Genomic DNA, 134,762 nt, shown 5'->3' on the forward strand with positions numbered 1-134,762 from the left:
TCCTTCGTGCACAGCCTAGCCCAGGTCCCCAGCACTCCGTCTTGCATTGCTCAACTTGCTGAGTTGACCACCGGCTTCATGGGACCCTCTTTTGTAGTGTTGAGATGACTGCCGTGCTCAGTCTTCTAGAACCCATGTTCAAGGACTTTTGCGGGTGATATCTTTTTGTGCATGGGCTCTCTGTACTGCTAAGGGCCCTCTCTGTCTCCTCCTTCAAGTGGCGACATCCTGGTCCTTCCTTGGCCCGGGTAGCACCCTTTTTCTTTAACCGCAACCTTTGCAGCTAGCAAGGCTTGTTTGCGGTCTTTCTCCAAAAAAACAATGCTGCATCCTCAAGCCCCTCGTAGGACATCTTCTGCACAAAGGAGAAGTTCCTAGCAACTTTCGTTGTTGCAGAATCTTCAGCTTCTTCCATCAAGAAGAAGCCATTTTGCACCTTCATCCGGGGTTTAGTGGGCTCCTGCCCCCCCTGGACACTTTCATGACTCTTGGACTTGGTCCCCTTCCTTTTCAGGTCCAGGATTCCGTCTTCAATGCTTTGCAGTCTGTTGTGGTCTTTGCAGAATCTCCTATCACAAGTTTAGTGTGTTTCTGGGGAAGTAGTAGCACTTTACTCCTACTTTTCAGGGTCTTGGGGTGGGGTATCTTGAACACCCTTAGTGCTTTCTTACACTCCCAGCGACCCTCTACACACTACACTAGCCTAGGGGTCCATTCGTGGTTCGCATTCCACTTTCTTAGTATATGGTTTGTGTTGCCCCTAGGCCTATTGCCTCCTATTGTATTCTACAGTGTTTGCACTACTTTCTGACTGTTTTACTTACCTTATTTGGGTTTCTGTGTATATTTTGCGTATTTTACTTACCTCCTAAGGGAGTATATCCTCTGAGATTTTTTGGCACATTGTCACTAAAATAAAGTACCTTTATTTTTAGTAACTGAGTATTGTGTTTCTTATGATATAGTGCTATATGATATAAGTGGTATGGTAGGAGCTTTGCATGTCTCCTAGTTCAGCCTAAGCTGCTCTGCTATAGCTACCGCTAATAGCCTAAGCTGCTAGAACACTAGTAATCTACTATTAAGGGATAACTGGACCTGGCACAAGGTGTAAGTACCATCAGGTACTCACTATAAGCCAGGCCAGCCTTCTACACTTACAAACAACTTAACCAATAATGAAATGCTCTATTTCATGTCTGCCACCTATCACTAATCCCACACAAGGTGATCCAGAAGCAGTACACCATAGGGAGTGGTGGCAACCTGAGAAGATGGGTAGACAGACATTTCCTGCAACATGGAGACCACTGCAGGGCTTCTCGCCATACTACCTGGGGAACTGATGTGGCCAAACCTCTCCAAGATACGGAGTGGGATAAAATACTGGACTTTCCCCACAAAGTATCCTGTGACTGCCACTTTAAGTACATTCAGAGACCTTCCCTTTGAATGCATTCCGCCCATTGCTTGCGATTGGCTTTGTGGTTTGGAACTCATATTCCCTTGCTTTAAATTTGCTGGTTTTATTTGTTGTAGGCTGTCCAGCTTGAGTTTACTTCCCCAAAACTTATTTACAGTATTCTTCCGAGTGCTCCCTTTCTGTAAAAAAATACTTGTGTATTGTTCTTATTTCGTCACATTTGCTGTGCATTCAAAGAACACGATCAAATGTCTGGCTCTGTCTTCGATGGGGGCTTGGTGTTTACTTTTCTTTCTCTGACTTCAAAGTGAGAGGATTTATGTGACAATCTTCCTGGATACTGGGGGGTAGGAAAGAGTTTTTTTCTATCATATGACAACATTTAAATGAACTGTGCAAGGATTTCAGAATATATCAGAATTAGGAACACAAATGAAGCACATTTTTGTTAATTCTGAACTGTGATGGAAACAAATACCGTAATATGATTAAAATAAATCAGTACACTGGGTGATGCAATTTCCACACCTCATTGTCTGTGCACTGTATTGTCTGTTCCAATGTAATGGTCATTTAAACGGTCATGTAATGTAATGGTAATTTAAATCAAAAACATGTTTCTGTAATGGCAGTGTGTTAATATATCATGCATATCAATCAATCAGTGTTTGTTAAGCACAACTACTCACCCGTGAGGGTCTTGGGACACGGGGGCCTGGAGCGTCCATCAGTGCGGTGGTTCTTCAAATAGGCATGTCTTCAGTTCTTTCGTGAAGTTGAGGAGGGGTATAGGTGGGGCAGTAGGGCGCTCCAGGCTGTGGTGGCGAAGTAGGAGAATGAGCATCCCCCTGTTCTTGTTTTTCTGACTTTGGCGAGAGAGAGCTGGTCCAAGCGTAGGGTTCTGTGGGAAACGCGGAAATTAAGTCACCTGTTCAGGTAGGCTGGTCCGGTGTCATGGAGGGCTTTGTGTGCGTGGGTAAGGACCTTGAAGGTGATTCTTTTTCCCATGGGGAGCCAGTGTAGTGTGCACAGGTGGTGGGGGATGTTACAGTATTGAGTTAGGTCGAGGACCAGTCTGGCGGCAGCGTTCTGGATGTTCTTTAGTTTGCAGCGAGTTTCTTGTTGATTCTGGCATAGAGTGCGTTGCCATAGTCCAGTCTGCTGGTAACGAGGGCGAGTGTGACGGTCTTTCTGTATTCGAGGGGTATCGTTTTGAATGTCTTGCGTAGGAGGCGGGGGTGCGGAAGCAGGTGGGTGCGACTGAGTTGATTTGGGGGTCCATGTTGAGTTTGGAGTCCAGGATGATTCCGAGGCTGTGGGCTTCATTCGTGGGGGTGGGCGGGCTTCTGAGGGTGGGGGGGGGCCACCAGGAGTCGTTCCACACGTCGGGTTGAGGGTCCATGATGAGTACTTCAGTTTTGTCCGCATTGAGTTGTAGGCAGTTGTTTTTCATCCAGTTGGCGACTGCTCCCATGCCTTTGCAGAAGTTGTGTCTGGCTATGTTGGGTAAGTTAGATAGGGAGAGGATGAGTTGGTTGTCGTCAGCCTAGGAGATGATGTTGAGTCTGTAGTTTCTGATGATGGCGGCTATCGGGAGGCTGAGGGTGGATCCCTGGGGAACTCCGCAGGTGATAGGTTTGGGGTCCGAGAGGAAGGGGGGATGTAGGAGGCTGGCCTGGTTTGTAGTGGGTACCTTGGGTACTTACACCTTACAACAGGTCCAGTTATCCCTTCTTAGTGAAATGTAGTAATGTTCAAGCAGCTTAGGCTGATAGAGGTAGCTATAGCTGAGCAGCTTAGGCTGAACTAGGAGACATGCAAAGCTCATACACTACCACTTATAGTTACACAGTACTTATACACAAGTAAAGACAATACTCAGTGTTACCAAAAATAAAGGTAGTTTATTTGGGTGACACAGTACCAAAAATATCTTAGAGGCAATACTCCTTCTGGAGGTAAGTATTATATACAATATATACACTAGACACCAAAATAAGGCAAGTAATTAGACATAGGATAGTGCAAATAATAGGAAATGCTATAGAATGCATAGGGAGAAAACAGGCCATGTACTGAGAAAGTGGAATGCGAATCAAGAATTCCCCTCTAGACAAGTGTAGTGTGTGCAGAATTGCTAGGACAGTAAGAATACAGTAAAGGTAAGTAAATTACCCCACCCCAGAGCACAGAAAAGCAGGAGTAAAGTACTGCAAGTATCCTTAGGACACACTACACCTCATGATTGGAATTATTACAAGAACCAACCAAGTCTGCAAACAACAAACAGTGGATTCCTGGACCTGAAGACCTGCAAAGGAAGGAGACCAAGTCCAGAAGTCGAAAGAAGTTCCAGGAAGGACAGAAGCCCCTGCCAACCCAGAAGAGGGTGCAAAAAAAGAGTCCTTGGTTGGACGAAGACTGCAGAAATACACCCTAGGAAGATGCCAGCGGGTTCCTAAGTGATGCAAAGGCTGTACCAGGTCGTGAAGTTGGATGCAGGTGGGTTTTGGCACTGGATTCCTCCCACAAGCCTTCGTTCCGGCAAAGTTGCATTTTGCATCAAATAGGTGCTATCTGGACCCAGGAGGGCCCTGGGGGCCTCAACTCTGTGTGAGGAGGAAGAGGGGGCTCTCAGTACTTCAGATAGCCCTAATAGCACCAGATAGCACCGGACACGGGGACAAAGGAGGTGCAAAATGCAGTTGGTGCAGCACTACAAAGGAAGGTCCCACGCCGCTGAAGAATGACTCAGCGAGTTGAGCATCACAGGATAGAGGGCTAGGGACGTGGGCCAGGCTGTGCATGAAGGAATTTTGCAAATAGTGCACAGAGGCCTCAGGAGGTGAAGAAGATGCAGTGCACCAGGATACTGTCTTTCTGGGGGAAGGCAAGCTCTTACCTCCTCCAAATTGCGACAGCAGGACCTCAGGACAGTCTGTGTCCATGGGGTCTACCCTCTGTGTTCCAAGGAGCAAGCTCGGCACTATGAGAGGAGTCCAAGAGAACCGGTTGTCGACTCGGAAGGTGCCTGCGTGAACAGGGGAGTGACTCCGTCACCCCACGGGAGATTTCTTCGTGCCTTCTGGTGCAGGGTGAAGACAGGGAGTCCTCAGAGTGTGCACACCATGGGAACTGTTGCAGTGTCTGGCTGGAGCTGAAGTTGCAGAAGAAAAGTATCCCTTGTGGATACTTTGTTGCTGTTACAGCGGTTCCTGGAGGAGGCTGCGGTTGATCTGAGGATGAAGTAGTAGTTGCAGAGTATTCCTGCTGGAAACTTGCAAGTAGAATCTGAAGAGAACCCACAGGAGAGACCCTAAATAGCCCTGAGAGGGGGATTGGCTACCTTATCAGGTAAGGACCTATCAGGAGGGGTCTCTGACGTCACCTGCTCGCACTGGCCACTCAGAGCCCTCCAGAGTGCCCCCACACCTTGCAAAGCAAGATGGCTGAAGTCTAGGACACACTGGAGAAGTTCTGGGCACCACCCCTAGGGTGGTGATGGACAGGGTAGTGGTCACTCCCCTTTCCTTTGTCCAGTTTTGCGCCAGAGCATGGGTAAAGGGGTTCCTGAACCAATGTCGACTGGCTTATGCAAGGAGGGCACCAACTGTGCCCTCAAAGCATTTCCAGAGGCTGGGGGAGGTTACCCCTCCCCAGCCTGTAACACCTATTTCCAAAGGGAGATGGTGTAACACCCTGTTCCCAAAGGAAATGCTTTGTTCTGCCTTCCTGGGACTGAGCTGCTCAGACCCCAGGAGGACAGAACCCTGTCTGTGAGGTGGCAGCAGCTGTAGCTGCAGTGCAAGCCTCTGAGAGCTGGTTTGGCAGTACTGCGGGTCCATAATGGAGCCCCCGGGATGCATGTAATTGGCTCCCCAATACCAGATTTGGCAGGGGGAGACAATTCCATGATCTTAGACATGTTACATGGCCATATTCAGAGTTACCATTGTGAAGCTACAAATAGGTATTGACCTATATGTAGTGCATGTGTGAAATGGCGTCCACACACTCACAAAGTCCCGGGAAATTGCCCTGAACTATGTAGGGGCACCTTTGCTAGTGCAAGGGTGCCCTCAGACTTAGCAACTTTGCACCTAACCTTCAGCAAGTGAAGGTTAGACATATAGGTGACTTATAAGTTACTTAAGTGCAGTGAAAATGGCTTAGAAATATTGTGTGCGTTATTTCACGCAGGCTGCAGAGGCAGTCCTGTGAAAGGGTTTGTCTGAGCTCCCTATAGGTGGCAAAAGAAATGCTGCAGCCCCTAAGGATCTCATGGAACCCCAATGCCCTGGATACTTAGGTAACATAAACTAGGTACTTATAAGGGGGGTCCAGTGTGCTAATTGAAATTGGTGAATGAAGTCACTAGCCTATAGTGACAAATTAAAAAGCAGAGAGAGCATAATCACTGAGGTTCTGATTAGCAGAGCCTCAGTGAAACAGTTAAACACTATACAGACACACACATTAGGCCATAAACTATGAGCAGTGGGGTCCTGACCAGTAGGATCCCAGTGAGACAGGCAAAAACATACTGACATACAGGTAAAAATGGGAGGAACAGGCCAAGAAAGATGGTACTTTCCTACAGGGGAATTCTTACTTGTTGAGTTCTGCCAGAGAGGCAAGATCGGATCCAGTCGAGGGCCTTGTATCTGATGCCGGCCTTGTGAAGTCTGCGTATCAGGGTGTGGTGGGAGACTGTGTCGAAGGCCGCCGAGAGGTCGAGCAGAATGAGGGTCGCAGTCTCTCCCTTGTCCAGCAGGGAGCGGATGTCTTCCGTTGCGGCTAGGAGGGCTGTTTTGGTACTGTGTTTTTTTCTGAAGCCAGATTGGGAGGCGTCAAGGATGTTGTGGTCTTCGATGAAAGTGGAAAGTTTGCTGTTGATGGTTTTCTCGATGTCTTTCGCTGGAAAAGGGAGCAGAGAGATTGGCCTGTAGTTCTTGAGGTTGGTGGGGTCCGCCGAGGGTTTCTTGAGGAGAGGGTTGATCTTGGTGTGTTTCAAGTCATCAGGGGAGGAGGCGTCTGCTAAGGAGAGGTTGATGGTGAGAAGGAGCTTGGGGGCGATGGTTTCAGCACCTCTGTGAAGATGTGGTGGGGGCATGGGTCAGTGGGGTCCACGGAGTGTATGGTCCTCCTTGTCTTCAGTGTATCTTCCGTGGTGAGGGGGGCCCAGTTGGTGAATGTTGGTTTTTTGGTGTCGGGTTCCGGTGGAGGGGGTTCTGCACGTAGGTTGTCCTCGCTGAAGTTGTCGTAGATGGTCTTGATTTTGTGGTAGAAGTATGTGTTGAGTATGTTGCCGAGATCCTGTGAGGGTGGGGTGTCCATTGCTTCACTGTTTGGTTGGGCGAACTCCTTGACGTTGCTGAAGAGTTCCTTGCGGTTGTGTGTGTGTGTGGAGATTCTTTCTTGTATACTCCACTCTACTCTGCACCACTCCACACCACTGCACACTACTCTGCACCTCTCAGGCTTACACCACTTTACACCACTTCATGCCACTGCACTCTGGGACACCTCACTCTACTCCACTCTAAACCACTCCACTTTTTGCCACTTCACACTACACCTCTCCACTCTACTCTATGCCAATGCACTCTACACCACTGTGATCTGTACCTTTACATGCTACACCACTCCAGTCTAGGCCACATCAATCTACTCTGCAGAACTCCACTCTATGCTGCTCTGCAACACTGTTTTGTACGCCACTGCACTTTATGCCAATGCATTTTACTCTGTAACACTCAACTCTATGCCCCTGCACTCTATGCCAATACACTGCACTACTGCACACTCTGCTACTCTATTGTTCACCACTCTACTCTATGCCACTACACTCAATGTCACTCATCTCGACACTACTCAATTCTACTATGAACCACTCTATTCCTCTGCATTCTATGTTGCTGCATTGTATGCCACTGAATTATATGCAGCTGTACTCAATGGCTCTACACCACTGTATTCTTCAACTCTATGCCAATGCACCCTACACCAGTCCACTCTACTGTATGCCCCTCTTAAACACAAGACTCTCTGCCAATCTACTCTATGACACTCCACCCCACTCGCCTCTATGCCACTAACTTTTAGCCATGCTGGACAGCAGCCACTCTGGTGTATAACATGAGTAAAACACATTGGCAAAGCCAATAACTCTTGCATAGACAAGATCTATTGGCTGTGCCAATGTTTGTAGGTACTATGAGGTCTCGAGGACCCTGAAAGCACTGTGAATGTGTGTCATAATTTTAACCAAATATATTACACACAACATAATATAGGCTGCCACAAAATGTGCATATGAATTTATGTTAAACATAAAAAGTGCTTCTAAACTATAGATTTCAATGATATACAGATTGTACCTAGTGCAGACATGTTTTCTAACTTTCCATTAAAACCACACATTCCACAGCTCTGCTTTGAACACCCATCAAGTACCTCTCTAAAAGAAAATATCTTTGCCCTCAGTAAGCTTCAAGTGACTCCTTCCATTAAAACCAATACAGTCTTTCAAGCCTCTTTACATTTACAGATTTACCAGTTGCCCACATTTGCATTTCTTTAGTGAAGGAGACACCCTGGCAAGAAGGCCTGTTTCTTATCTGTCTGCTCCTCCCTTGGGATCAGAGCACAGATACTCCCTCCCTTACACTCCAGCTGAGTAAACTAAATTGTCAAATTAACTTTTGTGCATTTGCTGAAAGGCTAAAATCACAGACAAATGTTGTTCGTTAAGCCATCCAGCCATCCATCACCGACAAGGGATGGCAGGGCTAAATTACTGGCAGTCCGTGAAAATTACGGATGGACGGTCACCCTAGCTACATATGAATTCCTAAGCAGTAATGAGTTTAAATGGCTGCGACAACCCCACTTAAAGAGTATTGTATTCCTCATAACAGGAACCCTGGACCCCACAACACACAGCACAGTCACATAACGAAAGGGGAAGGCACGTAACGTGTTTGCAGGCTCTGACCACTGATCCAGGAAGCAGCTGGCCCTTCTCTGGGGTGTGTCCGGGGAGCACCAAGTGTGCTGTAGAACCGAGGGAAGAGTGTTTTCACCCTGTGATCATGTCCTGCACTGCTGGTGCAGGCAGAGGTCTGCAGCCCCCTCTCAGCAAGAACTGGGGTCTTCCTTGCATGCACAAGCAGTGCCCTGTGTCCAGTCCTACAAGGTAGGGGCGCTGCACCCTTCAATAACATTAACAACAGAGACACCTGCCAGTGGAAGATAAACCTCAGCCCAACACTTCATTACACAACGAGCAGCCATGGAGCACACGGACCCTGCTGCCCTTATACCCTGCATGCACACAGTACATACATGAAAGATAACCAGGTAAGGGACATGGATACAGGTACCAGTTGTAACAGGAGCACATGGTACACACATGTAAGATAACCGAGAAAGGGGCATGGATACAGGTAACAGTTGAGAAAGGAGCACATGGCACACACATGTAAGGTAACCAGGTAAGGGATATTAATGCAGGGAACAGGGTCAGTCCTACCCTGCATGCACATGGTACACACATGTAAAGTAACCAGGGAAAGGACATGGCTACAGGTACCAGTTGTAACAGGAGCTCATGGTACACACATGTAAAGTAGCCAGGGAAGGGGCATGGGATACAGAGGTAAGGTAACCAGGGAAGGGGCATGGATGCAGAGAACAGGTTCAGACCTACCCAGCATGCACACAGTACACACATGTAAGATAACCGGGAAAGGGGCATGGATACAGAGGTAAGGTAACCAGGAAAGGGGCATGGATACAGGTAACAGTAGAGAAGGGAGCACAAGGTACACACATGTAAGGTATCCAGGAAAGGGACATGGATGCAGGAAACAGGCTCAGACCTACCCTGCATGCACATGGTACACACATGTAAAGTAACCAGAGAAGGGGCATGGATACAGGTAACAGTTGTAACAGAGGCACATGGTACACACATGTAAAGTAAGTAACCAGGGAAGGGACATGGTTGCAGGTAACAGGCTTAGACCGAGTCATAACACTCGAGGTGCTGCCTCAGTAAGTCGTGACAGGAACACATGATACACTTGTGTAACATAACAAGGGAAGGGACATGGATACAGGTAACAGTCGAGACAGAAGCACATGATACACACATGTAAGGTACCCAGGGAAGGGGCATGGATGCAGGTAACAGGCTCAGACCTACCCTGCATGCACATGGTACACACATGTAAGATAACCAGGCAAGGGACACAGATACAGGTAACAGCTGTGACAGGAGCACATGGTACACACATGTAAGGTAACCAGGTGAGGGATATTAATGCAGGGCACAGGCTCAGGCCTACCCTGCATTCACATGGTACACACATGTAAAGTAACCAGGAAAGGGGCATGGATACAGGTAACAGTTGTAACAGGAGCACATGGTACACACATGTAAAGTAACCAGGGAAGGGACATGGTTGCAGGTAACAGGCTTAGACCGAGTCATAACACTCAAGGTGCTGCCTCAGTAAGTCGTGACAGGAACACATGATACACTTGTGTAAAGTAACAAGGGAAGGGACATGGATGCAGGTAACAGTCGAGAGAGAAGCACATGATACACACATGTAAGGTACCAGGGAAGGGACATTGAAGCAGGTAACAGCCGTGACAGGAGCACATGGTACACACGAGTAAGGTAACCAGGGAAGGGGCGTGGATGCAGGTAACAGGCGCAGACCTACAGTGTAAGCACATTAAACACACATGTAAGGTAACTAGGGAAGGGACATGGATGGAGGTAGCAGGCTGAGACCTATCCTGTAAGCACATGGTACACACATGTAACCAGGAAAGGGCATCAGACCTACCATGCAAGAACATGATACACACATCTAAGGTAACCAGTGAAGGGACATGAATGCAGGTAACAGGCTCAGACCTAACCTGTAAGCACATGAAACACACGTGTAAGGTAACAAGGGAAAGGACATGGATGCAGGTTAAGTCTTGACAGAAGCACATGATACACATGAGTAAGGTACCAGGGAAGGGACATTGAAGCACGTAACAGTCGTGATAGGAGCACATGGTACACATTAATAAGGTAACCAGGGAAGGGGCGTGGATGCAGGTAACAGGCTCAGACCTACCCTGCAAGCACATGAAACACATGTGTAAGGTAACTAGAGAAGGGACATGGATGCAGGCAACAGGCTCACACCTACCTTGAAAGGTTTTAACGCACTTCAGGACTTATGTGACAATCTCAGGCATTGTGGTAATGTGGGGAAAATGACCGGAAATGCATTATTCTAATGCGAGATGTGTGACGCTTGGCAGAGCTGCAGCACCCCGCTGGTTCCTGCAGGTATCAGCGTGGCCCATGCACATACTGAGGTGGTGAAGGGCAGCCCTGCCGAGTACCACACATCAGGGGTTAGACATACTGGGTTAGACAAACTGCCACCTGCGGTAACCAGCGGATGTGCTGCTTGGGTGTAGTGACGTCAAGGGCCACAATGACACAGAAGAAGGACTAACGCCTCAGGAGCCGACCATCACCTGGTCTCGCGAGAGAACGTCCATGTTGGATTGGGAGGTCATTAACCCCTTGGTGCCGTGGACGTAACAGTGCTGCCCAGGACATAACCGTTACGTCCAAACAGGGGTCCACGGGGGAGGCGCTAGTGCTCCCCACCAGGGGTCTGGCACCCCCCTACCCTGGGCAGGGGTGGAAGGGGAATCATTTCCCTTCCAGCCCCCCCGACTCCCCTGTGGCATCTGATGTGGGGACAACCGCTTAGGCAAGGGTCACTCCCTTGGGGGCAATTTTACTTTTAGGCCATTTCTGCCCCCCTTGGGGCAGATTGGCCTATTTTTATTAGCCAATCTGCCCCCAAGGGGGACAGAAACCACTAGACACCAGTGATTTTTATTTTTTTGCGTCAATTTTGCGCAAGGGGGGCGACCCCTTAGGCAAGGGTCGTTACCCTGGGGGCAAATTTATTTTAGGCCATTTCTGCTCCCCTTGGGGGCAGATCGGCCTATTTCTATTAGGCCTATCTGCCCCCAGGGGGAGCAGAAACCACTTAGGCACCAGGGATTGGTGTGTGTGTATGTGTGTGTTTTGTTTGGGGAGGCAGCCCCTTGGGCAAGGGTTACTCCCCATGGAGGGCACATTACTGTTGGCCATATCCAACTATTTTTGGAAGGCCCATCTGCCCCCAAGGTGGGCAGAAAGCCCACCAGACACCCGGAAAGATTTTGTTTCCAAAGTAAGAGGGTGGGGGTATAGCCATACCCCCACCCCAAATAATTGGGGCCAAAGTTGTTCTGCCCACCAGTGGGTAGATAGGGCAATTACCCTGGATCCACTCCCGGAGGGGGCAGAAAGCATATTAGATGCCAGGGAATTAAAAAAAAATATAAAATAGTGTGGTGGTGGCTACCAATCAGTATGGGCCTGGTTATTCCCCCACCCCAACTGAAGGGGCTAATAGTCTTTCAGCTCTCCCTCCGCACACTAAAACATCTTATCCCACGGCAAGCAAGAGGACATTTGTTTATTTTGGGTTTTGGTTTTACATTTGGGCCATGAGAGCTTGGATAACTCTCAAAATCGTTCCACTTGGAATGGTGAGGGCTGCACTTTTTGGACTTTGGGACACTGTCATGTAGAAAAATCCACAAGACCTAGACACATATGAAAACTAAACATCTGGGTGATTCCAGGGTGGTGTGCTTCACATGCACCACACACCATTTTCTTACCCACAATGCACTGCAAACCTCCAACTTTGCTTGAAATCATACATTTTTCCCACATTTTTGTGACGGAACCTTCTGGAATCTGCAGGAATCCACAAAATTCCTACCACCTAGCTTTGTATAATCTATACTGATAAAAATTCTGCAGCAATTGTCAGCCTAAAAATGTTTTTTAACAAACTGCCTTTTTGGACCGACTTTGGTTCCCCCTCAATTTCAACATGTTTTTGGCTCTTCCCTGTCATAGGCAATTGGCCCACCTATACAACTGAGGTACCATTTTTACGGGGAGACGGAGGGGAAAATTGGGTGGTAGAAAATGTGTCCTGGTGGGGTGATTCCACACAGAAATGTGGGAAAAATTAGATTTTTTTGCAAAATTTGAGGTTTGCTGAAGATTCTGGGTAAGAAAACATTAGGGGGATCCATGCATGTCACACCTCCCTAGACTCCCTCGGATGTCTAGTTTTCAGAAATGTCTGGGTTTGGTAGGTTTCCCTAGATGGCTTTGCTGAGTCCAGGACCAAAAACGCAGGTGCCCCCCACCCCACCGCAAAAACAAGTAGTTTTGTATTTGATAATTTTGATGTGTCCACATAGGTGGTCATTACAACCCTGGCGGTCGGTGTTAAAGCGGCGGTAAGACCGCCAACAGGCCGGTGGTAAAAAAATTGCAATTACGACCGTGGCGAAAACCGCCAACAAAGACAGCCACTTTAACACTTCGACTGCCACGGCGGTACAACAGCGTGGCGGTCACCGCCAGCAGACAGGCGGAGGACAAAGTACCGCCAACAGAATCACAACCTACCAATCTGCCACCTTTTCCGGGGCGGATTCACCGCAGATAAAAACACGGTGGAAACAGGATTCCGAAGGGAAAACGCTCACCTCTACACACCCCACGAGGAACTAGGACACCATGGAGCCAGAACTCCAAATTCTCCCTGCGATAGTCTTCCTGCTCCTCCACCAGGAGCACGAACGCCGGCGGCGAAGACCACAGTGAGTAGTGCACCTACGACACAGGGGAGGGGGGAGGGAAAAAACAGGGACACACACACGCAACACCCCCACCCTCACCCACTACAACACACACACTAATACATATTTATACATGATAGTTGCACCCCCCCAAACCCCCCGGAAGAATGCAAAGACAAAAGGAAATGAGTGTAACCATAGAAATATATTAAAAGCAAGTATGCAAAAAAATATATATACACCATTAACAAAATATACACCAAGCATAGTAGTCCAGGTAGTGCTCCAATTAAGTCAGTGGAACACTGGGCCCACACGGTATGAGCGAGGCCCGCACAAGATTCCCGACCATGACAGAGAGAACACTGCAGGGGCATCAGAGAGCAAGAAAACAGGCACCTCAGGGGGAGGGAAAGGGGGGGTCATATCAGCCGGTTGAGTGCACAACGCCAAATCCACGAGAGGGCCACATGCCCACTGTTCAATCCTGGGGAGTGCAAAGCCACAGTCTCTCAAGTCTATACAGTGGGTGGTTTGCCCACTGCCATATCCTGGAGAGTGCAAAGCCACAGTCTCTCAAGTCTCTACAGTGGGTGGGTTGCCCACTACCATATCCTGGGGAGTGCAAAGCCACAGTCTCTCAAGTCTCTACAGTGGGTGGGTTGCCCACTGTTCCATCCAGGGGAGTGCAAAGCCACAGTCTCTCAAGTGGATAACAGTCTCCACTGGTTCTGGGGGAGGCATTGTGCCCAGAGTGCTTCATCCTGCTAAGGACAGATGTAGTGTATGTATCTCTCCACTGGTTCTGGAGGGGGCTTTGTGCCCAGAGTGCTTCATCCTGCTAAGGACAGAGGTAGTGGATGTATCTCTCCACTGGTTCTGGAGGGGGCTTTGTGCCCAGAGTGCTTCATCCTGCTAAGGACAGAGGTAGTGGATGTATCTCTCCACTGGTTCTGGAGGGGGCATTGTGCCCACAGTGCTTCATCCTGCTAAGGACAGAGGTAGTGGATGTATCTCTCCACTGGTTCTGGAGGGGGCTTTGTGCCCAGAGTGCTTCATCCTGCTAAGGACAGAGGTAGTGGATGCATCTCTCCACTGGTTCTGGAGTGGGCTTTGTGCCCAGAGTGCTTCATCCTGCTAAGGACAGAGGTAGTGGATGGATCTCTCCACTGGTTCTGGAGGGGGCTTTGTGCCCAGAGTGCTTCATTCTGCCCGTGACAGACTCAGTAGCGTCAGTGCCCTTGGCGCTCATGGGCCAGCGGTGCTTGGAGCGGCGTGCCCTGTTCAGCGGTGCTTGGAGCGGCGGTGCCCTGTTCAGCGGTGCTTGAAGCGGCGGTGCCCTGTGCAGCGGTGCTTGGAGCGGAAGTGCCCTGTTCAGCGGTGCCTGAGGCGGAGGTGCCCTGTTAAGCGGTGCTTGGAGCGGCGGTGCCTTGTTCAGCGGTGCTTGAAGCGGCGGTGCCCTGTTCAGTGGTGCTTGGAGCGGCGGTGCCCTGTTCAGCGGTGCCTGAGGCAGTGGGCTCCTTTGCAGTGACTCAGCTGCTGGCGGTCCACTCTGTCCCAGCGGGGCTTGTGTTGGCGGTCCTCTCTAGCCCAGCGGGGCTTGTGCTGGCGGTCCTCTCTAGCCCAGCGGGGCTTGTTCTGGCGGTCCTCTATAGCCCAGCGGGGCTTGTGTTGGCGGTCCTCTCTATCCCAGCAGGACTTGTGCTGGCAGTCCTCTCTAGCCCAGCGGGGCTTGTGCTGGTGGTCCTCTCTAGCCCAGCAGGGCTTGTGCTGGCGGTCCTCTCTGTCCCAGCGGGGCTTGTGCTGGTGGGCCTCTCTGGCCCAGCAGGGCTTGTGCTGGCAGTCCTCTCTAGCCCAGCGGGACTTGTGCTGGCGGTCCTCTCTAGCCCAGCGGGGCTTGCGCTGGCGGTCCTCTCTAGCCCAGCGGGGCTTGTGGTGGCGGTCCTCTCTGGCCCAGCGGGGATGATGGCGGTGGCCTCCTGGGCAGCGGGGATGATGGCTGTGGCCTCCTGGGCAGCGGGATGATGGCGGTCTCCTCCGCCATCGCAGCTGACTCCACACTCCCACCGGGACCCCTGGGAGTGGCTTTGGTGGCTGGAGTCTTCCACATCTCCCGCCGGGCACTGGCCAACTTCTGATGCTTCACAGGTGGGGGATTGTCTGTGCTGTGGCTCCGTGCCCCCTCCGTGCCACACTGGCTGCCCTGGTGGCCGGTGCACTCCAGATTCCGGTGACTACAGGCACCACTGGTCCCGGAGATGTTGTGGCTGAGGTGCTAGTTCGGGACCTAGGAGACGGACGGGGTGGGGGAGATGTGGGAAAGAGGTCAAGGTTGGACAGGAAAAGTTTTTGGGAGACACTGGGACGGGTAGCTGGGGGGGTTTAGGAGTGGAGGAAGAGGTTGTGGTTGTAGGAGGTGTTCGTTTGGTGACTTGCGCTGGAGGCTGTTGTGAGGTGGATGGCTGTTTGGTGGGGATGTGCCTGCGTTTGTGTATCTTGGGAGGTGGCGTCACAGACACACTGGGAGAGGACACAGGGGACGTGTGAATGGTAGTGGGGGTGGTGACTGCACGTGAGCGGGGTGTGGTGGTGGGTGTGCTGGTGATGGCAGTAGTGGCTGTAGATGTAGTGCATGCAGGTGTGAGTGTAGACGAGACTGGGAGGGAGGAGGGAGACGAGGAGGAGGGGGATACAGTGGAGGCAGTGGATGTTGGTATGTGTGCATGGGTATGATGCTTGCGTGAGTGCCTGTGGGATGTGTGGTGCTTATGTTTGCCAGAGCTTCCCTTGTGTGTTGACGTGTGTGCATGCTGGTCTGAAGGTGTGCTTGGGATAGCTGGGGTACAGGGGATTGGGTCTGGGTGGAGGAAGTTGGAGGGGGGAGGCTAGAGACGGGGACAATGGCTGCCATCAGTGCTGAGGCCAGAGTCTGAAAAGCTCACTGAAGGGCCACCTGACCAGAATGAATGCCCTCCAGGAATGCATTAGATTCTTGCAACTGCCTTTCTACACCCAGGATGGCATTCAAAATGGTAGACTGCCCAACAGTGAGGGACCTGAGGAGGTCAATGGCCTCCTCACTGAGGGCAGCAGAGGTGACTGGGGCAGGGCCTGAGGTGCCTGGGGCGAAGGTGGTGATGCCCACCCTCCTGGGTGAGCGGGCAAGGGTCAAAGGCTGAGGGGCTGCTGGGAGGGCGGTGCTGGTAGGGGGGGTGGCGGCTGTACCTGTAGATGTGGGGGGCACAGATGTTGCCGCCACCACAAGGGAGCTCCCATCAGAGGACGAGTCTGTGTCGCTGGTGTCAGCTCCTGTCCCCGCCGTGGAGCTCCCCTCACCCTCCGTCCCACTGGTGAACTCAGAGTCTGTAGTTTCGCCCTCCAGGGCCATGTGGGATGCAGCTCCCTCCTGCTCCGGAGCCACTGCTCCTCCGCCTGATGAAGCTAATGCACACAAGAACAGGGAGTCCACAAAAAGGGGGGGGACAACAGAAGAAAGACATGTTGAGTGCATGCATTACCGCTACCGGGAAATGGCCTACTAGGCTATGGACGACATCTGCACACATGGATGACACACGGGCATGACTAGGTGTAGTTGGCACTCTACAGAGGTGGTGTGGGGTGCCACATGGCCTACCTTATGGAGGGACCTTGCCTACTAAACTCGCCCAGGCCTAGGGAAACCCACAGCCCACCTCCCCCACCAAGACCCCTCCACTGCGCGCAAAATCAGCAGGATGAGAGAGTACTCACCCCCTTGTGGCTGCTGTGATGCCCTCAAGCGCCCATCCAACTCCGGGTACGCCACAGCCAGGATCCTGAACATCAGGGGGGTCATGTTGCGACAGGCACCCCTCCCATGTTGGGAGGCCATCCCCAGCTGAGCCTCCACCATCTTCTTGCTCCAGCGGCGAATGTCCTCCCATCTTTTCCGGCAGTGGGTGCCCCGTCTGTGGTAGACCCCCAGGGTCCGGATGTCCTTGGCGATGGCACGCCAAATATCTTTTTTCTGATGGGCGCTGACCTACATGATTTGTACAGGAGGAAGAGAAACTTATTATCAACTGCACCGTCACAGTCATTGGCCCCCATCCCTACCCTTGGCATGTGGGACATGCACCCACCGTCGTTTCATGCACGCCGCACTCTCCCCCTTCCTTCTTACATCCACCCCTCTCCACACAGGCATAGCCCATACAGCATGCTCCTAGTGTACTTACCTGTTTGCCTGGAGGACCGTAGAGTAGCGTGTACTGGGGGAGGACCCCATCCACGAGTTTCTCCAACTCCTCCAATGTGAAGGCAGGGGCCCTTTCCCCAAACACTCGAGCCATTGTCTCTTCCAGACCGAGGTCACAGCAGCACTTGCAGTGTAGGTCCTCTCCTGTCGAAGATCAGGTATCGAGTGATTCAACAGATAGAAAATGGCGGTCACGGCCGCGGCGGTGCGTACCGTCACCGCCGGCGTACATCGTCATTGGCTCCTGGGACCCATAGGGTCCAATGTTAACCAATGCAGAATTGCGCTGCGGTCTTTGCCCGCCTACCGCGACGGTGTACAACGCCAGCGCAGTTACCTCACATCCAATTGTCCCACTTTACAGGTCAGGCAGCCACCATTTCAGGGGCCCACATGGCTTAATTTTTAACTGCGTCACACATAACTAGGCCTAGACTCAACACACATACAGGCCACTTTTTGGATTATGAATCGTGTTCTGTGTAAGCTGTGGGTACGTACCTCTGAGTTGTTTGACTCTGTGCTCGCTGTTGTCCTTCATAGGCACCGTCCGCTGGGACATGTGAGGAGATGGCGGCATCCTCTGGTGTACCGACTGTATGTGGACCTGTCCACAATCGAGGAAAGACATGTGATCATCACCTACAGGCTTGACCGTGCCACAATCCAGGAACTGTGTACCCAGCTGGAGCCAGACCTGATGTCAGCTATCCGCCATCCCACAGGAATCCCCCCTCAAGTGTAGGTGCTGTCAGTGCTCCATTTCCTTGCAAGTGGGTCATTTCAAACAACAGTGGCCATAGCATCAGGGATGTCCCAGCCTATGTTTTCCAACGCGTTGTCCAGAGTGTTGTCTGCCCTGCTGAAACACATGCGGAGCTACATCGTTTTCCCTCAGGTGGAGGATTTGCCTACAGTGAAAGGTGATTTCTATGCCCTGGGACATATCCCCAACATCATAGGTGCCATTGATGGGACCCATGTGGCTTTGGTCCCCCCCCCCACAGGAGTGAACAGGTGTACAGAAACCGGAAGAGTTATCATTCGATGAATGTACAGATGGTATGTTTGGCCGACCAGTACATCTCCCATGTGAATGCCAAGTTCCCTGGCTCAGTGCATGACGCCTACATCCTGCGGAATAACAGCATCCCTTATGTGATGGGTCAACTCCAGAGGCACCGTGTGTGGCTATTAGGTGAGCACCTGGAAGGAAGACAGTGGGAATGGTTGTCTGGGTCTGGGGATATCCCTACAGGTTAGTGTGTGTCTAACAGTTGTCCCTTGCCATTTGCAGGTGACTCTGGTTACCCCAACCTGTCATGGCTACTGACCCCAGTGAGGAATCCCAGGACAAGGGCAGAGGAACGCTACAATGAGGCACATGGGCGAACTAGGAGGGTGATCGAGCGGACCTTCGGCCTCCTGAAGGCCAGGTTCCAGTGCCTCCATATGACAGGTGGATCCCTATTCTACTCACCAAAGAAGGAGTGCCAGATCATCGTGGCCTGCTGTATGCTTCACAACTTGGCTTTGCGATGACAGGTGCCTTTTCTGCAGGAGGATGGTCCAGATGGCGATGTTGTTGCAGCTGTGGAGCCTGTGGACAGTGAAGACGAGGAAGCAGAAGAAGAAGACATGGACAACAGGGACTCAGTGATCCAGCAATATTTCCACTGAAACACAGGTAAGAATACAAACCTGCCTACTACATGTACTTAAACACTACTACCTCTCTACTGTCTGTCGTTTTCACCCAGTGTATGGTCACTGAGTTGTCACTTTCCCTTATGATTTCACAGATGTGGGTCCCAATTTGTGACATCTGCTTTGATTCCTCATGGACTACAGCTGTGTGACATAGGTATGTTGACATTACAAATGAAAGAGCTTTTTGCCACAGTAATTGCTAATACAGTATTCCGAAATCACAGACTGACTCCAGATTGTTTTGTGCTTTAAGGGTGTTTATTTTAGTGCTCAATATTGGAGGGGGTAGCAAAATGGTTAGGGGTGATGGCGGAGGAATGTCCATGGCAGATATCCAGTCTATTAATCTCACAGGTGCATTGCCCAAATGGGCATAGGAAGTGGAGCTGGGGCAGTTTAAGGATGGACAGGGTGACAAAGTGGGACGGTAGGATGACAATCAGGGTGGTCTCATTTCTTGGCGGGGGTCTTGGCATTGTTCTCTGTCTTTACCCTGGATCTCAGGGACCGTTTGCGAGGTGGTTCTCCCTCTGCAGGGGGTGGGGTTTCCTGTGGCGGTGCCTCCTGTCCACTAGCGCCGGTGGAGGTGGTGGGCAGTTCATCGTCCAGGCTAGTGTCAGGGGCCCCTGGTAGTGCCACAGTGTCCCTCCTGGTGTTGAGTACTTCCTTCAGCACCCCTACGATGGTGCCCAGGGTGGAATTGATGGATCTGAGTTCCTCCCTGAAGCCCAAATACTGTTCCTCCTGCAGGCGCTGGGTCTCCTGAAACTTAGCCAGTACCGTTGCCATCGTCTCCTGGGAGTGGTGGTAGGCTCCCATGATGTTGGAGAGGGCCTCTTGGAGAGTGGGTTCCCTGGGCCTGTCCGCCCCCTGTCACACAGCAGCCCTCCCTGTTCCCCTGTGTTCCTGGGCCTCCGTCCCCTGGACCGTGTGCCCACTACCACTGCCCCCAGGTCCCTGTTGTTGTTGGGGTGGTGGGTTAGCCTGGGTTCCCTGTAGTGGTGGACACACTGCTGATTGACGTGTCCTGGGAACGGAGGTATGGGCCCACTGGGTGGGTGCTGTGCTGATGTTTCCAGAGGGGGGAAGCTCTGTGATGGCCTGTGACTGGGTGAGGGGAACCGACTGTCCCGAGGTCCCCGATGGGCCGGGCTGGTCATCTAGATCCACTTGGACAGAGGTGCTGTCATCACTGTGGGCCTCTTCTGTTGGTGGTGTGGACATGTGTGGACCCTCCTGTCCGGTGACGTTGGGTAGTGGTCCTGCAGGGGTATAACAGGATGTTTATTACATCTGTGTGTGCCATGGTGTGCAATGGGTGGGTGAACGTGTACCCTAGTGCTTGCATTCCTGTGTGGGACCTTGTGTGATGATGGTTTAGGGGGGTGTATGGGTATGTGCAGTGGCCATGCTTTTGTGATGGGTGTCCATGCTTTGGTGTTGCATGCAGGGCTCGGGGTTAGGATGTGTGGTTTGTGATGTTGGGACATTTGTGAGGAGTTAGAGTGATGGGGGTGAGGGTGGGGGTATGTGCTGGCATGCAGGTAGGGTGGGGGATGTAATAGTTAAGATTTGACTTACCAGAGTCCATTCCTCCACCAACTCCTGCGAGGCCCTCAGGATGCAGAATCGCCAAGACCTGCTCCTCCCATGTTGTTAGTTGTGGGGGAGGAAGTGGGGGTCCGCCGCAAGTCCGCTGAACCGCAAGGTGGTGTCTTGAGACCACGGAACGCACCTTCCCCCGTAGGTCGTTCCACCTCTTCCTGATGTCCTCCCGATTTCTTGGGTGCTGTCCCACTGCGTTGACCCTGTCCACTATTTTTCGCCATAGCTCCATCTTCCTTGCAATTGAGGTGTGCTGCACCTGTGATCCGAATAGCTGTGGCTCTACCCGGACGATTTCCTCCACCATGACCCTGAGCTCCTCCTCTGAGAACCTGGGGTGTCTTTGCCGTGCCATGGGGTGGTGTAGGTGATGTGTGGGGTGTTGTGTGTGGTGATAAGTGTGCTGATATGTAGTGGTGTGTAGTGTGAGGTGCGTAGAAGTTCTGTGGTTGATGGTGTTGTGTGCCTGTGGATGCTAGTATTGTTGATGGTTGTGTCTCTCTCTGGCCTTCTCTCAGTAATTGTGGCCGTAGGGGTTTTTGGGTGATGTGGGTGTGTGTTTTATATTGGTTTGGGTGTGTGGGTGTGGTGTGTGTATGTGTATCAGGTGTGTGTATTTCGAATTGTCCAATGTGGCTGTGTTTTGTATATATGTGTGTATTTTGAGCGTGGCGGTGTGTACCACCATTGGTATACCGCGGTTGAAAGACCGCTGCGTGGATTCGTGGGTCGTGATAGTGTGGGCGTATTTCTGTTGGCGTGACGGTGGAGGTTTTGTTTTCACCAGTTTATCACTGACCTTTGGTGTGGCGGACTTGTGTGGGTGTATGAATTTTGGCGGATTCCGTGCTGTGGGTCATAATTGCTGTGGCGGTTTTCCGTGGCCGCGGCGGTGTGTTGGCGGTCTTCTGCACGGCGGTAAGCGGCTTTTACTGCCAATGTTGTAATGACCGCCATAGTGTTTTGGGGCATTTCCTTTCGTTGGCAGTAGGTCTACCCTCGCAAGTGAGGTACCATTTTTATCAGGAGACTTGGGGGAACGCTGGGTGGAAGGAAATTTGTGGCTCCTCTCAGATTCCAGAACCTATGTGTCACCGAAATGTGAGGAAAAAGTGTTTTTTTAGCCAAAGTTTGAAATTTGCAAAGGATTCTGGGTAACAGAACCTGGTGAGAGCCCCACAAGTCACCCCATCTTGGATTCCCCTAGGAGTCTAGTTTTAAAAAATGGACAGGTTTGGTAGGTTTCCCTAGGTGCTGGCTGAACTAGAGGCCAAAATCCACAGCTAGGCACTTTGCAAAAAACAGGTCTGTTTTCTTTGGGAGAATGTAATGTGTCCATGTTGTGTTTTGGGGCATTTCCTTTCGCAGGCGCTAGGACTACCCATACAAGTGAGATAACATTTTTATTGGGAGACTTCGGGGAATGCTGGGTGGAAGGAAATTTGTGGCTCCTCTCAGATTCCAGAACTTTCTATTATCGAAATGTGAGGAAAAAGTGTTTTCTTAGCCAAATTTAGAGGTTTGCAAAGGATTCTGGGTAACCAAACCTGGCGAGAGCCCCACTAGTCACCCCATCTTGGATTCCCCTAGGTGTCTAGTTTTCAAATATTTGCAGGTTTGGTAGGTTTCCCTAGGTTCCGGCTGAACTAGGGGCCCAAATCCACACCTGGGCACTTTGCAAAAAACATGTCAGATTTCAATGTAAAAATGTGATGTGTCCATGTTGCATTTCCTGGTGCGAACATTAGGCCTACCCACGCAAGTGAGGTACCATTTTTATCGGGAGACTTGGGGGAACACAGAATAGCAAAACAAGTGTTATTGCCCCTTGTCTTTCTCTACATTTTTTCCTTCCAAATGTAAGATAGAGTGTAAAAAAGACGTCTATTTGAGAAATGCCCTGTAATTCATATGATAGTATGGGCACCCCGGAATTCAGAGATGTGCAAATAGCCACTGCTTCTCAACACCTTATCTTGTGCCAATTTTGGAAATACAAAGGTTTTCCTGATACCTATTTTTCACTCTTTATATTTCAGCAAATGAATTGATGTATACCCGGTATAGAATGAAAGCCCATTGCAAGGTGCAGCTCATTTATTGGCTCTGGGTACCTACAGTTCTTGATGAACCTACAATCCCTATATATCCCTGCAACCAGAAGAGTCCAGCAGACATAACTGTATATTGCTTTCAAACATCTGACATCACAAGAAAAAGTTATAGAGTAAAACGTTTAGAACAATGGCTGTTTTTTTCACCTCAATTTCAATAATCTTTTATTTCAGCTTTTATTTTCTGTAGAAAACCCTTGTAGGATCTACACAAATTACCCCTTGCTGAATTCAGAATTTTGTCTTCTTTTCAGAAATGTTTAGCTTACTGGGATCCAGCGTTGGTTTCATACCCATTTCTGTTGCTAACTGGAAGGAGGCTGAAAGCACAAAAAATAGTAAAAATGGGGTAGGTCCCAGTAAAGCGCCAAAATTGTGTTGAAAATTTGGGTTTTCTGATTTAAGTCTGCCTGTTCCTGTAAGCTGGGAAGCTGGTGATCTTAGCACTGCAAACCCTTTGTTAATGCCATTTTCAGGGAAAAAAACACAAGCCTTCTTCTGCAGCCTTTTTTTCCCATTCTTTTTTTTTTTTTTTATGGAAATGTTCACTGTATTTTGGCTAATTTCTTGGTCTCCTCCAGGGGAACCCACAAACTCTGGGTACTTCTAAAATCCCTAGGATGTTGTAAAAAAAAAGGATGCAAATTTGACGTGGGTAGTTAATGAGGACAAGAAGTTATGAGGGCCTAAGTGCGAACTGCCCCAAATAGCCAAAAAAAGGCCTGGCACCTGAGGGGGAAAAGGCCTGGCACCTGAGGGGGAAAAGGCCTGGCACCTGAGGGGGAAAAGGCCTGGCAGCGAAGGGGTTAAGCACTGCAAAGCCGGATAGGAAGCACGATGGGAGAATATAACTCAATAAACCTAAAGTTAGCCTGTGGTCTCATGTCACTAGTTGCAGCTCTGTTTTGTTTTACACCAATGCTTTCATCGTTAAAGTGGCACTCGAACTATGTCCGCACTACAAGTCCCAGAATGCACTTCCTTGTGGCGGAGGCCCGGGTCTGCACGCGGGTGACCCATAAGCTAATGATCGGCGTCTCGCAACCGTTGTAAATAGAAAACAGGACTCCAGAGAAACCGCTTTATTTAAAGGTTTTTTTGTATTCACAACTGCGAACAATATTTCATTGCCGGACACTGACGTAATATTTGTATACAACTTCACTGTTACCCCACTGAAAATGACACATACAAAGGCGGTGGCGGTTTTGCTTGTTTATCAGGCGCAGCTTTAGGTTCTCGTCCTTCTCAGAACCCGGGGGAGGGGGAGGTGAGATATGTGTAACATCTGGAACATTCCGCACATTGCTGAGAAAGAAAGTAATTTACATAAACCCCGCCTCCTCCACTCTAATTGGCTGTGCCGCACAGAGCCTACAGTGTGCTTTTTAGGTCGAGCGTTAGCGTTCGGCCTGCTGTATACTAAAGTATACAATAGAGTGAGTTCCAGCATTCTGATTTGTTAGTTGCAGTGTCCTTCAAAAATCTTTGCTTGCTAGTGGTCAGTTTGCCTCTTTGTCCTGCCTTTTTTCACTTTGGGAGCAGCACAAAGTACTGTGTAATTACGCTATGTCCTGTTTATCTTTTCTGTAAGGGACTTTTTTTGGCATTTGCCTGTTTCACCTCAACAGTGTGGGTGCCTGTTCAGTCCCTCCTCCCCACCAGCTCCCTCTTTAAACATAAACCAACAGCAGAGGGGGCTTTTCCAGGGCCAGCTCGTCCTCCCTCTCTTCCTTTTGTTGTTTTCAATCTGTCTGGCAATAAAAGTCCAGTCCGTAATTTACAAGGCTATGAGCTCTAACTCGAGACTATTGCATTCCAAATGCTTGTTTCACAATGTTTGCAAGCGAGCTCTCGGTCTACACGCTAAGAGTCATGACTCTCGAAAGATGGCACACAATAACATATTTATGCAGCTCGACCGCAAGGTACGATTCCGCCATGCCACTGTGATTTTGGTGATTGGATGGGTTTTTGCCTTTACGGTGGCGATCCTTCCAATATTTGGTGTTAGCAGCTCTATGAAAGTCATCTGCCTCCCAATGGACATAGAAAGCAGACTCTTCCAATCTTACATCGTTTTTATTCTGGTGCTAAACGTCTGTGCGTTCTTATTATATGTGCTTGCTACATTGGCATCTCCCTAACGGTTAGAAACCCAAACGTCGTCTCCTCAGTGACACAAAAATTGCAAAGCGGATGGCAATCCTCTGCATGGCGCCAATTTCCTTCTTTGCAAACTCGGCATCGCTGAAGATCTGGCTCACTACAGTTTCCAAATCAAAGATCCTGCGGGTTTTATTCTACCCGATCTCTATTCGTGTGCCGACCCCTTTTTGTGCGCTATTTTTACCAAGACATTCCGCACAGACTTTTTCATCTTAATGAGAAAGTTTGGCTGTTGCGAAGTTCAGGCTCAGAACTGTAGAACAGAGAGTTCTTCCTCTCTCCATCACTCCCACATGAGAAACGGACATTATGTTCCCCTCCGAAAAATAGCGCCGCTTCGATTCGCACGCTGGTGCCTCTGAATAACTTGAGCTAAAGGCCGCAGTCACGTATATTAAGCCAGAGGAGGGCTGACTGTGAACTAATTTCATCTGTGACTTTGTAAGAATAAGAGAACACAATTCGCAAAGAGCACATATTGTAATTTTGGTATTAGCATGATGCCAACATGGACGTAATGCTTTGCGGTACTGCGTTAATCACCACAGGCAATTTAGGTTCCCGCAGAAGAATAAACGGCACAGCCGTTCCTCTCAGCGCCAGTGCGGTTTGTCAGCCTAATTCGAGTGTTTGACGGTAGCGAGAGAATGTTCTAGTGTTTTCTGCTACAACGCAGGGATCACAGTGGCACAAAATGATTTCATATGTATCAACGCGTAATCTTTAACGCCTCGCCAGTGGGTAGTAAGCGCTATATAAGTACAGTTCCAATACATTGGGTCACAGCATCACTGATTTACGTAAAAGGGCGGCTGAAAAAAAACTGAGCCTTTTTAAATGTATTCTCCTACGAAAGGAGGCGTTCCAGGTAAAGGGAATACAATTGTCGAGAAGGAAAGCGTGAATTTCATCATCTTTTCTGAGAGAGAAATTTAGGTCCAAAGAATGTATTTGCATTTTACCGTGTATCATGACATATAATCTGACTACATCCTTGAGTGGGTAATAAACTGGAAATTCGTTGTCTTCAAATGCAGAGAATTTCTGAACAAGTGTATTTACATTTATGATTATCTCCCAGTGTGTAAAGGGAGGCAGCAACAAGGGATTCTTGCCTTAAGAGAAACGTGCGCCTACTCCTTTTTTTCTAAGCACAATGTTCCTGTACATATTTGCCTACAGTATCATGCCACGGGCTTTATTACTTGCACGAGATCAGACAGAAATGCATCCCCATTCGTTCGTGTTGTTATTGAATATCTAAAATGTAAACTATTGGTGGTTGATTATGTTCGTTTTACGTGCTTCCAATGGACATAATTAAAATAATTAAAACTCTTGAACCTGCTTCAATATTATTTTATAACATAATACGCATTAGGTTTTATTGCTAGCTCATAGCGTTTGTACTATATCACTAAAGCTGCATTCACATTCACATCTTATTTCCTACGTGAATAACATGTGATGTACTTAAACTTGTACGTGCATCACATTTAGAATGTAAAATACTAGCTAGAGACGAGAGCAATCAATTAAAGTTCAGGATGAATGTTTTATTTATTTTTGAAATGTGTTAATTTCAAAGTAACCCAAATGGTGGCTTGAAGCTCGCTGAACAGACGCAAGAAGTGGCAGTTGGTTCGTGCAGAAAACTAAGGGTCCACAGTAATAGATAAACAAGCATTTTCAATGCAACTGGTCTCGCATTTGCTCGAGTTAGAGCTATTAGCTTTGGAAACTCCTAACCGGACTTTTCTTGTCACACGTGATCGCGCTGCGTTTTTTTTTCTTTTCAATTGTGTGACAAGAAAAGTCCAGTTAGGAGCTTACAAAGCTAATAGCTCTTACTCGAGCAAATGCGAGACCAGTTGCATTGAAAATGCTTGTTTAATTGGACAGCAGCGCAGAAACTTCAGTGAAGGTCCAGATGTGTGACAATCCAGAGGCCGTGATTGGTCGGAGGGCGTGTTCCAGTGCGCGTGGCTACTCGTGTGTGCGGCTGCTGGAGGATGAATGCAGGATCCGGCGACGAGGGGCGCTCAGATCCGAGCAGGAGCAGAGAGGGCGCGGATACAGAGGAACCGCCTAGAAGCCGTTTCCTTCACCTCTGAGTTGAGAACTCACAGAACAGCAGCCGAGAGCCCCTTTACAGCAAAGACTCACAAAAGCTCAGACCGCAGCGGAAAGAAGCCTAAAGGCGGGAACCTGTGGCAAGAGCCTCCCAGAGCCAGAAATACCTCTGAAGATGTCTGCACCCAAAGGCGTCGCCATCGACCTGGGCACCACCTACTCCTGTGTGGGAGTCTTCCAGCATGGCAAGGTGGAGATCATCGCCAACGACCAGGGCAACCGCACCACCCCCAGCTATGTGGCCTTCACAGACACTGAGAGGCTCATTGGAGACGCTGCCAAGAACCAGGTGTCCCTCAACCCCCAGAACACCGTCTTTGATGCCAAGAGACTGATTGGCAGGAAGTTTAATGACACAGTGGTGCAGGCTGACATGAAGCAGTGGCCCTTCAAGGTGGTGAGCGATGGTGGCAAGCCCAAGGTGCAGGTGGAGTACAAAGGGGAGAACAAGACTTTCTCCCCTGAAGAGGTGTCTTCCATGGTGCTGACCAAAATGAAGGAGACCGCTGAAGCATACCTGGGCCACCCAGTCTCAAATGCTGTCATCACTGTGCCTGCTTATTTCAATGACTCTCAGAGGCAGGCCACTAAAGATGCTGGGGTTATCGCTGGTCTGAATGTGCTGAGGATCGTCAATGAGCCCGCAGCAGCAGCTATCGCCTATGGACTGGAGAAAAGCAGCAGAGGAGAGCTTAATGTCCTGGTCTTTGACCTGGGTGGAGGTACCTTTGATGTCTGCATTCTAACAATTGATAATGGCATCTTTGAAGTCAAGGCTACAGCTGGAGACACCCACCTGGGGGGCGAAGACTTTGACAACCGAATAGTCAATCATTTAATTAAGGAATTCAAGAGAAAGCACAAGAAGGACATCAGCCAGAACAAGAGGGCAGTTCGGAGGCTTAGAACTGCTTGTGAGCGAGCCAAGAGAACCCTGTCTTCCAGCAATCAGGCCAGCATCCAGATTGACTCCCTTTTCGATGGCATTGATTTCTACACTTCCATCTCCAGAGCACGCTTTGAGGAGCTGTGTGCTGATCTCTTTAGAGGAACCCTTGAGCCTGTGGAGAAGGCCCTGAGAGAAGCGAAGCTCGACAAAACTCAAATCCATGACATTGTGCTCGTAGGAGGATCAACCCGCATCTTAAAAATCCAGAAACTGCTGCAGGACTTTTTCAACGGCAGAGAACTGAACAAAAGCATCAACCCAGACGAGGCTGTGGCCTACGGTGCAGCATTGGAAACAGCCATCATAATGGGTTACAAGCCTGAGAATCTTCTCCTGGATGCAGCACCTCTCTCACTGGGGATTGAGACAGCAGGTGGTGAGATGACTGTTCTCCTCAAACGCAACTCCACCATCCCAACCTTGCGAACCAAGATCTTCACGACCTGCTCTGATAACCAGCCTGGTGTCCTGATCCAAGTGTATGAGGGTGAAAGCTGTATGACGAAGGACAACAATCTCCTGGGGAAATTTGATCTGATCGGAATCACACCAGCCCCTCGTGGTGTGCCACAGATTGAGGTGACCTTTGATATAGATGCTAATGGCATCCTGAATGTATCTGCTGTGGACAACAGTTCAGGCAAACAGAACACAATCACCAATAACAAGAGCTGGCTGAGCAAAGAGGAGATTGAGAGGATGATGCAGAAGGCTGAGAGGTACAAAGCAGATGATGAAGCCCAGAGAGAGAAGGTCTTTGCCAAGAACACGCTGGAGTCCTACGCTTTCAACATGAAGAGCACAGTGGAGGGTGACAATCTTAAAGACAGGATCAGCAAAGACGACCGGAAGATGATAGTGGACAAATGTAACCAAGCCATCTCCTGCGTGGAGAACAACCAGCTGGCAGATAAGGAGGAGTATGAGCACCAGCAGAAGGAGCTGGAGAAGGTTTGCAATCCCATCATCACCAAGCTCTATCAGGCCGGTATACCTGGTGGAATGCCAGGTGCGAGCTGTGGAGCTCAGGCCTGCCCAGGGAGCTCCACCACTGGACCCACCATTGAGGAGGTGGATTAGTGATGGACAGTAATGGCTTATTCCAATGGTCTCACCATTGATGAGATGGATCAGTGATGGACCAGCAATTGACTCTTCTCCTGAATCCTCTATTAAGGAGGTGCATTGATGTGCACAATTATGGACTATCCGAATGGCCCCTCCATTGTAGAGGTGGATTAGTGATAGACAGCAATTGTCTCTTTTCCTGGACCCACCATTAGTGAGGTGAATAAAAAATACTTTTGGTCATTTATCGGACTTCTGGGTCAACCAGAACTTTCAGTGGCCACATGTACTGAGTACAGTCTAACTCAATTGCTTATTTGTATGATGAACAGATAATGAGTTCAAGTTAAAATACAGATTTTTAATTTATTTTTGTTTTAATATTACTTTTTATATTGATTGCATCACTGTAAATATAAAGATATTTTTTCTTTTCAATTAAACAACTGAATGGACCACTTCGGTGTTGCTTTTTAATTTAGCTGGTTAGTATGTGTATGCTCAGACGGGAAGGAAGTGTGTTTGTGAAATTGTAACATGTTTAAAGGACTGCCTAAGGCATCACTTGTGCTTTATTTGGGAGGGTGGTGTCAACACGGCCCTCTTTCAGGCTCTTTTGCTTGAGACTTCACATAGTGGTGGCTAATTAAGATAATCTTAATGTCCAAAATTAACTTTCAAAATATCTTGTGTCGTGAGGAATGTTCGTACAAAATAAAAGTAAACTGCACTTTGTGGCCGAGAGGGTTGTGACAAGAAGTCTGAAAGTGCTGGGTTTTTCAGAGCAGAATATGTTTCACAATTCTTGCTAACACGCCGACGGGGAGTGGTACTCAGCTCTCGGGACACGTCAATTCGTGTCCACCGGGTCATTCGATAGATAGGAGGTACATTTATAAACACTTCGCACTGACTTATGCTGATTCACTTCTACAATGTTCATTACTGGATCTGTAGTACTTGTGACTACTTGGAGAGCTAATAAGCTCTCTTCAAATCGTCATTAACTCTACCTAAACACTCTGTTGAGCCCTGAGGAAGACAATGAGATTATTGTCTCTTATGACGAAACACGTGTTGGCTGTTGTCTGTCGTACCAGTATTTGAATACTACATCTCAAGAGTAAACTGGATTCATCCTAATTTTTCTTGGTCTGCATTGTACCTGATCATTTGGAAGAGGACTTTATTGTACATAATCATGGACTATGTTTCCTTTAATTCACGTGTGCCTTGACATTTGCTGACTATGTTGTGTTTTTCTTCGAGAAACATTGGAGGAGTGGGAGGATCCTCCTGCCAGGAACACCGTGTTTATAATTGAATAATTTGTATAACTACTTGGGGATTCACTGTGAGCGCCTAGTCCTATAAACTTTCTTCCCTTTGTTGCTTCTTTCTTTGTTTACGTACAGCCTAACTCAATTGCTTATTTGTATGATGAACAGGTGATGAGTTCAAGTTAAAATACAGATTTTTAATTTATTTTTGTTTTAATATTACTTTTTTATATTGATTGCATCACTGTAAATATAAAGATATTTTTTCTTTTCAATTAAACAACTGAATGGACCACTTCGGTGTTGCTTTTTAATTTAGCTGGTTAGTATGTGTGTGCTCAGACGGGAAGATAGTGTGTTTGTGAAACTGTAACATGTTTAAAGGACTGCCTAAGGCATCACTTGTGCTTTATTTGGGAGGGAGGTGTCAACACGGCCCTCTTTCAGGCTCTTTTGCTCGAGACTTCATATACTGGTGGCTAATTAAGACAATCTTAATGTCCAAAATTAACTTTCAAAATATCTTGTGCAGTGAGGAATGTTCATACAAAATAAAAGTAAACTGCACTTTGTGGCAGAGAGGGTTGTGACAAGAAGTCTGAAAGTGCTGGGTTTTTCAGAGCAGAATATGTTTCACAATTAAAATGGGGCGCTGCTATGAATCTTTATTCAACAATTAATTCTTGCTAGACCTGTGCAGGCGCACGTGTTGCTAAAGCTTTATGGAATTCTAACTTGTCTGTCAGTTTTACATGTAACTTTCTGACAGGGTCAGGCATTTATGGGTTCAGAGATCGAGTCCATTTCAGCTTTATTAACAGTGCAGAAAGGGCAACAGGGAAGAGAGAATGCAGGGAGGTGGGGCGACTAATAACAGAAGGGTTGTGGTCCTGAGAGTACACAGTTGGAGAAGTGAGAACAGAAGGGTTGGGGTCCCCGAGAGTACACAGGGGGAGAAGAGAGAACAGAAGGGTTGGGGTCCCAAGAGTACACGGGGGAGAAGAGAGAACAGAAGGGTTGGTGTCCCAAAAGTGCACAGGGGGGATGGAGAGAGAAGTAAGAACAGAAGGGTTGGGGTCCTGAGAGTACAGAGGGGATAAGAGAGAACAGAAGGGTTGGGGTCCCGAAAGAACACGGGGGGAGTGTAGGAAAGTAGCCTCTTTCTAGCCTTGTTACCCCCACTTTTGGCCTGTTTGTGAGTGTATGTCAGGGTGTTTTCACTGTCTCACTGGGATCCTGCTAGCCAGGGCCCAGTGCTCATAGAGAAGACCCTATGTTGTCAGTGTGTTTGATATGTGTCACTGGGACCCTGCTAGCCAGGACCCCAGTGCTCATAAGTGTGTGGACTATATGTGTTCCCTGTGTGGTGCCTAACTGTATCACTGAGGCTGCTAACCAGAACCTCAGTGTTTATGCTCTCTTTGCTTTACAAATTGTCACTGCATGCTAGTGACTAATTTTACCAATTCAAATTGGCATACTGGAACATCCTTATAATTCCCTAGTATATGGTACCTAGGTACCCAGGGTATTGGGGTTCCAGGAGATCCCTATGGGCTGCAGCATTCCCCATAGGGAGCTCTGACAATTCTTACACAGGACTGCCACTGCAGCCTGAGTAAAATAACATCCACATTATTTCAAAGCCATTTTACACTGCACTTAAGTAACTTATAAGTCACCTATATGTCTAACCTTCACACTGCTCTTAAGTGACTTATAAGTCACCTATATGTATAACCTTCACATAGAGAAGGTTAGGTGCAAAGTTACTGAGTGTGAGGGCACCCTGGCATTAGCCAAGGTGCCTCTACATTGTTCAGGGCAAATTCCCCGGACTTTGTGAGTGCGGGGACACCAATACACGAGAGAAGAGGGGCTGGAGGGATCAGAGAGGACAGAAGGAAGTAGAGGGCACAGAGGATACAAATAAAGAAGGACTGGAGGGATCAGAGAGGAGGAAGGGAAGTAGAGGGCACAGAGGATACAAACAGAGAAGAGGGAGGGGCTGGAGGGATCAGAGAGGAGGGAGGGAAGTAGAGGACACTGAGGATACACATAGAGAAGAGGGACTGGAGGGATCAGAGAGCAGGAAGGGAAGTTGAGGGCACATAGGATACAAACAGAAAAGAGGGGCTGGAGGGACCAGTGAGGAAGGAGGAAGTATAGGGCACAGAGGATACAAATAGAGAAGAGGGGCTGGATGGATCAAAGAGGAGGGAGGGACGTAGAGGACATTGATAATACAAATAGAGACGAGGAGCTGGAGGGATCAGAGAGGAGGGAGGGAAGTAGAGGGCACAGAGGATACAAATAGAGACGAGGGGCTGGAGGGATCAGAGAGGAGGGATGAAGTAGAGGGCACAGAGGATACAAACAGAAAAGAGGGGCTGGAGGGATCAGAGAGGAGGGAGGGATCAGAGGACACTGAGGAGACAAATAGAGAAGAGGGACTTGAGGGACCAGAGAGAAAGAAGTTAAGTAGAGGACACTGACGATACAAATAGAGAAGAGGGGCTGGAGGGATCAGAGAGGAGGGAGGGAAGTAGAGGACACAAAGGTTACAAATAGAGAAGAGGGGCTGGAAGGATCAGAGAGGAGGGAGGGAAGTAGAGGACACTGAGGATACAAATAGAGAAGAGGGACTGGAGAGATCAGAGAGGAGGGAGGGAAGTAGAAGGCACAGATGATGCAAATATGAAGGGGGACTGGAGGGATCAGAGAGGAGAGAGGGAAGTAAAGGACACAGAGGATACAAATAGAGAAGAGGGGATGGAGGGATCAGAGAGCAGGAAGGGAAGTGGAGGGCACAGGGGATACAAATAGAGAAGAGGGGCTGGAGGGACCAGAGAGGAGAAAGGAGTCAGAGGACACTGAGGATACAAATAGAGAAGAGGGACTGGAGAGATCAGAGAGGAGGGAGGGAAGTAGAAGGCACAGATGATGCAAATATAGAAGGGGGACTGGAGGGATCATAGAGGAGAGAGGGAAGTAAAGGACACAGAGGATACAAATAGAGGAGAGGGGCTGGAGGGATCAGAGAGGAGGGAGGGAAGCAGAGGACACCGAGGATACAAATAGAGAAGAGGGTCTGGATGGATCCGAGAGGAGGAGGGGAAGATGAGGGCACAGAGAGCAGAAATTGAGAATTTGGACTGGAGGGATCAGAGAGGAGGGAGGGAAGTAGAGGACACTGAGGATACACATAGAGAAGAGGGACTGGAGGGATCAGAGAGCAGGAAGGGAAGTTGAGGGCACATAGGATACAAACAGAAAAGAGGGGCTGGAGGGACCAGTGAGGAAGGAGGAAGCAGATGACACTGAGAATAGAAACAGAGAAGAGGGACTGGAGGGATCAGGGAGCAGGAAGGGAAGTAGAGGGCACTGAGGATGCAAATAGAGAAGAGGGACTGGAGGGATCAGAGAGGAGGGAGGGAAGTAGAGGGCACTGAAGATACAAATGGAGAAGAGGGACTGGAGGGATCAGAGAGCAGGAAGGGAAGTAGAGGGCACAGAGGATACAAATAGAGAAGAGGGGCTGGAAGGATCAGAGAGGAGGGAGGGAAGTAGCGAGCACTGAGGATTCAAATAGAGAGGAGGGGCTGGAGGGATCAGAGAGGAGGGAGGGAAGTAGAGGACACTGAGGATACAAATAGAGGAGAGGGGCTGGAGGGATCAGAGAGGAGGGAGGGATCAGAGGACACTGAGGATACAAATAGAGAAGAGGGACTGGAGCGATCAGAGAGGAGGGAGGGAAGGAGAGAACACAGAGGATACAAATAGAGGAGAGGGGTTGGAGGGATCAGAGAGGAGGGACGGAAGTAGAGGGCACAGAGGATACATATAGAGGAGAGGGACTGGAGGGATCAGAGAGCAGGAAGGGAAGTAGAGGGCACAGAGGGTACATATAGAGAAGAGGGACTGGAGGGATCAGAGAGCAGGAAGGGAAGTAGAGGGCACAGAGGATACAAATAGAGAAGAGAGGCTGGAGGGATCAGTGAGGAGGGAGGAAGTAGAGGGCACAGAGGATACAAATAGTGAAGACGGGCTGGATGGATCAGGGAGGAGGGAGGGAGCAGAGGCCACTGAGGATACAAATAGAGAAAAGGGGCTGGAGGGATCAGAGGACACAGAGGATACAAATAGAGAAGAGGGGCTGGAGGGATCAGAGAGGAGGGAGGGAATTAGAGGACAAAGAGGATACAAATACAGAAGAGGGGCTGGAGGGATCACAGAGCAGGGAGGGAAGTAGAGGACACAGAGGATACAAATAGAGAAGGGGAGCTGGAGGGATCAGAGAGGAGGGTGGGAAGGAGAGGGCACAGAGGATACAAACAGAGAAGAGGGACTAGAGGGATCAGAGAGGAGGGTGGGAAGTAGAGGGCACTGAGGATACAAATAGAGAATGGGGCTGGAGGGATCAGAGAGGAGGGAGGGAAGCAGAGGACACAGAGAATACAAATACAGAAGGGGGGCTGGAGGGATCAGAGAGCAGGGAGGGAAGTAGAGGGCACTGAAGATACAAATAGAGAAGAGGGGCGGGAGGGATTAGAGAGGAGGGAGGGAAGTAGAGGACACTGAGGATACAAATAGAGAAGAGGGACTGGAGGGATTAGAGAGGAGGGAGGGAAGTAGAGGAAACCGAGGATACAAATAGGGAAGAGGTACTGGAGGGATCAGAGAGGAGGGAGGGAAGAAGAGGCCACTCAGGATAGAAATAGAGAAGAGGGGCTGGAGGGATCAGAGAGGAGGGAGGAAGTAGAGGGCACAGAGGATACATATGGAGAAGAGGGGATAGGGGATCAGAGAGGAGGGAGGGAAGTAGAGGGCACAGAGGATACAAACAGAGAAGAGGGACTAGAGGGATCAGACAGGAGGGAGGGAAGTAGAGGACACAGATGATACAAATAGAGAAGAAGGGCTGGAGGGATCAGAGAGGAGGGAGGGAAGGAGAGGACACAGAGGTTACAAATAGAGAAGAGGGGCTGGAGGGATCAGAGAGGAGGATGGGAAGTAGAGGGCACAGAGGATACAAATAGAGAAGATGGTCTGGAGGGATCAGAGAGAAGGGAGGGATCAGAGGACACTGAGGATACAAATAGAGAAGAGGGCTGGAGGGATCAGAGAGGAGGGAAGGAAGTAGTGGACACAGAGGATACAAATAGAGAAGAGGGGCGGGAGGGATCAGAGAGGAGGGAGGGAAGCAGAGAACACTGAGGATACAAATGGAGAAGAGGGACTAGAGGGATCAGAGAGGAGGGAGGGAATTAGAGAACACAGAGGATACAAATACAGAAGAGGGACTAGAGGGATCAGAGAGGAGGGAGGGAAGTTGAGGGCACTGAAGATACAAATGGAGAAGAGGGACTGGAGGGATCAGAAAGCAGGAAGGGAAGTAGAGGGCACAGAGGAAACAAATAGAGAATAGGGGCTGGAAGGATCAGAGAGGAGGGAGAGAAGTAGTGGGCACTGAGGATACAAATAGAGAAGAGGGGCTGGAGGGATCAGAGAGGAGGGAGGGAAGTAGAGGACACTGCGGATACAAATAGAGAAGAGGGACTGGACAGATCAGAGAGGAGGGAGGGAAGTAGAGGACACTGAGGATACAAATAGAGAAGAGGGACTGGAGGGATTAGAGAGGAGGGAGGGAAGTAGAGGACACTGAGGATACAAATAGAGAAGAGGTACTAGAGGGATCAGAGAGGAGGGAGGGAAGAAGAGGGCACTCAGGATAGAAATAGAGAAGAGGGGCTGGAGGGATCAGAGAGGAGGGAGGAAGTAGAGGGCACAGACGATACATATTGAGAAGAGGAGATAAGGGATCAGAGAGGAGGGAGTGAAGTAGAGGACACTGATGATACAAATAGAGAAGACGGGCTGGAGGGATCAGAGAGGAGGGAGGGAAGTAGAGGACACAGAGGATACAAATAGAGAAGATAGACTGGACGGATCAGAGAGCAGGAAGGGAAGCAGAGGGCACAGAGGATACAAATAGAGAAGCGGGGCTGGAGGGATCAGAGAGGAGGAAGGGAAGCAGAGGACACAGAGGATACAAATAGAGAAGCGGGGCTGGAGGGATCAGAGAGGAGGAACGGAAGTAGAGGGCACAGAGGATACAAATAGAGAAGATGGGCTGGAGGGATCAGAGAGAAGGGAGGGATCAGAGGACACTGAGGATACAAATAGAGAAGAGGGACTGGAGGGATCAGAGAGGAGGGAGGGAAGTAGTGGACACAGAGGATACAAATAGAGAAGAGGGGCGGAAGGGATCAGAGAGGAGGGAGGAAAGTAGAGAACACTGAGGATACTAATAGAGAAGAGGGACTAGAGGGATCAGAGAGGAGGGAGGGAAACAGAGGACACAGAGGATACAAATACAGAAGAGGGACTGGAGGGATCAGAGAGCAGGGAGGGAAGTAGAGGGCACTGAGGATACAAATAGAGAAGAGGGGCTGGAGGGATCAGAGAGGAGGGTGGGAAGTAGAGGGCACAGAAGATACAAACAGAGAAGAGGGACTAGAGGCATCAGAGAGGAGGGAGGGAATTAGAGGACAAAGAGGATACAAATACAGAAGAGGGGCTGGAGGGATCACAGAGAAGGGAGGGAAGTAGAGGACACAGAGGATACAAATAGAGAAGGGGAGCTGGAGGGATCAGAGAGGAGGGTGGGAAGGAGAGGGCACAGAGGATACAAACAGAGAAGAGGGACTAGAGGGATCAGAGAGGAGGGAGGGAATTAGAGGACACAGAGAATGCAAATACAGAAGAGGGGCTGGAGGGATCAGAGAGCAGAGAGGGAAGTAGAGGGCACTGAAGATACAAATAGAGAAGAGGGACTGGAGGGATTAGAGAGGAGGGAGGGAAGAAGAGGGCACTCAGGATAGAAATAGAGAAGAGGGGCTGGAGGGATGAGAGAGGAGGGAGGAAGTAGAGGACACTGAGGATACAAATAGAGAAAAAGTACTGGAGGGATCAGAGAGGAGGGAGGGAAGAAGAGGGCACTCAGGATAGAAATAGAGAAGAGGGGCTGGAGGGATCAGAGAGGAGGGAGGAAGTAGAGGGCACAGAGGATACATATGGAGAAGAGGGGATAGGAGATCAGAGAGGAGGGAGGAAGTAGAGGGCACAGAGGATACATATGGAGAAGAGGGGATAGGAGATCAGAGAGGAGGGATGGAAGTAGAGGGCACAGAGGATACAAACAGAGAAGAGGGACTAGAGGGATCAGACAGGAGGGAGGGAAGTAGAGGACACTGAGGATACAAATAGAGAAGAGGTACTGGAGGGATCAGAGAGGAGGGAGGGAAGAAGAGGGCACTCAGGATAGAAATAGAGAAGAGGGGCTGGAGGGATCAGAGAGGAGGGAGGAAGTAGAGGGCACAGAGGATACATATGGAGAAGAGGGGACAGGAGATCAGAGAGGAGGGATGGAAGTAGAGGGCACAGAGGATACAAACAGAGAAGAGGGACTAGAGGGATCAGACAGGAGGGAGGGAAGTAGAGGACACTGATGATACAAATAGAGAAGAAGGGCTGGGGGGATCAGAGAGGAGGGAGGGAAGTAGAGGACACGGAGGATACAAATAGAGAAGAGAGACTGGAGGGATCAGAGAGCAGGAAGGGAAGCAGAGTGCACAGAGGATACAAATATAGAAGCGGGCTTTAGGGATCAGAGAGGAGGAAGGGAAGGAGAGGACACACAGGTTACAAATAGAGAAGAGGGGCTGGAGGGATCAGAGAGGAGGAAGGGAAGTAGAGGGCACAGAGGATACAAATAGAGAAGATGGTCTGGAGGGATCAGAGAGAAGGGAGGGATCAGAAGACACTGAAGTACAAATAGAGAAGAGGGCTTGAGGGATCAGAGAGGAGGGAGGGAAGTAGTGGACACAGAGGATACAAATAGAGAAGAGGGGCGGGAGGGATCAGAGAGGAGGGAGGGAAGTAGAGAACACTGAGGATACAAATAGAGAAGAGGGATTAGAGGGATCAGAGAGGAGGGGGGGAATTAGAGAACACAGAGGATACAAATACAGAAGAGGGACTGGAGCGATCAGAGAGGAGGGAGGGAATTAGAGGGCACTGAAGATACAAATGGAGAAGAGGGACTGGAGGTATCAGAGAGCAGGAAGGGAAGTAGAGGGCACAGAGGATACAAATAGAGAGGAGGGGCTGGAAGGATCAGAGAGGAGGGAGGGAAGTAGCGGGCACTGAGGATACAAATAGAGAAGAGGGGCTGGAGGGATCAGAGAGGAGGGAGGGAAGTAGAGGACACTGCGGATACAAATACAGGAGAGGGGCTGAAAGGATAAGGGAGGAGGGAGGGATCAGAGGACACTGAGGATACAAATAGAGAAGAGGGACTGAAGCGATCAGAGAGGAGGGAGGGAAGGAGAGAACACAGAGGATACAAATAGAGGAGAGGGGTTGGAGGGATCAGAGAGGAGGGACGGAAGTAGAGGGCACAGAGGATACATATAGAGGAGAGGGACTGGAGGGATCAGAGAGCAGGAAGGGAAGTAGAGGGCACAGAGGATACATATAGAGAAGAGGGACTAGAGGGATCAGAGAGGAGGGAGGGAAGTAGAGGACACTACAGATACACATAAAGAAGAGGGAATGGAGGGATCAGAGGGCAGGGAGGGAAGTAAAAGACACTGAGGATACAAATAGAGGAGAGGGGCTGGAGAATTCAGAGAGGAGGAGGGAAGTAGAGGGCACAGAGGATACAAATAGAGAAGAAGAGCTGTAGGGATCAGAGAGGAGGGAGGGATTAGAGGACACTGAGGATACAAATAGAGAAGAGGGGCTGGAGGGATCAGAGAGGAGGGAGGGAAGCAGAGGACACTGAGGACACAAATAGAGAAGAGGGGCTTGAGGGATCAGAGAAAAGGAAGGGAAGTAGAGGGCATAGGGGATACAAATAGAGAAGAGGGGCTGGAGGGATCAGAGAGGAGTGAAGCAGAGGACACTGAGGATACAAATAGAGAATAGGGGCTGGAGGGATCAGAGAGGAGGGAGGGAAGTAGAGGACACTGAGGATAGAAATCGAGAATAGGTGCTGGAGGGAGCAGAGAAAAGGAAGGGACGTAGAGGGCATAGGTGATACAAATAGAGAAGAGGGGCTGGAGGGATCAGAGAGGAGGGAGGGAAGCAGAGGACACAGAGGATACAAAGAGAGAAGAGGGGCTGGAGGGATCAGAGTGCAGAAAGGGAAGCAGAGGGCGCAGAGGAAACAAATAGAGAAGAGAGGGTGGAGGGATCAGAGAGGAGGGAGGGAAGAAGAGGACACAGAGGATACAAATAGAGAAGAGCGGCTGGAGGGATCAGAGAGGAGGGGGGAAGTAGAGGACACAGAGGATACAAACAGAGAAGAGGGACTAGAGGGATCAGAGAGGAAGGAAGGATCAGAGGACACAGAGGATACAAATAGAGAAGAGGGAGGGGCTGGCGGGATCAGAGTGGAGGGAGGGAAGTAGAGGACACAGAGGATACAAATAGAGAAGAAGGACTAGAGGGATCAGAGAGGAAGGGGGGAAGTAGAGGGCACAGAGGATACAAATAGAGAAGAAGGACTGGGGGACCAGAGAGGAGGGAGAGAAGTAGAGGGCACTGAGGATAAAAATACAGAAGAGGGGCTGGAGGGATCAGAGAGGACGGAGGGATCAGAGGACACTGAGGATACAAATAGAGAAGAGGAGCTGGTGGGATCAGAGAGGAGGGAGTGAAGTAGAGGACACAGAGGATACAAATAGAGAAGAGGGGCTGGAGGGTTCAGACAGGAGAGAGGGAAGTAGGGGACACTGAGGATACAAAAAGAGAAGAGGAGCGGGAGGGATTAGAGAGCAGGGAGGGAAGTAGAGGGCACTGAGGATACATATAGAGAAGAGGGACTGTGGGATCAGAGAGGAGGGAGGGAAGTAGAGGACACTGAGGATACAAATAGGGAAGAGGGGCTGGAGGGATCAGAGAGGAGGGTGGGAAGTAGAAGGCACAGACAATGCAAATAGAGAAGGGGGAATGGAGGGATCAGAGAGGAGGGAGGGAAGTAAAGGACACTGAGGATACAAATAGAGGAGAGGGGCTGGAGAATTCAGAGAGGAGGGAGGGAAGTAGAGGGCACTGAGGATACAAACAGAGAAGAGGGACTAGAGGGATCAGAGAGGAGGAGGGAAGTAGAGGGCACAGAGGATACAAATAGAGAAGAAGAGCTGTAGGGGTCAGAGAGGAGAGAGGGATTAGAGGACACTGAGGATACAAATAGAGAAGAGGGAATGGAGGGATCAGAGAGGATGGAGGGAAGTAGAGGACACTGAGGATACAAATAGAGAAGAGGGGCTGGAGGGATCAGAGTGGAGGAAGGGAAGTAGAGGGCACAGAGGATACAAATAGAGAAGAAGGTCTGGAGGGACCATAGAGGAGGGAGGGAAGCAGAGGGCACAAACAATACAAATAGATAAGAGGGGCTGGAGGGATCAGAAAAGAATAGGAGAACAAGATGGCAGAGTGTACACATTTAGGAGGGCTGGAGGGTTAAAGAGGAGGAGGGGAAGTACAAATAAATATTAGGGACTGGGGGAATAGAGGGGAAGAATGAGGCACAGTGAGTACAAATTGAGAGGAGGGACTGGAAGAGATCGAAGAGTAGGGGGAGGGAAGACGAGGGCACAGAGAGAACAAATAGAGAAGTGCTGGAGGGATCAGAGAGTACAAAGAGAGAAGACAAGCTAAAGGGATCAGAGAGGAAGAGGTAAAGTAGAGGGAACAGACAGTATAAATAGGAAAGGGCTGGGGAGTCCAGAGAAGGAGGGCCGGAGAGATCAAGGGGGGTGATATGGAGGGCAGAAGCAGTATAAATGGAGAAGAGGGTCTGGATGGATCAGAGAGGAGGAGGGGAAGTCGAGGGCACAGAGAGCAGAAATGGAGAATTTGTACTGGAGGGATCAGAGAGGAGGGAGGGAAGTCGAGGGCACAGAGAGCGTGAATAGGTAGGAGGGGTTAGAGGGGTCAGAGAAGAAGAGGAGAAGTGGTCACACAGACATAGGGCTGCCACCTTTCCAGAGATGAACACCGGCCATCAGTTCACCGTTGAAGATTCTGCAAAGGCCCGGATGTGACTCTTAAGTTGACCTTTATTTGGAGTCTCCTGTATTCATCCGTACATGGCCTTTCTGTCACTGTTTATTCATCAGTCAGGGGTCATTAAGGCAGATATAGACACATTTTAAAGTGTTGTATCTGACATTTACTGTATAGAGTGTGTAACAAGAAGCTGAAACAAATACTGCTTTACCTGAGGTTTCTCATTTTGTACCGGTCTTGTCAACTTGAGGCCCCAGCTCCTCCTACCTTCCCTCTGTTGTCAGCCTGCTGCCCAACCCCATCCCACTTGCCCTCTGTTGTCAGCTTGCTGCCCAACCCCCTTCCACTTGCCCTCTGTTGTCAGCCTGCTGCCCAACCCCCTCCCACTTGCCCTCTGTTGTCAGCCTGCTGCCCAACCCCCTCCCACTTGCCCTCTGTTGTCAGCTTGCTGCCCAACCCCCCCCCCCCACCACCTGCCCTCTGTTGTCACCTTGCTGTCCCAGCCCTTCCGTCCACTCTCCATTGTGCATGCACCTCCCCAGGTGGTTCCACACCCCAATTATTTTCTTTATTGTTTTATTTTTTTGGGACCGACCACATGGCCCCCTAACTAGGTTGAACTGGCCCCGGCCTGCCTGTGTTCCGGTTCAGAGGGGTCTGGCCTGTCGGTGCAGGCTGGACGGTTCCTACTGGGGCAGGACCAAGGCTGGTCTAATCACAGGTGGCGTGGTGGGTAAAAGCGGTGGTTGTAATGCTACCCGAGTGATTGCCAGGGGTCAGACACATTGCACGCATTCCTCCCATCACCTTGTGAGTGTCTGATGTCTGGGAGTGTGACAGGCAGGACGGCGGCCGGGTTTGTGAGTGTGACAGGACTGAGTGCAGCAGGGACGGAGAATGTGCTGGGGCAGAGGTGTGAGGTGGTGTGGAAGAGGGTGAGAGTTGGGGAGGATCACAGAGACTTGACCCATGATAGGGCTTTCAGAGTGTGACAGATACAGAGGGTGACAGGGGCTGTGAGTGTGACAGGCGCTAGAAGTGTGACAGGGTTGGTGCTGGAGTCTCTGGGTGTGACAGGCGCTAGAAGTGTGACAGGGACTCTGAGTGTGACATGCGCTAGAAGTGTGACAGGGACTGTGAGTGTGACAGGTGCTAGAAGTGTGACAGGGACGGTGCTGGAGTCTCTGAGTGTGACAGGCGCTAGAAGTGTGACAGGGACTATGAGTGTGACAGGCGCTAGAAGTGTGACAGGGTCGGTGCTGGAGCCTCTGAGTGTGACAGGCAGTAGAAGTGTAACAGGGACTGTGAGTGTGACAGGCGCTAGAAGTATGACAGGCGCTAGAAGTGTGACACGGACGGTGCTGGGGTCTCTGAGTGTGACAGGCGCTAGAAGTGTGACAGGCGCTAGAAGTGTGACAGGGACTGTGAGTGTGACAGGCGCTAGAAGTGTGACAGGCGCTAGAAGTGTGACATGAACTGTGAGTGTGACAGGCGCTAGAAGTGTGACAGGGACTGTGAGTGTGACAGGCGCTAGAAGTGTGACAGGCGCTAGAAGTGTGACAGGGACTGTGAGTGTGACAGGTGCTAGAAGTGTGACAGGCGCTAGAAGTGTGACACGGACGGTGCTGGGGTCTCTGAGTGTGAGAGGCGCTAGAAGTGTGACATGAACTGTGAGTGTGACAGGCGCTAGAAGTGTGGGCGCTAGAAGTGTGACAGGGACTGTGAGTGTGACAGGCGCTAGAAGTGTGACATGAACTGTGAGTGTGACAGGCGCTAGAAGTGTGACAGGCGCTAGAAGTGTGACATGAACTGTGAGTGTGACAGGCGCTAGAAGTGTGACAGGCGCTAGAAGTGTGACAGGGACTGTGAGTGTGACAGGTGCTAGAAGTGCAACATGGACCTGGATGGGGTGGGTGATACGCACTGGGAGTGTGCCAGGAGCTGAGAATGTCACGAACGGGGCACCTGACAGGGATCAGGAAGGTGGCAGTGTTGTGGAGGATGTCAAGGATTGGGTGGGAGACGGAATTGGAATTGTGAAGGGCTTGAGAGGGTGACAGGGACTGGGATTCTCGCAGGACCTGGGAGGGCTGCAAGGTTAGAGATCATGAAGGGGGTGGGGCCAAGGGCATAGCTTAATCAGTGAGGTTCAGGGGGTGAGAGTCTCAACCATCTCCACAAGCGCCCAACTAAAGGAGATGTTGTGTCAAGCGGGGTTTGCAGGGCTGGTTGATGGGCTTCGGGAGAGCAGCGGCCTTGGCTGTTTAAAGGGTCAAATCCTGGGACAGGTATATTCTGAGAAGGAATGCAAGTTCTTTGGGCGCTTAGAGTCTACGCAATGGTTTGTTGTATAGGAGGAGCTGTGATAATATCTGACAGAAGACTGGAGGGTTGGGTGCAGCTCTAGAAACTGAGCCATGCGCGGTTTACACTTTCTGATCCTAATGAGACAAGTCAGAAGGCTGAGCGTCTGCTGCAGTGATCAGTATGTGACAACTTTAATGTCATAGTTTTCAATGCGGTGAGATGCCCCAAGGAACTAATGCACTTACTAATGTGTGTACGTATGTGTGTGATGTATGTGTCGCTGCATGCACGCATATGTGTACAACCCCGCAGGCTGGCTTATCCTTCTATTAATTACATATTAGTTAGAAAGAACCTCACTGCAAGGGACAGTGTATCCCTTCCGGGGCAGGAGTGCCTCCTCCAGAGCCCAAGGCACATGACCCGACTGTACTCGTGACCCTCGTTCACCCCTAAAGTGTGCCGGCTCATGTAATGTGTTTATTTCACTGCTGCCCCAGGAGTGATATTTCCTAGAAGATGCTCCGCATGTAATCAGTAGGTAGAATTCCTTTACGGTATTCCTTGTCTGAATGCGGGCAGCATGTGTTAAAGCGCTACAATGTACAACCCATGCACAGACGATGCAAGGCTCCAAGTGATGTTTCCCACCATCAGCCAGTCCTGCGGTTATAGCCAAGAGCACTCCACATCCAGTGGGTTCAAGACTCAAACTGCAAGTACCACAGTGCAAAGTGTTGTTGCTTCTAATCAGCCACTCCACGTTTCCGGGGTCCATGACGCGTGATCTGCAGCTTGGTCCGTTTTTTTTCCTTTGAATTCTGGGACTTGTAGTTTCGTTTACTCTGTTTAAAACAGAACTACAAGTCCTGGGATTGAAAGGAAACCCCTGGACTGGATCAGTTCGTCATGCATGGACCTGTGAAACCTGGCAGCTGTGTATCAGTCATGACTGTCCGAAGGTGCCACCGAGGCACATGCATTACACACTGGCTGCTTCCAGCACTTCCAACCTCATAGTGGATGTAAACCTTGCAGCCCACCATGGGGTAAGCAGGGGCTGGGCCTTCTTCATGGAGTTGTGCGTTTCTGAGATAAGATCTCATGGTTCCAGGATTAAACTCATTCTGACCTGAGCTGCTGTCGCCGTGATACAGAAATGCAGGAAAATAAAGCGTCTACCCTCAGTGGATGTGTCTGCAGGCAGAAGTTCAGCGGGGACTCGGATTGGCTGGTAGCCTTCCTGCTCCCATTGGTCGCTGTTGAGGGCAGCTTCCAATGGACGCGCGGAATTGGTGGTTTCCTTGTCGGTTTGTTTTGCTTCAAATCTAAAGTGCGCGATTGGAAAAGCCGTGGGGTGGGAAGTGAAGCTTGAGTCTTTTTTCTGATAGGAGGTCTCAGTGTCCAATCAGTACACGGCATAGAGAGTTCCCTCTTTGGTCCGCAGACTGTTCTTAAACATACTGGTTGAATGAAAGGTAAGGGCTCTTTTTATTGGAGAATGTGGGATCCAATGAGGAGGCAGGATTCACGGTTTCCTTTCTGGTCAGCGCGAATGCCCGGTTTGGGGATTGACAGGCCTTATCTTGGCCTCTCTGGCGATTACGCGTCATACGCAGCTGCTTGATACAAAGGACTATAGCGTGGGCATTATTGAGGTTTCCTCTGTGGGCCGCATACTTTTCTAACAGTAGCTGGGCGAATGAATCTAAGGGTTGTTTTTATTGGAGAATGTGGGATCCAATGAGGATGCGGGATTTACAACCCCTTTCGGCCCAGCTTGACATTCTATCGTTGTTCTTGTTTAATGCAGGTTTGTAACTGTGATACAAGTAGAACCTTTTCACACAGAGACTTTGTGATGTTTTTTCTGCGGCAGCCTGAAGGGATAGCAGACTGTCGGCGAGATGCAGCTGAGAGTCACGACATGTTCTGAGTGATGCGAGGTGTTCCAGCAATGCTATTGGACGTTAGCTTCAACCTATCAGGTGCCAGTGTTACTGGTTTCCTCTCTGGTCCGCCAGGAGTGTTTGGTGCCAGGTGAAAGAGGTTTGAGAGGTTATGGGAGGGGTTTGTTTGATTGAACAGTTTGAGATTTTTTTTTTTTACCAATACTAGTGTTTAGAGCTTTATATAAATAGGGGACCGGAGATGGTCGATGACACATTGAAGGGCTTCGCACAGGACACTTCGCCTCCTTCTCAGCATTATCTTGAGGTTACTTGCTATGGAGTTATGGGGGAGGCTGTTTTTGTGAGTGTGTGTTACCTGACAGTGGTGGAAGGTTGGAAATGTGGGCTTTGTGATCTATGGATGGGTATTGTTGAAATCAGCAAGTTAATTATGAGAAACATGCTCGTTTTGGAATAATGGTTTATACTAGTGATTAATGCATTTGGGCCCATATTTAAACTTTTTGACGCAAATGCAGTTTTGCGTCAAAAAGTATAGAACCGGTTTGCATCATTCCAGGCGCCAAATTTATGGAATCCTGAAAACCAACGCAAAGCGTGGGCTAGCTTTTGGGAAAATGACGTAAGCCGGGTGGGGTTGGCAGTACGGGGTAAAGGGGTTTTGCCTCAAAAAATGATGCTAGGCTGGTTAGAGACAAAACAATGCCTTTAACCAGCTTAGCATAATTTCCTGATACAAATCCATCCATACCACAGCAACAAGGAGTAGAGATGAAAGTGCCCCCTTACGCACTCCAATCGTCGCCAGTGTTATAATGATGAGAAATCAATGGTTCTTTAGAATCACGCTTTATTCTCATCTCCACTTCTCCTCATCAGCTCTTCACATCTCCTCTTCTCTCAGCTCTCTCTCCCAACATTCTATTGTAACTCCTCTACCTAACAGCCAGAACATTCCATCCTAAAGGGAAGGTAAGGGGGGGGAACATACTACTTATATTTAATTATGTCATAACCTCTAATCTAACAAAATCTTCCTATATGTAATTACATGTTGCTACCTTATAATATTACAACTAAATTACAACAAGCCTTTTTTTCTGATGATCACCACTTTAGGTCTTTTCATCTGGAAGAGGTAAAGTGTCAGCACACTAAAATATAATAGGGTTCTCTATTATTCATTTGACTGCTCCCCCAATCAAGGAGTCCACCTATCACACCATGAGAAACATATACTGCTACAGGACACAGAGCATGTTACAATAACTTAGCAGGTTCAAGCATGTGATACAGAAATGTGTGTGCAGCTCCCTGATCACAAGTTTAAATGTTGAAGAAAGAGCAGGGACTACAATTTGAAGGCACCTCCTACAGCTATCCATGTGTAACCTGCAGCTCACAGGTTCAGGGAATATATGTCTGGCCTCCTAAAGGCAGTACAGAACCTAAAGGCAGTTCACTCAGGAAAGTTGCTCTGTACAACTAGGAACATTCACTTTTTTTCTGATGTCAGCAGAAATGTGTTTATGATTCATCCTGAAACTTGGAAAATTGTTTCCCTGATGTTTATCAGATAATTGTCCTTGAGCCAGGGGCTTCATTTTCACAACAAGAGGAATGGGGGGCATTTTATAACAAAGGGCACTGCTAGGCAACAGAGTGATGTGTTTGATTGCTTAAAGCCCTGGTACAATAACTCAGTGGGTTAATGTGCCTGCTCCACCAAACTTTATATAACTCAGTTGTGATAAAGAACTGAGGGGACGCGAGGGGAAGTGATATGCCCAGGATCTTACAATGTGTTCAAGTGTGGGACTCTACACAGTCACCTAAGTGAGTAGTGACTGAGGCTTGATCTTCGGTTCCATTTCAGGAAAGAACTGTTGTTTGAGCCCTAATGCAATCCATGGTATTATGTTTGTTTTGCTGGATTGTAGTGAGCAAGAATTGGAGAATAAAAATGAGTTGCCTGAATTTTAAGCAGAAGATTATGGACAATAGAGAATGAAAATATATTCAAGTGCCATTTTGCAGTTAAAGACTTAACTCAATTGTTTTGGTCAACAGAATAATTTTCAATATAAACATTCAAGCTTATAGATTCTGCTTCAGGTCACGTTCTTGCCTTGCGTTTATGGAAAAAGCCTACATTTATCAATACAGGTCTGCATATAATGTCAATGAAATAGAATATTTGAAGATCAAGGGCGTGATTTAGCACTCGGCGGACGGGCTACTCCGTCACAGTGGTGATGGATATCCCATCCGCTGAAATCTAAATCCTATAGTAAATAATGGTATTTCGATTTCGGCGGATGGGATATCAGTCACAATTGTGCGGAGTAGCAAGTCTGCCGAGTTCCAAATCAGGCCCCATATCTTTTATATTATTTTCATGTATCAAAATGCAACAAAGGGGAAAAGTGTACACCGCGCCTACAATCCTGGGGCTGTCAAGTGGTGGAGTGATCAATTAAACAACCTCCATTTCCAAGCCCCACCCCCCTCTCCTGATGGAGACAAAAGTGACAGTGAGTACTGATGTCAAGGTAGTTAAACGACAAGTTGTTAAGCTGAGGCTTCAGCCCTCCAGTGACCGGGTCGCATGTGCGGCAATGTCCGCCAAAGTACAATATTTTAAACAAGGCTCATTAATACAAAGTAGACAATCTACCATCCTTCCTCGCTTATATCTCCCCCAAAATGCCAAAGGATACCCAAGAACTCAAATACCTACTGCCCTTACATTTCCCCTTTCCCTTCTCACAAGTGTTCTTTCCACAGCCATCTCACCCACACAAGTGACCCACCTCTTAAGGCTAAACCCACCTTAATCTGCTCCAACTCTCCCACACTTCTACTTCAGCCCCTCAGTTGTGCTCCCCCATGAGTCTCCATCCCCCCAACTCATGCCAACCAGGAAAACCCAGGTAAGGTGTGTTCCTTCCCCACACTTCCTTTAGCAAAAAAACACAGACATCTACTTGTTCCCACAATGCTCGACACCATACCCTCTCACCTAACAGCTTTGCAACAAATACCTGCAAATTAATAGAATAATATACATTTCCAAAAAGGGATAGATGCACTCCATCTGAGCAATAGAACATGGCATCTCCCATGGGCTTGATTCACACAAAATGCCAGAGGTAATGGAAGTGACATCACATACCATTTGACCTTAATAACATCACACCAAGGGACATCATGTGACCCCGACTCAGTTTTCATCGAGGGAGGCATGTCACATGACCTTAGCACGGCAACAATTGAGGGTTTGTTTTGGATAGTATTTCAAAGTAACACAAAGTTGCGCTGTGCACTGCTTTGCGTCATTTTGTATCAAGGGGGTGTTACATGGGTGGTTCACTGGTGTTCCTATGCAATCTCTGCAAACACTCATGGGTTTTGAAACTAATTCCTTTCGTAGATGGCAATTAGATCCAAAGTCTTATGCCACTGTGAGGCAGGTGTAACAAGAGAAACATTTCTCCTAGTTTGTTCCAGCTTTTCATCTTTGCTGGAGTGTACATCACACATACAAAGTAGGAAGCAACCTTAAAGAATAGTTTTTGTATTTTTAGGGACCCCTTCTAGTACAGAACCTTTGCTTCAGAGAACTCACACACCCTTGCACTATGGCCCACGTTTGTGTGTATTGGTGCATGACTGTCACAAGTGTGCCAGAACATGGGGTGAGAGAAAATGTGTCATATCTTATTAGATACAGCACATTTTTGTCTCTCTCCCATTGACACAAGTCAGGGGCACCAACTCTGGTGCAGTGTTGCCTTGCATCAAAGAATAGAAAATCTAGGTCTCAATCTCACCCACTCACTGCTTGGCACTGAGTTTCACTCACTTCGACTCGCAGACATGCTTACACATATAGACACATGCTCACACATGCACACACTCTCTCTCTCTCGCACATAAACACACTCTCACCCGTAAGCATGCATACACCATACAGTTAAACCCATTTTTACTCTCCACAACTGTCACCAAAGGTCCTAAATGCACTTAATCTTTTATTCCACTAATAGTAAATAATAAGCTATTTTTCAATAATTTTATGATGAAAACCAGACAGACAATACTGATCACAGAGCCACCCCGGTGTACTTGAGACTGATGTTGCCCCTCTGATGCTAGGAGTCGCAAAAGAAGTGCCAGGGGTCACAAGGGGCAATCCAGGGGATGCAGTTGCCACCCCTGGGGACCCCTAAATGACATCCATAGTATCTTCTTTAATTTTACAATGTGATAAAACTTTTATCCATGTGCCTGCACAAGAAAAAAATGTTTATAGTCATCCCACTACTCCCTTTTTGGAACAAATTCACTCCATATGATGTATGTGCAGCCTAAAAGCTCTTCATCCTTACCAGGTCCTCTTTCATGTTCTTCAGCAAAGAGAGGCCCTATAGCTGCATCAGATCATTGTCTCCTAGATTTATTAGTAGTAAATCTGGACAACCTCTGCCCACAAGCAGTTCAGCCACAGCTGCCCCCACCTCCTCCCACTCTTACGCCACCAATATACACCACGTCTACTACTTGGTAGTTCCAATGAGCGGCCACATGGATGGCTGTCAGAGACCTTTGCAGCCCGCTGAACCAATGAATGCGCCAGAATCCATGTCACAATTCTTTCAACCCCAAAATCTTCTGCCAAGCCCTGAAAAATGTCCAACACTTCTTGGTAATCTTCTGAACCTCCCTTCCCAACAAACAAGAAATCGTCCAGATAAGGTGAAATCAGCCTCTGGCCAGTTTTTCTTGACAAAACCCATTGTAAGAAGGTGCTGAAACTTTCAAAAAGAGAACAAGAAATCACACAACCCACGGGCAAAACTCTGTCTGCATATACTGCCCTTCGAACTGCACCCCCAGCAAAGAGAAGCCCGGACTGTCATTATGTGAAATGCTGACTTAATGTCACGTTTTGCCTATTCCGCCCAAACATAATTGCATCAACCACTGCAGCATCATGCACTGTTGCATCTTGCTGAGTAATTCACTTATGCCCCTTCTGACCAAGACAAATGGTGAAGTAAACAACATCCCCTGGAGTTTCTTTGGAACCACGCCCACAAGGGGCACCATCAATTCTTGCAAAGGCCACTCAGAAATGGAGCTGCAATGCTTTCTTTCTGCACTTCTTTCCTTCTTGTCTCTTTCATCACTGACTGAAGCTGACCAGCACTGTTGCCTCAGGCCTTGATATCTCAATCTAAAGTCTTCACTGACACCCCTTTCAGTCTGTCGGCCACTTCTCCCTCTCTGGATAACATACCAGCCAACCCGACATCTAAGACTTAGACTGCTGCCCCCTGGACTGGGACGACTCCCACTGTTCCTGCACCATCCACAGCCAAAACATTGTGTAAGCGGGTGTCTCCCCACACAGGCACAGCATTCATATCAATAGTAGCAAAACTAGCCGAAGCACATTCCACTGTTAGACTCCCGAGATGCCACAATCAGGACCCCTGGCTGTCCTCTTCCAGAGCTTCCCACAGACAGGATGACCCAGGAAGGGCTGGTGCTGAATCAGCATACCACTTGATGTGTCTGCAGCTGGCACCAGCCGTGTGGGTGCCATCCACTGCAACCACAGCTCCCAATCAGCTCCCCTCCCAGGATTTCTCTGTATTGATGCTCAAAAGTGCTTTGAGTTCCTCTGTATCTCTGTTCCATCTTAAGACCCTCAAATTCAACTGTGCCTGGCGCATAACATCAATGTACCTAGGGAAAGGAGCAGCTCTATCAGCCTAACGTTTACAGTGTACACTAGTATAGATTAGAGCCCTGATGTCCATGTCTCGATATTTACCGGGACCCCAGGATGTCTGGCCCGCTCCCATTCATCTTCCCATGTAAGACAATCTTTTTTCGGTCTCACTCTTCGCTCCTGTATTTCCACCCTTCTCATCCTCTTCCTTTCCTTCCTTCCCTTGATGCTCCCCAGAGTTCGCCTCCTGAACTTCACAAGTCACTTTTATCCATCTTGTCTCCTGATTTTGCATCTGACCCCGTTACCCGTCATCACCCGCTGCATCTGATTTATCTTGACGCCCTCACTCCCTAGATACCCTTACACCCCACAACGACCACCACTCCCCTGTGTGTGATATCAGTGAGCAGGTGGTGGATAAATGGCTGGAGAGCAGTAGTGTTGTATCTTCTAATACTCAAGAGGTGTTGAGATTTGGTACCAGTTTTAAGCTTGATCAGTTCCCCTTTGTTGGTAAAGACGTGTAACTCCCATCGGCAGTGTTTGTGATGGGGTGATCACGTGCTTAGGTGGGGTACTTCATGTCAGGATTCAATACTTCATGTCAGGATTCAAGCACACGGGTAGAGCGACCAGGGCTGACTTTACAGAGGTGGCTGTTAGTTGGAATTGAGGGGATTGGCAGAGTTACTGTGGATCCCTAGTTCAGAAGGGTAAGAGTGTTACTGGTCACTTTTGAAAGACTTTGGAAGAGTTCTGTGTACCTAATAATTTTAGAATAATAAGATGTTAGGACAGGAATGTCTCCTAATAGGGGCTGCCGTTTTTTTTTCACTCACTGACAACCTCTCATACAATGACATGATACACTGATGGATAAGGTCTGGAGGGACCCCAAAGTGCAACCCTCCAGGAGAAAATTATTCCTGTCCTCTGTCTCTCCTAAAAGAGACTGGCACCGGTGGGTGTAAAGTGCTAAAAATCCTGGCGCACGCACTAACACTGCAAGGTTGTAACTTAACTGCTATTTAAATATATCATTTTACATTTACAAAACATAAATATGATTTTACATTGACAGCAGATTTGTCTTGTTTGAATGGCTGCTGGCCACATATTTCACGTTGACAGATCTTACAAGAATGACACCCCTTTCAAAGACAAACACTCTCCGTTCAGCTTCCTAGCATCTCTCCAGTGTCCGTCTTCGCACTCTTTCTTGGGAACATTATGAACAGGATACAGAACTGTATTTTTGAAGATGAATTAAAATCTAAATGATACCAAATATCCACTAATGAAAATCTGCTGTGAAGAGGATACTCATTACTACCTCTCACAGCACCCATGTATCCCTTCTCTACTCCAGGAAGATACAATAAACTGTACCCCATGGACGTACCCCTCCATTGGTGAGATAATACAGGCCCTTGATCTGCTGCCCCCAACAGAGGAGGGATCTCTTCAGAGTGCTGGGATATGGAAAGGTTACAGTAAGAGAAACAGCACAGAAAAAAGTGCAGCGCGTGACTTTGGGATCAGTAAAGGAACCACAAGTTAGGGTGGCATCTTGGTGATGAGAGATGAGCAGCGACGGGTGATGAGGCCCACAGGCTGAGAGCATCCCTTCTCTGAGCGTCCCTCGTGTTACCGCTTCCTCCTCTTTATCTCTCCTTCCCCCCTCTCCAGGTGGTATGTCACTCCCACTCAGACTAACACAGCACATCTTTCTGCTTTTATCTCTCCACGTCCTTATTATACATGTGGTTCAATGTCCATGTTTGCACAGCATGGCACCTTTAACCCAGTGCAGTGGGTGTTATCACCGCAGTGCGCCCTAATACTGTTAACGCACTGCCCCAAGGCAGTCACAAACCGTCTCCTTTCCTGGGGGCAGGGCGTTAGTGAATGGGGGAAACCTTGCCCCCTTGGGCTTTTGTGGTGGGTGGTGCAGTTAGGGGACAGCAGGGGGACATGATTGGGCAGGAGTATAGAGAGGGGCAGGGTTTAGGGAGTAATCTGCAAGGCTCAAGGTGACAAAGGCCTCTTGATGTAAGCGGGAGCATCGGCTGCCTCAGGAGACTGCAGTTGACAGATCAAAGTTTATTTAGGAGATGAACAAGTTGGTAGTAGACTAAGATGGTGAGTTAGAAGGGGCAAAAGAGTTTGGTTGGGGGCTTACAGTTGCTAAAAATAAGAGATCTGATTCGGGGGGCACACAGCTTGTGTGCCATCTATTCGCAGTGAATTCAGTGCACCTCCTGACGGCCCCTTTCCCTCTGCAGCTGCACCCATAGTACAGTGTAGGCAGGGAGGCAAAGTGTTTCCCTCCTCTGTGTGGGACCACACCCCCAGGCAAAGGAGGGAACACCCCTTTAGCATAGCGCACCAGCGATATTTGAGTTACAGAAGGCGGCCCCTTCTGTAAGATTAAGGTGCTCCAGGGGCACAAAAACCAGACACACACGCCAGAGCATCCCTGGTGCACTTTCACTAATGCAGCCCCTGGTGTCTGACAGTTTCTGGGAGCGGCTCAGCAGGGCAAGAGCAGCGGCATAGAAGGGTTGTCATGGGTCCTAGTGCAAGCAAAGTCGATGGGTCCATCACAAAAGGACCGATTTCTGTGACTGAGGGGAGATGAGGAAATAATGGCGGTCCTTGTCTGCATCCTCCCAGACTAATCAGACAATGGGCCCCCCCACTCATCAGCCGACAGTATTATTACACTGCAACGTCGCACTCATGAATGGAACCAACCACCGCTCTTAGCCATACCTGCAATGCTATTTGGACTTATATGTGTAGAGAACATGAAGCTCGGTGCCAAGAGCCCTTCGTGCTTGATTTCAGTGCACCAACACTTTCAATTAAAGCTGAGTCGATATAGATTCTTTCTTCGTGTGAACCAATAACCACTTCCCGTGGAAAGATCTTCCAAGAGCCTTCTAATTCAGCTCGAGCTCCTTTTATCCCAGTGAAACGAATCACAAGCCCCCACAATGCCAATCAAACACCGCTCCATCAACCCAAGACGTCTGTGATCAGCGCTCCGAGTACTTTATAGATAAAATACAATCGGATTCTGAAATATCAAAAATGACTTGGATCAAAAAGAAGCTGCACGTGATCTGTATCTCATCCTGCCAGACATTGCTACGATTGACACAGCTCCCTGTATCCAGAAGCCCTTACATCCAAAATGCGCAGATGAATCAAGTCCGGATCTCCAGGTGATGTCTGCCCCACTAGAGATGTACATGATTTCACTAAGTCAGTCTTTTTCCTTCGGGCTAGTTCCCAGAGAATGGGAGAAAAGTGTCATAAAGTCCCTGTTCAAGACACTTAAGGCCTGATTTATGTCTAGGCGGGAGTCCTGCCATTCTGCCATGGGGAGGGAGTAAATTACTCCATCCCCATGACAGATGAACCGCCTGCCTGATTTATAAATGATCACCAAGCGGGCAGTCATTTGTGAAGGCGTTGGCAGGAACCGACGTCACAGTGGTTTCTGTCAATACATTTTACTATTTGCTAAAGGGCTGGGTCCTGCTGTTACAGAGTCATCTTTATTTATTTACAAAAAGAAAATCCCCAAAACAGGATTGCCTATTTGTAAATAAAACAAGCATTTGCAATGCAATGGGTTTTGCGCCTGCTGGAGTTAGAGCTATTAGCATTGTAAATTCCTAACTGGACTTTTCTTGCCACATAAATTGAAAATGAAAAGTAAAACAGTTGACATAAGCGAGCTGATTCAAAGTGCCACGGCTGCCATGAGCATGAGCGTGAAAGAGAGACACAAAAGGAAAAAGTTTTTGGTGTTTTTGTAGTCCGTTTCATTTACGCTTGTATCCTGTTTAGGCCTCTTTCCTCTGCCTTCTGATACTCCTCCTGCGCTCCTCTCACCGTGCTTTCTGCCCCCCTGTGCTCATCTCTTGCCTCGCTCGCTCTCTCTCTCCCGCCCATTTCCAGCCCTCCGGCTCCGGACAGTCTCCTTCTCCCCTGCCGTTGCCTCACCTGAGGCCCCACCCCCGCACACACCCATTGTCTGCCTCCCTCCCCCCAGCTGCAAAACCCTCCCACCCCACCCTCTTAATGGCAGCCGCTGCGCGGCCACACCGCTGGTGCGCCAGAGGGGCGCCAGAGGCAAGCCCGTCTGCACCCGTCTGCGCCTGGACCGCACCCAACGCCAGTCTCCATGGTCCCCCCAGCCAAATCCCTCCCAGACAACTCTACTCCCCTTTCACCCTCCACTCTCTCAACCCAGGACCTCGCCCCACCTGCACCCAATCCAGCCCCACACACACAGTGCCCTTTCACCTGCTACACTTGCCACTTCCCCTGCTCCACATCCCACATGCCCCACACCAACCCCAGCGCCCCCGCCAAACACAAAAACCTCAATGCAATAAACACCCGCACAGCCCCTGCACCCACCAACCGGCCCCATCACATAACACCTCACAACCTGAACACACCCCACAACAACACCACCACAACCCATAACTACACCATCGCACAACAACAACACCCCCCACAACCATCTCAACTGCCTGCTCCTTAACACCTGCTCCCTACACAAACATGCCATAGAACTCTGGGACCTCATCACATCACACTCACCTGACATCGTCTTCCTCACAGAAACGTGGACGAACCACTCTTCAGAGCGCGACATAGCCACAGCCTCCCCAATGGGATACAAACTCCAACGCAAAGACCGCCTTAACAAGCCAGGAGGTGGCATCGCCATCCTGCACAAAGACACCATTAAAGTCACCACAAACTCCCACGACACCCTCGACAGCGTAGAACACGTGCACTTCCTAATCCACATAAACAACACCACCACCCTCAGAGGTACACTAATTTACAGACCTCCAGGACCATGTCCCGCTTTCTGTGACACCATCACCGACACCATCAGCATGCATGCCCTCACCTCCACATACTACATCCTCCTCGGTGACTTCAACTTTCACTTGGAGAACCTTCAAGACCACAACTCCTCCTCCCTCCTAGACAACCTCACCAACCTCGGACTCAAACAACTGGTCACAGCTCCCACCCACACACACTTGACGCAATCTTCACCTCAAGCCAACACATAACCTACACCCACACCACCGAACTCCATTGGACTGACCACCACTGCGTCCACTTCTCCTTCGCCAAACTCCCCACACACCACCACCAACACACCACGCCCTACTGCATGTGGGACAAGATTCCCACAGAACGCCCGAACTCTCAACTGGCACATAACCCCCCCCACACCAATGACCCCCAACACCGTGGCGCACAATCTCACAAAATGGATCACTACCTGCGCAGACACACTAGCCTCCCTCAGAAAAAACGTCACCACCCGCAACAGCAAGAACGCCCCATGGTTCACCACTGAACTCCAAGCGCAAATGCCACCAAGCGGAGAAAGCCTGGCGACAAGAATCCTCAACAACCAACTTCTCCACCCTCAAAACCTCCATTTGCACTCACCAGCAACTCATACGCACCACCAAAAGAGCAAACTACAAAGAACGCATTGACAACAACTCCCAAAACAGCAAAGAACTCTTCATCATCATTAAAGAGCTATCCAAACCCAAAGCCAGCAACATAGACCCCACACACACAAACTCTTTGCGACTACCTCTCCAACCACTTCCACCACAAAATACTGGACATACACAACAGTTTCATACCATACACACCTACCACACCCCCCCCTCACCCATCCAACTCAGACCCCCATCATGTCCCCCCAACCTACTTACCACCTGGGCCCCAACCACCGACGAAGAAACTGAAAAAAACATGAATTCCATCCACTCTTGATCCCCCTCGGAACCCTGCCCCCATCGCATCTACAACAAAGACAGCCCAAACATCGCCTAAACTCCTAAAAATGCCCAAAGCCGACCGGGACGACCTCTCCAACTACCGCCCCATCTCTCTCCTCCCTTTCCCCGCCAAGGTCGCTGAGAAACTAGTTAACGCCTGCCTATCCCACTTCCTTGAGGAAAACAACACATCCGACCCCTCCCAATCCGGGTTCCGCAAGAACCACAGCATGGAAACCACCCTCATTGCATGTACTGATGACATCAGAACCAGGGCCGACAAGGGCGAGACCGTCGCACTCATCCTCTTAGACCTCTCCGCGGCCTTTGACACAAAGGTCCTCCTTCAGCCCTACTCTCTTCAACATTTACATGACCCCTCTCGCCAACATCCTCCGACCACACGGAATCACCATCCTCTCCTACGCAGATGACACCCAACTCATCATCTCCCTCACCGCAACCCCACCACCGCCAAAACCAAGCTCCATGCTGTACTCCTTGACACCGCCACCTGGATGACAACAAATCACCTCAAGCTCAACTCCAACAAAACCGAAATCATCATCTTCGGCCCCAACAAAACCACATGGGATGGCTCCTGGTGGCCCACCGCCCTAGGCCCTGCACGCAACCTCAGCATCATCCTGGACCCCCTCCCTCTCTATGACCCAGCAAATGAACGTAGTCACCTCCTCCTGTTTCCACACACTCTGCACGCTGAAAAAAACCTTCAAATGGATTCTCACAGAGACCAGGAAGACCGTCACCCATGCACTCATCAGCAGCAGACTAGACTACGGTAATGCCCGCTACGCCGGCACCACACTCAAACTCAAACGCAAACTCCAGAGAATCCAGAACACAGCTGCACGCCTCATCCCGGACCTCCCCCGCCACGAACACATCTCACTACACCTCAAATCCCTTCACTGGCTCCCCATAGACAAGAGGATCACCTTCAAGATCCTCATCCACGCACACAAATCCCTCCACAACACCGACCCAACCTACCGCAATGAAAGAGTGAACTTCCACACTCCCACCCGCCAACTCCGATCTGCCGACCTCGCACTCGCCACAATCCCCTGCATCCAACGCACCACCACAGGAGGCAGGTCCTTCTCCTACCTCACCCCCAAGACCTGGAACTCCCTCCCCACCAACCTCCGCAAAACCCAAGACCTCCTGCTTTTCAGAAAAAACCTCAAGACATGGCTGTTTGAACAGTGATCGTCCGAACCCCCCCCCCCCCAAGCGCCTTGAGACCCTCACGGGTGAGTAGCGTGCTCTATACATTTTTCTGATTGATTGATTGATTGAAAAAGGAGTTTGTTCCCAGTCAAATATATTGGAAAAGTGCAATTATCCATGTAGCAGAATGAGTTGCCTTAACTACAGTTCTGTTTGCAGAGCAAATGTACCTTTCTTTGAATAATTAAATCCTGCTCTTGCAATTCTTGATGAAGGATCAAATACGACTGTCTAGGAATAAGTCAATACTTGGCCTAAGCACTTCACTAGCCAACTGACCCTGCCTATTCACTCCTTCTATACAAAAAGTAAAAAGTGAACTAATTCAGAGCAGAATACAAAATAGAATCAAAGGACAACGGGTTTGTAGAAATGCAAGAAGAAATTCAGGCAAAAATTAACACAAAAATGCATTTTTATCTATATTCAAACTGTGACTTGATAGCTCATGAATCTAGTTCTATGAGAGACAAGTGCATATTCTCAGCGGCTCATCTCTAAACTATGTTCCATCATGTCAGGTTAGCCTGACCACACACCCACATCCGTGACGGCTTGCTTGCACCTCAACTAGTCTGTGCGCCCTCAGAGTACTCCACACTGCTTCCTGTTCTTTTTGAGAGATTACACTGTGCACGTCTGCCGTCAGAACACCCTTGCACTCCCCTTAGGACAGGGTTAAGCCTCTTGGATTTCCAGGTTACATTACATTTATATAGTTCTTCTCAGTGCTTAATTGGTAAATAAAAAGGTGCCGGACCAAAGCCCTCCTCTTAAACACGCGGCTGCTGCAATTAAATATCTGAACACAGGATACTGAGGCAGCGTAATCCTGAAGCCACCTCAGGCCTCTTCAATCCATTTACAGCCACTCCCCGCCCCTTCAGCTCTCTCTTGCAGCTTTCTGCTTTATCCAATTGTGACACGGTTTCGTTTTTCTCATCCTCCGTCTTTCCCATATATGTCTTTTGCTCACAGTAAATGCTTTAAGCAGAATAATAAGCACCAGCCCTCAAAAATGATGCTCTGTGCTGGAAACAACAAGCACAAATTAAGCACTGGTTCTTCGGACATCTGTGAAGCTCCAAGGCGCATCTGTAGCTCAGGGCAGCAACAGCATATTTTTGTCAACAGCAGAACTGTAACCAAGCGAAACATAAACTCTTCACAAATGAAAAGAATAGAAAGCTTAAATAGTGCTGTTTTGGGTGCTGACTGCCTGAGCACTTGATGCCCCTTTGTAACCTAGGAAAAGTAATTGCATAATACTTCTGCACGTGCTCTGACAAAAGTAGAATCCATTTTTAGGGTTGAGCCTGAGTTGCATGCGCTCGCGCATGCGTATCGCAGCGATATGCTTTTGTATTTAGAAATGGGCTGAGAGCCCTGTCAACTTCACGTCAGTGTTTTTTATTGGTTCGTGGGCTTGCCTAATAAAATATGCTTGCTTTCATTAGTGGAAGGCACGCATACGTCATGCCTTTCCTGGTGGCTAGTCCTCCTCGAGCACAGCGACCAAGTACAGTAAACATGCGAGGCTCTCTGTTTTCCATCGGGCTCGTGGACTTCTTTTTCTCAAATTTACGAGCGCGATCTCGCTTGGCAGAAGTCCAGCGCTTTACATAGTTAATTTCACTTTTTCGGGTTATGTACATAAATGCACTTTTGCTCGATAGCTGAAAAGTCGGGTTACGAGTTAACAACGCGATCAGCTCTAACATGAGCAAACGCGAGACCCGTTGCATTGCAAATGCTTGTGTTTAGTCCTTTCACATTCCATTCGAGGGCACCTTCTCATTAGTGCAGCTGCCTCGGTGTTTTTCCGCAACACTTTTTCGTATTTCGTTTTTCGCTCCGCAGTAGTTACACACCTGTGGCCATTTTTGTGGCGCTATCCTGTAGTTAAACCAGCTGTTTCGTAATGAGGTAAAAACGTTGTTGATTTCTCTGAATGAACTGAACAGGCCGTCTTCAAAATTATCATAACATTTGTTTGACACGAATATATGAAGGATATATGTAAATCTGCAAATGCGCGTTGACTGGGCGCCATGGAGCCACACAAGGGACTCGTGTTGAAACTCTGATACGGTGCTCTAGGAAAATATAGCGCTCATTGCCCGTTGAAATTCCGATCCTATGGAGGCGCTCGAGTTGTAAGCATTCTAGCACTAATCGCAAACCCTTAAGGCCGCGCATCTGTTAAAATCTTTACTCAGCAGGGGTAGCCAATCAAATCAAAATCAAGCTGCTTCAGTGCAATTAAAAACATCTCTCTGAAAGAAAGAAATGGTCTGCTTAAAAAAAAAAAAAGAAATCCTGGTTCCAAATATTCTTTTAAAAAGTAATTTATGGATGTGCTTGGTTTCTTACATCCAAAAAAAGACTTATTGAAGGTTATGTTTTAACGTCAGTCTCTTTGGTTACTTCACCAATTTCCATTTATTACCGGAGGGGTTTGCTTTTCAGCTAAATAAACCAAGCACGTTTTGCTAAAGGATTACCATTTGTTTGGCTACATTTCTCATTTTGGGACCTGGAATTAGAATTCTGCCACTTAATCAAAACCATATGTCCTCAATGTACCACAGTCGGAGACAAGTCTTTGGACCGTGCCCCACATTTCACTCTCATTGAACTGTGTTACTGCATTGAGCTTCACTGGCTATTTGTAAAGATGTATTATGCTCCCATGTATAGCAGCCTTTGAAAATAAATAAATAAATAAATAAAATACTCCTGTATAATGCAAATAGAACATTCACAAGTATTCTCAGAAATGTTGTCTCATCAATTCACATGACGCAGGATTCATTCTGTGGCAAGTCAAAGATGGAGGCAAGCAAAGGGCAGTGACACTAGCATCTCTTCATTCGCATTCATTGTTTTCTACCACTGGAGCCCCGTCCCTTCATAGCAAAGGGCTGCAATCTCTGTAAAACATCGCAATGCAAAAGGGACAGCTGCTTCCCCTGATGCCCAAAGCGGTTGGTTCTACAATGCAAGTTATCCTTCAGAGATTTCATTTGTAAATGAATACTCACTGGCAAGGGCAGTAGGTAAACGTTTAGGGCCCAATCACAAATTGTGAGACATTCCAGGCGAAACATCAGTGTGGCAGGAAAGTTTGCATAGAATCCCTGCACATACAAGTTAAACCCATTGGAAACTAAGGCCCTCATTCTAACTCTGGCGGGTGGCGGTTGCCGCCCGCCAGGCGGGAAGTGCCATTTGGCCGCCACGCTGCCAAAATACCGCTTCCCGCATTCTGACATTCCCGCTGGGTCGGCGGGCGCTAAGCTAGTTAGCGCCCGCCGGCCCAGCGGGAATGAGGGCCGCAACACAGGAGCCGGCTCCGAATGGAGCCGGCGGTGTTGCGGCGGTGCGACGGGTGCAGTTGCACTCGTCACGCTTTTCACTGTCTGCTAAGCAGATAGTAAAAAGCCGCCCTGGGCCCTGTTAGGGGACCCCTGCACTGCCCATGCCAGTGGCATGGGCACTGCAGGGGCCCCAGGACACCCGTTCCCGCCAGCCTCTTCCTGGCGGTGAAAACTGCCAGAAACAGGCTGGCGGGAAGGGGGTCAGAATCCCCAAGGCAGCGCTGCTTGGAGCGCTGCCCTGGCGGATTCGCCCAGTCGGGGGTAAACCGGCGGGAAACCGCCGGCCCCGGTTTTCTGACCGGGGCTTTACCGCCGCGGTCAGAATGGGCTAGGAAGCACCGCCAGCCTGTTGGCGGTGCTTCCGTCATTCGCGGCCCTGGCGGTCTTTGACCGCCAGGGTCAGAATGACCCCCTAAGTGTGCATGCCTGGCTCTGCTGGGCCAGATGCTGCAAGGTATGACGATCCCTGTGTGTTTCATGTAGGCATTCCGAACCTGGTCCTATCAGGTAGTTAATGCCAGCAAGGACTGCACGGATTCTTGATCGTGGAGGTGGGAGGGAACGTGGGAGATGTTGGAGAGGATATATCCCCCCATGCTTTGGTAAAAAGTCATACAGGAGCTGTGGAATGGAAGGAGGCTGCAACGCACCTACTTCCCAAAGCGGTTTTACCAGTTTATTTTTTCCGTCTGCTAAAATCTATTCTGGTATGCCCACTCCTGGGTAAAACTGGTTGCAGAAACACCAGACCCCAGATAATCCGCCTTGATAACTTTTAATTGGGTAGTTAATGCTTCGCTACCTCAAGCCACTGATGCATATTCTAACAAGCACCAACGAAGTAGTTAAATGGGCCGGTACTGAGTACTGGCACTTTTTATGGGCGAGGGCAAAGTGCTCCGTCCATCCTGTAATCTCTCTTTGAGCATCAAACCACGCCCATGTCATGCCATGGCAAGTCACTTTCATTGGTTTGTGGGCTTGCCTTTTAAAATCCGCTTGTTTTCATTTGTGAAAGGCATGCATAAGTCATGCCTTTTCTGGTGTTTAGCCCACCTACACAGCACCGGCAAACTACTAAAAACATTCAAAGCTCGATGTTTTCAGCCTGAGGTCTGGACTACTTTATCTGTTTATTTTCCACACAGCACAATGGCGCTGCATTTTACATAGTGCAGTCGTGCTGCGTTTTTTTCCTTTACAACGCTAATAACTCTAACTCGAGCAACTGCGAGACCCGTTGCATTGAAAATGCTTGTTATATATGTAAGGCACCCCTAATGTAGGCCCTAGTTAGACCCATAGGTAGGGTGCAGTGTATGTTAAAGGTGGGACATGTACTGATGCTTTTTACATGTCCTAACAGTGAAATACTACCAAATTCATTTTTCACTGTTGCAAGGCCTATCTCTCTCATAGGTTAACATGGGGCTGCCTTCAAGTCACTTTAAGTGTAGTTTCCCGTTGGGAGCAGATAGAGCATTGGAGTTTGGGATCTCTGAACTCACAATTTAAAAATGCATATTTTGGTAAAGTTGTTTTTCAAATTGTCTGTTTGAAAATGCCGCTTTTAGAAAGTGGGCATTTTCTTGCTTAAACCATTCTGTGCCTCTGCCTGCTTGTGTATTCCCTGTCTCGGTCAAACTGACAGTTGGGCTGTTTGTGAATCTCCACTAGACAGTGACACAAAGGAAGCTGGGGTGTAGTCTGTATATCTGGGCTAGAGTGGAGGGAGGAGCTGACACTTACACCCGAATGGGCTGTGCATGCCCTCACACAATGCATTCTCCAACCCCCTGGTGTGAGTCTGGAGCCAGGTCTGTGAACAACAGAGACTTTCCTTTGAAGTTTGCCTACTTCAAAGGCAGAAAGGGGTATAAGTAGTGGACACAAAACCCAAAATTTTCTGAATACTTCTGGATTCAAGAGGAACCTCTGCCAAGAAGAAGAGCCGAAGAACTAGAGGAGGAATACTGCCCCTTTGCCCGTGACTGTGCTTTGCTGGGTATGGCCTGCAGTTGCTTCTTCTGCCTAAAAGAGGACAAAGACTGGACGTTGTGGTGTATTCCTGCTTGTAAAGTGTCTCCAAGGGCTTGGACTGAGTTTGCCTCCTGTTTTTAAGTCTCAGGGCCATCAAAGACTTTATCTGCCAGCATCTGGACTCTCTGCTGGGACTCCTGCCCTGACAAGTGGTGTCCTAACCAGTCCCTGGGTCCTTGAAAAGTGAAGCTAGTAGAGCAAGGACTGAAATCCACGCACAGGAAGCCGTGCAGGGAAAATGCAGCTGTAAAAATGACGAGCCACCAGCCTTGCGGCTGAAATTGACGCACCACTTGTATCGCGGCTGGGAAATCGATGCATCACGGCTAGAGAAACAACGCAACACCCGCTTGCAGATTCTAAAATTGATGCAAACCTCACGCAGCATGGTTTTCCATCTGAGTGGGGCAGGATTTCGAAAGCATCATCGCTGGGCCTCAAACTCAATGTGAACCTGCATGGATCTGAGGTGCCTCATCTAGAAATTGAGGCATCGCTCTGTTGCGGGAGAGAAAAACAACGCATCACCTACCTGGCCAGAGAAGAAATGACGCACTGCCTCTCTTGCGAGTAAGGAATTGATACATCACTGACTGTAGGAAAGTAGCCTCTTTCCAGCTTGGTTACCCCCCTCTTTTGGCCTGTTTGTCAGTGTGTTTGACAGTGTCTTCTGGGATCCTGCTAACCAGGACCGCAGTAGTTATGCTCTCTCTCTTAAATTTTGTTGTTGGTTACTGTTAACACAGTATTTCAACCACAATTGGCATACTGCTGCCCCATGATAAGTCCCTAGTATATGGTACCTAGGTACCCAGGGCATTGAGGTTCCAGGGGATCCCTATGGGCTGCAGCATATATTTTGCCGCCCATAGGGAGCTCATGCAAAGGCTTCTGCAGGACTGCTATTGAAGCCTGTGCGAAAAGGTGCAAGCACTCCTTCACTGCCATTTACACTGCACCAGGTCACTTATAAGCCACCCCATAGCAGGCCCTCTAGCCCTGAGGGCAGGGTGGAAAGTACCCACTAGCAGAGGTGCCCCCATGAACTCCAGGACCATTTTCCCAGACTTCATGAGTGTGGGGATGCCATTTTACATGTGTACTTGACATAGGTCACTACCTATGTCCAGCTACATAATGGTAACTCCGAACATAGGCATGTTTGGTATCAAACATGTTGAAATCATACCCCAAGGCATTTGCAAGCATTGACTGTATGATTCCATGCACTCTGGGGGCTCCCTAGAGGACCCCCAGTACTGCCATTTTAGCCTTCTGAGGGTTTCCAGGCAGCCTAAGCTGCTGCCACCTCCCAGATAGGTTTCTGCTGTCCTGTTGTTTGAGAATCTCAAACTCAGAAAGGCAGAACAAAGGATTTCCGTTGGGAGAGGGGTGTTACACCCTCTCCCTTTGGAAATGAGTGTTACAGACATGGGAGGGGTAGCCTCCCCAAGTCACTGGAAATGCTTTGAAAGGCACAGATGGTGCCCTCCTTGCATAATCCAGTCTACACAAGTTCAGGGAGCCCCAGCCCCTGCTCTGGTGCAAAACTGGACAAAGGAAAGGAGAGTGACCATTCCCCTGTTCATCACCACCCCAGGGATGGTGCTCAGAGCTCCTCCAGAGGGTCCCTGGGTTTTGGCATCTTGGGTTCCAAGTTGGCAGGGAACTCTGGGAGCATCTGAGTGGCCAGTGCCAGCAGGTAACATTGGAGCCCTCCTCTGACAGGTGCTTACCTGGTTAGGTGACCAATCCCCCTTTCAGGGCTATTTAGGGTCTCTCCTTTGGGTGGTTCTTCAGATTCGGATTGCAAGACTCCGAAAGGAATCCTCTGCACTCTCCACTTTGACCTCTCACTGAAGAAACTGCATCCAAAAATTCATAACTTTTGTATGTTGGATTTTTGTCATTTTAGTCTTGTTTGATTTAGATAAATATTAGCTATTTTTCTAAACTGGTGCAGTGTCCATTTTGTAGTGTTTTCACTGTATTACTGTGTGTTTTGGTACAAGTACTTTACACATTGCCTTTGAGATAAGCCTGACTGCTTGTGCCAAGCTACCAAGGGGGTGAGCAGGGGTTATCCTAAGTGTGTATCTCCATTGCCCAGACTAGAGTGAGGGTCCCTGCTTGGACAGAGTGCATACTGACTGCCAACCAGAGACCCCATTTCTAACAGATGAACTGATTCTTTGTCCAGGATCTGCAGTGTGATCAACAGTAAATTATTTCTCTGACTATGGGTTCTTGTAACTCGAATCCTAAGCTGGAGTTTTTCACTGGAGAGCACAGAGGCTAATTCTTCTTGCTGATGCATTTGACTCGTAACAACTCTTCCCTCTAACCCTCAGATTGAAACTGATCAGTGGGACACTCACCTGGGTCTCTCTCATTCAATACTTTCAACAATTTCCGATACCTCAGGACTTTCAGAAGCTTCACCTTTGTCTCTGTCAGTTCAAGGCTTTCTCTACCCCCTCTGGATGCACACTGCCAACCTGAGCTTGATGCTGTAAATCAGTACTTGACATCACTACCTTTTCATTCACCACCTTCACTCTGTTTGTGTGAGTAGCATGGGTTCACTGTGGCACTCCAGCACATTTCATAGCTGTACTTGTCACAAGAGTGGACCTGGCCAATGCTTCTCAGTACACTCCTTCACATGCTTTTTAATGTGTATCCATTCTCCAGGATTCTCCAGGAGAATGGATTTCTTTTGTTGCTGGGGTATTCAAATTCACCTGATCAGAGACATTTACAATAGTCCAGAACAGAACTATCAGTTGTTAAATCAAGTGGGGCTGCAGGAATGTAAGCTAGTCTCATTGTTCTTCCCATTATGACATCATGGGACAACAAACCAGTCTTTTTGTCAAGTGTACATCTGATACTTATCAGGCAAGAGGCAGTGTATCAGCCCATTTCAATCCAATTGAAACACAAACTTTAGCCAATTTATTCTTGATTGTGCTATTCACCCTCTCCACTAAACCAGATGATTGAGGACAATACCTGTAATGCAACTCCTGGTCGATCGAAAGTGCTGTACAAATCAATTTCAAAATCCCATTTTCTAAAATGAGAGACACGATCCGCACCATTAGAAATCGGCAGACCGAATCTCGGTGTAATGTTTGTAAAGAAACTTGTTTCTTTAAAGAGAACAACCGTACCTCACTAACAATATCCAAGTAATGAGTTCATAGAAATACAATTAGTTCTACATATAACTGAAAAAATATTCATTTATTTGAATAGAGAATATACCATTTAAAATTCAGAGAAGGAAAAATGGAAAGTGTACCTCCCAAGCAAGCAAACAACTTACATAAACACAGCATCATATAGACACTGTTTTACCATATTAATCATATATAAGAGCATTAATCAGCCTTAATAGTAGAATGTATATGTCATTTTTTTCCAAAGTACAATGACTCAGGCTGTTATTCAAGGGTACATAACAAAATTAACGTATCTGTGTCAATAATTAATAGTACACATACTCATATACGGAATCATACTGTACACGTGTCAACGTTTCAATCCTCATAACTTAAATAGGAGGGATCATCATTCCGTACAATAAATTAAACCTGAGACAAAAAGATGTAATTAAAGGCCAGCTGGAAGAAAAAAAGAAAAAAAGGAAAAAAGAAAGAAGAACTGAGAAAAAAGAAAACAGGAGTGAAATGGGAGAAAAAATACATTAAAACGATTAATGCACAATAACACTTCTCTTAAAATAAAAGAGATATATAAGTGAGGCTACGAATGGAGATGAGAAATGAGAACTGAGAATTGTAAAATATAATAAGGGGAAATAATACACATGCAGAGGTATGTAGAATTAAGAGACAATCAGGTAGTGATAAGAAACCAGTTCACCCCTTCCTCAATACATGTGCATCAGAAACCAACCGAGGAAAAACACCAACTGTGAAATAATGCCAACTTACAAGATAATACACAACCCAGAGTTCCTAGAACTATTCGAGTCAGTGTAGCATGAACACCACCAATAGACGCTCTATAATCGAAGAATAACCTTTAAGTTAAACATTATAAATAACCAACCAATAAGAACACACCAGAAAACCGAGTAAGTGTGCTACTGTACCTAGTATGGCCTGATAAATAATGTTTCCAAACGTCACAGCCACAATATAACATACAGGCGCAAAATGATCAGAAAATGCCCAGTTAGTTCGTCCATCAACCATAGCATCAGGGTACAAACTAATCTGTTAAGAACTATAATAACAATTTCACCAAGGTTGTTGGGACATAAACAATAAGAGGTCCAGCATAGTGTAGCCCCTGATTAAAATCTCACCCCTGTTGAGGTTGTGCTAACTCATTGAAAGAATCAGCCAAGAGGCCAGTAGACAGTGGTAATACGAAAGTGACACCCAGCAAAGGGAATCCGGTACCAGGATAACGCTTCTCTGATCAAATCTGGGGGGATCTGAGGGTAACGCAAGTCAAAAAGAAAAGGAAATAGAGAACGTCTGCCAACTTGATGGAAACGGCTCAATTTGGAGTCTGCCATCTTGTAAGGTGGACAGAACTACAAAACTGATCTGGCAAAGCAGTAAATCACATAAGTGGCTAAATGTTAAAAAACATTATACACCATCCGACTAGTGACTATTAAAACAAGCATTTACAATGCAATAGGTCTCGCATTTTCTTGAGTTAGAGCTACTGACGTTGTAAATTCATAACCAGACTTTTCTTGCAACAAAACGTGGCAAACCCTGCCTCATAATTTCGTCTTTTCCTTCCATATAATTCCAGTGGCCCTGCATAAAACTAAAGCACTTCCATTTACCTTCTTTCACTATCTGCAGCAAAACATGAAAATGTTGCTATTTAGCAGTGTTTAATTGGGCAAAGCTTAATTGAAACACGCTAACGTTGTGTTTACTGAAGGCAAATATGGACTTACAAAGCACACGATTTCCACTTAAAAACTATAGTTGAAACATGGAACACATTGGCCACACGGAAAATAAATATTTTTTAAAAGCTAATGCCTGTATAATAATACAATTGTGTCGTTTAAGATTTATGTTTATGTGTTATTTTACTGGTGTGTCCCATATGGTGTTTGGCTCCAATTTACACTGTTTAGGTGTGATTCACTCCGGAAAGTTTTATAGCATCTGATATCATCGCTGCTGTCTACAGAGCAAGCCAGCCAGTCATTTACACACTTTCATCTCGGTGATGCTGCCTACATGTTAATGTTTTTGCTCTGTGTTTTTGTTTTTCACATTAAACCTTTGTCTCCCCAGCAGTCTTTTTTACGTTAATTTGCTGTATTTCACAATGTTTACGAGTACAGAGTGATTCATGTCCTTGTGTTCAAAAATGTTTTCTACAACATAACATCTTGCTGTTTAAACTTCCAGCCTGGCAGCTTGTTTATAGTTTGGATTGGAAGGGCATTTTCACATGTTAGAATTTGCATTTCAAATAAATTATTCCTTATTTTGCCAACAGTAAATCAGTGAGGCAGAAAAATAACTGATGGCCCTTTAACAAAAATTATTTGTGCCCTGCATCGGAACACACCTGCTCAAATTAAGCACTGCGAACATCCAGCTGTTACTCAACCCAGAAGGCTGATTTATTTTTCATTTATAGGAAAACAATAAGCTTTATGTTTTTAGCTTACGAGACCCACAAGTGCCTTGTTAGCACACACAAAAAGTGTTTTTTTTTCTAGGTTCAACTGTGTAGGAGGCTGGCCTGGCTTATAGTGGGTACCAAGTGGTACTTACACCTTGTGCCAGGTCCAGTTATCCCTCATTAGTAGATTAGTAGTGTTCTAGCAGCTTAGGCTGATAGAGGTAGCTATAGCAGAGCAGCTTAGGCTGAACTAGGAGACATGCAAAGCTCCTACTATATCACTTATAACATATAGCACTATATCATAAGAAACACAATACTCAGAGTTACTAAAAGTAAAGGTACTTTATTTTAGTGACAATATGCCAAAAGTATCTCAGAGGATATAATCCCTTAGGGGGTAAGTAAAATACACAAAGTATACACACAGACCAAAATCAGGTAAGTAAAACACTAGAGCAAATACTGTAGAACACAATAGACTGCAATAGGAGACAATAGGCCTAGTGGCAACAAAACCATATACTCTGAAAGTGGAATGCGAACTACGAAGAGACCCCAGTCTTAGTGTAGTGTGTAGACGGTCGCTGGGAGTGTAAGAAAACACTAAGGGTGTTCAAGATGCCCCACCCCAAGATACTGAAAAAGTAGGAGTAAAGGTACCCTACTATGTCAGAAAGACAGTAAAGTCGAGATTGGGGATTCTGCAAGAACCACAACTGACTGCAAAGCACTGAAGACCGATTCCTGGACCTGAGGACCTGTAAAGGAAGGGGACCAAGTCCAAGAGTCACAAAAGTGTCCACGGGGGGCAGGAGCCCACTAAACCCCAGATGAAGGTGCAAAAGGGCTGCCTCTGGGTGGAAGAAGCTGAAGATTCTGCAATGACGGAAGGTGCCAGGAACTTCTCCTTTAGTCAGAAGATGTCCCACAACGTGGTGGAGGATGCAGAGTTGTTTTCTACGCTGAAAGACTGCAAACAAGCCTTGCTAGCTGCAAGAGTGGTGGTTGAGGATAAAGGGTGCTGACCGGGCCGAGGAAGTACCAGAAGGTTGCCGCTTGGAGGAGGAGACAGAAGGGGCACCCAGCAATACAGGAAGCCCATGCAGAAGCAGGCAGCACCAGCAGAAGCACTTGAACAGGCATTCAAGAAATCTGAGCATGACGGTCTACTGCGGTTGCAGGGGGAAGACTCCGTCAACCCACGGGAGATTTCTTTGGGATTACCAGTGCAGGGTGAAGGCAGACAGCCCACAGAGCATGCACCACCAGGAAGCAGTCGAGAAAGCCGGCAGGAATAGGCGCTACAATGTCGCTGGTAGTCTTCTTGCTACTTTGTTGCAGTTGTGCAGGCGTCCTGGAGCAGTCAGCGGTCGATCCTTGGCAGAAGTCGAAGAGAGAAGTGCAGAGGAACTGTGGTGAGCTCTTGCATTCGATATATGAAGAGAAGCCCACAGGAGAGACCCTAAATAGCCCTCAGAGGAGGACTGGCTACAGAGAGAGGTAAGCACCTATCCGGAGGGGTCTCTGGCGTCACCTGCTGGCATTGGCCACTCAGAGGTCTCCATTGTGTCCTCACACCTCTGCATTCAAGATGGCAGAGGTCTGGGACACACTGGAGGAGCTCTGGGCATCTTCCCTGGGGAGGTGCTGGACAGGGGAGTGGTCACTCCCCTATCCTTTGTCCAGTTTCGCGCCAGGCAAATATTATACTTATTATACTTATAACCTATGTACCATATACTAGGGAATTATAAGGGTGTTCCAGTGTGCCAATGAGAATTGGTAAAATTAGTCACTAGCCTGCAGTGACAATTTTAAAAGCAGAGAGAGCATAAACACTGAGGTTCTGGTTAGCAGAGCCTCAGTGATACAGTTAGGCACCACACAGGGAACACATATAGGCCACAAACTTATGAGCACTGGGGTCCTGGCCAGCAGGATCCCAGTGACACATATCAAACACACTGACAACATAGGGTTTTCACTATGAGCACTGGGGCCCTGCCTAGCAGGATCCCAGTGAGACAGTAAAAACACCCTGACATATACTCACAAACAGGCCAAAAGTGGGGGTAACAAGGCTAGAAAGAGGCTACTTTCCTACAAACTGTCACTTTACACCGCACGCTAATAACTGCTGCATATACTTTTACGAGTACTGAATACTAAAGCAGGCTAATTTGAAATTGCAAAGAAGTTAATTTTCCGTTGTTTGTTTTGCGCTTTTGTTTTGGTTTTGTTATGTCTTTCCCAAGTGTCTCTTTTGGTCGTACTAAATGCAGCGCTCTAAGCAAGATATGAAGCTTGGAATTATTATAAGGCAGTCCCGAGGGTAATGTGGCTTCTGCAAAGAACATGTTGTGGGCAGATCACAGACTGCATTCAATCTTCAAAAGTTAAAATAACTCTGGTGATTAATGTTATTTCTGGAGAGAGAACAAACTTTTCTCCAGTGGAAGCTGGGACTAATTATAAGGTAGTGCAGAAGGTTAATGTGCCTGCAGCGAGAAACATGAACTAGGCAGAACAAAACTAGCAAATAATGTAACAAGCTCACCCGAAAGATGATATTTACGGGCTGCTCGCAAGCAGCGGAAACTTTACTGGAGGTGTTTCTGAAAGCGACTGGAACCGGGGGCCGGCTCAGCCCCTTAGCTCCTGATAGCCGGGGAGGATTTTGGTTTGTGCGCCATTTCTAAGCAGTAACGTAGTACCCCATAGTGAAAAACAAAAACATGAGCTGCTCAAAATGAAATATTCCAAAAACACAGGCTGATCGGCCTGTGCCCTTAAAACCGAGGCTGTTGTGAGAGGAAGAAACAGCATAAAAGAAAAATAAGTACAACACACACCAAAGACATGATCAGTAAACAACTAATAAAAAAATTAAAGTAATACAGTTTGACATAAGTGAGCCAACGGCTGCCTTGAGCATCAGTGTTAAGAGACACAAAAGGAAAAATAAGTTCACTCACAGTCAAACAAATCGGCAAAAGTGCAATTAGCCATGTAACAGGGTCGATAGCCAAGGAGGTAACAAAAATCCCCTAAGGAGGGACAAAGGTAAAGAATTTACCAATAAAAAGAAAGGATTTTTGAAATGCAATCTCATGAGCAAGTGATAGTGATGTGCGTGCAGCGGGTGTGGTTAAAAGCCCAGATACACACCAACACGTCGGAAAAGCAGTACATGCGCACTACAATGCTCGACATAAAAAGGAGAGTGTAAGGCCTAACACACTAACAGGAATGGTAATGCCTGAATATATAACAGTAACCAACATGCAAAAAAGTACTGGGGCCCACCATCCTGAGGGTGTTATAACTCGTATTAGTGCTAGACATGGACAGTGGAGGGCAATAGTGAAAACATCAAACAGAATGTTCTACCTTGATAATTGCACGCAAGGAATGTGTGCAATCGTTATTTCTACCCTATACTAAGAACATGCAAAAGAGAGGACCCACCAGAGAAAAAAGCAATATTGGAAAAACAAATGGAATGGTCTGCAATGGGATTACCATTGAATGTATATCCTCAACTGCTGCACGCTGTAGGGTGTGTGCAAGTAATCTCCTGCACTAAAAGTTGCCGAAATACACATAAAGTGAGGTCCCAACAGGGAGAGGCAATGCATAGTGGAGCTATTGACAAAAGGTGAGGTGTATATAAACCAATGGAAAAGGTTGCCTCCTGTGAAGCGAGAGGGAAAATGAGTCAGTTCAGTAAGAAGGCATCTTTTGTAACCCAACAGAGAGTGTATGTAGCTATTAATTATAAAACATTAATCAAAATTGAAAGACCACGTGTACATAGGCCATTTAGGCAACAATAAAAGGTCCAATCTCTGCCAATTAAATGTAAATTAGTGAGAGTAGCTGAAGGCCAGTCACACAACAGAGGTCCAGTCCTGCATGTGGTTGAGGCCTCCCCATAGGGTATTTGTCCGTAGAATCCATCTGAGTTCCTCTTTGTTCAGCAATGTGTTAATATCACCTCTTTGGTGGTAACTTGATGACTGAAATGACTCACCAGCAGAGGTCGTTCTCCCAATGTCCCAATGAGATGAAATGGTCCACGAGCAGGGCATGGGCAAAACAGCAGCGCAAGCAACTCCTTTGTTAGCAAATCCTTACCCATACTTTCTGTGTTGTTTGGCCAGTGTAGATCAAATTCCAGGGACAAAAGATAGCATAGACAACATTCATTGAACCGCAATTAGAGAATTTGCGTAGGGCAAACTTATAGTAAATTGTCAAGCAATACATTGGCCACACTCAAAGTAACCACCCAAGAGGGTGATCCCCACATCTCTTGCAAAGTTCTAGCATTCAATTTGAGTTGAAGATTTGCCCTAATCAACTGGTCCTTCAAATTATTTTTTGCGAAATGCAAACAAAGCTTGTTCAATGTGCATCTCTCCTGTATTAAGACTGGACCAGTGTTTCAGAATACATTTTTCAGCTGATTGGAAACTAGGGAGAAGTTTGTGACACAAGCTAAGCAGGCCTTGTTAGTTCTGTCATTGGGAGAAAGTAAAGCCGCACGGGGGCAGTACCAGGCTCTTTTCCTTCAACGTTTGACACATTTCAGGGGGTACCCCCTAGCAGTCAGTTTTTAAAAAGGTGTTTTTGCTTCATGAAAAAAGTCTTCCTTTTTTTTAAATATATCTTTTATTGCTTTTAACAAAGGATTATGTCACATAACAAATACAGATACTAAATTAGTCCCAACTGTGTGTTCTAACCCCCCTCCCCCATCTCGAATTTTGTCCGTCATCCATTATTCTTATTAGAACTCCCATCTGCTGCCAGGAGATTAATCGGTGTTCCTTAGTGTATATTATGTCATAGTAGTTGTTGACTGTACGGAGTCCGATTCTGAGTCAGATGTATTATCCTCTGAAGTGGAGGCATCCATCGTCTTCAGATTGTCCAGCAGTGTGTCCCAGTGTCTGGGGTTGTCTCTAGGTCTTTGACCTTGCAGTGCTTCTTTCAGTAGTACCGTGCTCTCGATTTCGGCCCATTTCACTAATGCATTTTGCCATCTGTCCACTAGGAGACCTCCCGGGTCTTTCCAGTGAGAAGTTATTTCTCTCTTTGCTAGTATTAGCGTCAGATCTATGAACCTATTGGATATTTTTTGTGCTGAGATGCGAGGGAAATCCCCCAGTATTGCAACTATTGGGGTGGGCGAGATTGCTCTTTCTGTGCTGGAGGTTATTTTTCTGAACACTTCGGTCCAGTACAAGTTAATTTTCGGGCAGTTCCATAACATGTGCAGAAGGTCTGCAGATAGTTCTTCACATAGGGGGCATTTAGAATTATTTGTGTTGTAAAATTTGGTTAGTAATTGTGGGGTTAAGTAAGCTCTATGGTAAATGTATACGTTTATCAATTTGAACCATGTGTTCCTGGATACGGAGTAAATGTGGGAGGTGATTCTGGTCCATTGAGTATCCTCTAGGATCCAGTCTAGATCAGTCTGCCATGTGGATCTAAGTGTGTTCAATGGTAGACAGGTGCCGCTTTGTAGGGATTTATATATTCTCTATACTACCCCTTTCTGGTCTCCCATTGTGCAGAGGAGGTGGCAGCCTTCATGTATGTCTGGTTCACTTGATTTTGTGCCCCATAGCTTTTGAACAGTGTTGATTAAGGCCGTGTGGGTGAGGAACAAGCCTGAGGGGAGATTGAACTGTTCTTGTAATTCCACATAATTGCAGAGTTTACCATTGTTAAACAAATCTCCCATTTTCGTGATGTTATACTTTATCATTTTGCTAGTGTGCACTATGATGTGCCCCCTCAGGATGAGATTTAGAGCTATTAGGGGGATTTCGGGTGTGTAGGGGGTTCCTGTGCACGTGCGTTTTAGGAATTGGACCCAGCAATGTCTAGGCGCCTCCCATTCTAATGGGAGCTGTTGTATTGTTTTTTTGGGGTTCAGTAAAATATTTCAAATGTTTTCTAGAGGACAGTTTAATGAGGTTCGTGAGTTGTTTGTATTTAGGAACTCGCTGATTACCCTTGCTATCCAATGTAGTTGCCCTGCCCAGTAGTAAATCTCTAAGTTTGGTGCAGCTAATCCGCCCTCTGAGGTGGGCCTCTGGAGTGTGCTAAGTGCGATTCTGCATCTGTTCGATCCCCATATAAAATTCACAATTATGGAGTCTAGGTTTTTGAATACGCTTTTTGGGATTATTAGAGGGATGGTGGAGAAGTAGTATAATAGCCTGGGCAGTGCTATCATTTTTAGCAGGGCAACTCTCCCAAAGACAGTCAGGGGAAGTGTGTTCCAGAATTGCATATTAGCTTTGAGTCCTCTAATAGCTCTCTGTACATTTCCCTCTAGGAGATCTTCTACTTTATGGTATATGTTGACCCCCAAATATTTAAATGTATTCGGGGACCAGGGAAGACCTCTGGTATCCGCGGGCTCAGGAGTGTCTGCAGTTAGTGGAAAGATGGCGGACTTTCTCCAGTTAATTCGGAGACCAGAAGCCTTACCGAAACTTTCTAGCATATCTATTGCCCCTGGTAAACCTGTATCCAGCTTTTTAAGAACTAGTAGCATGTCATCTGCATATAGTGCTATGTGGTGTGTTTGATTGTTGATCGATATACCCTCGTAGCACCTCCTTGATCTCGCTGTTTGTGCAAGGGGCTCCACTGCCATAGCGAACAGGAGGGGAGATAGTGGGCAGCCTTGTCTGCTCCCCCTGACCACTACGAATGAGTCAGAAATGATGCCACCTGCGCGTACTCTTGCTGTGGGGTTGGTATAGAGTAGCCCTGTCCAGCGCGTGAAACCCTCTCCTGGCCCTAGTTTTAGCATTACCAGTTCCAGGTAATCCCACCGTAGGCTATCAAAGGTTTTTTTCTATGTCAACTGATATTATCGCTGCTTGAGGTATTGTTGTATTTGAGGGCATGGCGTGTAATATTGAAACTAAGCGTCTAATATTTTGCGCTGTGCTGCGTTGCGGGATGAATCCTGCCTGGTCTTGGAGGATTAGTGACGTCATGTGGGGTAACAGTCTATTTGCCAGTATTCTGCTTAATATTTTATAATCTAGGTTTAACATGGATAGTGGGCAGTAGGAGCGAATGTCCGTGGGTGGTTTATCGGGTTTTAGCAGGGGGATCATTATGGCCCGTTAGTTGATTGGGGTAGTCTATTGTTATGCCAGGCTTCTGCGTAAAGTACGCATAGTCTTGGAGCTAATAGGTCTTGGTACAATGAATAAAACTCCATTGGGTGTCCATCCGTTCCTGGGACTTTACCTCTAGCCATGCCCTGTATTGCTGTTTTAATTTCTGTGATTGAGATAGGCGCGGCTAGTGCCTGACTGTCCTCTGTATCTAATTTAGGGAGGGTGAGTGTCTCTAATTCCTGGACCTGGATGTTACTGATAGTGTCCGCTGGAGGGGCGTATAGGGTTGAGTAGTATTCGAGGAAACAGGTGTTTATTTCCCTTTGACCATGTATACTGCCACTTGGGAGTGTCTTGATCTCAACTATGGCAGTTTGTTGTTTATGGGGCCTAGCAAGCCATGCCAGCAGGGCTCCTGCTTTGTCGCCCTCTGCGTGTTTTTTGTTTAAATGCAGTTTTTAGTCAAAGCGGGACAATCTTGAGCTAGCTTCGGTTATTTTAGTTTTCGTTTCATTCAGGAGGGATATCAGTTCGGGATGTGTTGGGTGCTGGCGCTCAGTTTCTCTGAGGGAGTCCTCCAGTTTTTTTAGTTCAGTTTCGATTGATTTTCAAACACCAATACTCTCGCCAATGCAGGTACCCCTTATCACTATTTTGAAGGTTTCCCATTCTAGGGCTCTGGAGGATGTTGACCTTGCGTTTAGTGAGAAAAATTCCTCAATGTTTTGATGTAAAGTGTGTTTGAATGCCTTGTCTTTGAGTGCCTCTGTTCTCAGTCACCAGGTGGGGATTGCTGGTTTTTCCCCACCCCACGCCAGTGAGATCATCAGGGGATTATGATCCGATATAGTGCGGCTTAGGTATTCGGCTGTTACTACAATATGTTGCAATTCCTGGGAAACCAGAAGGGTATCTAGTCTAACGTGTAGGTTGTGTGTTATCAAATAATAGGAGTAGTCTCTGCCTTGTGGGTTGTGTTGTCTCCAACAGTCTTCTAATCGCCAGCGTTGTTGCCCTTCCGCGAAGTATTTGGCAGTTTTTTGAGTTTGCGTGTGTTGTAAATGGGGGTGGGATCTATCTAAGTGCATATTGGCTATACAATTGAAGCCCCCACCAAGTATTTTTGGTCCTGTGAGGGTCGGGCCTAGTTCTCGTGATAGCTTATCTAAGAAATGTTTTTGGTCTGAGTTCGGGCATAGAGGCCTCCAATTGTCACTTCTTTTCCATCGAGCCTTCCCCTGACCACCACATATCTCCCCTCTTTATCTATCGTTGTTATTAGTGCCTGGAATGGCACCCCTGGCCGGATCCATATTAATACCCCCCTAGCAAATGCTGAGTAGTTAGTGGCAAATATTTGGCCTCTCCATCTTTTTTTGAGCGCTGTGACTTCCTGTTCTAGTAGATGTGTTTCTTGTAATAGGGCTATATGTGCCCCTCTACGTTTGAGGTAGCTGTGTACTTTATACCATTTGGACATGTTATTTAAGCCTCTAACGTTCCATGTTATCATTTTGTAGAATACAGCCATGGACTATGAGTTTTAAGTTAGTAACTATGGGCGGGTGCGGACCGCTGGTCAAATCTTCTGTTATATGAGTTTGTTGAGGAGTCATGACGAGAGTTGTTAGATTCATGGATGACTGGTGTGACGTGAACCCCTCTAACTATAAAAACAAATTTAAATCCCAACTCCCATTCCCCAGGACCGGTAGCCAGAACTTTCCCCGTCCAAACCATAAACATTCTTAATTTAGAGTCTTATAGGTGGGTGGCGTGACAGAGGCCGAGTGCTCCAGCTCCGAGCTGCTCCCGGGGCCGGCTGTGTTTTATCTAGGTCCCAGAAAAGTATACGTTATAAGCTTAGTCTATCGATAGGTTTGAAGGGGACTCTACTAGGTGTCTTATATGCGCCAGCAAGGGTTGTGTTAGTACTCACACAGATGTTAATCTTTGAAGCTAGCGATTAGATAATCTCCTCTGCGGTGCCTGGTGTGATTTTACGCAGACTTGTTAGGGTGTCGCGCGATGTTGAGGAACTCCCGCAGTCTGAGTCAAGATCCGAGGCATTTTCCGGAGATTGCGATCGAGGGCTTGTTCCCCTTCTTAAGGCTGCCGCTGCTTCTACCGCGTTTCGTATCTCGCGGAGGGATTGGTGCCTCGGAGGGGCTGCTTCCGTGGCTCGTTTGGAGGATCTGCTGCGTTTCCCTCCCAGTTTGCGTGGGGTTCTAGAGGGATGGGTAAGAATGGATATATTCCGAGCTTCCAGCCACTCCCATACTAGATGTGGCGATGTAAAGAAGTGCACTTTACCATTGTGTTCCACCCTGAGCTTGGCTGGGAAGAGCCTTGCATATTTTATGCCGTTCTCGCGTAGTGCACGTTTGGAGTCATTAAAGGAGGCCCTTTGTGCTTGTGTTTCCCTGGTGAAATCTGGGAAGATCATGATCCGTTGGTTGTTGCATGTGATCTCTCCGAGTTGACGTGTTTGTGAGAGAATATAGTCTCTGTCTTTGTAATGTAGTAATTTAGCCACTATTGGTCGTGGTCTAGCTCCTGGGGGCGGCATTCTGCCAGGTACCCTATGTGCTCTTTCTATTGCAAAGAATGCTGAAAGGCCCTCCGGGGCCACTGTGGTCTTAATCCAGTTTTCTAAAAAGGATTCCATACTGTCTGCAGACGTTTCGGTTTGCTCTGGTATCCCAACCAGCCTGAGGTTACTCCTGCGTGCACGATTTTCAGCATCTTCTGCTCTGGTTTCTAAGGTTTCGATGCGGGAGGTGAGGGCCATGAGTTCAGCAGTTGTTGATTTTGGTGTTAAAGTCAAAGCCGTGAGCGATGTTTCGTTGGTTCCTTCTCTCTCCTTTAACTTGCGATGGTCATCTCTCAGTAGTGTGAGTAGTTATCTGTTTTCTTCTCTAGTGCTTCGCGAGTCTCTGTAATGGCCAGGAGAACCATGTCCAGTGTTGTTTCCTGCAGTGACAAATCATCTGGGGGGTATGATCTTGTGGGGTGGTTAGTGGGTTTAGTGCTTGCGGTTTCCCCTGGTTCTGCTCCTCGTGTCTTTTGGTTTCCCCATTGTTGAAGGAGTCGTTAGATTAGACGTTGGGGTATTATGTTAGAGTTGGTAGTGGGGCTGCTACTCTCTGTTGGGGTTTTGGGGAGTCTCTTCAGAGTCTTTAGGGCTTGTCGCCATTTCTCAGGGAGTGGGCGCGGCGGGGAGGTCAAGGACCCCGGTGTTGCAAAAAGAACGGGAGACGGGGACAGAGTCAGGGGTGCCTTCGGTCACTTTTCCCCTTCAAGCTGAAAATACGAGGGCCCCATACCTTTCCTAGCTGCGGGGTTTCTTCTCTCCTGTTGTTTCTATGTTGCGGGGGCTGCCTAGGTGGTGTTTCTCTGATTTTTACTTGTTAGCTGCTTTTTCGGTTTGTTTTGGAGATCCCTTCAGGTAGTTCTAGTCTTTTCAGAGCCTTTTAGAAGGAGTGTCTGCACTCGTTCCTCCGTTCACCGGCTGCCTTGAGCCCGGCAAGGGGCTCCCAGTGCCGGGGAGCCCCCTGTCGAGGTCCGGACCGGTAGGGTGGGGGTGGACTTGTGCCCCTGCGCCTCCGTGCCCTCCTCGTTGGCCGCAGACCACGATTTCTGGTCTCTTCCCCTCTTTTCCTCCTCCCCTTGAAGTTCAGCGTTGCAGGTGTGGGGTCTTGCCAGCACTGTCGGTTGGTGGTGGGGGGGGGTTCATAATTAAATTGCCCCCAACCCTCCACACCTCTTAGTAGCCCCCAACCGCCGGAGCGCTCCCAGTCTGGGTTCCCTTGGGGAATGCGCCTCCGCAGCAGCGGGGGTGGGGTCTCCGTGTTCCCCAGTCACCCCCCTCTCGCCGGGGGCTCCCCGCTCCACTCGCCGCTTTTCGTGGGGCCGCAGGTTGCCGGGCCCGAGCGTGATCTGCGACTGGGTGAGGGGCTGCAGCTCCTCCTGTTCGGCCGCCCCTCCCACTCACCGGTTCCTCCTCTGCCCCCTTGGGGGATCGCCCGCTTCAGACGGTCCCGCTGGTCGACAGTAGGCCTCCGGGCCTTGCAGCCCCTGCTCCGACTCTTCTGCCCCTCACCGCAGGTCCGCCGCTCGCTCAGTCAGTCGCGGTCGCCATTTTGTCTTGGGCGGCCGCGGTAGGAAAAATCACTCTGTGCTGCCCTCTAAGCTGGATTTGTGTCCGCGAGGGTCCCTTTGCGATCCAGTTGCCCTGCGGCGCTGTTGCCTGCGGCCAGCCCCAATTTTCAAGTGCTGAGCCGGAGGTATTCAACGGGCCGGGCCCCGCTTGCCGTCCCGGAGCTCTTCCCTAAGCGTGCGGCTTCATCAGCCGCTGGCCACACCCCCCTCATAAAAAACTTCTTCCTTATAGAAGCAATTTCTTCTAATCCAAAGAAACTGTGAGTATGGAAGTGAATCTCGCAAAGCCCTCTTGTATTGTAAGAGAGTGTTCTTCTCTGTGGGTTAATGATACAATGTGGTGTATAGTTCTCCATCTGATATCTCTATCAGTAAATCTAAAAAAGGAATCTGTGATTTGCTATACTGCATGGGAAACTTGAGGCTACTACAATTAGTGATTAACCATGCTTGTAACTCAGTAAATAATTCACAGGTGCCTCGCCAAATAAAAAAAAAATCATCTATATACCACTTCCAAAGGATGATATTTTCATGGGATGGGTTGGTAGCAACAAGGATTCTTTTTTGTTCAAGATTATCCATATATCATACAGCAAAATCAAAGATAGCATTCTGAAGGAATTAAGGACGCCGTATGTGTGTGGTCTCTAGCATTTGATGGTACCTGTTTTGTTTAGTTACTTCCTAGAAATTGGATTTCTAGGGCATTAATAATGAAACCACCTTTACCATTAGAATCCAATGTTACCAAACATCACAATGGTGCGCCTCTGCAATCCACTATTGCAGCCAGACCTAATAAGACTTATTTCTCCCATGTTACCTTATGGGGAGAACAGCTCTCATGGGCAGTGCAAACATGCATGGGTGTACGCACCCCCTGGGCACATGTGCCCTGGTGCACATACAAGCCTGCAGAGGTAGGCTGGACACTTAGGTTTCAGCCATCACAAGAAGGCAAGTGCGCCTATACTGGCCTGCGGCATCAGGCTCAGCCCCTATTTTTGGATACCTGTGTGTAAGTGTGTACACCCTGGCACGTTATGCCATACACCATATCTATATAGAAAACCAACTGTGTGCCAGTATGCACACACGGGCTAGCGCCACTTCCAGGTGTATGGAAGGATGGCGCAGGCACTTTCACACTGTACTTACAATGGGAAAGTGCCCAGGGCCAGTGGGCCTCTTGTGAGAACCAGCAAAACCTTCTAGAGAAAAGCAAGAAAACATGGGGAGCCTGTTATGTTGTAGTTAGCGTGAATCCTTCGGTGCTGCCATCGTAATTACCTTGGCAATAGAATGTACTGAGGATTCTACAGAGGATGGTTGGGGATCGAGGGAGAGGAGACACCGGAGTCACTGTGAGGGGATTGCTGTTTATGCTGTTCTGGGTGGATGTAATAAAAAGACGTAAAATAGAAGTAAGAGTCTCCGTGTCAAGTGGCTACGAGCCGCATCCACCCTTCATCGGACCCACGTGATTTAGGTGAAATTTGAGCACTGCGCATTTCGGACTGTATTCAGTGTTTCAGGACGACAGCTGATCGTAACAGCTGATTGTCAACAACGTGCTTTGTTTTCCGGCACACGCATGCATATTTTCTTAAGTCTACAGCAGTGTAGAATGGCAGCTTATCGTAACAGCTGAATGTTGGTAATGCGCTTTGTTGAAATACACGTGCGCACCTCTCTAAGCCTTTTTGGTGGATACAGCTGACTGTGAACAAACCACATTTCTACAAACCAATACGCGCGCAGAATACAGATAATTGTGTGTTTCCGGCTTTTGAGAATGGCAGCGTTTTTTTCATCAGAAATAGATGACGTGCTCTACTGAACACGCATGCACCTCGTACTGTTTTTAAACCTTCTACGTCTATTGTCTTCATCTCTGACTGTTGCTGCCATATGCATAAATACTGTTATGATTATCACATTTTCAACAGCATAAACCTACTGTATCCTGGTGAATCCTGCTCTCACTGTCATTCATGAAACATAGTTTTTACAGGAAGTTCCTTTACGACAGGAAATGAATATAGACTAGAGTGCTAACATAACAAGAACTTTGGCACATTCAGGAAGTACAACAAAGCACATTCAGGAAGTACAACAAAAGAATCTTTTACCAGAAAGTTTTACCTACATTTGATATCCTTTATTATTAACAATGACTCATCAGCCTCTCCTCAGCATGTCTCAGCCTCCACAATTGTTATCTGAACGAGGTGAACCAATTCTACCATGGAAAAAATGGATACATTTATTTGATTCATACTTAATTGGTATTGGTGGAGAGAAATTTTCCCCTGCAAGAAAACAAGGCATTCTATTACACAATTTAGGAGTTGAGGGACGAAATATTTATGACAGCCTTGATTTGATAACTGTTGGTACAGCTGAGGGTGAACCTAGAGATGTTTATGAAATGTCACTTATGATGCTCAAAAAACATTTTGGTGGTCGCATAAATGTTGTCATGGAAAGACACAAGTTTTTTATGAGAGTGCAAGCTAAAGATGAAAGGGTTGGCAATTACATTGCTTCACTCAAGACGTTGGCTCAAACGTGACTTTGCTGAACTCACGGACTCCTTAATACGTGACCAACTTGTGCGTTGTACTAACAATCCTAGGGTCCAAGAAAAACTACTAGCTAAGAACTCAACCTTGCAGGAAGCTCAGATCATCGCTGAGAGCATGGAACATGCCATTTTATGGGCCAAGGAGATGAAGGGTGCAGGTCATGGCATCCATGCTGAATCTGCACTTCCGGGTTCTTCTTGTGATTGTGTTCAGGAATGTGACTTTGTGCAGAAAGTGTCCAGTAAAGGAAAAATTAGTAATGGGACCGTAGAGAAAGGCAACGTAAGATGTTACAAGTGTGGCAATGTTGGTCATTTGGCTAATAACCCAAAATGCTTTGCTAGAAATGTAAATTGCAGAAATTGTGGAAAAAGGGGGCATTTAGCGAAAGTTTGCAAAAGTTCAAAAGTGAATATGGTCAGCGAGTCAACAAGTGCACAACAGATGATTTTGCATGTTGATTATACCAATCAACAGTGCAGTGAAAATAAGTTAGTAATGCCAAGATGTGATATTGGTATTGATGGGAAAACTGTCCCAGTACTTGCTGATTCAGGATCCCCGTTTACGCTAATTGGGGACAAGAATTGGGAAAGGATCTTTGCAGGTGAAAAGATTGAACTAGTTCCACCTGACATTGATCCTATTGGATATGGTGGACAGAAAATTGATCTTATTGGTTACTCTGTGATGACGATAGAATTTAAAGGGCGTGAAACAGTTGGAAAGGTTTACGTAGCAAAACGAGGCAACAATCTGTTGGGGTGGCGCCATCAAAGAGATTTAGGAATTGTTTTGAACCCTAATACTCCTGACCAGGTCCTTTCTGTTTCTAATTTGGGTGATGATGAAGAAATTGTAAGCAATTCCCAGAGGTCTTTAATGATGGGCTTGGACTACTGAAAAACTTCAAACATAAAATCATATTAAAATCTAATGCCAGTCCGGCTGTATTCAAGGTGAGGAAGGTGCCTCATCTGATGTTGCAGCCCTTGCAATAGGAGCTTGACAGATTACTAGGTTTGGGTGTTATAGAAGAGATTGTAGCCTCAGAGTGGTTAGCACCCATAGTTTTGGTTCCCAAAGATAATGGGAAAAAAATCAGATTATGTGTGGACCTTAAAGGTCTCAATCAATGCATTTGGGTAGACCGCCAGCCGTTGCCTAATATCAATGAGACTTTGACCATGTTAACTGGGGCTAATGTATTCAGTGTTTTGGATCTCTCTGCAGCGTATCATCAGATCCTGCTTGATGAAGATTCAAGACATCTTACTTCTTTTGTTACTCCTTTGGGGGCGTTCAGATATGTTAGAATGCCTTTTGGTTTGGCATCTGCTGCTGCTTGTTTTCAGAGAATTATGAAGGAAGTACTCAAAAATCTTGATTCTGTTTTGTTTTTCCAGGATGACATTCTTGTTTATGGCAAAGACACCGTCACGCATGATACTATGCTTAGAGCTGTTCTTATGAGGTTGAGAGAGAATGGGTTGACTGTAAAGAAGGAGAAATGTAAGTTTAGAGTTGGAACTGTTTCTTTTCTTGGTCACACTATCTCTGGAGATGGTATCAAACCGAAGGTAGAGTTAGCGAAATCAATTATGTCAGTACCAGTACCAGTAGATAAAGATCAAGTACGATCGTTTCTTGGTCTTGCAGAATACTACTCTAAATTTGTCAAGAATTTTGCAAGTATTGTGCAACCATTAAGAATGATCCTGAAGAAGGGTGTGAAGTATGAGTGGACTCCACAGTGAGAGGAGGCGTTTAATGCAGTGAAAAATGACATAGGAAAGATGCCCACCTTAGGCCATTTTGATGTTAAGCGCAAAACATTTTTATCCACTGATGCTAGCTTGAAAGTCCTTGGTGCAGTTCTCTCGCAACATGTAGATGGAGAAGAAAGAGTAGTGGCGTTTGCGTCACGTTCTCTTAAAAGTCAAGAGGAACGGTATTCTGTGATTGAGCGTGAAGCGTTGGCTTGCACTTGGGCTATAAATCATTTCAAATATTATTTATGGGGTTTACCTTTTGTACTCAGGAGTGATCACAAACCCTTAGTACAGTTGTTCACTTGCCGAAACATTGAGAGTACAACACCACGCATCAAGCGTTGGGTGGAGAGCCTGTTAGACTTTAATTATTTGGTGGAGTATTATCCTGGAAAGAAGAATATTCCTGCTGATTTCCTGTCTAGACTACCAGTGGTTGATTGTAGCCTTGCTGAGCAAGTTCCTGTGTTGTGGATCAAGGAATCTGCTCTAGACAAAGTGGAATGGGATGGAGAATGTAGTAAAGACCCAGTTTTAAAAGTGGTCATGGAATATGTGGTTCAAGGGTGGCCATGTTTGAGTGATTGTCATGAAGATACCAAAGTCTTTTGGAACGTTAGGGATGAGTTGAGTATCATCGATGGCAATTTGTTCAGGAATAATAGGTTAATTCCTCCTTCTAGTTTACGTGAGAAGCTCATTAATTTAGGTCATGAGGGACATCTAGGTAGGAATCTCACAAAAGCTAGTATCAGAGAATGTTATTGGTGGCCGGGTTTAGATAAACAGGTTGAGGTTGTGGTGAAGGACTGTTTACAGGGTGCTGGAAATGATAAATCCAGGGTAGTTTGGACTGCTCCTTTATCTCCAGTTTCCATTCCTGATGAACCATGGGTCAAATTGGGTTTGGATTTGGTGGGACCTTTTGAAATGTTACCATACAATGAAAGATTTGTGATTGTCCTTGTTGATTACACTTCTAAATGGGTCACTGCTTGTTGTGTACACTCTGTTACCACCAGAACTGTGATAGATGTTTTGACTGATGTGTTTGCCTGTGAAGGAATTCCTAGAGTGATAGTGACTGATAATGGTGTTCAGTTCACTTCCTCAGAAATGAAGGATTTTCTTAAGAATTTGGCAATCTCTCATTTTCGCACAGCACTTTATGCACCCCAAGCTAATGGGTTGGTTGAGAAAATGAATCAGTTGGTGAAGGCAAGTGTTCAAGTAGCTCTGGAAAACAGATTTCCATTAAAAACTGTGTTGAGGGAGAAGTTATGGGCCCACAGGAATGCACCAAATGTTGTTACTGGTATGTCTCCGTTTCGCATTTTAAAGGGCAGATTAGCAGGCTCAAAGCTGAATCCTTTGTGGTTGCATCCTAAAACTCAAGTTAGAGCAAAGTTCAATGACTTAAAGAATATTCGAGCTAGGGTAATTGTGAACCAGACAAAGTATAAGAAGGGATTTGATGAGAAGCGTTGTGCACGTCAGAAGAGTTGGTGTGAAGGTGATTTGGTGTTTATTAAGAAACCTGCGTGGTGTCCTAAAGGAGAATCTAAATATATTGGACCGAAGAAGATTATAGAAGTAAAGAAGAATGTTGTTGTTCTAGAAGATGGCGAAGTTTGGAGCATGTCGCGACTAGTCAAGTGTTCCAAGTTGTTGGATGAACATGATGCTGTTTGGCCTGATGTAGATGTGAATGTAGGAGTAAGAAGGAGTGGAAGGAGCTGCACATATCCTAGACATCTCAGGGATTTTGTGAGCTAAAAATTATACTTTATTTATACCTTAAGAACTGTGATTAGAACCATTTCTATAAGTTGTTCTGTAAGTCCTATTTTATGTTTGCTTTTTAGGTAAATGTATATAGTTATGTTATTAGTTAATCATCATATTTTTTTTCTCCATTTATTTATTTATTAAGAGGGGAAGATGTGTTATGTTGTAGTTAGCGTGAATCCTTCGGTGCTGCCATCGTAATTACCTTGGCAATAGAATGTACTGAGGATTCTACGGAGGACGGTTGGGGATCGAGGGAGAGGAGACACCGGAGTCACTGTGAGGGGATTGCTGTTTATGCTGTTCTGGGTGGATGTAATAAAAAGACGTTAAATAGAAGTAAGAGTCTCCGTGTCAGAGCCACTACCTAAGCACATCAGGTCTAACAGGGAGCATGACTCTCATCAACCTTTCCACTCAGCTATCTAGTCCTGCATGATGTGAGATGCTGTAATGACAGGTGCAGGCACTAGTCTGACAGCCTCGTCACCACACGAGGTGCTGCCAGTGCCACTAATCCTGTCCTGCCATCCCTATGAGTTTGGGTACTTGCGGTGGCTAAAGAGAAGTTATGATACTCAAACAGAGAAAATTGGGACGTGCCAGTACTCAGCAACAGCGAACACAGTCTCCGCTTAAAACTGTAAAAGAAAAATATGTGAAGGCTCATTGAGGGAGTAGATAATATTGTGGGCAGAGTGGAGAACAACAGAATTATGGGCGCTCGGTCATGTACACATTAATCAAGGTTCAGTAGTTCGGATGGGCAACATTGAAGGATTTTCAACCAAAAGTTCATTTTGAACAGAAATAAGACTATTTGAATGTGTGACAGGCCACTAGACACTAACTAAGCATGAAACTGTATGCTGAGGTGTGACACTCCCCTGATTTACCTTCCACTCCTCCAGGCACACAAATCAGGCTATGGAGGTGCACTGAATACATGTACAGCAGGAGAAGGGAGTGTAGCTGCTGTCGAACTACGGCCCTCATTACAACAATGGCGGTAAAAACCGCCTACCGCCACGGCTACAGCCGCCAGAATACTGTCACCCCAGCTACCAGCTGTCCGCCATAATATGAGCACAGCTGGCTTACCGCCAGAAGGATAGCGGTAAGCCGGCTGTGGTCATGACGGTGGACGTCGGTAAGGTGACGCTGCTGCCAGCAGCATCGCCACACCAGAAGAGCACTGCCAAGTGTATCATGTCCCATGATACGGCCTGGCGGGTGCTGGTGGCGGACGCTGCTGCTGGCAGCAGCGCCCCGTCCGTCTCCTGCCGGAGGACCCCCTGACAACAGGTAAGTGGGTGCTCCGACAGGGGAGGGGGGTGTTGTGTGTGTATGTGTGTGGGGGGTGTGTGTGTGTATGTATGTGCGTGCATGTATGCAGGTGTGTGATGCGTGTTGGCTGTGTGTGCGTGTATGGATGTGTGAGCGCATGTATGTTGTGTAGTGTGAATGCGTGTGTGTATGTATGCATGTGAGTGTGTGTGTGGATGTGTGTGTGAATGGATGTATGCATGCATGGATGAATGTGGGCAAGAGTGTGTGAATGCGTGTGTGAGTGAATGCTTGTGTATTTCGGGGGTCTGGAGAGGGTGGAGGGAGGTGGGGGAAACCAGGGGAGGGGGAGGGGGCGGAGGAGACCCCTATCAGTGGCAGGGAAGGATTTCCCTGCCACTGATAGTGCCTACCGCCATGGTTTTCGTGATGGTACAAAACCCACGAAAACCATGGCGGTATGCAGGGTCATACCGCCGGCAGTATGGACACAACCACCGGGCTGGAGATGTATATCTCCAGCCTGATGACTGTTACTTCGGTTGGAGTGTTACATTGGCGGATTGGCTGAAGCCAATCCATCAATGTTTCTGCCAATCCGCCAATGTCTTAATGTGGTGGTAATTACCAACCGCCGGGGTCAAAGCGACCCCCTATATATGCCTGGTGCAGGGATAGAAACACAAGACCAATCCACGTATGTTGATAGCATAATGGCTCGGTGTACACAGGACATGCACAAAAACATCAACGTCAACATCACACAACAGACCACACTGTGATATGTGAAACACATCTTCGCAATATGAGTAATCATGTGGAAACACAGTTTAGACAGACCAGGCCGAAATAACCAAGCTTGTCATTAGGTGGTGCAGTCATTCCTCAGATTACATTGCTGCCTGATGGTGTGGGCCCAGTACACTCACTTTCATCCTAACACAGCCACAAGGGAGTCACTGTGCCCTGCTCACGGCCTCCCTTGATGGTCTCACACTGCGGCAAGATCCACGATGCCACTGTCCAATAGACACCTCTCAACCATGGACGTTGGACTGAAGATCCTGTGACGTGGAACCATGCTCAGACTCTGCATTTCGTGGAGGGTCACAGACACACACTGGTCATTAGGTAAGGAAAAATATGAGTAGAACTCTTTACATTAGGGCCACTAGAGAAAATATGGGGGACTCCAGTGTAGGAAAGTACCCTCTTTCTTGGCATGGTTAACCCTTTTTTCTACCTGATGTCAGTGTGTTTAACTGTGTTCATTGGGATCCTACTAACTAGGAGCCAAGTGATTATGCTCTCTCTCCTAAAACTCTGTATTTCATCCCATAATTGGCTTACTGGTGCCACAATGTAAGCCTCTATCTTATGGTACCCAGGTACCCAGGGCATTGGGGTTCCAGGGGATCCCTATTCGCTGCAGCAGTTATACTACCACCCATAGGGAGCCCATGCAAACGGGTCTGCAGGCCTGCCATTGCAGTCTGTGTGAACTGGGTGCATACACTCGTTTTCACTAAAGGTCACTGCACCAGTCACCCCTACGGTAGGCACTCTCAGCCCGGAGGTCAGGGTGCAGGTAGCTATGTGTGAGGGCATCCATGCAGTAGCAGAGGTGCCCCGACAAACTCCAGACCCATTTTTCTGGACTTAGTGAGAGACGGAATGTCATTTTACGTGTGTAAAGGATATAGGTCACTACCTATGTCCAGATACATAATGGTAACTCCGAACCTAGGCATGTTTGGTATCAAACATGTTGGAATCATACCCCAATACTTTGGAGGTATTGGTTGTATGATTTCATGCACTCTGGGGGCTCCATGGAGGACCCCTGCATTGCTCCTACAGCCTTCTGAGTTTTCCAGGCAGCCCCAGCTGCTGCATACTCACAGACAGGTTTATGCCTTCATATTGCTTGAGCAGCTCAAGCCCAGGAAGCCAGAACAAAGGATTTCCTTTGGGAGAGGGGTGTTACACCCTCTCCCTTTGGAAATGGGTGTTACATGGCTTGGGAGGGGTAGCTTCCCCAAGCCACTGGTATGCTTTGAAAGGCACATTTGGTGCCCTCCGTGCATAAATCAGTCTACAGTGTTCAGGGACCCCCAGTTCCTGCTCTGGCACGAAAGTGGACAATAGAAAGGGGAGTGACCTCTCCCCTGTGCATCACCCCCAGGGGTGGTGCCCAAAGCTCCTTCAGAGGGTCCCTGGGTTTTGCCATCTTAAATCCAAGGTTGGCAGGTAACTCTGGGAGCATCTGAGTGACCAGGTCAGGCACATGACATCAGAGCCCCCTCCTGACAGGTGGTCATCCAGCTAGGTGACCATTCCCCCTTTCAGGGCTATTTAGGGTCTCTCTTTTGGGTGGTTCCTCAGATTTGGCTTGCAAGATTCCAGAAGGATTCCTCTGCAACCTCCACTTCGACTTCTGACCAAACAAACTGCATCTGGACCTCTCCCCTGTGCATCACCGCCCCAGGGGTGGTGCCCAAAGCTCCTTCAGAGGGGCCCTGGGTTTTGCCATCTTAAATCCAAGGTTGGCAGGTAACTCTGGGAGCATCTGAGTGACCAGGTCAGGCACGTGACATCAGAGCCCCCTTCTGACAGGTGGTCATCCAGCTAGGTGACCATTCCCCCTTTCAGGGCTATTTAGGGTCTCTCTTTTGGGTGGTTCCTCAGATTTGGCTTGCAAGATTCCAGAAGGATTCCTCTGCAACCTTCACTTCGACTTCTGACCAAACAAACTGCATCTGGACTCACCAGGACCCAACAATCTGCAACAAAGACGAAGACTTCACCTGCAACATTGTTTCCACCGCTCCTTCCAGCTTCTGCAACATTTCCCCAGTTGTGGATCCTCTGAGGACAGCCCATCTTCAGTGTCCACAGGAAAGAAGAAAGAATCTCCCTTGGAGTGAAGGAGTTACTCTCCTGCATCTGCAGGCACCAACAGCACAGAGGACCGGCTGCGTGGGTCCCCTCTCCTGGTGAGCTGCATGGATCCTGCATCACGGGTGGTAGTCAGAAGTGGTCCCATTGGTCCACTCTACCAGCTGTCCAACTTGGGTGGATGTAAGACCTTGCTTTCCCACGCAGGACAGTACCCAAGTGCACCGCGTCATTTGCAGCTGCCAAGGCATGTAGGCACTTCCTCCAAGGGGTCTTCAGGCATCGTGTAGCTCCAGCCCCCAGCACTCCATTCTGCAACTCACAGCTCCCTGAGTGGCTCTCCTGCGGCATGGGACTCCTTTTTGTAGTACTACATGGGCTCCATTTGCAACTTGTTTGAGTCCTCCTGGTCCTTTCTGGTCCCCGGCAGCACCACTTTCCGCCAACCGTGAGTTTTGCCTGTGCCAAGGCTTGTTGGTGGAATCCAAACATGAAAACCTGACTGCAATCTTCCTTCTGGCATGGGACATCACCTGCATCCTCCAGGAACTCGACTCCAACTCCAGGGCTGCAGTGCTGACTTTCCTTCCTCACCGTCGACAAACTCCTGCATCCTCAGTTTAGTGGGTAGGGGCTCCTGCCCCCAATGGACTCTGCTCTGTCTTCTGGACTTGGTCCCCTCTTTCTACAGGTCTTCCTCTTCAGGAATCCACCTTTGGTTTCTTGCAGTCGCCTCTGGGTTTTGCAATTCTCTTCTTTTCTTCTAAGTGGGTGTTTTGGGGAAATTCTAGTGATTTACTCCTGCTTTCCTTGTCGCTGGGGGGTGTTGTGGTACTTACCTTTGTGCTTTCCAGGTACCCCCAAGACACCTCTACACACTCCACTAACTTAGGTAGGGGTCCAACTCGCGCATTCCATTTCTTTTTAGTATATGGTCTGTGCTCTCCCTGGGGCCACTATTCTCTATTGTGTTTTTCACTGTTTGCACTGTTTTCTAACTATTCTTATGCCTATTTCTGACAACTAGTGTATATATCTTGTGTATTACTCACCTCCTAAGGAGGTATTGCCTCTATAATATTTTTGGTGCTGTGTTACCATAATAAAGTACCTTTATTTTTGTAATACTGAGTGTATTCTTTCATGTGTGTAAGTGTTGTGTGACTATAGTGGTATTGCATGAACTTTGCCTTGGCTGCTCATCCACAGCTACCTCTAGAGAGCCTGGCTTCTAGTCACTGCATATACTACACTAATCGGAGATACCTCGACCGGTATAAGGTGTAAGTACCCTAGGTACCCACCACACACCAGGCCAGCTTCCTACATCTAGGATTTCACTGAGGCTGAGGGTTTTCACTTCCTTAGGAAAGACAACAGTGGGAAGAAGTGTTGGGTGAACATCAGCTTCTGCCATCAATGTTCATCCATGGTGTCAGGACAGCAGGTCACCCCCTCACATACCACCTCAGAGCGGTTTCTGTGCCCCCATCTCTTGGACCTACCTTCAAAGTTTTGAAATCTCTGTCTTTGCTGTAAAACATAGGACTGACACAGGATCACTTAACTGCTGATATCCAAGATCACCTACTACTGGCCCAAGATCCCTTTACTGCTGATGTCCAGGATCACTTAGTCCTGGAAAAAGATCCCATCACTGCTGATATTAAAGATCACCTAGTACTGGCCAAAGATCACTTCATTGCTCATGTCCAAGATCACCTAGTACTGGCCCAAGATCTCTTTACTGCTGATGTCCAAGATCACCTAATACTGGCCCAAGATCCCTTTACTGCTGATGTCAGGTGTCACCTAGTACTGGCCAAAGATCCCTTCATTGTTGGTGTCCAAGATCACCTAGTACTGGCTCAAGATCCCTTTACTGCTGATGTCCAGTGTCCCCTAGTACTGGCCTAAGATCACTTTACTGCTGATGTCTAGTTTCACCAAGTACTGGCTCAAGATCCCTTTACTGCTGGTGTCCAGGATCACATAGTCCTGGCCTTATATCACAAAGCACTGAGCCAAGATGTCAAAGTAGAGGGTAAACACCCTTGTCATGTAGTTTTCATTAGCACCTCAAGTGTAGTGGCAACTGGCCTGAAGTGTTAAAGCCCACTGCACCCCTAGTATGTATTTTACAACCCAACCTGGTGAGTTGCATTAGCATCCATGAAGCCAAGTTCTACATCGCTGAACAGTTTTCACATCAAGGTGGGCCAAGATCACACAACTCAGGCAGATGAGAGAGTGCGGTTTCACTCATATATTGCGATTCACCAAACTAAAATGCCGGAGGTAACAAAAGTGATATCACAGCCGCTTTAATTTATGACTATATCATGGACATTCTTTTGTCCCAGTTTAGGCAATAGAGAGGGATCGGCACTTTTTTGTAACTAATAATTACATTAAGTGTAGGATGGACCATTTGTCTCCCCAATCAGCCTCTTAAATACCTCACATTTGCTGTCGATGGGCTATGGAAGGGCACCCAGAGCCCGGGTTTCTTTCTGTTCTACTCTTTTCTGTTCTTTCCCTGTCTTTATGTTCTCTGAGATGAGAGGCACCAAAGGCAGTGCCAGGGGTATCAAAGGACAAGCCAGGAATATCAGCTCCTACCCCTGGTGATTTCTACTGACATCCATGGGTGTAGTACTGGGTGGTGGTTGTCTGATGCTGGTCTTGCTGGTGCTGGTGTTTGTGTAGAATGATGGGTGGTACTGGGGCAATGTTAGGTGGCAATGTGGTTGAGGGAACTTTAGTGTGATGGGTAATTAGAAAGTACCCAAACAATAATGGCTCTTCTCAACTTCCTAAGTTGGAAATTGTTACCTTTCGAGAGCTCTGATTGGATGACCCCTGGATCCAACCAGAGCCCCAGATTTTCACTGTGTGGGCATTGAAGGCAGGTCCCCCCATATCCTGCAATTACCCATGATCATGAACTGGGTTTCTATTCCATTTCGGTACAGGTTGCTCTTCTTCATCCAGTGGCACATGTCTCAACCAGTGATACTGTTTCATCACAGCCTTATCATCCAGCCGAATATGTATTAGATGCCACATGTAATTGTAGTTGATGTAAACAAAGCATCTGGACTGTGGACACCCACAGATGTTGGCAGACAGCAGCTGCAATGAGAAGAGCCTTGGGTAACGGTGGAGATGGTCACTCTGTTGACCGTGATTTGATGGCTTGGATTGAAATAAACGCTGAGCACCTTGGACTACGCCAGAAGGTTGGGCCAGTATTTCAAGCTTTAGCCGGATCTCATGGTCCATGGTATCAGAAACAGCTGATAGGCCGGGAAGATGTTCATTCTAAGTATTCTTCATTGATGAACAAGAACAAGTCCTCTCCCATGTACTGTGTCTAAGCACTCTGCAGCCTGACTGTCGAGTGAACACATTACTGGTGTTTGCCGCCATATTCTTCAAACTCTAGTGCATGGTCCAGGAATGCATGTGCTGGCTACAGTACCCCTCACAGGGGTAACACTCTAATAGATACAAATTCAGCAATAAATAGTATGCTAGGTGTCAGTAGAGGGGGTGGGCTCAGTGTACATTTTAGTTATCCATCAAAGGTGTCCGCTTCCAGTGGGACAAAGTAATCTTGGTGGGATCCCACAGAATCCAGGACACCTCAGAATTCAAAACCCCCCAAATGTACCTCATGTAGTTGCCAATGGTTGATTAAATAGGGGCACTGTTAAACCAAGATATACATGAGCCAAAAATAAAAGGTAGCACCCTTCTCCCAGAGCAATGAAACACCTAAAATAGTCATATTAATAAAATGGGACCCACTCAATAACTGAGTTCTAGTCCAGGAATAAAGTTAAAAGATTAAATCAAAACATTAATAGCAGAATATTCATAAGTCAAAGGTAATGAAGGAAAACAGCAATAGGGCATTTATAGAAAAAATAAAGCAGAATACAAATGATTTTAAGTTTAAATGATCAGCCAAAGGCCCAGAGTCCCTAGCAGCACCCAGCCTCCAGGAAGGCTTTCCACACAAGTCTCCAAAATCCTAGGGTTCTTATACACAAATTCCTCATATACAGGGAGTAAAATGAGTCATGATCTAATATTGAATTTCTTCAGCACATCAGAACATCACCTTATTACACATCATATTGCCTTAACACCTAAGCACTATCCCACTCGCATTGAAATTGATCCCACTCGGTATGACCTAATATCATCCGGCAGAAAGAACATATAACTAATACAACAGCGCGTAATGATGAATGAATAAGCCACAGTGCAGTGGCGGAAAGGACCTTGAGACTGCAAACTTTTATGTACAAGCTTTAGCACAATCAACAAGTAACAAGGGCAGTGGCAAACACCCCAGAGTAGCCTAGTGACAGAGGGAATATCCAGTGTCCTGCATCTGTGGAGAGTCTGGGAGACAAGAATGCAGGGGTAAGGAGCAAAGAGTGAAAAATGCTTCCATCTTTCACAAAATGGAGTTGAAACTGGAGCAGGGGCACTCCACATAATTATTGAAATGCACATTAAAGCTCATGTCAGCAAAATCATTTGGAGTGCAACTAAAAGGCAATTGCTGGTAGGTCAAGAAAATGTATAAATGACAAAACCTCCTTACAAGAAAAGTGTCATCCCACATAAAAGCAATAACCACAAATTCACCTCTCTCAATTTCCTCTGAAGACTCCTCAACCCTTTTCAAATGATTGCACTCAAAATATCACCAACCCACCGGGGAGACCTGTAGTTCCAGGCTGAGGCTCAGTCTCAGAGGCAGTCGAGCGATATCGTGATTTGCTCATTAAAGATTACTTACCACTCACAACGACGTACATAAGGGACAGTATGGATCTTATCAATCAGATTGAGAACTGACTTTGACCCCCCACAAGACCTTCTGGCTGGGATTAGGTATTGAGTCACTTCTCTAATATCCCATAACTTAAAGGACTCCATATAATTACAACCCAATGGAATACTAGACTATTGCAGATTTATGAAAAGTGGTGCTGCACCCAGTGCACCGATACTTTTCTAGCACCCCTTAGCCCCCATAATGCCACCATGTGTGTGCCGTATTTAATGTACTGCGCACCATGGCGGTAGTTAGGGAACTAGCGTCAGAACTTTTTACACTAGTTTGGCGCTTTGCAGGATTAGCAAAAATATTGACGCTAATCCTACGAAGCACCCAGAAGCCCACTGAAACCAAGGGTGGGCCTCCTTTTAAGTGCTAAAAAAAATGACACAAACAAATCTCTTAGACTTCTTTGTGCCATTTTTTCACCCCCACCCCAACAGGGTAACGCCCCCTTTGCATACATTATGCCTGCTGCAGCCATAATATAGCTATTTCAGCAATTCATTCCTCCCATTCCGTGATCTCACCCCATGGGTTGAAGATGGTGAACTAGGAAAAGACCTATATAGAAAACCCACAGAATGGAACACCCTTTTATACTACCAGAGTTTCAATCCCTGAGGCCTCAAGGATAATTTACCTTTTGGGCAGTTCTTCAGGATACAGAGTCACTGTGAGGGGAAAAATGACTATTTCAGAGAAGCTGCTGTACTTTCTAAAGGACTCATGGATGAGGTTATCCAAAAAGGCGAGTACCTCGTGCTTTCAGAAGGGCTTGTTATTGCCCAAGAGAATCACTGCTTACCCCCACAACTCGGAGCACCACTGAACTTATGGCTTGTGTCACCACTTACATTTCAGCATCCAATAACACTTCCCAGATTGTTAAAAAGCATTGGAACATTTTAAACACATATGGATTGGTTGATAAACCCACTCTCGTCTCTTTTTGTAGTGGGAGAAACTTACTGGACCACCTGGTTAAGGCTTTGACTTGGAAACCTAAACCCACTGCTATAGCTGCCTCACTCCACCCCCAAGAACTATAGGCACTATAAATGTCACACTATAACTGTCACAACTGCTTGGTCTACGATCAAATCAGAGATACAAAAAATTTCACACATGGCAATATCACACATATCTTAAATGATTTTTCGAATTGTAATTCAACCAACGTTAAATGTGCAATATCATCTTTGTAACCAAATTTACATAGGTCAAACCATACAAAACAAAAAAAGGATAGGATAACCCAACATAAAAGCAAGATACGACCAGGGGTGGCTCCTCCGCGGTGGCAGAGGGGCGTCGCCCCCCTGGCTGAGTCAGCAGATGAATAATAAAATAATAGCTTGCTATTGTTATATTTTTCATAATTGCTGCTGGCTCAGCCAGTGAATGCTGGGACACCACAAGAGGAGGGAGGCGGCAGAAAAAGGCGGAAAGAGGGCAGCGCGAAGGAAACAGTAAGTGTTTTCTTTTTTTTTAAATGTTATTTTCCCCATCGGCCCACCCCCTCCTTGATATATGCGGCATCCGCTGTTGAATACGACGCAAGGTATTGAATGTCCCCTGATGGCACATCAGGGAAGTTTGCTGTGTGTATACTATCTCAAAGTGAGAGATAGTGTGCACAGAGTCCAAGAGTTCCCCTTAGAGGTTGATAGTGGCAATAATAAATAATACTAATGCTCTATTTGTAGTAGTGTTGTCGAGCAGTAGGCTTATCAGAGGGTAGTGTTATGCATTTGTTGTACACACAGGCAATAAATGGAAACACACACTCAAAGACTTAACTCCAGGCCAATAGGTTTTTATAGAAAAATATTCTTTTCTTGATTTATTTTAGAACCACAAGATTCAGATTGCAGGTAGGTACATTAAATGAAACGTACTTTGCATAGGTATACTTAGAACTTTGAACCAAAATGTACACTGTTTTTCATAAAATGACAAAAAGCTATTCTAAAAGTGGACATGCTGCAATTGTCAACAGTTCCTGGGGGAAGAAAGTACAGGTTAAATAACACAGTAAATAAAGCACTTACAAGTTCAGTCTCTGGGGCATAGGTAGCCCACCGTTGAGGGTTCAAGTCAACCCCAAACACCCAGCAACACAGGGCCGGTCAGGTGCAGAGGTCAAAGAGTGGCCCAAATAACATAGGTGCCTGTGGAGACTAGGGGTGCTCTGGTTCCAGTCTGCTAACAGGTAAGTACCTGCGTCCTCGGGGAGCAGACAGGGAGGTTCTGTAGAGCACTGGGGGGGTCCCAAACAGGCACACAAAATACACCCTCAGCGGCACAGGGGCGGCCGGGTGCAGTGTGCAAAGTAGATGTAGGGTTTTGTGTTGGTTTCAATGGAGGGACCCGGGGGTCACTCTTGCGATGTAGGGAGGGCACCAGGGCTTCTCGGGCCAGCCACTGACTGGGCAACGATGAGGGCCACCTGCTGGTCACTCCTGCACTGGTAGTTGGTTCCACTTGGGCCTGGGGGGCTGCGGGTGCAGTGCTACTTCCAGGTGTCAGGTTCTTCACTACCGGGCAGTCGCGGTCTGGATTCTATCTGCAGGAGTTGCCTTGGGGGTTCAGGGAGGTCGTCTCAGGGTGTCCACGTCATGGGAGTTGCCTGGGGGTCTTTGCTGCAGTGTTGGTTTCTCTGGACACAATCCGGGGGCGTCGAGTGCAGAGTGTTGGGGACTCACGCTTCAAGAGTGAGGCTGGAGTGCCTTTGAAGATGGTTTATTCTTTGCTGCTTGGACAGAGCCACTGTCCACAGGAGTTTCTTAGTCCTTTGGGTTGCAGGGCAGTCCTCTGAGTCAGCAGTGGTCACTGGTCCTGCTGGATGCGCCGCTGTGCAGGTTCTTTGAGTCTGGAAACAGGCCAGTAGGGCTGGGGCCAAGTCAGTTGTCGTCTCCGTCGTCTCTGCGGAGCTTTCAGGTCAGCAGTCCTTCTTCTTCTTTAGGTCATCAGGAAATCTGTTTTCCTGAGTTCAGGGTTGCCCCTAAATACTCAATTTAGGGGTGTGTTTAGGGCTGGAGGGCAGTTCCCAATGGCTACTGTCCCTGAGGGTGGCTACACCCTCCTTGTGCCTCCTCCCTGTGGGGAGGGGGGCACATCCCAAATCCTATTGGGGGAAATCCTACAAAGCAAGATGGAGGATTTTCTAAGATTGGGATCACCTCAGCTCAGGACACCTTAGGGGCTGTCCTGGCTGGAGGGTGACTCCTCCTTGTTTTTCTCAGTATCTCCTCCGGCCTTGCTGCCAAAAGTGGGGGCTGTGTCTGGGTGGCGGGCATCTCCACTAGCTGGAGTGCCCTGGGGTGTTGTAACACCAGGCTTGAGCCTTTGAGGCTCACCGCCAGGTGTTACAGTTCCTGCAGGGGGAGGTGTGGAGCACCTCCACCCAGAGCAGGCTTTGTTCCTGGTCACAGAGTGCACAAAGACAATCACCCCATGTGGGAAGAAACCCATCTGAATGTGGCAGGCTGGCAGAAACTGGTCAGCCTAACACTGGTAGTTGGGCTAACATATAGGGGGCATCTCTAAGATGCCCTCTGTGTGCATTTTTCAATAAATCCCACACTGGCATTGGTGTGGGTTTAATGTGCTGAGAAGTTTGATACCAAACTTCTCAGTATTCAGTGTAGCCATTATGGAACTCTGGAGTTTGTTTTTACAGACTCCCAGACCATATACTCAATATGGCTACCCTGCACTTACAATGTCTAAGAATTGACTTAGACACTGTAGGGGCATAGGCTCATGCACCTATGCCCTCACCTGTGGTATGGTGCACCCTGCCTCTGGTCTGTAAGGCCTGCTAGAGGGGTGAGTTACCGATGCCACAGGCAGTGGGTTGTGGGCATGGCACTCTGAGTGGAGTGCCATGTCGACTTAGTCTTTGTCTCCCCACCAGCACACACAAGCTGAGAGGCAGTGTGCATGTGCTGAGTGAGGGGTCCCCAGGGTGGCATAATATATGCTGCAGCCCTTAGTGACCTTCCCTGGCCACAGGGCCCTTGGTCCCTGGGGTACCATTTACAGGGGACTTATCTGTGTGCCAGGGCTGTGCCAATTGTGGAAAAAAAGGTACAGTTTTAGGGAAAGAACACTGGTGCTGGGGCCTGATTAGTAGAGTCCCAGCACACTTTCAATCATAACTGGCATCAACAAAAGGCAAAAGGTTAGGGGGTAACCATGCCAACAGTGGCATTTTCCTACAGCACATTTAACATGTCTCGCTCGTTCTGAAATGTCATTTGTATGACAAGTGATTGACTATGTGAAATTACCTCTAAGAGATGGCACTATACAAAGTATGCTTAATCGCTGCCAGTCCAAATGGATTATGAGAAGCTCAGCAACTACCTTAGGTCTGAATACCCCAGACAAATGGAATGCGCTTATTCAGGTGTACATTATTTTGGGGTTCACATCAATTGCAGGAATGTTGTCCTTGTATTGGTTCACCCACCACATGATTTTTTTGCAAGAATAAGGGGTTGCTGTGCTATACTCTTTATGAAATTGATTATTGGGTACTGATGGAGACCTCATTGTCATCTGATATGATGATCATTTTCAATTGGACTATAGCTCTTAATCCAAAAACTGGTAAAAAAATATTTATTACTGAACCTTTTTACCTTGCAAACCATTATTAATTTGTCTATTTGTTATATCGAATTGTGTGACTGTGACTTTTGTTGACTATTGAGTATTTTGTTCTACCTATAAGGAAACCTTTCATTGAGAAACAGGATTGTTTTCTCTCTTTTTTGGTCTCAGCTAGACAGGGCTTGTGCACCTCTTTGTGACATTTTGTATATACTTTGTGGGCTTCAGTCCACCCGCTGGCTTTCCATTTGCTGGCTCCACCGTCGCTCTCCTATCCATTCTTCCCGTTTGTCCATGGCATACATTGGTCATATCTTTTGCTGTGTTCAACCCTCCCCCAAAATAGGGACCAACTACTAGATCAATACACTGGTCACCATTTTAGCATGTGTTCCAGGAACTACTTTCTTCTTTCTTGATAAGCAATTGACATGGTGGACCATGTTTTCAGACCCTTTGAGCTCCTCTGTAAACCGGACAGTAAATTTTGGGCCAGATGTATCATCACGGCCCTTTGCGATTCGGAAATAGCGATTTTTAAGAAATCGCTATTTCCGACTCGCAAAGTGCCATGTATCACATTTGCGATTCGGTAAAAGCGATTTCTTAAAAATCGCAAATGCTATTACCGAATTGCAAATTGCGATACCGGCCCTATTCGCAGCTATGGGCCTGGTGGCCCATATATGCGAATGTTTTGCATTTCCAAAATTGTGATTTCTAAACCAGAAATCGCAATTTTGGAAATGCAAAACCCCAGGCTGATGGGGGTTAAGGCCCACTCTGCTGCACCCCAAAAAATTTTGGGGGGACATGTAAGGTGCACACATGCCAAAAGGGCATGTGTGCTCTACATGTACAATTTAAAAATGCATTTTAAATGCATTTTTAAATTTTGCACATGGTTACCACTGAGTTCAACTTGGTGGTAATTAGCGATTCCTAAATGCCCAAATCGCATTTAGGAATTGCATCATACATGTGCTAAGAAATCGCAAATAAGGAATCCTTATTTGCGATTTCTTATTTAGAGAGTCGCAATTTGTGACTCTCTAAACAGGGTCGCACTATTAAGGAATCGCTATTTAAGCGCTTAAAATTGCGTTCAGAATGTATTTCATACATTGTGAAATGGCATTTTGCATTCGCACTGTTTGCGAATGCAAAATGCTTTCATACATCTGGCCCTTTGTTCTTTATCTCCTCACACTTGTGTTCATTCCAAGACTGAGGTCAAATGTCAGACACTGTCTGGCTACCTTCCCCTTTGCCATCTCCTCACCACACCCCACCCCCCCAAAGCTGCTTGTTTTTCTTATCACAGCATTCACCCTATTTACTCACATTCAAAGCAACAACAAAAAATCTGCTTGGAATATTTGGGCAAAATGTCAAAGATTTTGAACATTTGTGGAATATAAGCCACAAGTAGTTAAGTTACCTTGTTCGGAGATCCATCTTATTTGCTGGTGAGCTTCAAGTCCCTCGCAGAGTATATTTGATTAAATTTAACACCTAACTCTTATGCGCCTGCCGAGGGCATTATGCATGGTGAGACCTGAAGGGGTTTAGTTTATTGAATGCGAGATCGTAACGCTCGATTAAACGTAATACCGCCCATTGCCGTGCTACTGTTACTGGGAAACAGACTCACGAGGAGAGAGATGATGGTCACTGGGTACTGCAAAGATTGATCAGATGAACCAAGATGACACCAGTGAGACACTCCGTCGGTCTGCATCTGAATTCAAACTTTTTTTGTTTAACAAATTGGTTCATTTAAGAGACACATTTTGTTCTGCTAACTTCCAGTGGTTCTGTGCTTACACTCATAAACAGAGTTATGTTTGTGGTTATTGTATTTCTAAAGCAGCCTCCAGCACTTGTATGTACACTTTGAATTCTGTTATGTAAACAAATCGGTTTTCCAAACTAGCTTGGGGTATTTGTATGCAGGGCAAATTGTTGCCTTCCCATAACTTGCTATTGTGTAGTGCTTTATTCTTCATTCAGCCACTTGTAAGACAGGTGGCTTTTTTGCCCAAATTGATGACATTCAATTAGCTGCTATATGAAAGCTATGCATTCTGGTATCCAGAGCTCCAACATAAGTAGGATGAACTACTTGCACGTGCCCTGGGGTGTTGCCTATGTCACAATGAAGTATTGCTTCTAACTATAATGTACATGCTGCACACACATGTGTGACAAAGAGGCCACACATGTGTCCATAGCTGTCTGTCCTATACCTGTCCTGTGCTTGCAAAGCTTGCACTCTTGCTGCCAGTACAGCGACTGTTCTGTGAACAGGAAACGGTGGCGCTTGTAGTGTTTTGTGTACATTGAACCGTGAGTTCATGAGGTGCCAACATGCATACGATGGGCCCATTTGTTTTCCGCCCAGGGCGCTGCTGGTCCAAAGACCGGGCCTGCTTTCAGCCTTGTGAACAGCAGATGCGCTGCTAGACAACATGGCTGAAAGACATCCACATTGACAAGGCCAATAGCTCAGGCCTTGACGAGATCTATTGACTTTGCCAATGCTTGTTGTCTCTGAAGGGTGTGAGGATGGGTGGATTCCAGGAGGACCATGAGGTGTGCGGCTGTTTTCAGAGAGCAAGGATTCAGCTAGTAGCTGGTGAGTGAGAGAGGGAGAGAGAGGGAGAAAGGGGGGAGGAAGAAGGGGGGGCGCTCCTGCTGCGCTAAATTTAACAATTACAAATAACGAGGGGAGGAGCCGAGGGCAGCCTAAAGTGCAAAGGAAAGAAGGCATGCAAGTTCATTATCCTCTGCCATGTCTGCAAGAAAAATTAAAATAGCAAAAGAGGTCAGTCGCCTCAGATCAAACACTGCATCACGTCATTCACGAGATGATGACTCTACACCCCCCTAGTGCCGCTCCACATCTGTACCAGGGTGGATGTAACTCTGTACCAGGGTGAATGTTCTTCACTAGAATCTAATGGTTTCTCTGCATCTCAACATGTTATAGCTCCTGGAAGCCAGCAGGCAGTGCCCCGTGGTTCCAAAGGTGGATCTGCGTGTGTTCCCTACTGTCCTGGAGCCTAGATACCAAGAACGCAGAGGCTTCACCCAGCAGTGCTGGAACAGAGTGCAAACCGCTGGGCTCCACTGACGTCTCCTCAGCCGCTTGCAGTCTGACACCCGAGAATTATTCCAACAGTGTCCTGGGGGACAACGGATGAGAGGTGCAACCTACCTCCCACACCTGCACTGTGGACCTCTGGGCAACACTCACACTGCAGTGGGCGATCTGGTCGGATTCACAATCCTTTGTCTTCACGGATGTTCTCTGCTCGTATTAAGTTTCAATAATTATGAATCTTGGGGCCACGGGCTCGTGTGCCAATGTTTGTCAAAAATATGCCACTCCGTCATCCTTCCTCCATCCACTGGCTTTCCCAATGTCCAGATAAATGTTTTCAGAAGCTGCCAGATTCCAGGATCTTGGAGAAACTTCTCTCTAGGCCTTGATTAGGGGCACATCTAACTGACCTGTGACGAGCAGGCTCTGGGAGGCTTCCACAATCCCAAACTGCAGCCAGATGGGCTGGGGAGAAGTCCCTGCTCTCCTCGGCCTGTGGTGGGCTGTGAACACGAGCCCTGCTCACCAGCGCCGGGCCCAGGGTGTGTGTGTGTGTGTGTGTGTGTGTGTGTGTGTGCCTCACCAGCGCCGGGCCCGGGTGTGTGTGTGTGTGTGTGTGTGTGTGTGTGCCTCACCAGCGCCGGGCCCAGGGTGTGTGCGCGTGTGTATGTGTGTGTGTGTGCCTCACCAGCGCCGGGCCCAGGGTGTGTGTGTCTGTGTGTGTGTGCCTCGTCAGTGCCGGGCCCAGGGTGTGTGTGTGTATGTGTGTGTGTGTGCCTCACCAGCGCCGGGCCCAGGGTGTGTGTGTATGTGTGTGTATGTGTATGTGTGTGTATGTGTGTGTGTGTGCCTCACCAGCGCCGGGCCCAGGGTGTGTGTGTGTGTGCCTCACCAGCGCCGGGCCCAGGGTGTGTGTGTGTGTGTGTGTGTGCCTCACCAGCGCCGGGCCCAGGGTGTGTGTGTATGTGTGTGTGTGTGCCTCACCAGCGCCGGGCCAAGGGTGTGTGTGTGTGTGTGTCGGGAGGGTTGGGGCTGTAAAGGGCACCTGCTGCCTCTCCGGAGCCCTGCTTGCACCCCAGGGACTCCGACTGACCACCTCTCAGTGCCAGGCTCCTCGTGGGACTGGGATCTGCCGTGGGAGGGCAGGACGTCACGCCCAGAGACAAACATCTCTCAGTAGCCCTCACAACCCAGGCCCAGCATGAGACTCCTCGAGTGAGCAGTCCACACCCACCCCAGGCTGCAAACTGACCATTGAGGCGCTAGAACTGGCGGAGTCTCAGAGGGACACTCATCTCCACGTGTATCCGTCCATCCTGAGGGTCTGGAACTTGTGAACTATGTGCCCTGAAAAGCACAAAGTAACTTTCTCTGTGACCCATGTGGTACCACACCATTAAATTAAATTGGTAAGTAGCTGCTGGTCTTCTCTGCATCAGCAACAGCAGTTGCTGGGTGGATGCGGGGGTCACTTACACCACACCCACACCAATATTCTACCTTTTGACCGGCCCCACCCACGGTCCTTTTGTTCAATTCAGTCTTGTAATCCCCCACCCCACCCGGCAATTGTTGCCAAAACCAAAAATTAAACCCCACACCTAACAATGAAGTCCATCTCACCCATCACTGCCCTGGCTTATGATCCCAGGGCCAGGGAGATCACGCCTGGCCAGTAGCGGTGAATGTGCAAGAGGCCATCCCTCCAACCCGCCCCCCTTCTCCCACCTCCCAAAGACCACAGATTCAGCTCACTTTGTGTCCGAGCAGCAACAGCAATGTGCTTCCAGCTGGCAGCTGCTCATGTTCTTTTTCATCCTTGGTAGTCCCAATGGGTGGTAGGTCATCACCCCTCACGCTCATCCACACCTGCTGCCCCTGTCAGGTGTACCTTTCCAGGGGCAGCTCCTCCTCTAAGGCAGAGGAGCATCGCCCCACTGGATTGTAGAAAAAGGAAAAATACAATGATAATAGCGCTATGTTATTATCATTTTATTTTTCCTAAGAGTAAGGGGAGGGGCTGGGCAGGAGCGGGCCGGAGGAGGGGTATGTTTGGACAGCTGTGTTGGTCGGCCAAACAGACATGCGCACTTTGCATGTTCACTTCCTGGCTGCATTGCACAGCCAAGTGAAGACCATGCACAGACTCCCACTCCCAGTCTGGGCGGTGAAGCAGGCCGCTCAGACCAATCACCATGCTGCTGTCATGCTGGTGACAGCTGGATCATGATTGGCTGGGAGCCTGTGTGCAGCCGGAAGGGGATATGCACGGAGGAGAGAGGAACACGTCATCCCAAGAAGGTAAGTGTTTTTTTAATTTATTAATGTATTCTTTAACACCCCCCTCTTGCCCCGTCCCACCCCACCAGCCCCGTTTAGTGGCCGCCGCCACTACACCCTTCTGCTTTCTATGTGTGCTGCATCACTCTTCACAGGCTCCTCCTCTCTTATTCTCTCTCTATCTTTTGTTCTCTCGGTGTTTTTCTCTCGCTCTCTAATCCATTCATCCTTCAAATGTCCCTATTGTTAGAGAGCGGTGTCCCTTTGAAGCGCTATCACTGCGAGGCCGGTCCTCTCAGCTTCTGGAGAATGTTTCCCCCCCACCCTGGTGAGAACCTCCACTTCTTTCTCCCCATTTACAGCACTGGAAGTTTTCATTGGCACGCGCAGTGACCCTGTTTTGCATTAAATGTAAATGAGCTCTTGCAGGAAGAGTGGTTTTCTGTGCACCTGACACATTTTACAAAGTTGCATTTTGATAACTCCCTTGAGTGTGAGGCGAGGATTACACAAACTGTGATTTTACAATTTCTTCTCAAAGGCTGGGGCAGTAGACCGGTGGCTGAGGTGCAGGGCCTGGAGGTTTAGTATTAGCTGTTCAAGTGCTTAGGGTTGCATTCATGTTACCTTTATTCTGGGGTTCTGCACCCCGTTTATTGACGTCACTGTCGGTGACAGCATGGGGCATGGATAGTCGACACAATGCGTTTGCACAACCCCTTCATATGACTTCATATGTTCATATGTTCCAGCACATGGTGTAATTCAGGTCTGATGGGGGCCCGCACGTCACCCTGGTACCCCCACCCTTAGCATGTGGATCTCACTCTGAGCCCAGCCAATGTCCTCCTTTACCTCTTCCTATTCTAAAAACATATTCTTTATTTACCTGTCCCTGCCCCCTCTCCTCTTCCTCTTGTCCCACCTCACTCTGCCTTCTGCGTGTGTGTGTTTGTGTGTGTTTGTGTGCGTGTGTGTGTGTGTTTGTGTGTGCGTGTGTGCGTGTGTGTTTGTGTGTGCGTGTGCGTGTGTGTGTGTGCGTGTGTTTGTGTGTGTTTGTGTGTGTATTAGTTGTTACCTGAAACTTCAGGAGCATGTATGTGAGAGACAACTGTGTCTGCAGTGTGAGGGAATGACATGTGAACAAGTGTCTGCAGGTGTGAGTAAGCCTGTGTACAAGTGTTAGTGAGGGTAACTGAGCATGAGTGAGGGTATGGTTCATTGTGAATCAAGGTGCGTGAGACAATGCACGTGTGAAGTGCATCAGGGAGCAAGTGACAGACTTCTGAAATCAGACATTTTGTTTCTGCTTGCTTTGCATGTTTTTCTTTCCCACTAGCTGCTGTTTTCAAGGTTCTGCTGTTTGTAGGTAGATTGTTTCATGTATTAGATGACTGATAGTGAACTTCTCAGCCAAGAAGATGTGCTGTGATGGGAGAATCACATCATGAGAGAGCTGGTTGTGCCCAACAACGTGTCCATTGATACATCCAAGGACACAATAAAGCATTGACGATTGTGTTATCCTGAGAAGGAGGGGAGATCACCTGCTCCCAGAAAGGGAGGAGGTTTCAGTGGCCACAAGGGTGGGAACTAGAGGGAAGGTCGCCAGAGAAGTGCTCTTGAGTAATAATAATGTGTGTTCCTGAGACTGGGATAGCAGCTGCTGTCCTGAGTGTGACTGGAGAAGATCTACCCATGCCTCTGCTGAGTTCCCTGCTGGAGCGTGAAGGTTTTATGCTGCATCATCCTTATTCTAACGCTGACTCCTTCCTCATCCCACCCACTGCTAATTAACATTTTACTTATTTAAAAATAGAGAATGTCCCCCATGGAACGCGCCTTTTGGTATTTTACATTCTGTATGTAATTGCTGTATTCATTTTGTTCTGTGTTATACTACAACACCACCTACTTCATAATAAAACAATAAACAATATACAAGAGGGAGCGCTAAAGAAGTCTAACGTTTTTTTCTTCTTCCTTTAAGTTATTCAAACTTGGATGATACTGAAACATTTCTTGAAAGTCTTATCATGCGAGTGTACGGTTCTTCTTAGAGATCCAGTAAAGCAGGTGCCATGAAGACATGTTACAATCCAGGTATTTTCCTTTATTACTCATTCAACATCAGCCCAGGCAACGCGTTTCAGAATCCACAAAAGAAAAATCATTCAGAATATAGCACAATATCATAATACAATTCCAAACACCAAAGAACACAATTTCCTATATAATGCTGCTCCGGATGCCTGGGGATCACAGTTTGGCACTTCTGCGGATCTGAATCCTACTTTCATCCATGTAGGGTCGAGAGTTCAGATGCGTTGCAATAATCTCCGCAGGCTCATCTACGTTGAATGTGTGGTGTGCGGGGTGTAACCCGGTATATTACCGTCTCCCCCGGAAGCGGTGACAGGCCTGGCAGGAACAGAGGTTGTGTCTGCCAGTAGCGCCCACCTGATGGAGGGAGGTAAGGAGAGGGCAGTGACCTTGGGGACCTCAACTTACCCATGCCCCCCACCTGAGATTGTCTGGAGCCTCCAGTGGTCCCTGAGACTCTCTGCACCTGACCGCGCCCCCCCTGGCCCCGGCTAGTTTTGATGGTGCCCCGGGGTGCAGCGGGCACAGCTTGGGATCCGCCGACCAAACTGCACCGTCCCAGAGACTGGAGGGTGGGAATTGAAGCCTGAGGCTTTTCTGATTGGAGGTGTTACCGTCCAATCAACACACGGCAAGGGAGGTGCCCTCTATGGTCCGCACTCCGTTCCAAACCTTATTGGCTAAATGAACGCGAAGGGCTCTTTGTATTGGAGGATTTGGGATCCAATGAGGATTCAGGATGTATCAAAGTAGGGATGAGGAGTGAGGAATGAAGATGTCCTAAAATGGATGAGAAGTTAGGGATGATGGAAGAGAAGTAGGGATGATAGATGAGAGGTAGGGATGATGTATGATGGTTGAGAAGTAGGGATGATGGATGAGAAGTAGGGATGAGGAGTGAGGAATGAGGATGTCCTAAAATGGATGAGAAGTTAGGGATGATGGAAGAGAAGTAGGGATGATAGATGAGAAGTAGGGATGATGTATGATGGATTAGAAGTAGGGATGATGGAACAGAAGTAGGGATGATGGGTGAGAAGTAAGGATGATGGATGAGGAGTAGGGATGATGGAAGAGAAGTAAGGATAAGAAGCAGGGATGAGGGACGAGAAGTAGGGATGATGGATGAGAAGTAGGGCTGATGGACGAGAGGTAGGGATGATGGATGAGAAGTAGGGATGATGTATGATGGATGAGAAGTAGGGATGATAGATGAGAAGTAGGGATGATGTATGATGGATGAGAAGTAGGGATGATGGAAGAGAAGTAGGGATGATGAATGAGGAATAGGGATGATGTATGATGGATGAGAAGTAGGGATGATGAATGATGGATGAGAAGAAGGGATGATGGATGAGAAGTAGGGATGATGTATGATGGATGAGAAGTAGGGATGATGGAAGAGAAGTAGGGATGATGAATGAGGAGTAGGGATGATGAATGAGGAGTAGGGATGATGTATGATGGATGAGAAGTAGGGATGATGAATGAGGAGTAGGGATGATGAATGAGGAGTAGGGATGATGTATGATGGATGAGAAGTAGGGATGATGGATGAGAAGTAGGGATGATGTATGATGGCTGAGAAGTAGGGATGGTGGATGAGAAGTGGGGATGATGTATGATGGATGAGAAGTAGGGATGATGGATGAGAAGTAGGGATGAGGAGTGAGGAATGAGGATGTCCTAAAATGGATGAGAAGTTAGGGATGATGGAAGAGAAGTAGGGATGATAGATGAGAAGTAGGGATGATGGATGAGAAGTAGGGATGATGGATGAGAAGTAGGGATGAGGAGTGAGGAATGAGGATGTCCTAAAATGGATGCTGTAGGCGTGACATTCTATGGTTGTTCGCTGTTTAATGAAGGTTTTTGACTGCGACACGAGTAGAACCTTTTCACGCGGAGACTTTGAGACAATGTTATGTCTGCGGCCGCCTGAAGGGATTGCAGACTGTCGTCGAGAAGCAGCTGGTAGTCACGACATGTTCTGAGAGACGGGGCTTTCCATCAATGCTATTAGACATGAGCTTCAACCTATCAGGTTCCACTGTTTCTGGTTTCCTCTCTGGTCCGCCAGGAGTGATTAGTGCCAGATTCATGAGGTTTGGGAGGTTATGGGAGGGGTTCGTTTGATTGAACAATTTGAGTTTTTAGAGCAAGCGTAAAGCGCTCCCGTGTTGCAATCTTTCTTTGAGCTTCTAACCGAGCCCAACTCACGTCAGTGTCTTTCATTGGTTCTTGGGCTTGTCTTTTAAAATCTGCTTGCTTTCAATAGTGGAAGGCATGCATAAGTCATGCCTTTTCTGGTGTTTAGCCCTATTGGAGCGCGGGAACCAAGTACTGAAAACATAGAGGCTCCACATTTTCAGTCCGGGTTCTGGACTACTATTTTTTCTTTTCTTTTTTCGCAACAGGATCTCGTTGGGCAGAAGTCAAGAGCTTTGCATGCCATCGACCATGTTACATAGTTAATTGCACTTTTGCCGGTTACATGGATAATTGCATTTTTGCGATAGGTTTCACTACGAGTGAACTTTTATTTCCCTTTGTGTGTCTGCTTTGCACTGATGCCACCAGCTCGCTTATGTGAAACCTTTACTTTTCAGGTTATATGCAAAGAAAAGTCCAGTTAGTTATGTAAAACCGTTTTAATTTTAAATTTATGTGGCAAGAAAAGTCCAGTTAGGAGTTTACAGTGCTAATTGCTCTAGCTCAAGCAAATGTGAGATCGGTTGCATTGCAAATGCTTGTTTACCAATACTAGCGGTTAGAGCTTTATATAAAGAGGAGACCGGAGATACTCGATGACACATTGAAGGGCTTCGCACAGGACACTTTGCCTCCTTCTCGGCAATATCTTGAGGTTACTTGCTATGGACTTACGGGGGCGCTGTTTTTGTGAGTGTATGTTACCTGACAGTGGTGGAAGGTTGGAAATGTAGGCGTTGTGATCTATGGATGGGTATTGTTGAAATCAGCAGGTTAATTATGAGAAGCATGCTCGATTTGGTATGATGGTTTATACTAGGGGTTAATACATTAGGTTTTTCTAGAAACAACATTCACTGGACAGATCTTCTTCTCAATCTATGTTTTTAGGTCCTACTGAGGAAAAGGAAACATTTTTGCTACTGGAAGGGCTTTTCTAGTGAAGGGTGAACAATCACGCGGATTATAAGGGAGTTGGGGGAAGCTTCAGAAATGATTATTTGGAAATAAAGTGTTTTTTATAAGGAAGTCAACGTCAGTGTTTGCTTATATGTGGGATCTTTAATATGTATATCCCAGTTGATTATAGGCACGTATACATGTTTAAGGCTGTATTAATGATAGATAATGTGGGACACTAATTATATTAGTATTATGAGATATATAGTCCTAATTGACCAATAATGCAACAGAACTTGCTTGTGGGAAGGTTATGCACCTTAAATTATTGCATATTGCTGTCAATTCTTGTGAATGTTGATATGGGGGACCATGACATGTTTTTATTGTATATAGGAATTGTTTTATATTGGTGTTTGGAATTCTATTATGATGTTGTACTATACTTTGAATCTATTTTCTTTTGTGGATTTTGTACATTATTGTTGTTTTTTTTGTTTTCAGCCCTGATGAAGTCCCATTTTGGGGCTGAAACACATTGACTGGGCTGATGTTGAACGATTAAGAAAGGAAAATACATGGATTGCAACATGACTCCATGACTCCATGACTCCTGCTTTACTGGATCTCTAAGCAGAGCCGTACACTTGTGTGATAAGACTCTCAAGAAATGTTTTAGTATCATCCAAGTTTTGAGCAACTTAAAGAAAGAAGACATTTTTTTTTAGATTTCTTTAGCACTCCCTCTTGTATATTGTTTTGTGTTAAATTTATGGTCTCTGGGCAATAGGACCATTGGGAGGTAGAGTGCTGTTCTTGCATTCTCTGAGAACTAACACCTGTGCAGCTGTTAGGTGGCATTATTACTCCTATTATTGCATCTGTCACCTACCTGATAACCTTAAGCTGTAACAAGATTGTTTGAAATTATAAATATAGATGACAGCTGACCCAATTGGACTAAAGGTGTTCATAAACCTTTTGACCTATGTTAAGATTCTCCTTGTTTTTTTCTGTGAGGCCACATTGGTTTCACTGTTTATGGAGATGCGTGCAAATGCTGGCTTCTTAACTTCTCTCCATGTTGACAAACAAAGGTTCATACAACCAGTGGTGGGGTCTGTATGATGATTACACCTGACGTCTGATATTCAAAGACTCTTGATCCATCACTGTCTACCTTTCCACCTCCTCCCTCTCTCTCTCTCTCTTGGAGGCTCCCTGTGCCTGTCACTGTTAACCTCAAGAAGCTGGGGAAAGTAACAGAGGCACCAGGAGTGACCCTGAGCTATCAAACCAGCCCCCAGTGCTCACATCACCGGGGACATGCCTGCTGGAATAGAAGGCCTCTCTGGTCCTGATTGAACTCTTCCCCAATCGTGTCTATGAAGTTATCCTTAAACCCTGTTATGTGTTTTACCATTCTGTCTGGTCTATGGTGCTTGCAAATGTTCTCCCTTGCACTATTCCTGAAAATGTTTCTGGGGCAACACCCCCTAACCTCACCCGTCCTGTGATACTTAAGTGTTTTCAGGTCTTGGTCATGACTGCTGGATCAATGCACTGCAACATAAACACATGATGTGCTGCATCACTGCTGGCAACACAAAAGAGTACAGGACAAAGAAGAAAGACTGGGAACACTTCCCTCATGTACTTATGTAGATAATGGTCTTCCTGTTGTAAGCTAGCAAAGCAGCCATGTTCATAAAGGGGGTTAATGCACTATCTCTGCGCCCTGTGGATTCTTTTATGTTCATGCCTTGCAATGGAAGCCCATCTTTTACAACACAAGGACATGAACTGGATCCACCCAGTTCCTGATATGAAGCCTCTTTTCTGATGATCACCACTTTAGTTCTTTTCACCTGGAAGAGGTAAAGTGTCAGCAGTCTACAATATAATAGGGTTCTCCATTATTCATTTGACTGCTCCCCCATTCAAGGAGTCCACCTATCACACCATGAGGGGCATAGGCTTCTACAGGCTACAAGACACAGAGTATGTTACAATAACTTAGCAAGTTCAAGCATGTGATGCAGAAATTTGTGTGCAGCTCCAGGGTCACAAGTTTAAATGTTGATAAAATAGCAGGGACTGGAGTTTTAATGCACCTGCTACACCCATCTATGTGTAACCTGCAGGTCACAGGCTCAGGGAGTGTATGTCTGGCCTCCTAAAGGCAGTACAGAACCTAAGGGCAGTTCACTCAGGACAGTTGCTCTGTACATCATTCACTCTATCCCTGATGTCAGCAGAAATGTGTTTAGGATTCATCCTGAAACTTGGAAAATTGCTTCCCTGATGTTTACCAGACAATTGTCCTTGAGCCAGAGGCTCCATTATCACAAGAGTGAATGGAGGACATTTTATAACAAAGGGCACTGTTAGTCAAAGGAGAGATTTGTGTGATTGTGTGTGTACACCCTCCAGCTTAAAACCCTGGTACAATAACTCAGTGGATAATGTGCCTACTCCTCTAACATTTATAACAAAGCACAAGCAAAAAGGAAGAATAACATAGGGGATGAGCGCTCACAGTAAATCTACACAGTAATGTTCAAAAAGCTATCTTAGGCACGGTGCTCCTGACAAGAGGATCTCCCCACTTCCTCTAATGTTTCCAAGGAAACTAATAACAAAATTCAAAATGTCAGGGCACTCGTGTATTAAAAGTACAATCTTAAGTAAGTGTCTTGTAGTCCAATAGTAGGTATTCAATGCCAGTGTCCAATAAATTTAGCTGTCTGACCAGGATTTGTGAAAAAGCAAAGTTGAATTTATTCTTGAAATAAGCAGTTCATCACAGCAACTATAGTCGTCCTTAGAATTAATGTCCATGTAGCAACAACAGCCAACCGCCGATCAAAGGAACCATAACTGATTTAATGAGCCATTCGCAGTTTGACTGTACCGGCCGTGTGTACTTACACGTGCATGGCTTAATCTTTGAGACAAGCATATGCTACTGGCAGGATCAACCAGGTATTGCTTGTCTCAAAGATTAAGCCATGCACGTGTAAGTACACACGGCCGGTACAGTGAAACTGCGAATGGCTCATTAAATCAGTTATGGTTCCTTTGATCGGCGGTTGACTGTTGTTGCTACATGGATATTAATTCTAAGGACGACTATAGTTGCTGTGATGAACTGCTTATTTCAAGAATAAATTCAACTTTGCTTTTTCACAAATCCTGGTCAGACAGCGAAATTTATTGGACACTGGCATTGAATACCTACTATTGGACTACAAGACACTTACTTAAGATTGTACTTTTAATACACGAGTGCCCTGACATTTTGAATCCTCTAACATTTATATAACTCAGTTGTGATAAAGAACTGAGGGGCAGCGAGAGGAAGTGATTTGCACAGGATCTTACAATGTGTTCAAGTGTGGGACTCTACACAGTCACCTAAGTGAGTGGTGACTGAGGCTTGATCTTCGGTTCCATTTCAGGAAATAACTGCGTTTGAGCCCAAATGCAATCCATGGTACTATGTTTGTTTTGCTGAATTGTAGTGAGTAAGAATTGGAGAATAAAAATGAGTTGCCTGAATTTTAAGCAGAAGATTATGGAAAACAGAGAATGAAAATATATTCAAGTGTCATTTTGTAGCTAAAGATTTAACACAATTATTTTGGTCAACAGAATAATATTCAATATAAACATTCAAGCTTATAGATTCTGCTTCAGGTCACGTTCTTGCCTTGCGTTTATGGAAAAAGCCTACATTTATCAATACAGGTCTGCATATAATGTCAATGAAATACAACACTTGAAGATCAAGGGCCTGATTTAGCACTCAGCGGATGGGTTACTCCGTCACAGTGGTGATGGATATCTCATCCACTGAAATCTAAATCCTATGGTATATAATGGACGAGATATCAGTCACCGTCGTGACGGAGTAACCCATCTGCCGAGTTCTAAATCAGGCCGCATATCTTTTATATTATTTTCATGCATCAAAATGCAACAAAAGAGAAAAATGGTACCCCACGCCTACAATCCTGGGGCTGGCAAGTGGTGGACGGATCAATTAAACAACCTCTGTTTCCCACCCCCACCCCCTACCCTGATGGAGACAAAACTGACAGTGAGTACTGATGTCAAGGTAGTTAAACGACAAGTTGTTAAGCTGAGGCTTCAGCCCTCCAGTGACCGGCTCGCATGTGCGGCAATGTCCGTCAAAGTACAATATTTTATACAAGGCTCATTAATACAAAGTAGACAATCCACCATCCTCACTCGCTTAAATCTCACCCAAAAACGCCAAAGAACCCCCAAGAACTCACATACACACAACACTTACATTTACCGTCTCTCTTATAACAACTGTTCTTTCCACAGCCATCTCACCCACACAAGTGACCAATCTCTTAAAGATAAACCCACCTTAACCTGCTCCAACTCTCCCTAACTTCTACTGCAGCCCCACAGTTGGGCTCCCCCCAACTCCTGCCAACATGAAAACTCTGGTGAGGTGTTTTTCTGCCCCATGTCCCACTCCCCTTAACACAAAAACACAGACATCCGCTTGTTCCCATAATGCTCGGCACCATACGCTCTCACCTATCAGCTTTGCAACGAATACCTGCAAATTAAAAAAAAATATATACATTTCCAAAAAGGGATAGATGCACTCCATCTGAGCAATAGAACATGGCATCTTCCATGGGCTGACTTAATGTCATATTTCTCCTATTCTGCCCAAACGTAATTGTATCAACCACTGCACTGTTGCATCTTGCTGAGCAGTTCACTGATGCCCCTTCTGGCCACGACAAAAGGTGAAGTAAACAACATCCCCTGGGGTTTCTTTGGAACCCCGCCCACAAGGGGCACCATGAAATCTCACAACTACCACTCAGAAATGGAGCTGCAATGCTTTCTTCCTGCACTTCTTTCCTTCTCTCCTTCACCACTGACTGATGCTGACCAGCACTGTTGCCTCGGGTACTGATATCTCAATCTAAAGACTTCCCTAAATCCCCCTTCACCACTGACTGAATCTGACCAGCACTGTTGTCTCGGGCCTTGATATCTCAATCTAAAGACTTCACTGACACCCCTTTCAGTCTGTCGGCCACTTCTCCCTCTGGATAACATGCCAGCCAACCCGACATCTAAGACTCAGACTGCTCCCCCTGGACTGGGACGACTCCCACTGTTCCCGCACCATCCACAGCCAAAATATTGGGTAAGCGGGTGTCTCCCCCCACAGGCGCATCATTCATATTAATAGTAGCAAAACTAGCCAAAGCACGTTCCACTGTTAGACTCCCGAGATGCCACAATCGGGACCCCTGGCTGTCCTCTTCCAGAGCTTTCCACAGACGGGACGACCCAGAAAGGGCTGGCACTGAATCGGCATACCACTTGATGTGTCTCCAGCTGGCGCCAGTCGTGTGAGTGCCATCCACTGCAACCACAGCTCTGAATCGGCTCCCCTACCAGGACTTTGCTGTATTGATGCTCAAAAGTGCTCTGAATTCCTCTGTATCTCTGTTCCATCTTCAGACCCTCAAATCCAACTGTGCCTGGCGGATAACATCAATGTACCTGGGGAAAGGAGCAGCTCTATCAGCGTCACGTTTACAGTGTACACTAGTATAGATTAGCGTAGATTAAAAACCAGATGCCAGACATGCAACTAGCAGGGAGACTGCTCTGGTACAGACTGCTCAGTCCGGCTGTGTTTGTGGTAGAATGTGGAGTCCTTGCGGTCTGTAAGGCGCTATGTGGAGGTGCAAAAGGGTTCAGCGGACTCCTGGGTGTCTCTCTGTAAGTTTGATGCTCTTTGTAATGAATGACTCACCTGAGTGAGGGACAAGCACTCAAGAGGGGCACTGACTTGTTTTTACAGCCTCCTTTTACCTTTGGTGACAACTGGAACCTGATCTCAGCTGTGGACCATGAGCATGTGGACCCACAAATGTCACTTTGCGTTTGTAACAATGCTCCTGATGTGCAAGTGATGACCTTGGAACACAACAGTTGATGAGACATTAAACTGATTGCTGAGGTGGGCACATCAGGGTGGTCCCGTCACAGCTGTCTCACCCCTCTGCACGTGCAGAGTGAAGGGGGGCACCTTGTTTCTGCATGGCACATTCTGGGGAGCCTTGAACGCAGCTGGATGCTCTGAATACCAGGTCGTTTGTGTATAAATGTCTACTTTACAAGATGTGACACTTCTCACGAGCAAAATCAAGCAATGAAGCCGCGGGAAACATAAATATCAGAAATTACACCCAATTTAGCAACAAGAAACTGTGGGGACTGGCAAGCACACCCCACTCTCCATCTTCCCACTTCCGGCCCGCATGGCGGGAGTAACATGGCATTTACTCCTGCCCGCTGAAAGCAATGCTGTGTTTGGTACCATGGTTTGAGGAGGGGGGGCTTTTGTATGCTAATTAGGAGGGTGTCTGGTTTTGTGTTTAAGTCTTCAATTCTCTGTGGTTCGCTTGGCTGGGATAGGAGCTTCTGTGGCAGTGGGATACATATTTCTTGTAATATATCGAGAATCCTATACCTCCTGTTGTACACCAGCGCCACCTTGTGGCCTTTAATAAACAGTACTCGGAGCTCAGCTAGCAAAGTGAGAAACGAACTACACTGTTTTGCCGCACTTCAGGATATGGTACTTATCTGTGACACTCTCAGGCACTGAGGTAATGCGGGAAAATGACCGAAAAACAATCTCAGGCATTGCGGCAATGCGGGAAAATGACCGAAAATCCGTTATTTTAACGCAAGATGCGTGGTACTTGGCAGAGCTGTGGTTGCGTGGCATTACCAAGGAGATATGGGCATCATATTTAGACCTTATCCTCAGAACCAATTTCACTAGTATCCTAGGGTGAGTATGGGTATGACCTTCTGAATGATTTTCCTGAACAATTTGAGAGAGAGTTGGGTATGGTGAAAAGATTCAAACACAATACTCTATTGAAGAGGGATGCTGGGCCTTGCGATCATACAGTCAGTAATATGGCAAATCTAATGATAGATCCTCTCAAACCTGAGCTTCTGTCATGTGGACCTCATGGGCCAGAGTTTGTTCCCCTTTTTTAGATTTGTTAACTTCATTTTATATTTCATATTTTATTTGTTTTAGCAAAGAGGCATTTAGCAATAACCTTTGTTTTATTCAATGAGCATAGAGAACACGCTGCTTGTGTAGTTTGCCTTTGCTCTACATGTAATCTGTTCTTTCTGTCCAAGGATAAGGAAATGGTACACAATCTGCTAGCTTGTGTTGCCCGCTCAGGTGACAGCTTTTACCACCGAGACACAGCATTACATCAGGTCTGTGCTTTCTATTCAGCATGCTTTAATTATATAAGTGATACACTGACCCAGGAGGGGCAGAGGGCATGCCAGCCACGACCGTCCTGGGACGAATGCTGTTTGATATGCTGTTCAGCTGGTGCTAATCTACTGGCCGGAAAGGATTGCCATCTACATCGCAGGCCGACTCCTGACATCCTCTAGGTATGGGGCTGGGGCTAATCCCTAAGATTGGGCCAGCAAGAGGGATACACCCCCTTCGCTCTCGAGTATAGGCTTAGGGTTAGGTGGGAACCTCGATAAAATCTAGAACTTCTACAATCTCTAAACCATCCAGTACCACATGCATCATGGTTGGACTGTTCCTTTTCTTTACCATATTTGTAATGCTGATTATTTTGCTCCATCTGCCTAATTATCGCAGCTCACTCGCTATATACTAGATTGCAACTGTTTTGTTAATTGTCTTGAAAAAGGCAAGTATACGTGAACTGTATTGATGGCCAAAACCTGATAGTCAGGTAGGCAGGTGAGTTAAAGCCTGCTGGCAGTGTGCAGAAAATGATGAGTGTAAAACACCACACAATGCACCTTTATCTCTGACAGAGGTTCTGTCTGCAACTTTAGACTTTGGGCCTGATTTAGAGTCTGGTTGAGGGGGTGTGATGGAGACCCCATCTGCCATATTGTGATCCCTTTATAGCCTATGGAGATTGTAATACTGCAGACAGAATATCCGCCAAGTTTGTGACGCAGTAACCCGTCCACTCTAAATCAGGCCCATATTCATAGGCCCACTAGGAATGTTGCCTCATATTGAAAGGTATGTACTGTTGCTTGTAGATTATGGCCCTCATTGTGACATTGGCGGTAAATGCCGCCTATCGCCGTGGCGACGGCCGTCAAAAGACCGTTGCCATGGTGACCAACCGTCCACCAAATTATGACAGTAGCGGGAATTCCACCAGAAGGATGGCGGAATTCCGGCTGCGGCCATGGTGGCAGATGGCGGTAAGGTGGCGCTGCTGCCAGCAGCAGTGCCACACCAGTAGACCGCTGTCTACTGTATCAGGACCCATGATACAGCCTGGCGGTGTTCTGTTGGCAGACGTTGCTGCTGGCAGCAGCACCCCATCCCGTCTCCTGCCGGAGTGCCCCCTGAAAACAGGTAACTCGGGTGCTCCAACAGGGAAGGGGGGTGGAAGGTGTTGTGTGTGTGGTGGGGTGTCTGTGCGTGCGTGTATGCAGGTGTGAGATGCGTGTTGTCCATGTGTACGTGTATGGATGTGTGGGTGCGTGTATGTTGTGTTGTGTGCATGCATGTGTGCATGTATGTCTGTGTGTGTGGGTGTGTGTGTGAATAGATGAATGCATGCGTGGATGAATGTGGGTATGAGTGTGCATATGCGTGTGTTGGATGGTGCGTGTAGGTGCGTGTATGTCGTGGGGGAGTCTGGAGTGGGGGGAAACCAGGGGAGGGGTCGGGGAAGACCCCTGTCAGTGACAGGGAAGGGATTCCCTGTCACTGATAGTGCCTACCCCCATGGTTTTCGTGGTGGTAAGGAAGCCACGAAAACCATGGCGGTAGGCGGGGTCATAATCCCGCAGGCGGGCTTGTGATGGCCACCTGGCTGGAGACTGCAGTCTCCAGCCCAGCGGTCGTTACTGCTGTGGCGAACGGTGTGGTACATTCCGTACCGACAGCCTTTTGACAGTACTTTTCTCCATTTTACCGCCGTCCTCCAAGGTTGTAATGAGGGCCTACATTTCCAAATATGTGTTCAACAGATGTGTGAATGTCGTGCAACACCCGTACCATGATTGTCTCTCTGAAGGACAAATTTGCGTGTGAAGGAATTCAGAGAGTGACAATAGACAATGGAGTGCAGTTCGTGTATGAAGAAATGCAAGAGTTTCTCAGGAGTATGTTTTTTGATCACCAAGGAGCTGTTCTTTATTCTCCACAAGCCAATGGCCTTGCTGAGCGCATGAACAGAGTAGTCAAGTCCAGGGGCGTACCTTGGTCAGTAAGATTAGCGTGGTTCTAGCTTCAGCATCAACCATGCTGACATATCATGTTAAAATACATTATTAGAGAAGCAGTGCAGAAGGGGAGTTTAAGGGGCGGTAGAAAGGGAGCAGAGTGCAGATTGTAAGGGGTCCTTAAAAAACAATATTTGTGAGATAACCAACATTTTCTATACATTCAAAAAGAGAGGAGACCGAGTGTGTGTGTTCGTCTGTGTGTTTATGTAGAAATTCCAAGTGAAATCCGACAGACTTATCACCACACCGACTGAAAGCATCTGTACCCAACTATTTACTAGAGAATTCATTTATTAGGGGGTGTAACCCCCTTCAAACCCCTCCCCTACACTAGTCAAGTTGTATGTTCAAAGGGCAATTAACTCAGACTCCTCTCAAAGAGGTTTTGAGATATACATGGAGGGAACATCGCAATACACCTAATTCTGTGACATGGAAGTCACTTTTCTTTGAGTTGAAAGGAAAATTTAATCTTCCAAACCCATTGTAGCGTGGATGCTTGCAGAACAGAGGAGAAAACTAGATGACTGGGAATTGCATGAAGAGAACAATGTTAAAAGAAGGGAGAAGTATCAAAGAATGTGTAGTCCCCGTATGACGATAACTGTGTGAAGGGTGTTGGATGGAAGCCGGGGGAGAAAGTTTGGGTGGAAAAAACAGGATTTCTTTCACTATTTACTTAACTGCTGGTTATCTATTATTTGGTCAGTGTCTGTACAGATAGCAAAGAAACCTCATTCCGTACCTGCCCAGTGATTAAATAGCAGATGGTATGCATAATTTAGCCATTGGCCATGCAAATAGCAGGGAAAATGCACTATTTTCCTGGCTGCTGTCTAACAGTGGAACTACGTAACACTTTGCCTAGTGCATATTTCAACAGCCATTTACCACTCGGTGGAACTGCAAACAAGGAGTTAATGCAATTGTCCCATAGCAAGTATGAACTAAAAGTGGCTGAAATACAGTCGCACCTGAACATGCTTAAAAGGTCCCAATAACCATCAAAGAGAATATTCGAATGTGTCCAAGTTAATTTGTGAAAGGTGGTAGAGATTTATACCAAGGGCCACATCACAGTGACTTGGGAGGCCCGTGATGGAGCCGTCTCTTACTCCACAGTGCTTCTGCGTCTTTAAGTTTATCTGAAGAGACTAGAAAGATGATGATCATTTGGAAGACTAGGTAAAGCAGTTTACTCTTCTACATCCATGTGCCCAATCCGACCTACAGATCATGGGAACGCGCCAGGGTCAGATATAGGGTTAACAAATGGCTGCGTGTATCAGAACGCCAGTTGTCTGCCCTGAGTTTTCAGTGCGTGCTTGCATTTATAATTGTGGTTCAGTTCTATTAAACAAACCAGACTAACATACTAGAAAACAACTATTTGTAAAAGGAGGGGGCAGAACTGGAAAAGTTTCGCATTTCATTTAAAAAACAGAGGAGGTTGCTTAGAGCCTCTCATTTAAATCATCAGTCTGGTATCATTGAGAGTCTTCATTCCAATCTCATGAATGAAGTAAGTAAACTAGTTATGTTAAAAAAGTTAGGATCTCCATACTGAGACAAATGTCAGTCAATTTCTTTATCAGATGGCCTTTGTAGCAATGTTCAGCAAGTAAATATTGCCTGTCCTATGTGGCTGCTTGGTTGGTAATAACTTTGTCATTCTCGTCTAATTCATTTTAAAAGACGTGTCGACACAGCAGATCCGATGTCATAACCTGCATAAACCATTTTCCAAATAAGTGATTAAAAGGCAGTCTGTTGGACCTGTCAGCCTTAGGATGGGCTTCCCCCAAACTTTTTGTCTACTTGACTCATGTTTTTGCTGATTCTTTCTGTTGGCCTTGGGACTCTGAGCACTTTACTGCTGCTGACCAGTGCTAAAGTGCCTGTGCTTCTCCTCTAAACACAGTAACATTGGTGAATACACGGCACATATAATTTACTTGTAAGTCCCTTGTAAAGTGGTATACAATTTGCCCAGGGCCTGTAAACTAAATAACACTAGTGAGCCTGCAGCACTGCTTGTGCCACCCACACAGATAGCCCTTTAAACATGCCTCAGACGTGTCACTGCAGAGCCTGTGTGTGCAGTTTTGTTGCCACTTCGACTTGCCCTTTAAAACCCTTTGCCAAGCCGCAAATTCCCCTTTTATTATACCTAAGTCATCCCGAAAGCAGGCTCTAGGTAGCCCTTAAGCAGGCTGCTGTGTAAGTAAAAGGTATGCCACGTACTTCTAAGTTTTTTGTGTACTAGTAGTGAAAAACACACACATTTGTTTTTCACTAATCAGAGGCCCACTTCTCTCAAAGGTTAACATTGGGAATTCCCTATTGCACTTTGAAGCTGTCATTTCTGATTGAGAAGGAGTGATTACCTCATGTGTCATATCATTGGAATGGTAATGATAAATCATCTTTCCTTTACTATTGTCGAAACATCTCTGCCCTTACATCTCTGTGTGCCTGTAACCTGTTTTGATAACACAACTGGAGTGGGCGACAGCTACACTTTGTGCATTCCCTCTAGACAGGCATAAACTCAGGAAGGTTAGGTGTGCCTGGGCATTCATCTGCATTCTGATTGCCCTTCTTGGGGAGAATGGGAGGAATGGGGGGCTGACACCCCTGACTAGGCAGTGCCTGTCCCCATGCAAAGAGCTGATTATTCCCTACTGATAGGCTGGGGCACATGCTGGAAAGAAAGGACATCTGTGCACTTCAAACACCCTTCTATGAAGTCACCCCACTTCAGAGGCACAACTGGGTATTAGTATTGGGACTCTGACTCCACCAAAATAGACACATCCAAGTCTACAACTGGACTCTGTCAGAAGAACTGCTGTGCTTCATCAAGGACCGTTACTCTGCTGGACTGCTAACCTGGAAGGACTGCTTTTCTGCTTTTCTATTGTTAGGATTCGCACTCACACACGCATGCTTCTTGCTGCACCCTCACAAAATAAATCAGCTTGTATGAAGAACAATGAAATATGTCATGAATGTGTTTACAGCACAGCACTTCCCTGTAACTACTGAGGAAAACTACATTGCATGTTTGTTTATATTCATAAAAGCAAGTGTTGTCCCATTTGTGAACTGTTGCCAAGTAGTTTATAGAGGCATCAAATTCCTACATATGAATCATCAGAAGTGTTTGATGACTCATCACCAGCATGTGTCTGGTGACTCTTCACCAGAATTCCTTCATATGAATCATCAGAAGTGATTGATGACTCATCACCAGCATGTGTCTGATGACTCATCTCCAGTCTATAAATAGAACTGCCTAGGAGTTTCCTGTGCTTGGCTTCGAGTCGTCCTTTGCTCGCAGATGTTCCCGGTTCAGATGGCGTTTCCTTGATTCTTTTCTGGAGTCGTCATTTCAGTGCGAGGCTTCATCGGAGCTTCCCTCTCTGGAACGGATTACTTTCACAGCAGCTGGAGAATGTACGAACAGTATTCCATCTCCCTGAAATAATTGCAAACATTCTAGGAGAAGTTGGTTTGTGAGTAATCCCCCTCTTGTTCCCTTTTTTCAACCTTCTCGAGGTTCGTGATCTTTGGTGCATTATGAAAAACATTTGCCGATGCTGAGAAACCCATGATACAAGACTATTTTCCAAAGACAGCTTGAGAAGTATTTTTAAAGGCAGCATTAAAGTTAAGTGTTGTGAACTCCTGAAAGCATCACTCGACATCTATGCAAAATTAGTCGCTTATTCTGATTATTTTTGGAGCGAGTCTATTGTGTGAAAATGAATAACAAAAGACAAATTTACAAGTTTGATTTTATAACAATTTTGGTGTGAGTTACAAAAGTGTATTTAATAGTTGAGCATTCAAGTGCTAATGATTGTTGTGATTTTGCTGAAAGACTCAGTGATTGCTCAATCGAATCATAATAATTATTGTAATTTTGCAGAAAGAATCTGTGATATTTGTAGTTCTTTAGATTTTGATTTGTATTTGGTCTTAGAAATTCCTGCGCCAAACTCCCAAGTAACAACAGTGATGCTCTTTTGTGAACCAGTGTTTTTGTTTCTCTTCCCTTCCCAAATCCCTGTTCCCTATCCCTTTCCCCAGGGACTATTTGCTCGTTTCCTGTTCAGTTCAGATACGAGGGAATAGTGTTTAGGGGTGAGGGTTTTATTCTCTTCTCTCCAGCGGAACCTGGAATTCAGGTGAGTGGACATGGTCTTGTCAGCTGTCCTGCTGCCCTCTGAACCTGCTGAGGAAGAGCTGGACTCTGCCTTGCGCACTAAGTGATCTCCAAGGGCTTGTGTCTTGCCTCCTGTTGCTTGAGACTCAGGGATATTTCTGTCGCTGCTCCTGTGGCTGGTTCACTGGAAGTGGACCCAGAAACTTACACCAGAAAAACTGACGCATCTCTAGTCTGCTTGGAGCACAACTGACGCATTGACACTGTTGCAGGAGAAGGACCACCACATCGCTCTTGGAAGCAAGGTGTCACCGTCGAGAGCTCAATGCTCAGAACTGTGCATCACTGCTGCAGCTCAGAAAGATCGACCCATACCCTTGACTGGACAGAGAAACCCCTTTGCTGATCATACCTCACTCCAGCACCTTGTCAGACATCACATTGCTCTGCCAGCGCTCAAGTACTCACGTTTGCCAGCTTTCATTCCCCCGTCACCTATGACACTAGACTTGATGCCCCTCAAAAGTCTGTGCATCCATTTGCCAACCCTCAGAGGCTGCGGCTATCCCAGACTCTCTAATGTCTTCATAACACCTCACTTCGCTTTCTGATTTTTTTTTTTTGGCCCCAATAATCCACTTGTCAGCCCCAGACCATTTATGCATCATCTCTCCTGGCCTCAAAACCCTTCCAACCCTTTCTCCAGCCTTAAAACCGCTGTATCTCTCGTCAGGTTTCTCGGGCAGCCAGCAGTTTTGCAGAATACTCTATCAGCCTTGACACTCTGAGCCTCTTTGCCAGCCTTCCAAATATGTCTGTCTTACACACATCTCAAGCACCCTTCACATTCACTACAGAGCTTTGCAGACCCCTCATCTAGTGCTCAGATCACCACTGCTGACCTTGTTTCTCGGTGCTGACACAACTGGCACTCCCAGCCCCTTGTAAAGCATAGTCTGTCCCTCTATCTGTTGCTTCTCTAGCCCCGTCGTCCTTTCACGGACCCCTTCTTCCATTTATCAGATCTCGAGTTTGAGCCTGATCCTGCGACCCCCTTTGCTGATCCTGACATCCCTCTGAACCCCGTTTATTAGCCATTACACATTTGCAGTCCTCAGAGTGTCTCAAATCCTTCTGCCATCCTTCACAAACCCCAGCTCCTTTCACCCATCCGCCTTTTGGTCCCTCTGACAAGTTTCAGTCCCTCTGATTCACCTTCAGGCCTCTACCAGCATCAGACAACGTCTGCTGTCACATAGACCTTCTATGCCATCACTCAGAATTCGCTCCCATAATGGCCTTCAAGGCTTCTCTGCTGGCAGACAAGTGGCCCATATTATGTGTGACAGTCCTGGCATTTTATCCACTTTAGATACTGGGAGTTTTGAGCCCACACTTATCATTAGTATTGTAACAATGCAGATACAGGTGAGGGTCCCTAGGGGCAGCCTACAAAACATGACTAAGAGGTGTTTACAAGGAAGATTTTTTAATACATGTGACCTAGAATCACTTCACTTCCAAATCCTCCTCCTCTTCCACCTGATCCTTCTATGCCTCCTAAACTTGGTCCTCCTCGTGGTCCTGTTCCAGTTCTTCTTTTTAGGGTTGTTCTGGTCCTCTTGGTCCTTCCAGCCCTGGGCACACTGATTCCTGGATCTTGTGCTCCTCCTTCCCTGTACTTCCTGATCCTAGCCCTTTCTTTCATTATAATTTGTGGTCCTCCTGGCCCTGGTCCCATTAGTCCTGGTCCCTCTGGCCCTCTTGGCTTTGGTCCTCCAAGTTCTCCTGCTGTTTGTTATCCTAGTTCTGTGCAAACATGTCTATCTTTGTCCTAATGACCCATGTTCTGGTCATCCAGCAGCTTATTTATGAGCCTCTTTGTGTCACTCTGCACCACGCAACGTGGTGCAAGAGCGACACAACTGAAAAATGAGATGTATTAAGACACACAAGGCCACCTTGCGTGGCCCTGAGCTGCTTCATAAATCTTGAGTAATGCAACGCAGCGCTAATTGCTGCATTGGATTACTCTGCACCATGGAGGCATTTCCGTGGGTGTTACCACGCAACATCCATGGATTTTGATGCATTCCCAGATTTACCAGAAGTGATAGAGCTGGGAATGTACGTAAAACATATGCTTCTCCATGTCAGGTGTAACAAGGAGAAATATCCTAATCCTAACAAATCTGCAGAACACATAGAAACAGGAAAAAAGCCTCAGGGGATTGTTTTTGTGCAGGAAGGTGCCCCGTCCTGCACATAAACAATCCTGCATGCAATGGAGGCACCCTTGCACCTTGGTGCAAGGCTTCCTGTGTTGGCACTAGGCTGTCAAAAGGGTGCCAGTGCAGGGGAAAAGGCAGGAATGTGCTGTATTGGCTTCAATGCGGTGCACAGCTGCCCTTTCCCGGTCATGGCGGTTATGCCCCCCAGTTCGTCCTACTGGCCTTCTTGGTCTTAACAGACTGGCCTTGTCCACCTGGCTTATATTATTCTGGTACTAGGTCCACCTGTTCTGATCCTCAAGTTTCCATGTCATCCATGTCCTGATGATCCTGAGTCTCCCAGTCCCCTTGGTTATGGCTCCACTAGTCCTACGGGCTCTCAGACTCTCAGTTGTGGTCTTTGTGGCACTCGTTTATTAGGCCCCTCCTCCTATTTTTCCAGGTCCTGATGTTCTAGTATTCCTGATCCTTGTCTGCCTCATCCTGGTCCTTCTGTTCCTGGTGTTCACAGTCCTTGCACTCATGTTGATTTTGTGCCATCTGGACTTCATCCTCCTGATCCTGGCCCTCCTTGCTTAGCTCTTTGTATCCCTAGTCCTTCTAGTCCTGGTCCTCCTAGCAATTCCTCAGTGCCACCCTAATCCTCTTTCATGGTCCATTTCTTTCCTGGTCCTCTTGACCCTAGGCCCCTAGTCTTGATTCTCCTAATCCTCCTTTCCCTGTTCATCTCGTCACTCCTACCACAGGTCCTAGTCCTGCTGTCTTCTTTGAGCAACCTGGCTTTTCACGTCCTGGTCCTCCTAATCTTGACCCTATTAGCCCTTGTTTTCCTGGATTGGATCATCATTGTCCTGCTATCCCTGCCCCTGTGTTTTTGTCCCTTCTAATGCTGCATCCACTGATCCTGGCCCTCTTTGTCCAGGCTATCTTTGTTTGGATCCTTCTAAGCCTGTCCCCAGTCTCCTTGGTCTTCCTCATTCCGGTGATTGGCCTTGTTCCATCTCATCCTCCTTATCCTCGTCCTGCTATCCCAGATACTGGTTGATGTACTCCACTTGGTACTCCAGACCCTGGTCCCCTTGTTCCTAGTACTTCTTACTCTGAACCTCTTGACTGTGGTCCACCTGGAGCCCTTGATCCTAGTCCCACTAGTCTTTCTTATCCCTGTGCTGCTTACCCTGGTCTCTTCTCCTTGTGGCCATTATCCCAGTCTTTTTAGGCCTCCTAAATCTTACTCTGATTCTCAAGTTTTCCTAGTCCTCTTGCTCCTTGTCCTCAATGTTCTGCAATAAATAATTCTGGCCCACTAATGATAATTCTTACCTTCCCTAGTTCTGATGGTCCAGAACCTTTTCTTCATGCTTGCCTTGATCGTTCCATGCACTACCTTACCAGTCCTAGTCCTTCTCTCAGTCATTCCCAGGTACTCCTGCCCCTGGTCTCCTGGTCCTTCCGTTTCACATGCTCACGGTCATGGCCCTTTTTATCCTTCCCACGCTGATTCTAGTTTCCCTGTCAACCTGCTCCTTTGGATTACCTAGTCCCCATGGTTTGCCTGTTGCTTATGCTCTGCCCCTGGTCCTGTAGTATGGTCCTGGTATGTAGTCCTGGTCTTCGTAGTTCTGGTACATCTATGTCTGGTCCTCCTGAATCTAGTCTTCTGTTGCTGGCATCACTGGTCCTGGTTTCCTTAGCCCTTCAAGTCTTCCTGGTCGTTCTGCCCCATTCTAGTCCTTGTGGTCCTCCTGCCCTGTTTTCCTGTTCCTTGCCCCCTTCTCTTGTCCCTCTGACTCTGGTCTCCCTCTCCTGGTTCTTTTGGGTCCTTTTCCCCCTCCCCTGGTCCTCCTTGTCCAATTGTGTGGGTCACTCTGGTCCATCTAGTCCTTGTTATTCTGTTTTATAGGCCTCCTGAGTCTGAAAATCACAACCTTCTGATGCTGATCCCACTGGCCTTCACCTCCTGGTCTTTCCTATTCCTCCTGGTCCTCACGATCTAGGTCCTTGTAGTTTTGATAACCGTGGTCATTCCACACTGTGGTCTTTCTGGTCCTGAAAGTAATGAATGTATTTCAATGCAGTAAAACATGCTTCACTTTCTCACAACAGCACAGAGTGTTTTTATAATAACTACGACATCCATCTTTTGTGGTTTTCATGAGACTGCAATAATTTAATGTTTCATCAACAATAACTTTATTTCCTCATCAAACAGATCAAGTAAAAAAACGTGTGCCAAATGGTGTGCCTTTGTTGTGAAACAACAGGCCAGCTCTGAGTCTCCATTTAGTTTCAAGTTTTAACTTGACATTTGTTTCTAATGGTGACTTTATATTAACACAATAATGTGCTGAAAAGCTATTATACAGGCAGTTATTTTCTTAGCAAGCAATTATGTTGTTCCTCTCTGTACAAGGCTGGGCACATAGGACACGATGCCCTTGTATTCACATTGTCGGTTGGAGACAGCTGTAAGGCCACAGACAAACCATCAAATCAGTTGTGCATCTTTGACACAGTGCGATTGGAACAGTGGTTTTAAAATATTAACAGTCTCTGCATTCAATTTGGCAGAGGAGACTTCTGCTGGGAACGTCCTGGAACACGACGCACTGTGACTGAGATGCAGCTCTGCTGACTCTGACCTCTATCCTGCAAAGGACAATAGCCTGTTCTGCACAGGCCAGCTTCCAGACCCATTATATTCAGTTATGTGGGGTAGGCTATCCCAGTGGATCTGGCAGAGTTTACTCCCGCTATGTTCTTCATAGTATTAGATAGCAGTATAATCACACAGTAATGTTATAATAGTTGAACTGTTTATCTTTTTCACCATTCTCATAATAGTTACAATGCTTTGTTTCTTCTGCCTAATAATTGCAGTTCACTCTTTCTATACAAGAATCCAATTGTTTCAATAAATGTTTGAAAAGCCATTTTCATATATTTCTTGTATTTACCTTGGGTATGCAAAGTAACAACAAAAGGGGAGATCTGTTTCTGTATTTTCCATGGGGAATAAAGAGTGGTCATGTTCGAAGTTGCTGATACCATCTGCTACCTTTGTAAGGTTTGGGGTTCAGATGGGGTACTGTGAGCTAGCTTAGGAATTAAACATTTTCTGATGATATGTGTGAACTGAGTTACTATATTCTGATTCTTGTTGTCCAGCTACACAGCCCTACTTAATTTGTAGGAACCGTATAGCAGGTGAGGGGGTGGCAGTCCCTATACCACCATCAGTTAAATGGCTGAGGTGTTGAGTTGTGGGGGCGCAGCCCCTAAACCAGCCTCAACTTTGCTTGTTCTCAAAGAAATGCATCATTATGTTGTTAAAACTAGAAATAATACGTTGTGTTACGATGACTGTACTACAGTGGGAAACATGGGACGTGTTACAAATTGGGTTTCTGGTTGGCAGTGTTATTCACTCTGTCCAAGCAGGAACCACAATCCTAGCCATGGTAGGTCAGATACACACCATAAATTATCCTGTGCTCATCCTCTGGTAGCTTGGAACTGAGCAGGCAGGCTTAAATTAAGAGGTAATCTGCAAAGTATTTGTGCAACACTTCAAACAGTAACACAGTGAAAACACACAAAAAGACTCCACACCAAGTTAGACAAATAGATCAGATCTTTATGAACACAACAAGATACCAATGACAAATAAGTAGAAGTGGAGATCTGGTCGCCCCCTGATGAGGTCAAATTCAAAGGTTCAGGCTAACCGCAATGGAGTGTGGGTCATGTACAGGGACCTGCGTTGGCCAGCTGAACAGTACCTTGGTGACGTCGAGGGAGATGTGGGGAGCAATGGAGGCAATGCGTTGCATCGATCGTGCAGATAGAGGCAATGCGTCAGTTCCAAGCTGCACACCGGCGCAATGCATCGAGAGTCATTATGCGAAGAACACTGGGTCGATTGGTTGTCATCAAACCTCAGGGCTGAAGGTGATGCCAGCAGCACGTAGCAATGTGTCAGCACCAACCCGTACAATTTAAGAGCTGCGTTGGAAACAGGAGACGATGTGTCACACAGTTGGTGATGTGGAGTTCACAGTCCAGGCAGCAACAGCAATGCATCAGCATCAAGGGAGATGCGCTGATTGCGATCAAAACAACATCATTGATGTGTGGAATGTCACAGTTGCAGCACTTTAAATTCACTTTTAAGGGCTCAGGACTGGATTGGCACCACTTGGGAGAGCAGGACTCACAGCAGACAGAGTTCAGGTGCTGTTTGTAAGTTAGAGAAAAGTCTTTGATATCCCTGAGACTTCAGAAAACAGGAGGCAAGCCGCAAACCCTTGGAGTCACTCTGGGTTCAAGTGAGATGAGTCCATTCCTTCCTCAGCAGGGCAGCAGGACAGCAGGACAGCAGGGCAGCAGGGCAGCAGGGCAACACAGCAGAAAAGCTGTTCTTCCAGAGCAGCAGTCCAAAGTGGCAGTCCTTGTAGCAGCAAAGCAGCCCTTCTTCCTGGCAGAGTTGTTCACAAGTCCAGCAGTGTTCTGAGTTGGTAGAGTCAGAGGTCCAGTACTTATACCCAGTGATGCCTTTGAAGTGGGGGTGACTTCAAAGAAGGGTCTTTGAAGTGTACACAGGTATTTTTATCCTGCCCTGGCTCCAGACTCACTACAGGGGTATGCAGCCCTTTGTGCATGGAAATAGCCCGGCCTACACAGTTGTAAGTATGAGGCTGTACCCAGCTCCTCCCTCCCGCCCTGCCAGGAATTTGCATAAAGTTACACCCAGCATTCCTTTCTTTGGGACTCTCTGGATGGAATATACAAAGAGAACTGTCACTCAGCCCAGCCAGTGATCAGAGACAGGCAGCAATCACCAAATGGCTAAGAGAAGGAAAATAATCTAACTTCCTAAAAGTTGTATTTTACAGAAATGTAACCTCAAATCCTCCTTTACCATAAAAGAAGATTTGTCATTAACATGCTATAGGTACTAAACATGACATGCCTACTCCTTCTCAATTAAGAAGTACAGTGTATTAAATGTAATAAGGAATACCCAATTTTAGCCTATGAGAGGGGTAGGGGTCACAGTAGTGAAAAACAAATGTGGGATTTTTGTCACTACGAGAACAAACTTTAAAGTACATGCCTAGCTTTAGGTTACATAGCACCCTGCCCTATGGGCTAACTAGGGCCTACCTTAGGGGTGACTTATATGTAATAAAGTGGGAGTTTGAGACTTAGCAAGCGGTTTTCAATGCCAAGTCGACATGGTAGTGTAAACTGCACACTGGGCTACTTGAATGGGTGGCATAGGCAGTGCTGCAGTCTCACTAGTAGCATTTAATTTGCAGGCCCTGGGCACATGTAGTGCACTTTACTGGGACTTATAAGTAAATTAAATATGCCAATTGTGGATATACCAATCAAACCATGTTTAGGGGAGAGAGAACATGCGCTGGTAAACAGAGGAAAGGCGCCCACTGGTCAACAGTGGTAAAGTGCCCGCTGGTCAACAGTGGTAAAGTGCCCGCTGGTCAACAGTGGTAAAGTGCTCTGGTCAACAGTGGTAAAGTGCCGGACTCCTAAGGTGAGCAAAATGAAATCAACAAAAAGGTGAGGCAGACAGGCAAAAAATTTGGGGAGACCACCCTAAGGCTCTCAGGTCTAACTGGGTGGATATGATCTGAAAACAACAATAAAAACAAATTAAAAAAAGAGGAAAATCCTACCTCGCTGCAGAACCTGAGACCAAACAGGACGTTTACTCCATGGATTCAATAGACCTGGGCACCTTCACCTCATTATATGGGATTTATTGTGGTGAATTAGTCCCACTTCTGCCCCCAGAGTCAAAGTCTCTCATTCATACAGTGACAGAAAGGGAAAGTTCAGTGACATAAACACTCAACTCTTTCCCTTCTGTCTCCTCTCTACGGGAACGAGTTAGGGGTTCTCCTCACAGCACGAAGCGCTAACACCTCACCCTAGGAGTCTTATTCTAGAACTACCTAGAACTAGATGATACTTTAAGCATTGAAGCTTCTGGGCCTCCAGACTGGAACCTGGGGGTACCCTCCTGCGCTGTGATGCAATTTAACTGGGCTCCCCGATCCTCAGGCTGGGGCACCTAGGCGCTAGGTTACGGACCCTGCTAGCCCATAGGGTCTAGCTGGGCAGGTCATAAGCATGGTGTCCTCTTAATGCAGCTGTGAAGGGCCCAGGTCACTCAGTCCATCAACAGGTGGTGGGAGCCGGACAACCATCAGCCGTGCAGCGCCTTCATCTGAGCAGACACTCGCCCTGCAGACTGACTGCTGGCAGTCTCTCTCTCTCTCTCTATCCCCTTCTCTCTATCTCTCTCTTTATCTCCTTCGCTCTCTCTCTCTCTCCATCCCCTTCTCTCTCTCCTTCTTTCTTTCTCTCTCTCTCTCTCCCTCCACACCCCTCTCTCTCTCTCACATTCACTCTCCACCTCCTCCCTCTTTCTCTATCACACTCACTCTCCCACCTCCTCCCTCTTTCACACTAACTCTCCCACCACTTCCCCTCTCACTCGATCTCTCTTTCTCTCCCCGCTCCACCTCTCTCCCCTTCTTTCTCCCTCCTGCCCTCACAGTGTATCTCTCTCACCCCATTCTCTTTCTCCCCCACACACTCTCTCTAACGCTTATATCTCTCCCCTCCACTTCTATCACTCTTACTCTCCTCTTCCCCTCCACTTTTACCACTCTCTCGTTCTCTCTCTCGACTCCTTCTTCACCATCACTTCTACCTCTCTCTCCCCCCTCACCTGGACTGCAGACACGTGTGTCTGGACACCCAGGGAAGTAAGTGCTCAAGGCAGGGCACAGAGTCCGCCTGGCTGCCCCCAGGAGCTGTGTGTGAGCACGTGCACGTGTGGAGAGGCGCCCCCTGAACTCAGTGACAACACCCTCTAGTGACCTATGGAATATTTCATCATGAAAACTGTGTGAATAAAGGTTATTGAAGTACTGGTGGCCTTAAGGCCATTTCTTGTGTCCCTTGTGGCACCTCCACGTTATGTGGATTCTAGGAATGTGGGTGAGGGACACGGCTGGGAACTGACTGCGAGTAGCCTGGGTTGTCTGTCGACATCTGCTTCCGCCAATAAACACCAGACCCAGTGTTCAGCGACTGGTGATTATTTCTACTTACTTCAAACCACAGGTGAGGTGCAGTGTGAACTGAGACCTCATAGGAAGGGACCACCACAGCCAATCTGAGAAGGAAAGGGGGTGAACTACAGACCCATAGAGAGTGCTGAGAGACTGAGGGCCGTGTCCTATTCATCCTACTGTCCTATTGTACAACTGTCCTACTGCACATCTGTCCTCTTTCACAACTGTCCTACTGCACAACTGTCCTCTTTCACAACTGTCCTACTGCACAACTGTCCTCTTTCACAACTGTCCTGCTGAACATTCACTGTCCGCAGAATACTCCTTACTTACAAAAGACAGGGGGAGCCTTGGTTATCTCTGGATGACCCCCCCCCCCCATGGACCAGCCCCACTCATCTCCTAGAATATAACCAGGTGCATCTTTCTACCTTCTACTTCTTGTGTACAGACCTGAGTTATGTGTTTGTGATTAAAGTACTGTTCATTGTTCAAGTACAAGCCCTGCCTGCACAATCATTTAACTG

The 134,762-nt window shown here is 47.3% G+C and overlaps 1 protein-coding gene and 1 long non-coding RNA gene across 2 annotated transcripts; both read left to right on the plus strand.

Annotated features, from left to right (window-relative positions):
• Positions 1-27,254: 27,254 nt before the first annotated feature.
• Positions 27,255-29,168, plus strand: LOC138302207 (heat shock 70 kDa protein-like). The gene has a single exon (XM_069242542.1). The coding sequence runs from the start codon at positions 27,255-27,257 to the stop codon at positions 29,166-29,168; it is 1,914 nt and encodes a 637-aa protein (XP_069098643.1).
• A 16,055-nt stretch (positions 29,169-45,223) lies between these two features.
• Positions 45,224-112,371, plus strand: LOC138302208 (uncharacterized). The gene is made up of 2 exons (XR_011205338.1): positions 45,224-45,300; positions 111,881-112,371. It is a non-coding gene; the product is annotated as an uncharacterized lncRNA (long non-coding RNA).
• The last annotated feature ends 22,391 nt before the right edge of the window (positions 112,372-134,762 follow it).

This window comes from Pleurodeles waltl, chromosome 6, assembly GCF_031143425.1.
Source record: "Pleurodeles waltl isolate 20211129_DDA chromosome 6, aPleWal1.hap1.20221129, whole genome shotgun sequence".
Classification (NCBI taxonomy): Eukaryota; Metazoa; Chordata; class Amphibia; order Caudata; family Salamandridae; genus Pleurodeles; species Pleurodeles waltl.

Excerpts from the sequence above, each read along its gene's own strand:
- LOC138302207 (XM_069242542.1), top strand. The coding sequence starts at position 27,255 with ATGTCTGCACCCAAAGGCGTCGCCATCGACCTGGGCACCACCTACTCC.